Source organism: Xenopus laevis, chromosome 5L (assembly GCF_017654675.1).
Source record: "Xenopus laevis strain J_2021 chromosome 5L, Xenopus_laevis_v10.1, whole genome shotgun sequence".
NCBI lineage: Eukaryota > Metazoa > Chordata > Amphibia > Anura > Pipidae > Xenopus > Xenopus laevis.
The window spans coordinates 106810011-106915232 of record NC_054379.1 but is presented as its reverse complement, the minus strand read 5'-3'; the positions used below and the strand labels follow the sequence as shown (position 1 = coordinate 106915232).

The 105222-nt window shown below is 41.3% G+C and overlaps 2 protein-coding genes, 1 long non-coding RNA gene and 1 pseudogene across 11 annotated transcripts; 3 read left to right on the top strand and 1 right to left on the bottom strand.

Annotated features, from left to right (window-relative positions):
* The first annotated feature begins 11138 nt into the window (after positions 1-11138).
* On the top strand, positions 11139-39855 carry capn10.L. Of its 4 annotated transcripts, none has more exons than XR_005961346.1 (14): positions 11139-11281; positions 11386-11516; positions 11607-11738; positions 18621-18817; positions 20161-20351; positions 21268-21409; positions 21489-21655; positions 22243-22502; positions 22992-23194; positions 23750-23999; positions 24339-24526; positions 24658-24703; positions 37672-37791; positions 39727-39855. It is a non-coding gene; the product is annotated as a calpain 10 L homeolog (long non-coding RNA). The 4 variants fall into 4 exon arrangements; XR_005961344.1 differs by lacking the exons at positions 37672-37791; positions 39727-39855 and adding exons at positions 25424-25583; positions 26519-26825; XR_005961345.1 differs by lacking the exons at positions 37672-37791; positions 39727-39855 and adding an exon at positions 26519-26624.
* On the top strand, positions 39774-60552 carry LOC108705704 (UAP56-interacting factor-like). Of its 5 annotated transcripts, none has more exons than XM_041563231.1 (9): positions 39774-39855; positions 40573-40664; positions 43148-43247; positions 43748-43828; positions 45538-45586; positions 47200-47298; positions 47741-47850; positions 56135-56212; positions 59869-60552. In XM_041563231.1, the coding sequence occupies exons 1-9, from the start codon at positions 39793-39795 to the stop codon at positions 59986-59988; spliced, it is 792 nt and encodes a 263-aa protein (XP_041419165.1). In that variant the 5' UTR covers positions 39774-39792; the 3' UTR covers positions 59989-60552. The 5 variants fall into 5 exon arrangements, with proteins under 5 accessions (XP_041419165.1, XP_041419163.1, XP_041419164.1 ...); XM_041563229.1 differs by lacking the exon at positions 59869-60552 and adding an exon at positions 57063-57390; XM_041563230.1 differs by lacking the exons at positions 43748-43828; positions 59869-60552 and adding an exon at positions 57063-57390.
* Positions 60553-66565: 6013 nt separating this feature from the next.
* Positions 66566-90989, bottom strand: LOC121393782 (annotated as a pseudogene).
* Positions 90990-91309: 320 nt separating this feature from the next.
* LOC121393781 (60S ribosomal protein L35a-like) lies at positions 91310-98730 on the top strand. 2 transcript variants are annotated; one of them, XM_041563227.1, is made up of 5 exons: positions 91310-91447; positions 94274-94316; positions 95480-95632; positions 97835-97979; positions 98700-98730. In XM_041563227.1, the coding sequence occupies exons 2-5, from the start codon at positions 94306-94308 to the stop codon at positions 98721-98723; spliced, it is 333 nt and encodes a 110-aa protein (XP_041419161.1). In that variant the 5' UTR covers positions 91310-91447; positions 94274-94305; the 3' UTR covers positions 98724-98730. The 2 variants fall into 2 exon arrangements, with proteins under 2 accessions (XP_041419161.1, XP_041419162.1); XM_041563228.1 differs by lacking the exon at positions 91310-91447 and adding an exon at positions 91953-91993.
* Positions 98731-105222: the final 6492 nt, after the last annotated feature.

Here is a 105222-nt window from a genome sequence, read left to right as displayed (position 1 = left end):
TGCTGAGGATAGACCCTCTTCTTTGTATTACCATTTTCTTTTACCTTTTTGATCCCTCTCTAATTTCTTTATATTTTTAATTAGCATTTTGTTTGCACTCATTCTTGGAGGGCCTGGATTGCTCTCCCATAGTATCCCTGTGCCCTCTTATTTGCAAACCGCAAGCAATAACACTGGAGTTTGGCTTCTTGAATTGTTTACCCCAATATTTTGTGTGGAAGCCCAGGCTGGATATAGCCACTTCAGCTATTTTTCCTGTGGTGGTTATCCCTGTGACTGCTGATTGCTTTGCCAGTATCTGTATTGATAGTGTTTGCTGAGGAAATTCTATCTTTTGCATCTCAGAGCTGATTTGCACAGGCTGATTTGAGCCATGAACCCATCAGAGTGACAGCTCTGCGTACGTTTTGTATACTTTTTGAATATGATTATTTCCAATTCTATACCTAATACATTATGAAACCCCACCTACAAAGTTTTTTTTAATTTTTTTTTTTTGCTGTGGCTTAGAAGGGCTTTTTTAGCTGGAGGTGAAATAACCTATTTTGTAAACCAGAATTACACTGACTTTCATTTTTAAAGTAATTTTAAACTGAAAATGAATAAACAGTGCTGGACGTTACCTGATATTTTGCTGGCTGATCATTTAACAAGACATACCGTATTTTGTTTTGTAGGAATATAAAATATATGCTTCTAGTTAAGAATTAGTGTTGTAGAAAGTCAGCAGTTTGGAAAGGAAAACATAACTTAAGGAGATATAAACCTTATCTCCAACTCTATAATTTCCACCCCAAGCCATTGGGCTTTTCAGACTTTATTAGAGGCAAAAGGATTCTCTAGTGACAATCCTTCCTACCAGAGATATGTCCATTTTCTTGTTCTTATCAAGCACAGTTAGATTCCAATACAAATTTTGCTATCTTATATTACTGTGGAATCCCATATCGTGCTGCTTAGGTGCAAGAGGAAACTAAATGGCTACAGCCACCACTGCATGAACCAGAAACAGGTGACCGTGTTCACACACAGCATTGGATAATAACCACTGCCCCTGGAGAGCTGGGATAAATGCTTACGTCACTGTCAAATGATATGTTTTATCCGCCTGTCAGGTGCTCACGTGGAGCGGATTTTGGCCAGAAAGCGCTTACTGTGAACATTTTTGGAAGTCCTCAGAAAAATGTAATTTCATAAGTGCCACCTACCAAGAAATATAAAGGTCTTTACTAAAATGTATTCCTTGTTAAGAAAAAGCAAGACAATGAGGTCTTATTTCCATTCAAAGCATAAAAGAGGTGGCACTCCAGATAAAAGGAGAGGTGGTTTATTACAACAGTTTACAGACCAGTACCGACTGACGCGTTTCAGTAGCAACTCCCTTAATCATAGGCTTATTAACGTAAGGTCTTATTGCCTATACGAGAGTCTAAAGCCCCTCAATCCCTCACTTAGTTTGTATGGAAACCCTATATTCCATTTTCTCTGTCATCGTAGGGAGACACAGGAACGTTTTTCAAGTGTCCTGCCTCCTGGAGGGTGGAGCTTCCCAGCGTGCCCTGTGTCCCCCTTTCGACTGCAGAGAAACTGATTTAACAGTGAGTATCAAAAAATCCCATTTTCTCTGTCGTCTTAGGGGGACACAGGGAATTGCGGGGTTAAGCTTCACCCTCCAGGAGGCAGGACACATGAAAAACGTTCGCTGTGTCCCCCTTTCGACTACAGAGAAACGGATTTAACGGCGAGTATCAAAAAAACCTGTTATAATGGTGTGCATGACCTACCTATACATTCTTATCAGACAACATTTACAGAGATGCCAATGCTTCACCATTTAAGAGTAGAAAACAAAAATAATTGAGCTCAATTCAATGCTATTGAATTTAAGAGTAATATTACCAAAGCAGAGAACTACATTTTGCGCTGTGCATAGCTCTACTCGTATTCACAGAGGTACTCCGACCATGAGCAGCCCAGGCTAGGTGTAAGACTTACCCTGTAACTGAACTATTTTCTAATTCAGTGTCATATGATCATGCATGACTGAGTCAGGACATACATTTCTTAGACATGGTCTTCAACTAGAATGCAACTGGCATAACTACCACCAGCAAATATTAGGGATGAACCGAATCCACTATTTTGGATTCGCCCGAACCCTTTGCGAAAGATTCGGGTGAATACCGAACCAAATCCTAATTTGCATATGCAAATTAGGGGTGGGAAGGGGAAAACATTTTTTACTTCCTTGTTTTGTGACAAAAAGTCGAGATTTTTCTCCCCCCCCTTATTTGCATATGCAAATTAGGATTCAGATTCTGTTTGGCCGGGCAGAAGGATTCAGCCGAATCCGAATCCTGCTGAAAAAGGCCGAATCCCGAACCAAATTCTGGATTCTGTGCATCCCTAGAAAATATACAAAGTGTGCTATTAAAGGGGATCTGTCAAAAAAAATTATTCAGAATCCTATTTTATCACATTTAGTCAAGCAAAATTAACTTTAATTACACTATATAAACTATCTGAATCTTGTTTCCTTCTGTCTGGGAATTCATAATTATAACAAGCAGGCAGGAGCCATTTTGTGGACACTGTCATTAAGGCAAGCCTTGTATCATCTCAGAATCTTGTTTGTGCAGCAGAATGGGGGACCCCAATGTCCATTCCCATGTCCTGGCTACACAATTAAACGGTGAAAAGAACGTGTGAATGTGGGGTGAGCAGTGACTAGTAAATGCTGAATGGAAAGTGAAAGTAATTGTCTGCCCCACCTCTATGCCTAAATTTAATTTGAAAAATACTTTTATTATACAGATTTTTTTGTCTGGGTTACAGGTCCACTTACATAACAGGAATGCATTGGTACAAGGTAACTGTTAGAGGCCATTCCATTTGCATGATTCTAAATGGGAAAGTAACAGATATGGTATGATCCTGCAACAGCCAATCATTCACAGGGTATTCCATTTACCACCACAAGTATAGCACTCCACAGCCCTTAAAGAAGAAAAAAATGAATTTAAGTCCCAACTCACTACTTGAGGCCTTTCCTTTTTCTCAAGGAAAACAGAAAGTGAGTACACCGTAAGCCCACTAAACCATTTTGAATGAAAAGGCAACAAAAACACCGGTGTGTAACCATTCAAACCTGTTAATATCTACTGTGGTGTAAAGAAAAAATAAAACACAGAGATACCAATGTTACCATTCTTTTATATATTGCTACATCAGGTTCACTAATAACAATAACTAATAAATGTTGCTATTCACATATAAACAATACAAATGTTGCCAATCACATAACTATTAGTATTTAGTTAAAGGCTTACACAGTAAATATAAGAAATCAAACGTGCAGACGAGCTAATGATACTGATCACGTGTATAAAGGCGATCAAGCAAAGGGGTGGCCATGGGCTCAGTGTGTACAAGCACAGCATATAAACTGGAGCCATCATAAAGTATTTTAAATTCACATCTCCTGACACATAGGGTCAGTGTGGCCCCTGAATGTTCCTATTCTGCAGACAGGGGGGAAGTAATGATTATATAGAGCAGTGCTGTCCAACTGTTCTGTGGTACTGAGGGCCAGAATTATTCTGGCCTACGTGATGTAGGGCCAATAATGGAAGTCAATGTTGACCACTCCCCGTTTTAAACCACACCCACATAACCACAAGAACTTTTAAAGGAGAATTCAACCGTTAACTAAAAAAAACCCATACCCTATCAGGACCACTCTAAAATGAACAGCTCATACTGTGCTACATACAGTGACACAATGTTGGTGCCCCTCCAGCAGTTTGTATAAGGTGTTAACTGGTGAACAATGTGGGCAGTTTCAGTCTGGGTCTGAGGTGTGAACAGTACAGGGCTTTAGGTGTGTGAACAATAGAGGTGTTACAGGTGTGAACAATGCAGGGGGGATTAAATGTGTTAACAATGCGGGAGTTTATAGACTGAATTTGAGGTGTAAACAATGCAGGGGCCAGTTAATCTCTGTAGTTATACTTTTTAAATCTTGCACAAGGTAAGCAGTCACAACGGGTAGACTTTCATGTGGGGGCCACACAAGAGGGACAGCACTGATGTAGAGGATTATATGTGCCACTACAACCCTTACCATTTGCGTAACTAGTAGAATGAGGAGAGCAATCCAAGGCAGAATATCTGCAACAATGTAGTTTGTTAGCAGCTACAAAACACGACATGTTTCGGGCCTCAAACGCCCTTTATCAAGTGTGATTGATAAAGGGCGTTTGAGGCCCGAAACATGTCGTGTTTTGTAGCTGCTAATAAACTAAATTGTTGCAGATATTCTGCCTTAGATTGCTCTCCTCATTCTACTAGTTAAGTTTATACTGAAGACTTGCAGTGAAGTCTTAGAGGAAAGAAGCGCCATTGCACTTAAAAACTGGGCAGTGCGCTGAAGTAATCCAGTATAGTGATCAGCCTTACCATTTGCGATCTTTCACCATCTCCCAAAGACAACTTTCACAAGCATTTTTCTCAGGAGTGTCCAGCTTCCCTGTCTTAGCTGATACCACCCATACTATGCTCGTGTGTTGTAGTTCAGCAAGAATCTGTGTTTCTGGGACAAGTCTGCAGAGATGAGACCTATACTGGTGTATAAATCGTGTATCAGAGCAGGGTATTATAGCTGTACACAGATCCAATATCAGTGCTCTAATTTGGCAAATGGTAGACACACTGCTTGGTCTGTGTGATTTCGGGCCATGTGCAGGCTCCAAATAATCAGCCTGGCAATTTCTGTACAATGGCAATTGATAGTTTGGTCGATCAGACAGGTTGGAAAATTTGTTGGCTAACAGTAATATCTTTGTATGTATTGCCTATCTGACGATATCTATGGGTGACTGTCACTGCCATTTACGGAACATAACTTTTCTACAATTGCTGTCTGTCAATTAATGGGCAGAATTTATTATTCCTACTTAATCCTACAATATAAAGAAGACCTGTCACAGAAAATAAATATTTCAAACCCTATTTTATCAAGTTAGTCAAGTAAAATAAACTTTAATTACACTATATAAATTATTTGAATCTTGTTTCCTTAGGTCTAGGAATTCATAATTATAGCAAGCAGGCAGGAGGCATTTTGTGGACACTGTCATTAAGGCAAGCCTTGCATCATCTCAGAATCTTGTTTATGCACTAGAATGGGGGACCTGATGTCCATCCCCATGCACTGGTTACACAATTAAATGGTGAAGAGAGAGGGGGAATGTGGAGAGAGCAGGACATCTAGGAAGTGCTGAATGGAATGTGAAAGTTATTGCTTGCCCCGCCTCTATGCCTAAGGCATAGTATTTTTGATAATTTAGGCTAATGCCACACAGGGGCTGAAATCAGCCTGAATATGAAACATGAAGGGAGAAAATCAGCCTGTATGCCAGAATTCATTGCAAAACTAGGGGCCTAAAGCTGGCCATACATGTGGAGATCTGCTCGTTCAGTGTGGTCACCAAACAAGCACATCTTTCCCGATATGCCCACCATAAGGTGCGTGATATCAGGCTGATACGATCATGGGTCCTAGGGCCCAATGATCAGATCATAAGGAGAAGGAAATGGGCGGTTGGTTTGAGGACCACATCAACAAACCGATGCAGTCCTCAATCCAACAGGATTTTTAAGCCTGGCCGTTCGACATATGGACAACTTTCAGTCAGATATCGATCGGGGAAGCCTTTTGGAGGGCCCCATTCACTGAGCAATAAACTGCCGACTTAATCTGTCACAGCTTATGTCTGTCCATGTATGGGTCCCTAAGATGCTGCTGGGAGGGACTTGAAAGGGAACTGCTATAAAGCTTTTGTGGCAGGGAAGCATTTGTATGTGTCATATTTTTTTTGGGCCGACATTTGACCAAAGTTGGTTCAGAAATTGGAAGGAGAGCATGTAGAGAACTAAAATGAAGCTCTTATAATTTTCTCTGCTGGCTACAGAAAGTGTTAATTTAACTTTATTGTTCATAAAGTCACACCACAAACAAATTCTGTCCAGTTCCCCACAATCACACAATGCACAGGAAAGGAACCCAAAGGGTAACAGCCAAAACCTACAAAAATAACATATGTGGTCTGTCATGTGATCATCTGGACTTTAGGACACTAGGAACTATTGCATTTATATAACAGGCTAGATCCCTGGCTCTCCATGTTTCTTATGTATACATATAAATCAGGCCATTACATCACTAGGATCTAGGCTATTCATGCACAACATGCTAAATAACAGAAAGGCAGTTGCAGGTGAGATCAGGTAGCAGGCCTGAGTGGGTAAAAATGTGGTTTGCAGTTCCAAATATCAGAAATTGAACCTGTGCTGGACTCTAGCAGTAAAGATTACAATCTGAGTGCTCACTCGTTTTGGAAGGGCAGGCCTGGAAAACTACCTGCCTGGATTTCCTAATTAGGAATTTGGACTTTGGATTGTATTGTGCAGTGACCAGCCAATGTGTCCAAACTTGACATAACCCAAATTAAAGTGTATAAAATGGGCTTGACATATGGAGATGACCACAAAATGGGCATGGTTTAAAAATGTTTTTTTTTTAATTTTCAAATGTTGGGAGGTATGCGAATGCAGACAGGGCTAAAATATACAAACTTATGTAGACTTGGCCAGAAAATATACATGCTTAAAAAAGGAAACTACAGACAGTGACACAGCAATTGTACAATACTGGGAAGAGAATAGGGATACTGCCTCACCGGATATACTCTGGGATGCCTTTAAGGCTTTTATCAGGGGGAAAATGATGCAAAGCATAAAACAGTATAGGAGGTCTATTCAAGAGGAGGTGTCACATTTAGAACAGGTGTGTGCTAACGCGCAAAGAAGTCACGCAGCTAATCCAACCAACGACACATACCAGGCAATACAGCAGGCCCTCTCGCTAAAGCAAATAGAGCTTACCAAGAAAGAGCTTCTGTATACACAACAGAGAATTTTTGATCAGGGAGAGAAAAATAGTAAAGTACTGGCACGTCTTGCCAAATTCCCTGCTGAAACGGTCGCGGTACCAAGGCTATTAAGGCCAGATAATACTGAAGTTAATGACCCCTGGGGAATTGCACAGGAATTTGCTAATTACTATGCCACACTATATACAACAAGACTGATGGTCTCTAAGGACCAAATAAATGACTATCTAACAGGAATACCTCTGAATTCTCTAGACCCCCAACAGAGAGCTTATCTCGACTCCCCAATCTCTCACTATGACCTAGCACTGGCAATACATGACATGCCCCCAAATAAAACACCTGGCCCAGACGGGTTTCCGGCTGACTGGTACCTAGCAAAAGCCAAGACCCTAGTCCCACACTTACATGATACTCTAGCTGATGCCCAAACAAAAGGCCAACTCCCCCAAACTATGCAGGAAGCGGTTATAGTGGTTATACTAAAAGAGTCAGGGCACCCGGCCCAATGTGAAGCGTACAGGCCAATATCGTTGCTTAACGTAGACGCAAAAATTCTGGCAAAGGTTTTGGCCACCAGACTGACTAAGGTCATTACTACCCTTATAGAGCCGGACCAATCTGGGTTTATGCCACAAAAAGCCACGGATATAAATATCAGGAGACTATACGCCAATATACAGCTCCCACATATAAACAAGGGTAGTAGAGCTATCTTATCCATAGACTGGGCAAAGGCATTTGACTCAGTTGAGTGGCCTTATTTATGGGAGCTTTTGGCCAAGTATGGCATAGGGCCTAAATTCATCGCTTGGCTCAAGCTTCTATATCACAACCCAACAGCCAGAATCAGGGTGAATGGAGTCCTATCTCCGCCTATACAGCTACAGCGGGGTACAAGACAGGGGTGCCCCTTATCCCCTCTGCTTTTTGCGATGGCAATAGAGCCACTAGCCGCTAAAATTCGAGCTTCACAATTTTGCAAGGGATTAGAAATTGGGACTCTTGAGGAGAAAATCTCCCTATATGCGGACGATGTGCTTCTCTACCTCCAAGACACAGGGCCGTCATTGGCGGCAGCTATGGAAATCATACAGGAACATGGGACTCATTCTGGGCTACAAGTAAACTGGCAGAAATCTGTACTTTTTCCTTTAGACCTACCCCCTGCTCAAGACCTTTGAGTTGTGGATACATTCAAATATTTAGGCCTCAAAGTACAAAAAAATTTAGCTAATTTTAGTAAGTTAAACCTAGAGCCAGCAACCCAACACTTCACTAGAATGGTAGCGGCATGGCAGCACTTACCACTCACGCTATGGGGAAGAGTGGCCCTATTTAAGATGGTATTTCTTCCCAAATTTTTGTACCTGTTCCGAAATTCTCCAGTGCATATACCAAACAAATTCTTCCACAGCATTGAGAAGGTCACATTGACCTTTATATGGAACAATAAGGCCCCTAGAATAGCAAAAGAAACATTATATGCGCCACTGGATAGTGGGGGACTGGCGCTGCCCAATCTTAGGGCTTATTACCTGGCGGCGCAGGCAGCCTATGTTCACTGGTGGCTGGTGCCTAGTGCGGAAAACCCGAACATGCAACTACAGGCTTCATTTCTGGGTTCTTTGGAAGCCATGCAAAATGTCCCATATAGAGCACTAACGGACATTCCTAAAGATTTGGAGGTAATAACAACAACGCACAAGGCCTGGACGTCAGCATTACGTATAACGGGAGTAGATCCCCCACTGTTATCCCCAAACCTACCACTTTGGAGGAACTCTAATCTTATACACTTTGTGGACCTTCCCAATTTTCAAGAGTGGCCACTAGGGGGCATAAAAAAACTAAAGGATGTGCTGGTAGAGGACACGTTTATCCCATATGTGACCCTCAGGGATAATATGATACCGGGTAACCCTAGACTTCATTCCTATTTTCAACTCAGAGAAGCCTTTACAAGGCAATTCCGATCTCAGTCATTAGTATTTGAGGACTATCCACTGATGAGGCTTGTAAGCTCTGAGACGCCGGCAAAGCTCACATCTCAGATCTACGGGCTGCTAGTCCGAGCCCAAACAGCCCCATTTCACCGAACCTACCTTAAATGGCGAGATACACTAGGGGATTTGGGAGAAGACCAATGGGAGGAGGCAACTGAGAACTTATATCATTTTCTGGTGTCCTCCCGGGATAGACTAATACAGTACAAATGTTTACATCAGGTTTATCTGACACCCACCAAACTTCACAGATTTGGTAAAAGGGATAATAGCAACTGTCATAGATGTCAGACGGATCAGGCAGACTTCCTACACATGACTTGGCAATGTCCCCATATACAAAACTTTTGGAGAGCAGTCACAACCTACCTATCAGAGCAGCTGGCCTTTCCCCCATTGCTGTCTCCCCACTGTTGTTTGTTGGGGGTGTTGGAGGGAGTGGTTGTGGGCAAGTATATGACTCTTCTCATTAGAGGACTACTGTATTACGCAAAAAAGTGTATTATTATGAGATGGATGGGGCCTAGAGTACCCACGCTGGGAATGTGGAAATGTCAAGTTAATAATGTTTTACCTATGATTAAACTTACCTACCTGGCACGGGGCTGTCCGGAGAAATTTGGGAAAATTTGGCAGCCATGGACTGAGGCTGAAGGCCTTAACGAATTGGATGCTTGAGATTGAATTAAAATGCAAATACCTACCTGAGAATTGTATGCATATTCTGATAAATATGAGTGAACCCCAGGCGGAACTGTTCCCCCCCCCCCATCTTTCTCTCTGTGTTGTATTGTTAAAAGAAAATCAATAAAAAAAGTTTTGTTTTAAAAAAAAAAAAAAAGGAAACTACAGAATTGCAAGGCAGCAGTATTGGGTCACTGAGTGAATATGAGTTTATCTTTTCTAAATATAATATTTAGAATATATATATATATTTTTTTTAAATGACCTTCAGTTAAAGGAGAAGGAAAGACGCTCTTTACTTGGGGGTGCCAAAAGTTAGGCACCTCCAAGTGATCGCATTTATGTACCTGACACTTTGGGCCGGTGGTCCTATCAGCAGAAAACAGCACTGGCCTGGGATTCTTCCAGCACGCTTCTTCTTTCTTCACGCGGGTGCGCATGTGCAGTAGAGAGAAAAGATGAACTTTAACAAAGAAGTCAGCTATTTCCTTCTGCGCATGCGTCTGCCCTGGGAAATTAGAATAAAGAAGAAGAAGGAAGCGATCGCTAAGTGGTGCTCGCTGGAAGAATCCCCGGACCAGTGTAGTTTTCTTCTGATAGGAGCACCAGCCCGAGTTAAGTATATACTTATGATCATTTGAAGGTGCCTAACTTTTGCCCCCCCCCATTTAAATATGCCTTTCCTTCTCTTTTAACTGAGGAAACACGCACTCATACAGTGACCTTGCCAGACTAGCAGGTAGTGGATCTTCCCATGTATATCTAACTTTATTCCACTCCAGCAGGCAGACCACTCGCATCAGCACTGCTTTTAATCTTTATAAGACTGTAAGTAAAAGAGGTGGTTCAACTTTAAAGGAACAGTAACATTAATTTTTTCATTAAAAAAAATAAAAACTACACCCTCCAAATAATACCCATGTCCTTCTACATGTTACATTTTTACCCTTCGTTTAGCTAAAAAGTCCCCAGTAAAACTCCTCTCCGTGCTCTCCAATGTATTTTTTTAAAAAAAAAGGCTATACCTCTTATCTACATGCACGCCCCCGACATTAATCTTTATATTCAGACCCTCTCCTATTTATATTCCAGTCTCTTATTCAAATCACAGCATGGTTGCTAGGGTAATGGGTACCTTAGCAACCAGACTTGAAATAACAAACTGGAGAGCTGCTGAACAAAAAAACAATGTGGCTCAAAAACTACAAATAACAAAAAATGGAAACCAATTGCATCCTCTGTAGCTCCGCCCCTGCATTATCTGAACAATGGTGAGCTGTACCATTGTGTCACAAACGAGTATAAAAGCACCTTTTTTAAGCCATTCATGCCACAAACATATGGATCATGATGGAGTCTGTGCTGTTGTTATCAGCTAGTTATTACAAGCTACGAATCACGCTGTAAAAAATGAATAACGAGCACTACCGCAAATGCAGGTCTTGCATGAACAGGTACTTGCTGGACTATTCAGGCATGCGCAGAACAGACTTCTCGCTCTCACAGACAGCTGGTCCAGGCAGAGCCCAGTGAATAAGAAGGGGCGGGGCTACACGATAGAAGAGGAAGTGGTTGATCTGTGCTGCAGATTTGAGCTTTTGTGATGGAAGTCTAGTCGAGCTGAATGCCTGGTGTAAGGTATAAATGTTTTGGGGGATGTTTACAGCCATTTTAAAGCTTTTTTTCTGTATTGATGTGAGTCCTTCTATATAATATGGCTTGTTTTTCTTATCTCCCTGAAGGTGAGATGTCACCTCCCTTGTCTGGGCTGTTTGTTGATTCAGATTTTGCAGCTAAGGTTTCATCGTTGGTACATGGAGGGGACACACAACTGGCTTTGCTCAGTGATAATATTTCATGGCAGAGGCCTTTGGTAAGTTCATACAAGGAGTCAGTATTGCCACTAGCAATATTAGCAACTGTCTATACAAGCTACACTTATGGATTTTTCCCTTGATTTCAGGATATCTGTGCATCCCCAAGTTTATTCTCAGAAAAAAACCGTCTTAATTTGGGGAAGCAAGGAATTCTGGGAGACTGCTGGTTCATATGTGCTTGCACAGCACTGCAGAAATACGATCGACTTCTTGGTCAGGTAAGAACCCCTCCTTTTCCATCATTATGGCATGTTTAGGGGTAGATATTTTTCAATAAATGATTTAGCCATACATAATTACTGTATATAGTATATACTGGTCAGTTCTTTATACACTTGTGTTTATTTGAGTAATTCTTCTTTTAAGGGGTTGTTCACCTTTAAGTTAACTTTTAGTATGTTCTAGAATGGCTAATTCTGAGCAAATTTTCAATTGGTCTCCATGATTTCTTTTTTATAGTTTTATAACTATTTGCCTTCTTCTTCTGACTCTTTCCAGCTTTAAAATGGTCACCGACCACCATCTAAAAAAAAAAAAGTGCTGTAAGGCTATAAATGTATTGTTATCTTTCTATTACTCATCTTTCTATTCAGATCCTCCCCCAATTATATTCCAGTTTTTATTCATATTAAGCATGGTTGCTAGGGTCATTTGGACCCTAGCAACCGGAGTACTGAAATGGCAAACTGGAGAGCTGCTGAATAAAAAGCTAAATAACTCAGAAACTACTTATTATAAAAAATTAAAATCAATTGCAAATTGAGTCAGAATATCACTCTTTACATCATACTAAAAGTTAATTCAAAGGTGAACAACCCCTTTAAAATTGTGGCTATTGGTGATCAAATTTTTATGATCCAATAGAATCCAAGCTGAAGCATTTCCAGACATGGGAGTACATATGATTTTACTAAACAAATGTGTATTGCATTCTAAAATTATAATTTATCAGTATAATGTTTGCTGTCCAGAGTGGTTGTTGTGGTTCATTGGGGTTGCTGGTATTTTACTTAAATATCCCAGGCATCCCTAGCAAAGACACAGCACATGTGCACCAAAGAAAGATCTGAAAGATGTCTAATGCGCACGCACAAGTCTGAAGAGTAATAACTGGAAAGCAAGATAGTGGCATGAAGCTATACCCATTTTTTTCTCTGTGGCAGTGCATGGGTTCACCAGACCAGAAATAAAATTGCAGTTTGAATTACTGCAGGTTGTCATTTACATAGTAATAACAAGTAGTAGTTATGATCCACACATAATTAGGAATTATTATTATAGACCCCCCCCCATTGTTCTCTTATGCAGCCATGCAACCTTTAATATTCCAGCTGTGCATAACTACAAAATAAAGTGTTTATTCTGCAGCAGCTGATACACGCAAACTTTATCTATAGCTCATACACTTCTTTGGATTTCTTTTCACAACCCTGAACCTGGGCCAAAATAGTAAATAGTAGTAAATAACAGATTTTATTAATATACGCGTTGTCGGCATACCCGAGAAACAGGAGGGAGCCACTCCTGAACTGTACCTGGAAAACCTCCTCAGGGACCACCTGGGGGCTGCCCAATTATCTCAGATGTTCCTGGTTGAGCGGGCCCATAGTATTCCATCGCGGCAACCTCCCCCGGGGGCTCCCCCGCGCACCATGATTGCCAAGATCCTTAATTACAGGGATCGCGACGCCATCCTGAGGCTGATGCGCACTAAAGAAGACCTACACGTCGGAGATGCCAAGATTATGATCTATCCGGATTATACTATGGAAGTCCAGCGGCAAAGAGCCAAATATGCAGAGGTCCGGAAGAAGCTCAGGGATAAAGGCATTCTCTATTCTACAATTTTTCCAGCCAAGCTACGAGTGGTGGACGGCAACAACACCAGATTTTTTGTGACGCCACAGGAGGCCATGGACTGGCTGGAATGGCGATAAGGCCCTCCTGCATCCTGCTCACCCCTTGGGGTGTACCTACCCTTTGGGGTTTCTGTCCACTCTTCAGATGCGGACTTGTGGCCTTGGGTTCGTGAGTATATACCCTCCTTCCATGGGGTACCAAGCTGTGTTCCTATTTACTGACCACCACTCATGTCTTCAATGGATAGTCTCTCATTGTTACCAACTGTTTTTTCTGTGGGGACACTCACCAAAACCCGGAGGACTGGGGGCCTGTGCTTATGTTGAGTATTTTGTTTAACTACATAGTGTTTATGCTATAGTCGCCATGTCCCTGGCGATGGCTATTAAGGTTTTGTTAGGGGTCGAGGCCCACCCCAGTTTACAGGGTGGGCAGGGCGGGCTAGGGTGTTGTGGGACTTCCCCAGGTTTTTTCCCCTTTCGCCCCCACTCCCTTATTTACTCGTGCAGCAGCGAGGTTTTGACATACAGTAGCATTTTTCTATTTGATTATGGCTAAGGTTACTTTGGTTTCATGGAATATCAGAGGCCTTAGTGATAAAATTAAGAGGGCACTCCTATTCAATGCATTGAAACAATGGTCCCCGGCGATTGTATGCCTTCAGGAAACCCACTTAACAGGCCAAAAAGTCCTATCGCTGAAAAGGGCGTGGGTCGCTCAGGCGTACCACGCTACCTTTTCCACTCATGCAAGAGGGGTCTCCATTCTAGTCAGGAGGGGCCTTCATTTTTCGCTTCATCACATTCATGTGGACCACTATGGTAGATATCTTATCATGCACTGTACTATTTACTCCTTTGAATTTATATTGGTCAATCTGTATGTACCCCCTCCCTTCACAACGGACCTTCTGGATACGGTAATGCGGAAGGTGGCGGCTCTTCCATTGGTCCCTCAGTGCTGGGTGGGTGATTTCAATAGTGGCATGACCCCTGTGTTGGATAGGCTTAATTCGGCTGATACCAAACCAACTAAATTGAAGGCCTGGTCGGACTCAATGGGGCTTCAGGATGTCTGGAGGGCCAGACATCCTGGGACTAAAGTTTTTTCCTGTCATTCCGCCTCACACCAAACTCTTTCGAGAATAGATATGGCCCTGCTGTCCTCCGAGATGGCTAACAAAATTGGGCACATTCAGTATGGTGCCAGGTCCATTTCCGACCATTCTCCCTTAATTGTCACTATACAACCTTATGCAGGGTCCGGGGATAGAAGGTGGAGGCTCAGCCCCTTGTGGCTCACACAAAAAGAGGTGGCGGATAAAGTTTGCGAGACGGCAGAAACTTATTGGGATGAAAATCAGGGTTCAGCCTCCCCTTCTGTGCTATGGGATGCGTTTAAGGCGGTCTCGAGGGGTGCCCTGATTCAATCCATTAGTAGAGTGAGGACTGAGGCCAAACGGGAGGTTCAGCAGGCATCTTGGGAGTTGGAGGCGGCGGAATTGGCGTATGTTGAGGCCCCCTCCCCTGACTTACATAATGGCTTGATGCAGGCCCACACTAAACTGCAATGTAAAATGACAGCTGTTACCCAGAAAAAGCTACTATATGCTTCCCAGCGGGGGTTTGAGCAAGGTGACAAGTCGGGCAAACTGTTAGCCTATCTATCCAGAGTTACCAATCCGCAAACAATCATTCATAGGGTAATATCTGCTACCGGGCATCCGATTACGGATCCGCGTGAAGTAGCAGACGTATTTGTTGAGTACTTTACCAATCTGTATTGTTCCCAGGTGTCTTACACTGAGGCCCAGCTAACAGAATTTTTATTGGATATTCCCCTGCCTACTTTACACCCTTCACATGTAGCTTTACTTGACAGTCCCATTACACCAGGTGAAATCCGTGAAGCTATAGCCTCTATGACTCCAGCCAAGGCCCCGGGTCCAGATGGGCTACCCCTGGAGTGGTACCGTACCTTGGGGGAGAAAACACCGGCCACACTCTGTGAAATTTTGAATCAGGCCAACCAAGCCAGTAAACTCCCGCCCTCCTTTGCTAATGCGCTTATTGTTTTGATCCATAAGGAAGGGAAAGATCCAGAACAATGCGGTTCTTACCGTCCCATCTCCTTAATAAATGTAGATGCCAAAATCCTGGCAAAGGTGCTGGCGGTCAGATTGCAACAGGTTATTACTCAGTTAATTGAACCTTACCAGACCGGTTTTATGCCCAAGAGGTCCACAGATGTTAATTTAAGATGGCTTTATTATAATTTGCAGGTCCCTCATGACAACCTGGGATCCAGTGTGGTAGTTTCTTTAGACTCCGAAAAGGCGTTTGATTCTATTGAATGGCCATACTTGTGGGCAGTGTTGGAGTCCTTTTGGTTTTGGTAAACAATTTATTAAGTGGATCAAGTTGCTTTACAGTCATCCCACGGCTCAGGTCTTAGTGAATGGCTTTATCACTCCGTCCTTTCCACTGGGCAGGGGGACGCGACAGGGCTGCCCCCTGTCGCCCCTCCTATTTGCTTTGGCGATAGAGCCACTGGCCACTCAATTTCGTATTTCCACTAATCTCACTGGTCTTAAGTATGGCCGAATAGAGGAAAGGATCTCACTATATGCGGACGATGTATTAATTTATTTGGCGGACCCTGGTCCCTCTCTAACGGAAGTGTTAAGCATCTTTGCCCGATTTACCATCTATGCCGGCCTCCGTATTAATTGGACTAAGTCTGTGATCTTTCCACTGGACCCGGATTTAGACCCCCAGCTAGCGGCTGACTCCCGCCTTAAGTGGGTTGATTCTTTTAAATATTTGGGGATCACCATCCATTTGGATCCAAAACAATTTGTGCCCTTGAACATTTCTCCTATTAATCATCAACTGGCCACAGTATTACAGGCTTGGGGTAATCTCCCTTTAACACTCTGGGGCAGAATCAATATTGTGAAGATGGTCTATCTACCCAAGTACTTATATCTATTTCATAACTCCCCAACGGTTATACCCAAACAAACCTGTAAGGCCATACAGGCTCTGATTACCCCTTTTCTTTGGTGTAACAAAGCTCCTAGAATCTCGTCACTCAAGCTGATGGCCACGTCTATGAATGGAGGATTGAATCTCCCTAGTTTTCACGACTACTATATAGCTAGCCAACTTAGTTATATTAACTGGTGGTCAACGCAAGACTTGAGTAATCCTAATGTACCTCTACAAGCCCGTCTAGTGGGATCCCTAGAAGCCCTTCGTAATTGCATCCTCAGGAAGCCAAGGGACTCGCCTACACTGCCCCCTTGCATGGTAGCCCCCCGTGCGGCGTGGTTAGTTGCTCTGAGAACACTCAAAATGCCATCCCCTATCCTGTCCCCACGGCTGCCTCTCTGGAGGAATTCACACCTCCAGCACTTCCTTCCATCAGAGGCCATGTGGTTTTGGGCCCAGCATAATGTCAAATACCTGGGGGACATTGTGAGTGATGGGAGGTTCATGGATATGGTTCCGTTGAGGGATCAGATGGGCATTCCAGACCTTCCTATGTACCGTTATTTGCAGCTGAGGCATATGTTTAGGGCACAATTCGGGTCTGGGGAATTGGTATTGGGGGATCCTCCCCTTCTGGTCCAACTGAGGAAGGAGGACCCAGTTAAACTGGTTTCCAGGCTCTATGCCTGTCTGCAATCCTCCAAATCCCCCCCATTCCGCTCCCTTTTCAGTCAGTGGCAGACTGATATCCCCAGTTTGACTGAAGAGCACTGGGAGGAAGTAACGGATAGGCTTTACCAATTCCAAATAAGCACCAGGGACAGACTTATTCAGTACAAATTCTTAATGAGGATTTACTTGACCCCGAATAGACTTCATCGAATGGGGAAAATACCCCTTCCATTGTGTAAAAGGTGTGGAGATAATGATGGCTCTTTCTGGCATATGATCTGGACGTGCCCTATAATAGCTAGATACTGGGATAAGGTGGTAGGCTATATTGTTGATACGCTGCAGTTACCCCCTCTAAAGTCACCGGAAATTTGCCTCCTGGGTCTGTTAGATGATATGATACCAGCCAATAATACCAGGGTTCTGGTGAGGACATTGCTATTTTATGCTAAAAAGGTACTTGTACTGCATTGGATGGCCCCTGCTCCTCCCAAGAAAGCGATCTGGTTTTCTTATGTTAATAAGATGCTGCCTCTAATAAAGTTGACCTATGAGGCTAGAGGGCAACCCGACAAATTTGATAGGATATGGGGTGTCTGGATGGAGACACATATGTTAACTTTGCCGTAACTGTGTGGTACATATATTGCTGTGCTTTGACAGATTGTAAAGTTAAGACTGCTGCTGTATTATTATTTTATTTTCTTGCTTTCTTTTATCTGTTCCCCCTTCCCTTCCTCTGTATCCCCCCCCCTTTTTTTGAAAATTCAATAAAAAGAACACCTGTTAAAAAAAAAAAAAGGCTTTGACTCATGGCAGCCTGTTTTCTGCAGAATTTTTTTACATAATCCTGTAAATGGCAGTTAGGCTGCAGTGAAGGTTGAAAAGGGGATTACTGTTGGCAGTTGGCTGTTCTGCTGAAGAGAGGCTGCTAATAGTGAGAGATGCATTTTTGAACATATGGGTGTATCTGTTACACGTGTTGGTAATAAAAATTCATGAAATAAATAAACATATGCACAATTCAACACCTAAAAGAGACTGTAAGTATAGAATCTATGGTGCAGATTACTCGGAATTCTTTGTCAGCTCTGCAGAATTGATATAGTGGGCTTCTAAAAACACTTTTAATATAGTATAAACCTTGATATAGTAATTATTTACATAAAATCATTCTATAATAGATCCACTTTAATCAAATGACCATCTACAAATTTATATTAAAAGTGATAATTCTTCTTTGAATTACTGTGTTATCTCCATCTCAGTTCTTTCTTTTTCTACATTAGTAGCCTTAATCTTCCTCCCAGGCACGGACTAGGCTGCCAGAGTACCTGAGGATCTCCCAGTGGGCCCCAGTCTGGAAATATTTCCATTAGCTCATAAGTCTATATAATTGTATAACACTTGGCACTGTCTCCATCTGATATTTGTGAGAGTGGTCCTTGTATCTCCGGGTCTCTGGTAGGCCAGACTATCCTCTATCTTTGTAATCGTCTTTTTATCTGCAACAGTTCAGTGCTTTACTGCATTCACCATACTTTCACTACCCTGCACAAACTTTATCTGTTTCAGGTTTTCCCTGATGGTCAATGTACTTGGACTGATCCCAATTATTTGGGCCAATTCACATGCAGATTTTGGCGCTTTGGCCGCTGGGTTGAGGTGACCATTGATGACAATCTTCCATGCTTAGGAAACAAGCTCTGCTTTTCCCACTGCCAAGACCAAGGGGCATTTTGGCTGCCATTGCTGGAAAAAGCTTATGCGAAGTATGTTGTTTTCTTTTCATGATTCCTGCTATTTAATATATTGGACAGAGGCAGTGCTACTTATCTAACTGAAAGCTTTGCAAGCAGTATTTCAAATATATTATATACATTGGTGCATGGTGTGAGCCTCATTGCTTGTTTGGAAACACTTGCATTTTATATCACCTTTTCTTAACACTCACTAGTTAAGCACATTTTAATATTTCAAGTTTTGTAAATATTCATATATTACATAAAACACGGAAGCAACAAATAAAATAATCAGATGTTTTCAATCAGCAAATTGTTAAAAAACACCATCTAAATCATGGTAAGAATGGATTCCTGAGATAGAATTTGCCTTGCAAAAAGAGAATGGATTTATGTATATTTTAGATCACCTCTTTCTGCAGACAGATCTATGTGTTAAGGAGATGGGGCTTTATATTATGCATTGTTTCAAGTGCGCTCTGATCAATCAGTGCACAACCTGATATGCTGGTCATTATATGGGAGGCAGGCATTTCTTTTGCTATTGTCTGTAACTATATATTAGAGGGGAAAAATGGGGTTAGTTTTAAGATAGGAATCTACTGCTAAATCACTCCCCAATACTAGTTATGGTTTTTGTAACTTTTTTGTGTAGCTGATACAAGTTGCCCAACAGCATTTAATTGAAGCTAACATAAGTTTCTCTCGAAAAGTCCTAGAATTTGGGGAAACTGATATAAACGTTTTATAGTTTTTGAGCTGTGTAATGTTTTGCTTTAAAGGACATGCAAAACCTACATTTTCCTACCATGTTGACATCTGCAAACAGGACATGTATGCTGTAAAATTCATGCAATACAGAATACAGGTTTACACAGGCTCAACATACTGTACTTTGATAAAAAGTTCTGCTGGGGTTGAGCACTGTAATGGTTAAGCTGAGCTCAGGGGGAGGTGGTTAGGAGAACAAAATAGGATCAGACAGCTAGAGCAGAGTTCCTATGGGAATCAGCAATGCTGTCTTTTCATTGGCTGTTAGACTGGAGGGTTTAGTTATCTGAGCCAAGAAGAACTGAGCATGCTCATTAGCCAACAGCCAAAGTAAGTTCCTGAGGGAGGGGGCAGAGTGGGTTACAGGAGAAGAATTTCTAAGTTATTAAGAAATCCTTCTCCTCCTCCTCCTCTAAGCAGCCTTACTGTTAACCTTTAACAACCAAAGTGGCAGGTATCTAAAGATTTCAAAGATTTTTGTGGAGAGGGTTTACAGGTCCTTTAACAACTTGTACATTGCATGGCATTTTCCTGTGTTTAAGTAATATTTTATTGAATTGTAACCTAGTTTTCATTGTCTGTTTGTTTTGTCATCTGCACAGGCTACATGGCTGTTATGAAGCTTTATGGGCTGGACAGGTAGCTGATGCTCTGGTGGATCTCACAGGAGGTCTTGTGGAGAGATGGTTTCTGGGGTCTGAGGATGAAAGCGGCAGAGAAAAACTGTTCAGCAAATTAGTTTCATTAAAAGATAGATGTGCAATGTGTTGCTCGGTGCTTCATAACAGAGAACGTAAGTAACACATGTACTGTAATACATAGACATCCTTTAATTTAACTTAGATTTTAGGAGATGTGTGCACTTATGTTCCTTATACATCTTGACTGCCAAGCTGTGTATCACCAAAACCATTTGCAGTAATGCTGTGATTAGACAAATATGAAAATGGTCGCTTTTAATGGCAGAGGTCAAAGAATGAGGGAGCTGGATTATAGTTGTTGGTTGTGGTCATATTATAATAGGTATTCAAGGGATGAGTGCCCACTAAATGACCAAAGAAGATAGAAGAACAAAAAGACCGTAGTGTGTATGCAGTGTCATAAGTGGCAGTTCGGAAATCATTGAGGTCTAAAAGTGAGGCTTTCATTGCAGGATCTGTTGATTGTGAACAAAAAATCACTTGAGTGTTAAGGCAGAATAAACTTTACCAACGAGTCAGTTTCAGTAGAAATATGACCATATACGTCATTAAAAGTACTTTATATATATCTGGATTCTTTCAAAAGATAGGTGATGCGTGGATCCATGAAACAGGGAATCTGTTCAGTGCAGTTCAGTTGCTGTCGTAACTTTACCGCTTAAGAAATAACTGGGTCTCTTCATGAAGCAATCTACAGCAGGGGATGCTAAAATTACAGTATGATTTCCAAGCTACCAAAAGACATGAATCTGTCATTAGTACTTGCATTTGGTACTAGATGCAGAGCATGAATCCTAATTAAACAGACTTATCAAAACAGCTCTTTGCAAATAAATTCAGCTAATGTGGATTCATTTGAAATTAAAATTTTTATTGTGCAGAATAGGAGAAATTTAATCTGGTCAGATTATTTTATATGTTAAAAGAATAAAGTCATGAAATAAAAACGTATTCTAATAGGTTCCATGTAATCACCATCTAACCTCCTTTTTTTTTTTTTTCTACAAGGAGTGGTGGAGTTAGGAGAACCACATGCCTACACAATCACTGATATTCAACATGTAGTCACTAAGGGTTGCAAAGACTTGTTGCTGCTCCGCTTGCACAACCCCTGGGGAAGAAGCAGCTGGGCTGGCTCTTGGTGCAAAGGGTGAGTGGTTTTATAGCCAATAGAGAGTAGAGTAGTTCACATTAATGATTAACGACTTCTAATTTTTTCCTCTGTCCAGAGATGATGGTTGGAATGATCTGGACCCCAAAGACAGCACTCAGTTGCTTTCTGGAGTACAGGAAGGAGAATTCTGGGTAGAAAAGCAAGAATTTTTGCAAGAGTTTGATGAAGTCACAATAGCTTTTCCTTGCAGCCACGAAGGGCACTTACAAAGCATTTGGACAGGTTGGTACAAAACACAAGCTCTCTCAGTAAAGAGGTGTGTAACCCCAAAAATGTTACTTATTCATTTGTTATGTGATGCAGGGAAATACAGTATACTTGCCATAGAATGCCATACTGTTAGGCTAATGTAGATACACACCTGCTGAATATATCAGTAGCAAAACAAAGACTAATACAAATAACATACATAAAAAGAGAGTGATAGGCATATAAATTCTAGCCCAATGACAGTAAATTCTAAACATGTAACCTAAAAAAGGCCTATTAAATAATGATGATACATTAAAAATGATTTCTGTGACTGACTAGATAGCCAGGTACATACTCCTTTGTCTAATATCTGAAATAAAATGACTATAAATTATCAGAAGTGACCATGCTCTCCAGGCGAAATGTAATATTAAGGCATAGTATAAGAAATTAAATTGAATACAGCTATGATTACTTTTTTTAAGGGGGCAGGTACAGTATGTAGACCTTTTAAGAAGGACATCTTATCAGCAGTGGCTTTGTGTAGTGCATGCCAAGAACAAAAATTACTTGTTGTAAATGATGAAAAAGGATTAATGTACAGGTTTTATTACTAGATTCATTATTACTCTACAAGCAGCAGATATACGGATCCTGGGTTAAAGGTCATAGTGCTGGTGGATCTCGTAACAACATTACTTTTTCTGAAAATCCCAAATTCTGGTTGCGAGTGAAAGAACCAAGTGAAGTGTTTCTGTCACTGATGCAAATACCTCATGGTGGAGTCGAAATTCCAGAACCTGTGCATGGTGTATATCGGAGAAATTTGAGGCTAAACAGGACAGCCTTTAACGCTGTTGGATTTCATGTGTGGAAGGTAACGTCACTGCCAAGTACATTAGAGCAGGGACATTATCAGTTTTGTTAATTTGAATTTTCTCAACAATTCCATCATCCACTTATGCTAAGCCCAGTTTCTGTCATTCATTCAAGCAGCTGCTTACTCTAAATGATTTCAGTATCTACACTCATGTTAACTTGGATATTCCCAAGCATTCCAACATCTGCTAATCCAATTTTCATAATTTTTTTGCTCTTCTGAATGCAGTAACGTTATGTAGAATATGCCATCCAAATATTCTGCATCACAATAAATACAATCTAAATATTTTGTGCTTTAGCCACTTATACTTGGTGGAAGGGGCTTCAGAAGTCACAACAAAACCCAGGTCAGTATTTTGCATAAAATAGCCAGCATTGCTTTGTCTTTTCCTAAACATGTAGGCAGCATGTATGTGTCACACAAACATCTTTTTTTACAAACTCACTAGCTTAAAATGATGTGAGTTTATTTTTCCCCTGTCAGGTGGAGAAACGTCGATTTAAGCTACAAAAGACCCTTTCATCTCTGCCTTTGGCTGGTACTTCATCTCACTGCTATGATCGACAGCTGCATCTATGCTGCAACCTTTCCCCTGGGTATCACCTACTGATCCCCAGCATCTTCCTCAGGGAGGCAGAGGGGAACTTCTTGCTGCACATCCTTTCCACTGGCAACATCACACTGAGGTTATATCATGCATCACAAATCACAACATAACATCCCATCCTCCTTACAACAAAACACAGAGCTCTGTTCTGCATTACATATGCTCCCGTGCAGCTTTTATTTATGGAAAATAACAGACTGATGCTATAACTGTAAATAGGTAGATACCTGAGGTTGTGATGCAGGTAAAGGATCTTATATCTGTAACCCCCATTATTATGAATGCTTTCAAAACCAGTAATGCTATTCACCACAGTGCATGTTTTTAATAAAAACTTTATTCTGTCCTGTTCCTCTGTAATAATAAAAAAGTGCCTTGCTTTACTAGTGACCAAATAGGACTGATCTGTCTGTTTGTCCCCTGTGACAACTGAATCACTTTAGAACCCCAAGCACAAAACATTCTTAACAGATGCTATAACTATTACATAACAGGGCTTTCTTGACAGCTGCAGTTATGGGAAGCAGGCTGTTCTGCTTAATTGTTACTTATTGCCACAGAAATACCACATTAAGGGAGGATTGTAGGAAAGATAAAAGTGCTGTTCTCATACTGTTCTTTTTGTCTGACACAGTGAATGTGCACCATCTTGGGATATGTCATCTGCCAGTGCTGATTTGACATGTGGAATGTGGGAGACTCAAGAGCTACGTGGACAGTGGAAGAAGGGAAGCAATGCAGGAGGAAGTAGAAACTTTGATTCTTACACCATAAATCCCTGTTTTCCCTTTTCTGTGCCTGACGGTGCTCCTCAAATAAGGCTGACACTTCGGCAGCAGCACAGTGGGGAGAAATGTCATGCTATTGGGTTCCATGTATACTCCGTAAGTTTTGTTTTACAGTAGACAGTTTGTTCACTGAAAATAGAACATAGTGGTTTGAGCAATGTGATGCAGTAATATCTAAATACTTGTTCCAGAGTTGTCTTTAACACTGGAGAATATCTCTGGGGCCCATAGTCTTCTGCTGCCCCTGTACCCACTTAGAAGCTAGGAAAGCAACATTAGCCTTGTAAGAATGAGTCGGTTTTACATTGCGATAATACTGGCTTCTGTTTTTGATTGTTTTTTTGAAATAGGTAAATTGACTTACATGACAAAAGTATTACGATTACCAACTGCACTTTTTTCCTCTCAACATTTTTCACCCTTTTACCCCTTAAGGTAACTAGCAATGAAAGTGTTATTTCTAATTCATTGGAACCATGCGTTAAGTGCATTCCTCACAGCCACTGCCAAGAAGTGTCCAAACTTTGTGTTCTCCCACCTGGACAGTATACCCTTGTGCCTTCAACCTACCTACCTGACCAGGAGTCTAACTTTACTGTAACTATTGCCACAAAAATTGAGAGGTAAGTAGTTAATTTAGTCTTTTGCTGTGCCACCTTTTCTTGTTTCTTAATTCCTGTATGTGTGTTAGAGTTGTACCTTATTTACAAAGGCTTGCATGGTTTTTGACACAAGTATTCATTTACTTTGACAGAAAACCAATACAGAGTCTTGAAACACTTGGCAAGGTTCTGCAGGAGGTAAGAAGACATTAGAAGAACATTACAATTAAATATTCTCTAGACAAGTCAGTATTGGCTATATTTTGTCCTGACTTATCGAGTAACGATGACCTAATTTTATGTCTTATGCATACTACAGGCTTCAGGACAAATTTAGTTATCAATTTGATTGGTAAACAATGTTAGGTGCTGATGACTAGAAAGCACAGAGGTCATCCATTAAGCCTAGTGGGCAAGCTGTGATTTTAAGGATGAGGGCACACAGAGCGATTGCTCAGCTGCTCATAACTTGCGTTTTTTTTGCAGGCTGAGCGAAGCGGATCTGCTCACTTTAACACCTCAGTAAAACTGCACTGACAAGGAAAGCCTACATGAAGCTGAGCCAAGTGGGGATCCGCATGAAAATGAGAAGCAGGTATTTTCTGGCCAATTCCCACTCGGCTCTGCTTGTGTAGCCAAGTAAAGGCAGAAGCTATACTTGTCACCTGAGTTTTACTGAGATGAGCAAATGCAGTGGATCTGCTTCACTCAGCCTGCAAAAAAAAATGCAGACTAAGAGCAGCAATCTGCCTAAGAAATAAAGATTTGTCTAGCTGCCTTTTCTCTTTATTATGGCTACAGATAAAGTGTCAATCCATGACAACAAATAGAAATGGGGTAAGAAGCTTAATAGGAGACATAGCAACATGTTAGAGCATCGATAAAAAACAAAATATTTGGGTTATATGACATTTTCAGAATAATCTTTCAAGAACGTCAGTGTTCATCTGCTTGGTGAAGTTTGAGGGCACACTCAGAGGGTTCTCAAAAGAGTGGCTAAACTGTATACAGAGGGTTCTCATTCTACCATATTGCTTGTGGTTTCTGAAGATGGACAAAATACTTCTTTCTGCACCAGGTGATTTCAAATGATCTCAAATGAATTTGGTTAAGTTTGTCTGAGCATTTGCTACTCATATAAATTGCTTGCCCCATTTTTCACTTCACATGCCTTTGATATATTGCTCAGCTCACATTCTGAATGGGGCAGAACTTTATATTAAATATCTAGCCAAAAATAACACATAGTGGGAGAGTCACCATCAGTCGCTATCAATGCCAGGTTTTCTATATTGTATATGTTACTTTTGCTAATTAATCTTTTGACCTCCTAGTACTATTCTGCAATGGCAGGTAGGTTCTTCTAGGACAGGGTCCCCAACATTTTTTATCCTTGAGCCACATTCAGATGTAAAAGAAAAAAAAAAGCTGGAGCGCAACAAAATTATGCAAAAATTTCCTGGGGTGCAAACTATGGGCTGTGATCGGTAGCCCTTAGGTGTACTAGCAGCCTACAATAGGCTCTGTTTAGCAGTACACCTGGTTTTTATGTAACCACAACTTGCCCCCAAACCAGGAATTTAAAAATAAGCAACTGCTTTGAGGCCATTGGGAGCAACTGGTTGGGGAACACTGCCCTTGGACAACTGGTGCATTTCTTAGGCAGTAGTGCACTTTTCTGTGTTGTTTCTTCACACTTCCTTAGTTGGCAATATTGAGCCAGCATTGGTTGGTGACTCCTGCTTACAGAATGTAAAGTTTATTGGCCACGTCAGACCATAGAAGCAGTCCTGCAGACATATCTGTACTTGACCTTTGTGTCAGCAACCTCATTGTGGAAAAATGAGCTTACCAGTTATGGCTAGCTTTAGTCCTTGCTATACACAACTTATGTCTTTGAAAATAGAGATGTTCTTTATGTAGGGTGGGAGTAGCTTCATGTGCTTCAAAAATTGATTTTGAAAAATATTAAATGAACATTACACTCATGCATGCTATATTTTGTTGTTCTAGGTCTCTTTTGTATCTGTAATGAAGTAAAGTACACAATACATCAAGAAAATTCTCTTTGCTGGTGTATGGCTCAGAACGCCATTAAAAATTATTTATTTTTCTTAAATGCTTTGTGTGATTTCGTTTTTTTTTTAACAGCATGGTGACATTTCATACCACTTGGATCACATAGGTTAGATTAATTTTTTTTAAAGGTTTTTATTTTGCATTTTATAACAAAAGGACAACAAACAAACATAATAACATTCCGGGTTCCATCTTATCATGAGTATCACAGTACAGCATAATCACTCCGCATATTTAAAATCTGTATATTTGGGTATGCTTGGTTTCAATTTGGATGCTTTATCTGCTACACCTAGATCACTTGAGTAGATGTTATACATAGTTGCGTCACTGGTCACTTGACCTTTTTGACATTAAGGCTCCTCTGTAGCCTCCAACCAATCACGCCACACTAAGTCATACTTCTGAGGGCACCCTCTTGCAGTATAGGTGAGTTGTATTAAGGGGAGCATTGTTTTTATCAAGTTCAACCAGCCATTAAATGTGGGGGATTGGGGAGACATCCAATTCAGAAGGATAAATTTCCTGGTATAGTAGTGTGCGGAAGAGAATCCTCATGGCCGCTCTAGGGGTGACCTCCAGGCCTGGACTTGGAGTCAAAATAGGACCTGTCATTCCAAGTACACAGAGGCCCAAACAGCCTCCTACCAGCCCAACCAGCCCACAATGAAGTAGAAGACTTCATATGTTTTACATTACGCGGTAAAGCATGCTATAAATTGCCGTATGTTATGCACCGTTGGCTACAATAGCCACTGTTTTATGCTCTACGCTCCTCAAAGATACGTGGAGGAAATAAAAGTAGCAGTTATTACCATACATACACACACTATGACATTTTCTTTGCTATCATATATATCATCCAGGATTATGAGCGAAACGAGCAATGAAACACCCTCTTGCAGTATAGGTGAGTTGTATTAAGGGGAGCATTGTTTTTATCAAGTTCAACCAGCCATTAAATGTGGGGGGTTGGGGAGACATCCAATTCAGAAGGATAAATTTCCTGGCATAGTATAGTAGTGTGCGGAAGAGAATCCTCATGGCCGCTCTAGGGGTGACCTCCAGGCCTGGACTTGGAGTCAAAATAGGACCTGTCATTCCAAGTACACAGAGGCCCAAACAGCCTCCTACCAGCCCAATCAGCCCACAATATGGTAACTTTCTATGGAGCCGTACAGCAGCCCCTCTGGCATTTGCCAGAACCCACAGATTGCCAGTCCGGGCCTGGTGACCTCATCAATGCATACCTTAGAGGTGATGAGTTCAGGTAGTGCAGTTTTTTCCTGAATATAATTGAGAACCTGAGACCAGAAGGCTTGGATTCGGGGGCATGACCAGATAAGGTGTAGGTAAGATGCCTCTGAGGCAGTTTAGATTAATAATAGTAATATGTGCTGATTAATTTCTGCTACCATGGAAAGCGTTACTGTCTGTTTGAATTTTAAGATCATTTGCTATAATCCCTTTTCCATGTGTCTTTGGGGGTTATTATTGTTATTAAATTATTTAGATAATCATTAAGATAATACCTACTGCTCCCCCTGTGACCAATGTGGTGGCCAGCTCAGCATACTTTATGGCCCCTACTAATAAACAGAGTGTTCAAATTGTTCTTTTGAGCAGTATAAGCTCAGAGCAATGCAGCTGTAAAACTATTTATGGGTAATATATGTCAATGGACATGATTTCAAGCCCTATCTTTCTGCATGTATTTGACCTTATATTGTAAATAAGTAGAAGACTTCATATGTTTTACATTACGCGGTAAAGCATGCTATAAATTGCCGTGTACTGTATGTTATGCACCGTTGGCTACAATAGCCACTGTTTTATGCTCTACGCTCCTCGAAGATCCGTGGAGGAAATAAAAGTAGCAGTTATTACCATACACACACACACACTATGACATTTCTGCTCTTTGCTATCATATATATCATCGAGGATTATGAGCGAAACGAGCAATGAAACATAATTATGGCATTTACAGACACATAAAAAGTAAGATGTAATTGAACACAAAAAAAAATAGAAATTTTACTCTGTAATCATTTATTCAACAAGAAATTAACGGATATGCTGTGCAAAAAGTAAGTACCACCCTTGGCTCTAATACCTGGTGTTGACCACTTTGACAGAAGCAACCTCAAGCAGGCATTATTATAACGCTCTCTTTGACATCACTGCAGAGCAGGCCCATACCTCCCGACTATCCTGATTTTCATGGGACAGTCTGATAATTTGATTTGGACAGCTCAGCCTCAGGCTTCTTATTCAAATGTCCTGCATTTACAACAGAAAAGAGTAATTAGATCAGGAGGTTTTTGGCAAAGAACCTAGAATACTCAGACCCTGCACAATTGTAACTAATAAGATAAGCAGTTCTATTGAGACTTTAAGCTTAAAGGACAATTTCATGTTCTTTAGAAAAACTGTAATAACACATAAAACATGACCTTGCAATCCAGAGAAATGTGCCCAAGCTTTCCATAACCTGCCAAATTCTTCAAAAATGGGCATGGTATTTAGGGGTGTGACCATAAAATGGGTGTGGTCAAAAATAGGTTCCCGCTACACATCAGATATTTTTTTCCCCTCTTTACATTTTCCAAATGTTTGGAGGTATGGACCCTAGCATATTAATAAGCAATCTGAAGGGATGTATTTGTTTTTTATTAAATGATCATGGCATTGTGGGGACATGGTTACAAAGTTGGCATGGTAAATATTTCACCACCTCTATACTCAGAGAGGTTCCGGCCCGGACTGGCAATCTGTGGGTTTTTGCAAATGCCAGAGGGGCTGCTATAAGGTGCCATAGAAAGTTAGCGGGCTAATGGGGGCTGTTTGGGCCTCTCAGTACCTGAAATGCCAGGGCCTATTTTGACTCTCAGTCCAGACCTGGAGAGGTTCTTTGTTATGTCTAGGGTTGCCACCTTTTCTGGGAAAAAATACTGTCTTTCCTATATATTCATCTTTTTTTCCCTAATAATAACATTGGGATCAGCTATCATATTTACCGGCCAGACCGGTAAAATACTGGCCAGGTGGCAACTCTAGTTGTGTCCCTCTTTACGTTTTTCAAATGTTTGGAGGTATGCAATTTAGGTATACCATATCTAAATCAGGAAGCCAGTGATGGTTGTAGTTTAGCAAAAACTGGATGAATTTTATTGAGATTATGGGTTATTTTGGTTTTATAATTTGCCTGGTTTTGGGATTAAGGACGTGGTCTTAATTGCCCCAGATATTTCACTTTATATAGAGGTATGCAGCTCATCCAGACTGTGACCTGTCATATCAGGGAAATTGCAAATTGCATTGTAGCTGGATTCTGTAGAAGAAACGTCTAATTTTTACATGAAGTGAATAACTATGGAAATGTATGACGCATGTTTTCAAGGGGAGTAACAAATGTCTTACTGACACATATACCGTAGTTCCTGTTACAAAAGAAATGATCGTATAACGCATACAATTAGACGTAGTCTGTTTAGAGAAACCATTCCATATTACGTCATGTTGTATATATGTGCCTCCTCAAAGATGGCCGCTACGTCCTTCCACTGAGTGACGCGTGACGTTTTCTCATTTGGCTGAGGCAAAACGCAGTGGTTTGGCCTGTTCGCTGAATGCTCGTGAGATAAAGGAGAGTTTGGTACTAGAGCGACAGGGCTCTTCAATGAGCGTCACCAAATTCAAGACATATAATGGTTTTAGAAAGATGTTGAGATGGCGCCGTTGAAAACCAGCGTCCCTGATACCATGGATAAAGTAGACATGTCACTCGATGAGAGGAACTGGGGGGCTTTTGTTGAGCTGAACTGGGTAATGTAGCACCTGAGGGCTAGCGCTGTTCCAAGCTATAAAACTGTATGCTGGTTACCTTGTTGTGGATTGATATAAATGAACAAACATGTACATAATCGTGAGCTTGGGAATACTTGTGCATTTTATACCTGACAAACATGCAGCTTTGCACAATATTCCGTTAGCCCGCTTACATCTCTGTGTAACTGTTGATTTTGCCTAAATCCGTATACTGCTCTTTTTTTAATTCATATATTCCCTATCTGCATGCCATTTATTTAGTACTGGGAGCAAGTTTTCAGCACACTCTATATATACCTGACGTGTGTTTTGAAGCCGACGTATCACTTTCCGTGATTTTAGTGACGTTCACCTGCAGCAGTTTTTCCATGCTGAATGTATGCTAAATCGCCTCTGTTTGCTGTCACTTGGAATAGCCTGACTTGTGTCAGATTTTCGTGTGGTAACTGTAAATATGATGGCAGGGGATGTGGAGTATTCGCCCACCTTGCATTTTATGTGGGGGGAAATGCTCTTAACAAAAGGAGTTGTTTCTATATAGACTATGAGCACTTGACTCTTAAACTTCAAAGCTGAAGTAATCACACTCTGAAAAATGTCTTTACAATATATGACAGCAGTGACCCTTTAATAGAATCTATACAGGCTAGCCATCAGGTTACCCCACCCTACATGTCCTTTAAGGAGAACTAAACCCTAAAAATGAATGTGGCTAAAAATGACATATTTTATATACTGAACTTATTGCACCAGCCTTAAGATTCAGCATCTCAGTAGCAGCAATGATCCAGGACTTAAAACCTGTCACAGGGAGTCACCATCTTGGAAAGTGTCTGGGACACTCGCATGCTCAGTGGGCTCTGAGCAGCTGTTGAGAAGCTAAGCTTAGGGGTTGTCGCAAATTATCAAGAAAATTAGGTTTGTCTGTAATATAAGCTGATGCTACAGGAATGATTATTAAATTCTGATGCTAATTGCACTGGCTTCTGTGCTGCCATGTAGTAATTATCTGTATAAATCACCAATCGGCCTTATATTGTGACATTTCTATTCTATGTGTGCTGTATATTGTGAGTGGGTCCCTAAGCTCAGTAAGTGACAGCAGCATAGAGCATGTGCAGTGAATCAGCAGAAAAGAAGATGGGGAGCTACTGGGGCATTTCGAGACAGATCTAAAAGGTGGCCATAGACATAACAATTACGATCTTTCTTGGAAAAAATCTTTCCAAGAAAGATCGTTCATTTCAATACACACGTGTAGAGCTGAATTGTCCGATATACAGGTAGATATACAGGAAGAAACAATAGATTTCAACCTGTATCTGACGATTCAGCACTAACAGTGGGCGATGTCTGGGTGCCTACAAAGGCACCCGATAAAAATTTTCCGTCTAGCCCGATCGACGAGCTGATATTCAAGTCTTCAAGTCTTCTGCTGATATCAGTCGGCTCTTTTCCCACCATACACACACCGAATATCGTACGGAAATTTGTTTTGTACGATATTATCTGTGCATCTATGGCCACCTTTACTGCTAAAGGGATGGGGTTGCCTTGAGCTGTTACAGAAGCACAAAATATAATGTACAACATTTCTAGCCTAATTCTTTAGTTAGACTTTAGTTCTCCTTTAAACCCTTTACAAAACACTATAAGTAAGACGGTGGACAAGAGAACCTCAACATTTATCCCTACTAAATTCCTTTATGACTTGTTTAATACTATTAGGCCATGCCACCTTCCAGACTCTTGTAATTGTATATAACACAAGATTCTGGCTAGATAGTTTGCGAGAATATGGCATTTTAGCAAGGTTCAAAATGCAAGGTATAATGAAGACAGGCCGTTATCTATCTTGGTGCAGAGAGACCCTAGTGCTTGTGTTATTGAAAGCAGCTGCAAGCTTTGGACAACTCAATCAAATTATTGGACGTGGCACATTATCATTACACACACACACACACACACACACACACACACACACACACACACACACACACACACACACACACACACACACACACACACACACACACACACACACACACACACACACACACACACACACACACACACACACACACACACACACACACACACACACACACACACACACACACACACACACACACACACACACACACACACACACACACACACACACTGCCATCTTCCTCAAACCTTTAGATTAGGCTAATACACAACCAATCTGCAGCATTTACAAAGTAGGAAAAGGAAATAGGGAATAAGGCTTTATGGGGTAGTGATTTTTTCCATAGATTTACCTAAATAATCGTGTACATATTTTTTTTTTTTTTTACACTTGCCAAATACACTCCCTTGAAGAATTGAAAGAAATAAAGATGCAAAAAAAAAAGGTAAAACCCAAAAAGCACATTAACATGCATAATGTGAAAGTCTAAGAAGTACAAGTGTATATGATTTTTTTTTTTAAAGATTTTATTTATTAAGTTTTCAGGGGAGGGGTACAAAAGAAGAAGGGGGAAGACAAGAAAAAAGATAATACACAACTTACGGTTCAGTTCCAGGTTACATATTACTCAAGGTTTTAAACCCTGCACATTCACAAAAGCACAGTAGACACAGTGTATATGTAGTGATTTACTATGACATTGCCCCTGCAATGTAAGGAAAGAGGTCTCCTAACTAGCAACAGAGTTAGCAGGGCATATCTACTAGGTTGACATCAAGCCAGGGGTTCCAGACCCTTTCAAATTTTGACGGGCAGCCACGGGCTATGTATGTGAGCTTGAGAGATGGTAAATTTTTATTGATCAAATTGGTCCAGGCAGTAATAGTAGGGGTATTATTTCCCATCCAGCCCATCACCACCAACTTTTTAGCATAGTATAACAACGTTCTCATGAGTGTCCTTGACCTGTTTAATGGCAATAGTTCATCCACCAGACCTAATAGGCATACTTCTGGGGAGCATATACGTGGTAGTTCAAGATTCTCAGCTAAGTACTGAGTGACCCGCTTCCAGAATTTCTGTATGGGCGGGCATTGCCATGCAAGGTGTAAGAAGGACGCCATGGGTTCTTGACATCTAGGACAGAGGTTGTTCCCCTGTCTGCCCATCTTCATCATTCTGGCAGGTGTGATATATATTTGGTGGGTGAACTTGTATTGTATGAGTCTATCTCTAAGAGAGATCAACCCGTCATAAAGGGAGTCAGTGGCTTCATCCCATTGTTCATCACTAAGATTGGGAATGGATTGTTGCCAGCGACTTTTAGCTCTATCGAAAGGGGAGGGCATCTTATCCATCAATGCATGGTATAACCTTGAGGTTAATTTCTTACGTTCAGGGTTATGCAGGATCACCTCCACTGTGGGATTGGCATAGGTAATAGGTGAAGTGTTGAATTGTGCCCTAAAGGCATGCCTAAGTTGGAAATATCTGTATAATTGGAGGTGGGGGGCCTTCAACTTTTCTTTAAGTTGCTGAAAGGTAGGGAAAGTTTGGTCCACCAATACATCACCAAGGACTTTAAGGCCCAACATCGGCCAATAATGAAAATCTGGTATGCTTTGTAAATGGGGCAGGTTGGAGTTACGCCATAGAGGCAGGTATGGTGATATTAGTGGGGGTTTATGCCCTCCATTTGCACAGGCCATCCTCCAGGCCTTGAATGGGGTAGAGACAGTGGTTGGATAGTCCTCATAATCTGTCAGTTGTCTATATGGCAGGTGTTGAATGGCTTCCAGTGAACCAATTCTATTAGCAAGTAGGAGTAGAGCCCTATCTTCTACATCGCTATGTATCCAACAGTGGAGGTGGTGCATTTGGCTAGCCATATAGTAGTGGCGAAGATGCGGCAGACCCAGGCCACCCTTGATGACTGGGGCCGTGAGAGAGCGCCATGCAATGCGAGGAGACTTATTAGCCCATAGAAAGGATACCAGCAGTGAGTTTATTTTGCGAAAGGTATCCTCTGGAATCCACACTGGGGAATTGTGAAGTTTATATAGCATTTTAGGCAAGTATATCATTTTAAAAAGGTTTACTCTGCCCCAGAGAGTAATAGGCAGCCTGGACCAAACCAAGGATGCCTCTTTAAAGTGTTTGATAACAGGGTCAAGGTTGTTCTTGGAGTAGAGTGAGGTAACTGGGGAGATAGTTATGCCTAGGTATTTGAAGCTGGAGACCCACTGGAGGTCAAGGGTTGAGGGAGATGGAGCCAAAACCGGGTCTATTGGGAGTATGACTGACTTGGTTTTGTTTATTATCAAACCTGAGAAAGTCCCATATCTCTCAATATCTTGAAAGGCCGCCTGTAAAGCCCCATAGGGATTCTCTAGGAAGAGCAGCAGGTCATCTGCATATAGGGCCAGTTTGTCTTCCAGTTGGCCATATTTAAACAAGTGTATATGATTTAATACCCTTGCAGATAAATGGCAAATTTACTACAGGTGTGCCCTTTTGCCACAAGCATTATTTTATGATTCCATTATCTACCCAACACCATTTTCTTTCATATTTGTATATGAAATGGGTAGCAAACCAAAAGACAAATGTCTCCCTTGGGGGTGACAGGGGAAGCAGGATGGGTGAAACATGTAACTTCAAGACACGTCAAGTCCACATTCCCCCAGTAGAAATAATAAAGATTGGTACCAGTTACACAATTTCTTGCCTGCGCCACTGCTTCTGTCCCACTTAGAAGCTACTGCCAATGCAAATTCTGTAAGAGGTTGTGGACAAAACAGGCTCAAAACCGCAGATACTTTGCTGCAAGGTTTATTCAGCACAACATGTTTTGAGCATTGTGGCTCTTTATCAAGTGTTCAAAGGTGCACATCATACAGACAACTTAAAATACATTTGACTCCTCCCCTCCACCGTGATAGGAAGATAAGTTAATTAGAAACTTGGAGATCAGAGGTTACTGCAATGGGGATTTGTTCGCCTAACCTCCATTTTAATCCAATCATATATACGGTACATCAATCAGTACTACATACACTAGTATAAAGTGTCCCTTGTGGGTGATAAGTCCAAACAAAGTTTCCATGAAAATCCAATAGATACACTTAACCCCTTGTACTGCAACAAAAGCCTACAAGAAAGAGTCCAGATTGCTTCAAGTATTCACATTTCATGTAATCAATCTTTTGTGTACTGTTGATTAAGCACTAATTGCACGAATAAGTAATATTTGGATATTTACTTTACCTCCCTTTATAGCGATACTGCCCAGTTATTTAAAGTTGTCTGTATGATGTGCACTTTTGAACACTTGATAAAGAACCACAATGCTCAAAACATGTTGTGCTGAATAAACCTTGCAGCAAAGTATCTGCGGTTTTTGAGCCTATTTTGTCCACAACCTCTTACAGAATTCACATTCCCCCAGTACTTTTGGCAAATAAAATCTGTTTGTCCCAAGGCATCATGTTCTATTAATTCATTCTGCCGTCTCTGTGGGATTTGGTGGCTTCCCATGGACTTTATTATTGGTAAATATAATTAGACCTACTTTTCATTGGGCACACAAACATGAACACTTTGTTTCGATTATTTGCCAATTGCATGAACATTCAGTTGACCCATGATTTAGTCACCCAAAGATCACTATACCATATATACTCGTGTATAAGCCGACCCGAGTATAAGCCGAGGTACCTAATTTTACCTACAAAAACTGGGAAAACTTATTGACTCAAGTATAAGCCTAGGGTGAGAAATGCAGCAGCAACTGGTAAGTTTCCCAAAATTTCTCTAAATAACAGATAGCTAGAATCTCAGCTGCCATACAGCAGGACAGGACTGCTGCTTACAATGGGGATCAGATAGGACCTGTGCAGCTACTGGGACAGAATGCTCTGTTATAGAAATAGCTAGAATCTCAGCTGTACCCCACTCGAGTTTACATACTATTGTATTTACAATACATTGCCTTCCAATAGCAGACACCTGTTGCTTGTTGACAATGCACTTTCCCAGAAGCATGGATCACCATGCGGCTTCCATTGCCGCCTCCTACAGACACCTGCTTTGCCCTGTTGGGTTCACACAGCACTACCCCAGCAGCCCTGAACACATATTACCATTATTACAGTACTTATATGTAGCCCTACTCTCTGCTAGCAGCCCTATACATAGAGCTCACAGGCGGTCTACCCAAAGCACAATGCGTCATGTACAGTTGCAAGTGATGCACCACTTTCGTATATTAATCACCACAAACCTGCATTCAAATCACCCCTGCAACAGCAGATTTTCTGAGAGAGCCGTGGGCACTCTGCAAAGGTGTCGGAGCATCACTATCTCATCTAACAAGGGAAAGCAGCCGAAGACTTCGGCTTTTAATGGCGCAGAGGATGGGAAGTATCGAACACTTACGGCAATGGAAGAAATTGAATTGAAATAGTAGCAATGACTCACTTCACAAACTATTTCCTGAACGCGTGACTCATTTTCGCTTAGCGCTTCCGTCTTCACTGCCTGTTCGGCCGGGACACAGGCACTACTGGTAGCTCAGAATGGATGCCCTGGAATCGGAGAGCAGGCTCAGAGGTACAGGAGATCTCGTTTATGAGCGGGGGCGGCGTTGAACTGATTCCCGCTCCCGGCAACTTTATATATATACCACTGTAGTTTCAGCACTGAACAAGGACCCCCAATAGCAGCCCATTAGCGTGCCTGTCTGTCAGGATGAATAGGTTTAGGTGTCTGACCCGCGTATAAGCCGAGGTAGAGTTTTTCAGCACATTTTGGGTGCTGAAAAACTCGGCTTATACGTGAGTATATACGGTATATAACTGTTAAAGATCAAAGGATCAACAAAATATTTAAACGGTATCTGTGTGATGCCATGTACTCTCCAGGTGGAATTAGGGTGACAGGCAGAAAATTTTAGAAAAGATATGCCCCTCTGTGCCCAGCCTTTGATGTAACTGTGTTTTAGTTTTACTAAACCTATAAAACATGAACTTTAATAAGCTTTAATCAAACACCAGCTACATCTATTCATTTAAATTTCCTATCGTTTATGTTAGTGAATCTGGAAACTTTGCTAAATATTACTTCAGGAATTTGTCAGATTTCAAAGATGACAGAAAGTCTTAAATTTTACACCCCTTGATTTTTTTTTTTTTACGTTCTTTGCAATTATATCTCTTCCTACAGACAAACCTATTTTTATTTATTTATTTACTGTTTAGGTCACATTAGCACTAGGATTTATTAGAATGTTACGCTTTTGCTTACTCAGATTTTTGTTTTTCAGATGATATTATCAAATTGAACAAGCAAGAGCAGAACAGAAAGCAACTAAAAGGCAGATATAATGGCTCGTTCCGGCAGTTCAGGAACAGTTGGGGCAGATGGGGAGCCCAGCGAACTTCAGGTATTGTAGCTCTTAGCGTACTCCTTTGCAACACCTGTTCTTTGGTTGTGCACTTCTTATTCATGTAGGACTTGTCAAAACTTTCAGTGATGTACATTGGTTGTCTGGTGATTTTGGGGTAAAAATCAGTATACCATACATACTAAATCATTTTTGAGCAAATACAGTATCTGTTTCTAATGTTATTTGGTTAAATGCAAAACCTTCAAAAAGTGCTGGACTATAGACAGCACTTGGGTGCTTCCTTCACTGCTACCACTATTTCTCTGGTAAAACAGTTACTTCTGTCATCTATATATTGAGTTAGGATTATAAATAAGTGCACTTGTGTATAGTGCTCACCTTCACTGAATCCCAGAGTCAGTTTGGGATTTGTCCAAATCTGAGCCTTTTTTTAAGCATGATTCAAATTCGGGCGCATCTAAGAGCCTGGCTGAATCTGAACCCTTTATAAAGCAAAAAAGAATCTGCAGAGCGTGCTTTGGCTATTACCACCACTGCCATTTTTCCAAGGGTTAAGAATCGGTTTGGTATTTGCTGAAGTAGGAAATGGGGATTGGGCCAAAAACTGAGGGTTGGGTGCATCCCTATACAGTAAAATGCCCTATGCAATGATAAAACATTATGTTGCTGAAATTGAAAAAAGTTTTTAATTGCATTAAGCATATTGTGCCGTATCATCAGTACTGAAACCAGTAGTACGGCTAGAACTCATACATTTTTGTCAATCAATTCTTTGCTCTTTGGTAAGCATATACAGGTATGGGACCTGTTATCCAGAATGCTCAGGACCTGGGGTTTTCCGGATAACGGATCTTTCCGTAATTTGGGTCTTCATGCCTTAAGTCTACTAGAAATTAAACCCAATAGGCTGGTTTTGCTTCCAATAAGGATTAATTATATCTTAGTTGGGCTCAAGTACAAGCGACTGTTTTATTATTACAGAGAAAATGGAAATCATTTTTAAAAATTTGGATTATTTGGATAAAATTGAGTCTATGGGAGACAGCTATTCCGTAATTCGGAGCTTTCTGGATATTGGGTTTCCGGATAAGGGATCCTATACCTGTATGTATGTGTGTGTATATATATATATATATATATATATATATAAAGTTTCACATAGAGCCGCACACCAATTTCTTCATCATAAATCAAGTGATGTTTATTTGCATAGATTCGTTTTCCAACGTTTCGGCCCTCTTTAGGGCCTTTATCAAGGATAAAGGCCCTAAAGAGGGCCGAAACGTTGGAAAACGAATCTATGCAAATAAACATCACTTGATTTATGATGAAGAAATTGGTGTGCGGCTCTATGTGAAACTTTGTACATAATATTTGAACCAGCACCCACAATCACCAAATCCGGATCCGAGTGCGGCTGCCTGCAGACAAGTATATATATATATATATATATATATATATATATAGAACAGAGGGTGTGGAGTGCACAACCATAAGAAAAAACTGGATACCTGGGTGCTAGTCCATAACATATAGATCATACTGCAAATATTGACAGCACTCCAAGCAAGTTCACAAACAGTCGATATTGCTAAAGTGGAGGTTTTATTGAAGATCTTCAATAAAACCTCCACTTTAGCAATATCGACTCGTTGTGAACTTCCTTGGAGTGCTGTCAATATTTGCAGTATGGATCTATATATATATATATATATATATATATATATGTATGTATGTATATATATATATATATATATATATACATACATACATACCTTGAGAAACATCACGTCGGATACATGCAATAACACTTTTTTCAACTTTTTGCAAAACCCTGGTGTTGCTTCTCTCTCTCTCTCTCTCTAAAATTTGGAGTGCGGATCTCTGTCTCTCTTTCTCGCTCTCTCTCTAATATTTTGATTCGATCAAGTTTTTAATTGTGTCCTGACATATTTTTCGGTGTGTTTTAAGGTGCTGGAAGCAATTTAAGGTCACGGGTTAAAGAAATGTCCATATGGTGTAAAAACAGGCCTGGCTATGCGTAAAATGGCATCATGGAAAGGCATCGGCCCTCTCAACCGTCCACCTCTTAGCGTGCGGGTATGTCCGTTCTGTATAATTAGCTGCAAGGTTGTCTTATTTAACTGATGCTGGAAACGTAATATTCCTTCTTGAATTTGTCAAAAATTACATAACCATAAAGCTTTAATTTTACGTTTTTTTTATTTACATTCTCTATAATCAGTTTCTTTTTCCTGCACACAAAGCTATTTTTTTCTGGATTTTCCTTATTCATTAATCTGTTTTAAAGAAATTTTTTCTTTTTCTTAAATTAAGAGCAATGTTTTCTTTTTCTTAAATTAAGAGCAATGTTTTCTTTTTCTTATTTAAGAGCACTGTTTTCTTTACATTACCATGACCACGGGGTCTGCTTTCTCTATATTTACACTGACACTCCCTGAGCAATCAAGTAATCTTTAGAAATGTCCACCCTGTTCCTGCAAGCTTCTGCAAAAAGCAAAGCATGCCCTTTGATTTTGTAGTGAAAATAGTGACATGAGATCAAAGGTGATGTTTCCCTGGCAGCACCAAAGCTGTCAATATGTAGTACTTCCAAATTCATTGGAAGTGTAAAATAAGGGAATAGCCAGCATTGTCTGATCATGTATTGCAAATGTTTAAATTGATCACTAACTACTATAAGATGTCCCACACAGCTATTTTGTGATAGAGGAGTGTACCAGGGCTGCATGTATGTTTGTATTAAAGAGGGGTTAAATTGCAAATAAGCAGGAGCATTTGTTTTTTATTCCCCAGCTTGTGTCATTTAGGAAGAGAATAAATCCTCAAAGTTCTCCAGACTTAGGGGTTAAAACCTCATCTTCACTTCAAAGATGTTACTTGCGAAGGTAAGTTCCATAGCTTGTGATGCTGATTTGTGAAAAAAATAAAAACTATACCCACAAATGTAGGTCTCTCTAAAAATAAATTTCATAAAACAGCTCATATGTTAAACCCTGCTTCAGCCAAATCAACTATTTACATCATAATATACGTTTTTATTAGTATGTGCTATTGGGTAATCCTAAATAGAAAATTGCCATTTTAAGAACTAAGGGCTGCACCTGGGATCTTAAGAATAAACAAACCATACATGTTTAGGAGCCAAATAAAGGAACACATTTTTTTTGCTTCTGCACTCAAAAGTAGCAATAAAATAAATGTGTAGCCTTACAGAGCATTTGTTTTTTAAGAAAGGGTCAGTGACCCCCATTTGAAAGCTGGAAAAGGGCAGAAGAAGGCAAATGATTAAAACTATAAAAAATATAAATAAAGAAGACTAATTGAAAAGTTTCTGAAAATTAGCCATTCTATAACATACTTAAAGGGATACTGTCATGGGAAAAAAAAGATTTTTTAAAAATGAATCAGTTAATAGTGCTGCTCCAGCAGAATTCTGCACTGAAATTCATTTCTCAAAAGAGCAAACAGATTTTTTTATATTCATTTTTTTTTTATATTCAGTTTTGAAATCTGACATGGGGCTAGACATATTGTCAATTACCCAGCTGCCCCAAGTCATGTGACTTGTGCGCTGATAAACTTCAATCACTGCTGTACTGTAAGTTGGAGTGATATCACCCCCTCCCTTTTTCCCCCCAGCAGCCAAACAAAGAACAATGGAAAGGTAACCAGATAGCAGCTCCCTAACACAAGATAACAGCTCCCTGGTAGATCTAAGAACTACACTCAATAGTAAAAACCCATGTCCCACTGAGACACATTCAGTTACATTGAGAAGGAAAAACAGCAGCCTGCCAGAAAGCATTTCTCTCCTAAAGTGCAGGCACAAGTCATATGACCAGGGGCAGCTGGGAAATTGACAAAATGTCTAGCTCCATGTCAGATTTCAAAACTGAATATAAAAAAATCTGTTTGATCTTTTGAGAAATGGATTTCATTGCAGAATTCTGCTGGAGTAGCACTATTAACGGATGCGTTTTGAAAAAAACATGTTTTCCGATGACAGAATGAATCCCTTTAAGTATTCATTTTGGGAGTAACGTTTTCCTGTAATTGAAATTTTTAGGGCTTTAGCTGTATAGGCTCTGCTAATTGCACATCTTACAGTTATTTATTAATCCAGGTTCTGTACACAAGACTTGCACTTTGCTTTGTAATGTTCCAATTGTTCTTTAAAGGGATTTGTGTCATGATTTTATTGTGTTCTTAGTAGCAAAATGATAATTCTACTATTTAAAATTTTGTTAAGGGGAAAGAAGAGTGTCTGTGTGTTACATCTCATTGTATGTTGGTTACACTGCATTTGATATTATTAAAAGCCATGATTGTAAGACATGGCTGTTGTAACCAGAACAGGTTTCCCTGGTTGCAGCAGCAGTTAAATCCCACATTACCCCCATGTGCTGTAGCGCTTAGGGAAATGGTAGATTGAGTGTTTTTTTATCAATAGGAAATCGCATGCCAAAGGGCAACAGACTATAAAGATTACCTTTTAATTGCAGGTAAAACTGACTGCTTGCATAATTGCATGAATGCTTCCTTCCATATTTTGCATAAATATTTTTTTTTATCTGTAGCGCCTCACATAAAAGCAATATAAAGGTGTTCTCTTTTGCCTCAAGGGTTATGAAATGCCAATTCTGCCATTTCCCTTAAAATTGGAAGCAATATTGACACTTGAAAAATGAAGGTGGACATACATGGGTAGATTTTGTTGTGTTGACAATTCAATAAAATTGTCTGCATCGATACACTGATGGGGTTTCCAGTAATCATATTGTACAGACAAAATTGTCCCAACAATCAGACAGGTTTTAAAATTTTCATTGTGAAACCACGAAATAGGACACTTGAGTGGACGTTCAGATAAGCATTGTTAAACGATCGTTCATTGCCCATGCCTTTTGCAAAAGTAAACAAAGGGACAGACCGCCATCGGTAAATATCAAATTTTGTAGCCTACACAACAAAGCTACAACAAAAGTCTGGATGGTGAATTTTTCGTTCACATGATTGTTTAGCCTATAGGATTGTTCACAGAGCAACAAAATCCACCAGTGTATGGCCAGTTTTAGAAGCTAGAAATGGTTTGCCTCATGTCAAATTTGTATATTTTTTCATGACAGAATCCTTGTGATATTAAGTTTTTGATTATATTGTTGCTAGGGGAGGGCAGAATGACATCAGCTTCATTCATTTTAGCAAAATAATGTGGCAGCATCTGACTGGTGTTATTTAGTATTTAATCCGGCCCTGCAAGCAAAAAGAGTTAAAAAAGGGTAATCATTAATATTTGCTGGTGACTTTCAATTCTGGATTCTCACAGTGATGTTTTCTGATATTGTGTTTTTTTTATTCCTTATATTAGCAGTAGCTATGCACAAACAAATACATTTAGAAGCGGATTCAGAATGGACCAACAGAGAGAAGCCAGGCAGGCAATATTCCTCTCCAGACGAGGCTTAAAGGTAATGATAAAATATGATCCTGATATGAAATTAGCCCTTTTCTTCAACATGCATGTGTAGTCTCTAGTTAGAATTGACTTTACTCTTGCAGAAATAAAAATGACAAGCCTAAGCAGGATGATCTCCCTGTGTTCACAGCATGCCTTTTTAGTTCAGTAATTATGTTTAACTTACAAATAAAAAAATAAAGTAAGCTCTGTTCTACATTTTGGAATCCTTTGATCACAGCAAATGCAAGGGATGCAGAGTTTAATGCATGTTCCTGGCACCTTCTGCTCCTCATTCAGATGTCTTGTAGATCAATGTTTGCATGCTTTGTTGTGTCATGCATTCTGCTACTACTCCTGAACTCTTCTCAAATTCTGCCATTTGCCAGGCTTTGTTATTTAGCACACAGTTGTCAATCTATGTCTACTGTCCTTCTCTGGCTTAGGACTTTTTCTATTTCCTTTTTTCTTTTCTTTTTGACTTTATTGTGCTGCTGCTGATGATGTTGACAGAATGGGTTTGAGCCGCACTTGGTTTTTGAGGTTGACAGTAACACCAATACCATTAAAAGGAGATCAGGAAACCACATGCAGGTGAATAATGCATAATGACTCCTGTTGTTTTTTCTCCCCATATCCTGATTACCCTACTACAGCATCCTGGAAAGCTCCAGTCTTTGAATATAGTTTGCATATATGTTTTGCTGGTTTATACTTACATATTTATACAGTTAGCAGAGTAGAATAGGCAGCAGAACAGGCATACATAGTCTAGACTGGGTTTCATTGGGCAATCCCCTCACCCTCATATTCTGTTTTGTTGTTGGGAATATTTAGGAATAAAAACACAACAAACAAGTTTAGGAAAGTGTTATGCCCATTGTATTTCATATTAGCTGGTCTTGTTTTTCCATTCATTTTCTTTGTGTCCAGTGGCTGTTAAGGAAATATAATTTAATATTTGCATCTTTTTCCCCATGGGTGTGGAGCACTCACAAGGGAGTCAAAGAGTGTGCTGTTTTGGTTGATATTTCAGATCTGCAATTGTTATGTGTTTGCTCTGTAATAGGTTTGGGACTTTTTATCTGGAATTTTATCATTTAGCTGGATTTTTTCTGTAATTTTCCTAATAGAAAACATTTGGGGGCAGATTTACTATGGGTCGAATATCGAGGGTTAATTAACCCTCGATATTCGACTAGGAATTTAAATCCTTCGACTTCGAATATCGAAGTCGAAGGATTTAGCGCAGGAAATTCGATCGATCGATCGAAGGATTATTCATTCGATCGAACGATTAAATCCTTCGAATCGAACGAATGAATATCCTTCGATCAAAAAAACTTGGGCAAGCCTATGGGGACCATCCCCATAGGCTAACATTGTGTTCGGTAGCTTTTACCTGCCGAACTAGGGGGTCGAAGTTTTTTTTAAAGAGACAGTACTTCGCTTATCGAATGGTCGAATAGTCGAACGATTTTTAGTTCAAATCGTTCGATAGTCGTAGTCGAAGGTCGAAGTAGCCCATTCGATGGTCGAAGTAGCCCAAAAAACACTTCGAAATTCGAAGTTTTTTTAATTCGAACCCTTCACTCGAATTTAGTAAATCTGCCCCTTAAACTCATGACACACACACGTGTATTCTCCATTATTTTTTGCAGAAATTGTGGCAACCCTATAGCTGTGACATGCACAAAACCCTGCTGCTGACTTACAGTCCCTTGAGTGGGATATGTGCCATCATTGTTAGTGGAACCTTCTAACCCAAAGTCATTCATTAGTGCTATAATCAGGCTAAACCTTGCTTGTTGGAGTGCTGTTCTACATTTCCCATGCAAGTGAATATCACACAGCAGCAGTGGTTTAGGAGCTTCTCCGATTGGATGAAATATTTTAGCAAAGAATATGGGTAATGTGCCATGGGCCTGAGTGCACAGACCGGATGTAAACTCCTCATTTGGCATGCTTCTAACAAGCTGATACTGTGTCTGTCGATGCACAGTGATGTGGGAGGGAAAGAAAGCCGAGGTCTGTGTTTCTCCCGTGGCATAGATATCCCAGTGAGAAAGCCACCCCGTAAACATGAAATGATAGAAAAAAAAAACCTAATCAGTCAAAAATTAACTGTTTAATTAGGATTCTATTGTAAATGGCTTATTTTGTTTTGGCCATTTATCGATAACAGATTTCCAGATACATTTACGGATCCCATACCTATAATATAATGCCATTTGTTTGTACCTTAATCCTTAACATGTATTTGTATTTATGGTCCTAAGCTCATTCATATGTTTTACCTGCAGAGTGATGAGAGATTGTCTGTTTCATCTGTATCACCTGCTTCTCAAACAGGTGAGTTCTTGTTATTTAAATAGTTTTGCTGGAAAACCACCTATAGAAATGAGCATAGAGTTGAGCCCCAACGTTTAAATACACCTTTACTAACGATGTTCAAACTCTTTTTTTTTAATTTATTTATTTTTTTATATATAGAACTTCTCTCTTTTCATGTTAGTATACATTGCTTGTTTTATTTTTAATAGGGTATGTACTTTATTTCATGTGTCATGTGTCATGTGCTCATTATGCAGCCTCATTGACAGGCACAGTGTTGGCTTGTGTGTGAAAACACAAAAGTTTGCATTTCTTGTGCCGAAATACACCAGTTATGCCCCTGGCCCCATTAGACTTAACACGAGCTTTGTATGGTAGCATGACAAAGCAAAGCTGTAAGTTGCTTGAACATTATTGTACCTTGCATGTAAACTTTATTGTATATTTGACAACTATAGTATCATTTAAGGGCTTGGTGTCTCTTTAATAAACTGCTGAGACCCCTTTTCCCCCTCACACACTTTTTTTGTATTAATAAGGCAGATCTTAATAGTAATAGGCAAATAGTAGTTAGCATTTTTTTAATAATGCATTATTTTAAGTTAACGGTTTATTTGGCTTGTCATAAAGTGTACGAAACCTGTTATCCAGAATGCTTGAGACATGGTGTTTTCTGGATAAGGGGTCTTTCTCTACTTTGGCTCTCCATACCCTCAGTCTACTAAAAATAATTTAAACATTCATTATATCCCAATAATATTAATTTTAGTTGGGATTTTATTATTACAGCAAAGAAGAGGAAAGCATTTTAAATAATTTGAGTTAATTGATTAGAATGGAGCCTATGGGCCTTCCTGTAACTCTGACTTTTCTGGATATAGGGTTTCCACAGGCATAACTTAGATAACCAATTTTTCAGTAAGACCTTCAGTTTCATTAAAGAACAAGGAAAATTAAACTAAAGAAGTAGGCTAGAAATGTTGTACATTATGTTTTGGGTTTCTGTACCAGCCCAAGGCAACCAAAGCCCTTTAGCAGGGAAGATCTGTGTCTCCAAATATGCCCCAGTAGCTCCCATCTTCTTTTCTGCTGATTCACTGCACATGCTCTGTGCTGCTGTCACTTACTGAGCTTAGGGATCTACTCAAAATATACAGTACACATGGACTGTAAATGTCACAGTATAAGGCTGATTAGTAATTAATATGAATATTAATTACTCTTTTCTGCTTAATAATTTGCGACAACTCCCTAAGCTTAGCTTCTCAACAGCTGCTCAGAGCCCACTGAGTATGTGAGTGTCGCAGACACTTTCCAAGATGGTGATCCTCCTGTGATAAGTTTGAAGTCCTGGATCATTGCTGCTATTGAGAAGCTGAAAATTTAGGCTGGTGCAATAAGTTCAGAATAAAAAACATGCCATTTTTAGCCCTATTCATTTTAAGGGTTAAGTTTTCCTTTAAAATCACTTTTGATTTTTTTCAATATCAATTTGTTCTGTTGCTACTTTTTCAAATATTCAAATAAGCTTGATGTTTTACTGTATTGGAGTCAAGAAGAATAACCATACATACTTTCTTTATTCTTTTTGGTCATATGCTAACAAAATTTGCCTCACCCAATCTATCCAGTGCACCTATCCTCGCCAGCTTCTTCCAATTCTTGCCGATACCCCTCACGCCCTGAAAGCTTCTTATTCAGAGCTGCAATACGAGAAGATGTTAAGAGAGGTAAGTGGTATCTGGCCACACACACCCCCCCCAGTAACGTATGAACCAATACACTGTTGCTCTGTTTAAATGTTTAGAGGTTAAACACCACTTTTAATAAGCCTTATCATGAGTACATTATGCTGGAAAATGGGTGCAATTGGTTAAAACTGGAGCACATGGAATGCCAAAAGGTCTTGTTTTTTGTACTTACCAGCTTTTGTGGACATTTTGGTTAAGGGCATTCCGCTGTTTTGCCCTTGCCTTATGATTAATTTCCTGTTCGTGTTTTACTGCTTCCTGTCTAAGCTGAGAGCAAGTGTGGAGCAGGGCTGTGTTACCTACCATGTTCAATAAATCTATAAAGTCCCTGTGCTGGTCTGACTACTTCACCTGAACTAACACAGCAGTATCATTTAACCCACTGCTAACCAAGCAGTTTATCGCATTTTTTTATCTGCAGGTAGCACACCTCCTCCTGCCTTCTCTTCCAGTGAGTCTACAACTGTAAGAACTGAACAGAAGTCTAAAGTGAGACAAGAGGAGAGGGAAGGGACAGAACAGCTTAGAAAGGTTTGTATTTAGCTTCTAGGTGTTCGTAGAGATTTGAAGAAAAGAATCAAGTGTGTGTGCCATAAAGAGGAAATTCTCCTTAAAATGTATTTTGTTTATCGCTGGGGATATCCCTTTAAACTATCTTTTTCCTACCACAACCACCAGCATACAATCCTCAATTCACAAGAAGGGCTGGATTTATTGTCCCATCTCCGACTGAACAAAACACCACCTACTTCTCCAAAATCTCTATCCCCATCGAAAAGCAACGATGACCGTCCCATTTCTCCTTTGTGGCACAAAAGCCCCATACACACCGGCTGACGGCCTCTTCTCTCCCGGGTAACTAATACCACTGTTTATTCTGGGGATTATCCGGATGGAAATCCCCCCCCACTTGAAGGTCTTTACCGCCCTAGACGGTCGAATACAAGACCCTTCCCATGATTGATGATTCATCAATACTTTATTTCATGAAAGTTAAATTGCATATAGACTTTTGTTTTATGTTTATTGTTTACTGTTTTTTCAATGCCTTAAAAAACTGTCATGCATGTGTAGAGGTACTGAGATATACTATTCCTGGCTCACAGCCTATTAAAGGGTTCAGAAATATTAACAATAGCTCAATAACTAATATGAACAATGGAACTATTATGTGTTACCCATAACGTAAAGGGCCTAAATTCCCCTTCCAAAAGATCTATGGCCTTCAGACATTATAATCAGATAGGAGCTGACATAGTGTTTCTACAGGAGACTCACTTCTCTAGAACCTCCACTCCTAAATATTTCCATCATGCTTATCGTAATGTCTACCTAGCAACTTCTCATAAAAAACAAAAAGGGGTGGCCATATGTATCCATAAAAGGGTTAACTTTCTTCTCCAGGACACTAAAGCGGACCCCGAAGGGCGCTTCCTGATACTTAATGGTCTATTACAAGACACTCTTGTCACTTTGGCAGTAGTATATGGCCCGAACGACAATCAACCCTCCTTCTATAAAACCTTTTTTGCCACCCTTGAAGAACGCAGCAGAGGTCCCACCGTAATAGGAGGAGACTTTAACGAAGTGCTCAACCCCCACATAGATAGGCAAACTAACGCACCACGAGCCCAAAATAAAAGATCCCATGGCCCCCATTATTTTGCTAAATTATTGGAAAAATACGGATATATAGATAGCTGGAGAGAATGCAACCCTCAGCGTACAGATTTTTCTTTTTTCTCCCCTCCACATAATTCTTTTTCCAGAATAGATATGATTTTGATTCAACAACACTTAACCCCACTGATAATACATTCCCGAATTCGTTCTTGCTCTTGGTCTGACCACTCATTGGTACTGATGCACCTCTCCAACCTAATTAATAAGCCACATTCTTACAACTGGAGAATGGATGACAATATGCTCTCCGATCCCCAAATAACTAAGTCTGTGGAACTAGAACTAAAACAATATTTTGCAATCAATGACACCCCAGATGTTACCAGTCCCACCTTATGGTCAGCCCATAAAGCATATATCAGAGGCATCCTTATACAAACCAAAGCAAGATTAATGAAAGCAAAATCAGAAACCTTAAAAGGTCTCACCACACAACTACAGATTAAAGAAGATCAGCTCAAGCTACGCCCTAGGGACCTCCCACTTAGGAGACAAATAGAACAATTACGTACCCAAATCAACTTGATACTAACTGAAAGAGAGACTAAGAAAATGCAGTGGGTACAACAAAAATACTTTCAGAAAGCGAACAAGGCTGACACTATGCTAGCCCGTCGCCTCTCCAATAAATATCTACATTCCCCGTTCACCCAAATCAGGAACCAGAACGGACAACTCACAGCAAACCCCCTTAAGATAGTCCAAGAGTTTGCGTCCTACTACACATCCTTATATAACTCTCAAGGTACAATCGAAGAGAAAAAAATAGATGACTTTCTCGGGAGGCATAAAATACCGCACCTGACAGAACCACAAATTGAAAAACTGGCTGAACCCATAGACCTCTCCGAAATAAAGTTGGCTATCAAAAACATAAAAACCAAAAAAACTCCTGGCCCTGACGGTCTGTCTGGAAAGTACTACAAAGCCTACGCCTCTACTCTTATATCCTGGCTCCAAAAACTTTTTAATGATATACTCCAAGGCAAACATAAATTTCACCCAGAATCCCTCACCTCCCGTATAGCAGTAATACCCAAACCTGAAAAAGACCACACTAACTGTAAAAACTTTCGCCCGATCTCTATATTGAATCTAGATATAAAACTGCTAGCCAAGATTATGGCCTCCAGACTGAACCTCATGCTAGGCTCCCTGATACATAGAGATCAATCAGGTTTTATCCCGGGCCGGCAAGTCTCAGACAACATCCGCAGAATCATAAACCTCCTGCATCGAACGAAAACTAAAAATATCCCCTCAATGTTACTGTCACTTGACCTGGAAAAGGCTTTTGACACAGTATCCTGGACATACCTGCAAAAAACCCTGACAAGCTGCGGATTCCCACCCCTTTTCCTTAATGTGGTTAAAGCACTCTACACCTTCCCAACAGCATCTGTACACCATATGGGATTTAGCTCCACTAAATTCCCAATTGAACGAGGCACTCGTCAGGGGTGCCCTTTATCCCCTCTATTGTTTGCTCTGGCCATTGAGCCCCTCGCTATTGCAATCCGATCCCACCCCAAAATAACTGGCATCAGGGTGGGTAAGGTAGACTATAAGAGTGTATTATACGCAGACGATATTATGCTTACAATTTCGAACCCTATGTCATCCCTTCCATTTCTATACGATGAGCTCCATAATTTTGGTGTTATCTCAGGTCTAAAAATTAATGCAACAAAAACTGAAGCCCTCAATATCAACATCCCCCAACATATTACCAAGCTGCTGGAAATTAACTTTCACCTGCAATGGCGAGAGAACAACATCAAATATCTAGGGGTTAATATCCATCGGGACTACAAAGCTTTATCCCCAGCCAACTACAATAAAACGTCTCAGAAAATTTTAAAAATGATCAACTCCTGGAGCAACCTGAAATTATCCTGGCTCGGACGAATTTCGGCCGTCAAAATGTCTGCACTACCTCATCTGCTTTACCTCTTCCGAACACTCCCAATCTCCCCCCCTACAGGGATGCTAATTTCCCTTCAGAAAGCAATCAACAAATTTATCTGGGATCAGAAAAAACCCCGTATAAACTTTGTAACAGCAACCAGACACAGAAATAAAGGTGGCTTAGGGATTCCCAACCTAAAAAACTATTTTCTAGCAGCCCAACTAAGTCAACTGATTGAATGGCACCGCACAACGGATCCCCCACTGTGGGTCCAGATAGAGCACGACACACTTGAAGCCGGTTCAATCAACAACCTCTTATGGACCAAAGCACAACGTAAGAAAAACGGTGCCAATCCCATTATTTTGCATTCACTACAAACTTGGGGAAAAGGGATCTCAGCACACAGTCTCTGCTCCCCCCATAAACCAGTGGCAAAATTTGACTCAAATACTGACTTTCTTCCAGGTATGCAGAAGGGCACCTACCAATGGTGGTCTGACAACAACCTATTATCTATATACTCTTTGACCAAACTGGGAAAACTCAAAACATGGCAACAGCTGCAAGAAAAATATGATATCCCACAAAGAGAAATCCTGCATTATCATCAGATCAGGCACTACATTGGCAATCTCTGGAAAGAGGAAAAATTTCCAAACCCAACCATCTTCGAAAGAATGTGTCTACAAGATTATCCCCAAAAAAGGTCTATCTCAATCCTATACGACCAGTTGAATCATCCAACCCCACTGAAACAACTCAGATTTATAGCTACATGGGAAAGAGATCTCCGGATCTGCATGGAGGAAGACCAGTGGCTAGATATTATCAAAGCCACCACACATTGCTCCATCAACATAGCGATACAAGAAACCTCCCAAAAGATACTGCATCAGTGGTACCTAGTACCGGCCCGATTGGCAAAATGGTACCCGACCAGCTCCCCACTATGCTTTAGAAACTGCGGCCAACATGGCAGTTTTCTACATATATGGTGGGAATGCCCTAAAGCCATCAGATTCTGGATTCGCATCTACACCTTAATAACAAATGTTACAGGACTGTCCCTCAGGAAAAACCCGGCAGAAGCACTAATTCACAAGAGAGTCCCAGGAGGTAACAAACATTTAAGGAAGCTAATCACTCATATCTTCTCGGCCTCGAAGCAAGTCATAGCATCCTCTTGGAAATCCCCGAACCTGGACTTCCATATGGTCAAGACCAAAATAGATAACATGCTAGTCTTAGAAAGAATGACTAGTTCACGGACAGCAAAACAATCACACTTCCACAAAGTCTGGACACCATGGATGACTTATCGAAATATATTGCCCCACTAATAACACTCTTTTCCCAGGACAGAAGGGATGACGTGGTAGTAGTGGTAGTAGTAGACATACTAGCAAGTGATGATACCAAAACCAGCCTTATATCCTTGTTATGTTTACCCCATGCCCACTCTGATGCCAGATTTGTATGACCTCCCTACCCTTAGATTTGCGCTGCTCCCAAAATGACAGTACATGTAAAGGCTTTTCTTTATATTTTTTTATTGTTAATTGTTACATGGTTCAAAAATGTGAAAGTTCCAGAGATCATACACTTCTGCAAGCTGGAAATCGTCCAGTGGTTGCAGTCCTTGAACCGTGACTATGTATATTTTCTTTTGTCCTGATTTCCTTGTATTGTTTCTGCAAGTAAAAATAAAAATATATATACAAAAAAAATGTATTTTGTTTTCTGGCGGTTTTATGTAGCTCCCTATTTTGGCAGCTTTTTTATAGTCTGTCTCTGACTTAAAGAACTAGGATATAGGATTTTGTTTGTATGTTGTATAGAAGATAATTATCACAGGATGAGAATCAGCCTGTTTGGCATTAGCCTTATTTTTTTTTCCTGACTCTTTCCAGCTTTGAAATGGAGAATCCAACAGTCAAAACACGATTGCTCGGTGAAGCTACAATTTAAATGTTATTTGTTTTTTTTTTTTAATATATATCTAGTCAGGTCCCCTTCTATCCATCCCCCAAACTTTAATTCTAACCACTGCTTGCATGCTAAGGTAAATTTGACCCTAATAATTAGATAGCTGGCAAGTTCAAAACTGGAAAGCCACTGAAGGAAAAAGTTAAATAGTTAAAAAACTACAAAAATAAAATATGAACCTCCATTGAAGTCTACATCATACAGTTAATTTGAAGTTCTTCTACCACTTTAATCCTTCTGTAAGGTCCTCAGCATCAGTAAAAAAAAAAACAAAAAAAAAAACTTGTGTAACCCTCTGTAGTCGGTGCTCTCTCTTTTTAAGGGCAAGGATATAATGCTTTTGTTAGTGATTTTTTTGCTCCTTTACACTTTAATACAGGCACACAGGCAGGCTGCCTATTCGTTTCTGAAATTTGAAATGGTACTGCAGAGAATTCATCCATTGTTGCTAGAGACACAGTCCACTGATTTATTTAGAGCTTACTGGTTGCTTTAAATTCACGTTTGTTCTTGCGTTGGCGGCAGGTTGTTCTTGCTGCTTTTAACAGTTAGAAGCACAACTAATTCAAAATGTGCACACAAATGTCTGCTGCTCATGTCTATACATCAAGACGCTGATGCATGCAGTGATTGTGGGCTTTTTGTTATAAAAGACTTTAGTAATTTGACTGGTGGGCGTCCTATTGCCCTGAATTTCTTCCCAGTTGCTTCAAGGGCTGTCCCCGAGATATGGCACTCTTGGATCAGGAAATTATAGTTTTACAGTGGGTTTTCAAGCAGCAGGCACATTTTGCTGAGTGGACTGGGTTGTACCAGGTGATTGCTATTGAAGCAAATGGAAAGCAATTGTCTGGGAACAACATCCAGAATCACTGTTTTTGTCAATTTCCTTATACTGCAAAGGTGGAACACAAATAAAATATATGTTCACTGTGGGGATCTAAATCAAAACTCTGTATTAAATGTTATTGCTTCTTGTTTATCTGCCCTGCTGACAAGATGTATTTTATACTCTTAGAACATTGAGTCACGCTTAAAGCTGTCTTTGCCCCATGACCTTGGTGCGGCCCTGATGGATGGTGTGGTCCTGTGTCACTTAGCCAATCATGTTCGGCCTCGGTCAGCTCCGCACCAAATGCAAGTGCTGTTATCACGTTTTTAAAGGGGACCCGTCACCCAAAAAAAAATGATTTAAAATCCTATTTTATCACATTAGTCAAGCAAAATGAACTTACACTACATAAATTATTTGAATCTTGTTTCCTGCAGTCTGGGATCTCATAATTATAGAAAACAGGCAGGAGCCATTTTGATGACACTGTCATTTAGGCAAGCCTTGCATCATCTCAGAATCTTGTTTGTGCACCAGAATGGGTGACTCGATGTCCATTCCCATGCCCTGGAAACACAATTAAATGGTGAAGAGAACGGGGGAATGAGGAGAGCAGCAATTTCTAGGAAGTGCTGAATGGAAAGTGAAAGTAATTATCTTCCCTGCCGGAGAGGCAGACACTATTTGATTGACGCTGAAATTTTTAAATGAGCTTACAACAGCTATGAATGCTTTAATAAAAAAAAATTAACTCAATTTCATGTTTAATCTGAAAAGGACTTTTATTATACAGCCTTTTGTATCTGGGTGACAGGTCCACTTTAAAGTGAACCGGACATGCCTAAATTAGTTTAAAGATGTAACAGTGAGTGTTTCACAGTAATGTGATCTACAAAACGTTAATCACACTTATTCGCTCCCAGCTGCCCCATCCTCTTTGACTTAATAGTTGTAATGTTTTACCTTTACCCCATATGCATGCAAGCCATCTGGAGATTTTGTTCAGCTGCCGCTGAAAAACTACATATTTTAGAAAAGTGTACATAAGCTTGTCAAGAGTTCCTGCAATTTCGTTTGAAGTAGTGTCACAGTAGTAGATACAGCTTGGAAAACAAATCTGTGGGTTTAGTTTTTCCCTACAAAATCCAGGAGGTAAAAATACCCAAAAACTACTTAAAAAAGGGGACCTGTTAAGTGCTGCTAGTGTGGAAACATTTTTTACCACATCTATCTAATTATATGTATTTTAAGTATGTGTGTTTGTTATAAGCATGTACATTACATGTACAGTATGTGTGTCTTTATGACTTGTATTTTCTATATGGGCATTTTTTCTGCAGCTGAAAGCACAGCAACTGTGTAAGTGTGTGGCAGGCTGTATGATTTGACTCTGACTCACTGCAGCCTACCTTTAGCAAAACAACTGCTATCGAACCTATAGGGTAGATATTAATAATACTGATGTGGTAGAAACATCTTTAGATGTAATAGATGCTGTACTCCCCTTTAAGGGATTCTGTCACAGGAAAGCACCTGTTAAAGGGATACTGTCATGGGAAAAAAAAATTTCAAAATGAATCAGTTACATGACATGGGGCAGCTGGGAAATTGACAAAATGTCTAGCCCCATGTCAGATTTCAAAATTGAATATAAAAAAATCTGTTTGCTATTCTGCTGGAGTAGCACTATTAACTGATGCGTTTTGAAAAAAAACATGTTTTCTGATGATAGGATCCCTTTAAAGCATCAGTTAATAGTGCTGACCTGCTCCCTGACACAAGATAACTGCTCCCTGATAGTTATGAGAATAAGAGTAGTTAAAATCCAAGTCCTTCATTGAGTTGGGGAAACAATAGTACAGAATGCATGAGACCTGAGGCTTCCGGATAACGTATTTCTCCCTAATTTGGATCTTCCTACCTTAAGTCTACTAGAAAATCATGTAACATTAAATAAACCTAATAGACTGGTTTTGCTTTCAATAAGGATTAATTATATCTTTGTTGGGAAAAAGTACAAGTTACTGTTTTATTAGAGAGAAAAGGGAAATCATTTTAAAAAATTTGGGAGTCTATCGGAGATGGCCATTCCATAATTCGGATCTTTCTGGATAACGGATGCCATAACTGTACTGAGAAACAATAAGTTCTGGCTCTTTCGGAAAGCACAGGATCAGGGACAATAACCTGGAATCGCTGCCTACATACTAATATTACAACAAAAGCTACACTTGTCGATTTTTGCTTTGTCATTTAGCAATAAAAGCACCACCATAAATATGACAGAATCCCTTTAAAGCTTTTTGCACAGTAAAAATCAAATTATATTGTTTTAGCCAAATTTATGGTGAAGCGTAAGGTGCCCCCCCTCCTTGTAACATCATTACTGTTTCTTTTTATAGCCCAAGCTCTCCATGGCAAAATGCAGACGCAATGTGGAAAACTTCCTGGAAGCCTGTAGGAAAATTGGTGTTCCTCAAGTAAGGGTTTTGCTCTTTATTTGCAGCCAGCCTTTATTTAGTTTAAAGTGAGATTGTAAATAGTGTCATTCTACATATTCTACATTCTTGTTATGAGTTATAACAACTGTGGGAACATATAACATGAATCATATGATATCATAAAGGGTAGATCCCTTTTAGTTTTCCTCTATCCATTTCGATCTAAATGGAATTTGATTGGTAGCAATGATCTGTTTCCCAGGTTCCTTTGATTTCTTTACTCATCTAATAATGTTCTTTAATTGCTTATCTAACCCATGTCTCCTTACAGTCGTCCTATTTTATTTCTCCTTTCCTTCACAAATTCAGTGATAGATCATTTTATATAACTTGTGTTGTTTTTCTTAGTTCTTTGTATTAGGAAGTACAGAAAGGGGGAAGTTGTTCCAAATATTTCATGGAAGTATATTTACTCCATCTATATTCAAACTATGACAATTGTTGGAAAAATCCTAGAACAGCTAAATCCTGCAGGATTTGGTACATTCCTAAGCATAACTGGGGTGAGGTGAATTTGTGTCCTTTCATAAGATATGCAGGAAACACAAGTCAGTTTTGGTAGGATTATAGGGTAGTAACGTGTTAGCCTTATAAACATGAGGGTCACTATATGCCTTTTTACATCACATTTTCTGCATGAGCACAATGTATAGGAATTTGTTGAAATGTTTTCTAATGTTAAAAAAAAAATCAGATTGTCCTTGTTCTCCTTTAACCCTGCTTTTTTTGGTTCTGTTATGTGGACTAATGTGGCTCTAACTGCAGGTTCGTATTTGCATGACTGACTTTGCATTTCTGTTTTTGCCTTCGTGCTTGCACCACTGGACAGGACAAAGTTTGTCTTCCTTCTGATATTCTCCAGCTAAACCTCTGCAGCATTAAGGGAACTCTGGAATGTCTTCTCTCCTTTGGAGAATGCTCACAAACACCTGCTATTTCTCTTCATCTCCTGGGCTTTGTGGTGTTCTACTGCACCCTCATGCTTCTTCTCTTCCTGCTTTATCGCTGGGTTCTGAACTTTTGGACACAGGCATAAAAAGGCAGGGGTTACTTTTGAAGGGACAAGTGAACAGTTTGCGTTTCTCCTTAAAACTTTCGGTGATAAGCACATCAAGTGTTATACCTGTACTTTGCTACAGACTACAGTATCTCTGCATACAAGCATGTACATCACAACTATGCATGAGGGACAGAAAAGATCTTCTACTTAACACTTCCTGTTGACTTCTAAATGAAAGCTCTGGGTGCAACAGTCATCCCATACTTGCTTGGTATTTCTTTAATTTGAGGAGATCTGACACTCGTTATTTGTATTGCAAACAGCTCTTTATTTGTATTGAAAAGGAAACATTAGGTTAATGCTGCCTTGCACTTTCCTCATACCTTAATTCCACTTCTTTATCTCTGGGAAATGGGTAGAGGTGAACTGTGGTGGTGCATTCAAGGAAGCAACTCAAACAAAAGAAAGACAAAAGAAACATGATTTTTTTGGGGGGGTGGGGCCTATATTCAGGCAGCACAATATTCCAGTGTCGCAATAAAGAGGGAGTATAATTTTATTGCATACATTTAAAGACCAACAGTATATTTCTTCATTTCTCCTCAAAGTACTGTATTATTTGTGTACCTTTATCATTTACTGTATGTACACAGGTCACATCTTTATAACCTAGGAACTTAACTTGCTTAGGCTTCATTTGGTGCTGTTATAAAAGCCGTTATACCAAAGTTGATTTTCTTGTGGTGTACTTTTGACTCTCTAATGCTGCAAAGAAACCACAATACTTGGTGCTCACTCAGTCCTAGTAAATATGCACATGAACAAATGGAAAATCACTATGATATGCCTAAGAACAGGCCATAACAAGAAACTCTGTTGAGCCTACTTCAGAAATGGAGCGTCTCATTGCAGGTTTGCAAGTGTTATTTCTATGGCCTGCCCACTGACTGGATCCATAATAGCATTTCAGACTTATCCAGCTATCAAGGAACTTGTACGTAATGTAGAGATCTAAGGTTTGCATGTGGGTTTGGTGCCTTACACATTCTGACTGTTAACTTTTTACTCTGTCATAGAAATGAATACCAAATTAAAGGTGTGAGTGGTACATACAATTGCAGGCTGCTGGCAAGGTTAAAGGATAAGTGCAGAGCACTGATAAAGTAATTATGCTCGATCATCTCGATGCCAACTGCACTTTGTTTTTCTGCAAATTTTTTGTTAATAAATTTTGCTACAGACTTCATTGAAGCTCTCAGATTCTGTCTATTATTCTCTGCTACGTTCTCTTGTGATATTGCTGCTTTACACTCCAGACCCGAAGTATACAGTTAGGTCCATAAATCTTTGGACAGAGACAACTTTTTTTTCTAATCTTATTTACTTTCATGCAGTCTTCTCTTTATAGTAAACTTGGATATCGATACACCTACCTCCTAAATAGTGTTGTTCACTTGTTCTGCTGTTGTGAGGGGGTTTCTCTTTGCTATGGAAATGATTCTGCGATTATCCACCACTGTTGTATTCCGTGGACGTCCAGGTCTTTTTGTGTTGCTGAGTTCACCAGTGCTTTCTTTCTTTCTCAGGATGTACCAAACTGTAGATTTTGCCACTCCTAATATTGTAGCAATTTCTCGGATGAGTTTTTTTCTGTTTTTGCAGCTTAAAAGGGATAGTCATGGGAAAACATGTTTTTTTTTTCAAAACACATCAGTTAATATATAGTGCTGCTCCAGCAAAATTCTGCACTGAAATCCATTTTTCAAAAGAGTAAATAGATTTTTTTATAGTCAATTTTGAAATCTGACATGGGGCTAGATATTTTGTCAGTTTCCCAGCTGCCTCCAGTCATGTGACTTGTGCTCTGATAAACTTCAGTCACTCTTTACTTCCGTTACTGCAAGTTGGAGTGAAATCACCCCCTCCCTCCCCAGCAGCCTAACAACAGAACAATAGGAAGGTAACGAGGTAGCAGCTCCCTAATACAAGATAACAGCTCCCCGGTAGATCTAAAAACAACACTCAATAGTAAAAGCCAAGTCCCACGGAGACTGATTCATTTACATTAGGTAGGAGAAATTACAACCTGCCTGAAAGTAGTTCCATTCTAAAGTGCAGGTACAAGTCACACGACTGGGGCAGCTGGGACAATATGTCTAGCACTATGTCAGATTTCAAAATTGAATATAAAAAAAACTGTTTGCTATTTGAGAATTGGATTTCAGTGCAGAATTCTGCTGGAGTAGCACTATTAGAGCCCTTACACATGAGCGCTTTTACCTGCGCTCCCCTGCGTTCCGTTTTTCGGCGTTCAGCCACAGGGGAGCACAGGAATAGACGCATTTCATTATTTCAAATGGGGCTGTACTCACACAGGCGCGTGTAGGCGCCGAACGCAGGAAAAATGCAGCATCTGAGTTGTTTCATTTCATTGTTTAGAAAAAAAGTTTGTCTCTTTCCAAAGATTTATGGACCTAACTGTATGGTGGATAACCATGTCTTTTGTTCTTTTTGCCATTATTTTTTGTTAACATTTCTTTCATTTCTTGTCTTTATACATCAAATTTTTATATCATTTCACTTTTTGTTTTTCTTATGTTTTGTTTTTGTCACTTTTTTAATGGCATTCCTGTAGGGTCGACTGTGTATTCCTCCTCACATTCTTGAAGAATCTGGCTTGGAGGAAGTGGCAGGAACAGTACAGGCCCTGTTGGACCTAGCACCCCCGAAGCTCATGTCCCCTTCTACAGTGTGATGTCCTGATCTGGCCTAGGATCAAGACTTTCTGAGGATGGAGTAGTAGGGCATAAGCACATGGTTCAGTAAGCATGTAATTCCTTCCATGTTGGCGAATATTGAGAATGGAACTTTTTGGTGCCCTGCAACTTCCCTGATACCTCTTACCATCCTGAACACTTTTCATTTTAACATTAGGGTTCCCCAACAGACCATTCTTTCATGACTTACTTACTTCCACTTTCCATTTGAAAATACCTATATCCCAGGAAATAAGCCACATGTGTGAATAGCCTCTTTCTATATCATGCTCTGACTAAATGGATTGTCATGCACTGAGTGGATGTCTATATGGAACCGCATACTGGAGCTCTAAAAAAGGTATAGACAATACCTGCAACCTCCTGAATCTTGATGGGAATCACCTGAGCTAAGCAGAGGCATTGATTGTGCAGGTGTCGCTGTTTGCAAATTGTAAGACGTGGGCTCAGGTGCATTTATGCTACATATATGCATTATCCACAGCTGTAGCAGCTGCAAGCACCGCCGCATTCATAGACATGGCTCCTTCATCTTATTTGTCTTGTTGCTTCACAGTTTTTGGGTTATTTTATTTATTTTGTTCCTAAGTTTTAGTAAGTCTTGCCTTTGATACACACACTTGATATGATCAAGAACACTTAAGCTCTTAGCTCTATAATATACATAACCGTGTATTCAAGAGATTGGATATTGAATATTCTGCCTGTTTAGACTACAGCATTAAAGGATAAGTAAAGGTCTTTTAAACATTAGATTCGAATTAAAGACCACATGGAATGGATGGTATATTATTTGCTACTCAGTAGCCTCTTCTCTGAAAGCATGTGAACAACACGTATGCCTATGCTCCTTAGATTTACCTTCTAACCTACACTTCCCTGGAGACCAAGGGGTATATTTATTAAAAAGTTAAGTTGGAGATCACCACAGTCCACTAGAGTGGAATTATACAATTTCTATAGCATTTTCAAAGGCATATTTATCAGAGTGAACATTTTTTAACTCTATTAACCTGATCCAAAATAATAAGACAGAAGCACACAGTATGTTGCAATGTTTAAATACAGCACATATAGACCGATTTGTGTGTCTTAGGGACTTCTAAGAGGCACAGCACTAGGGAAAGGAACAAAGGTCCAGCTGAGAAAAAGATGGCAGTGATGTTGGTTGGAAGATTTAAAAAAAAAAAATCCTTTAATCCATTGTTTACATAGTACATTGGCTTTGTGCCTTTTGCATCTGAACCATTGCACAGTATGAATAAGACTAGCTTGGTCAGTTTAAAGCTAAAGTAGAAGAGTCTGTTAAAAAAAAAAAATGCTTATTTGCCCCTGTTCTTTTTTATAATTTAAAAATCACACTATCACACATTTTTTGTTTTCAGTACTGTATTGATTCATACACCTTTCCTGCCTATAATGTTTTTGTACATCACACGTAAGAACTTTGCCATTATTTGTCGTACGGTTACTTATTCTAATCAGCCTTTGATCATTTATTGTGGTTGTACAGGTAGCGAGAGAGAGAGAGAATTCTGAAATATACAGTGAAATGAAGGGTGGTCTGACTTGACTGCTCTTTCCTCATTAAACGGTTTACCATTACAGGCCAGTTTCATGGGACAGAATGCAAAACAGTGATTTTAATGCAAAAAAATAAAAAATTACACCATACTATTCATTATAGATCAGTCAGGTTGTTTCATGTGTTTATATATGGCTGCCCTCTCCTTCCTTATAGTACCCTGTGCCACTACTACAAAGGCCAGTCCTCTGGTCAATTCTGTTATGTAAAGATTGACTGGATGCTGGACCCTGTTACCTAGATATGTTTTTCAATTATCTTCTTGAACCCACCTAGGGAAAATAATCCACATTTTGTAACTACATTTGTTGCAGTGCCTGAGGAGGTAAATGTCAGCATACTGTATCTAACCCATCACAAGCATTCACAACTATGGGCAGCGACACACGCGGAGATTTGGGGAGATTAGTCGCCCATTGACAAAATGCCTCTTCTTTGGGTGACTAATCTCCCCGCAATGTCTTCCCGCCGGCTACAATCTAAGTCGCCGGCGCTATGATATCACTTAGTTTTCTGAAGTCGTCCAAAGTTTCCTCGTGAGACAACTTCGGACGTCTCCAGAAAACAAAGCGCTCTGAGTGCCATCGTGGCGGCGATTTCGATTCTAGCCGACGGGAAGGCAGTTCAGGGAAATTAGTCGCACGAAGAAGAGGCGATTTGTTGCTTGGTGACTAAATCTCCATGTGTGTGTCTCTGCCCTATAGCTGTTCTATACTAATGGGGATTTCTTGTAATCCTACCAAAGATAATAGATGTTATTCTCTTCAGACATGCATATACTCACAGGTAAAGGCATAGAGATAAAGGGATGCCAGTTAAAGGGATGCTGTTATCAGATAAGACGGATTACGTATGATTCAGCTTTTGGCATTTCCACGCTGAAATCTGTTCTGTATGGGCTGATCCCATGTCTATCAGTGCACACATACAGGGGAAGGAATGCAGTGGATTGGCATATTTGCACCACTGGAGAAAACATCCAGTGTGCCATTAGCTTTACTAGAACCTTACAAGAAGGGGCATGTTATGCTAGCATAAATACTGATCAAAATTCATACATTATCCCATTAAACTACACTAAACCTGCTCAAGGTAGGTATGTGTCTGATTTACTAAAAAGATGCATCCAGTACAATTTGCAGAAACCACTTTGCACTGTGCAGCAGAACTGCTAATTGAACGGTTTCAGATAATAAATCAATCACATTATACTGATTTGTGGCCCACAGTGTAACCATTTCCCACTGAAGTTAAAGGCTTCTTGGTGTGCATATGGGGGCCTAACTAACAGATCTGTGGCAAGGTGTTAAAAATATTCAGTCTTAATCAGCACTAAATTAGTTTTATTCTATCTAAAGAGGCAGTATACATCCTTGTTCAACAGTAGTTTCACAAACTGGACTTGCACTGAACATGCCTATTTATTTACAATTTAAAAAATGTGTGTTTTTTATTCCTTGAGTTAAACAAGGCAAGTAAAGATATTGCCATCTTCCTGGGGATGATCTTATGAACTTTATTTAAACTAACTGGGCTAATTACAGGCCATACATGTAACAATCATTCTGTTTGCTATGGTTATTTTATGTGTACTGTAGCCAGCTGACCTCCACCAATACCCCATGTTCTGTAGATACCAGTTTGTGGATGGGGCAGGTTTGAGAATTTCATCTGCTGATGCACCGCGTCGAGGAAGTAAATATTGTTAATGTTTTACAATAAAAAAATAATTTTTAAGAATTTATTTTGCTGTAAACAGGAGTAAACTGACCCTTTAAGAACCTTTTAATAATCTCTAAATAACATAGATAAATCTATGATTCGCTTTGGGAGCATTGCCATATGTTTTATTTGGAGAGTTTGGTATTTGCCAAAACCAAAAATTTTAAATTTGGTGAATCCCTAAAAATATTTAATATTTGTAAGGGTTTACATTTATTGATATACATAAATGTTCAGAAAAAAATATTGATGCATGATTTTTTTTAACACAGGGTGCTTTATTTATCTGTATATTTGTGTATAATCATGCAGGAGCTCGTACCGCTCCAATACAGGTATATAATCTGGTATCCGGAAACCCATTATCCAGAAAGCTCCAAATTATGGAAAGCCTGTCTCCCATAGACTTCATTTTTCCAATATTTTTAAAAATGATTTCCCTTTTCTCTATAATAATAAAACAATACCTTGTACTTGATCCCAGCTAAGATATAATTAATCCTCATTGGAGGCAAACCCTGCCTATAGGTTTTTTGAATGTTTACAGTGATTTTCTAGTAGGTTTTAAGGTATGAAGACCCAAATTATGGAAAGATCTGTTATACGGCAAACCACAGGTCCCGAGCATTCTGTATAACAGGACCCATACCTGTCGATCATGAAAACCATGGCTTCCATGCAGTGTGGTAGATTCCACCTTCACATTGTATTCAAGGGGGTGATCGTGAAATAATGTAAAATATTTGGCCAACCCATTTTTGAGTTGTGGCCCATAGGTCAATAACACCTGCTTTAGGAACTGAACTTTTTTTTATTGAAGCTTTTCTTCATTGGTTTTTACCGTTACACTCGGGAAGGGAGGGGCTTTGTGGACTGCAACAATGTGTTACAGCAATTTGTTTCATGCAAACACTCAATGGCTTTCCTCAATGTATAGATGCAAATATGGGATTATGGGAATGTAAAATAATAGAGTTTTCAACTAGATTTTACTGTATTGTTTCTTATTAGAAAAAAAAATGATGTAATATATTTTTTGTGATATTTTTAAAATGTTCTATTTGTAAATTTTCTAACATTGCTTGAGCTATCAATCCGGGACAGTGTAACAAATATTTGGAAAGCCTCGAGTTTTTTTTAGTTTTAATGCTTAAATTTATGGTCTGTCTCTTAAAAATGAAAAGAACCTACAAGGGGGGGGGGGGTTGGGGGAGACATTGTATTTGTAGGTTTATAGTAATGGCACAAGAGGGATACTGTGGGTTTGTTGCCATCGTGTGTATTTCATGTTGGCATTGAAGCACCCCCTCCCATGCATTTAGAAATCACCTGAACCACAGGCACATTATTCCCATAGGAATTAATGGGGGGGCAGTTATAAGTGTTAAGCTTCCCGCCAAACAAGAAAACACTCTGGAAGCTACTTGCATTATCACCTGTGTGCCATTAGCTTTACTTTTGTTTTGACTGTAAAATATTCTGACTCTCAGACTCCTGCAGTGCTTAATGCACAATCCTACCCACAATCCTACCCCGCTCCATGGTGCAGATCGAAGACAACACAGGAGACGGTATCTTTCAAATTTCTTGCAGCTTTTATTTGGCACATCTTAGTGAGTTTCTAGCAGTGGGTTGGTGTGAAAAACCAGATTTGGTGTCTAGACCTGTTCTTTATGTTTATCCTGCAGTGCTTAGCCTTGCCTTTACTTCTCTGCACATTATTAGAGCCTGCAGAAGGGGCAGTAATAGTTTCAGTAAGTATTGTAACACTGACAGTATATAATATATATGAAACATTTAAGGCTACAAATATCTTTTATGTATATATTTATAAAGAATTGCAAGCAGTTCACACACTAATATACAATCCTAGGGTGCCAGACAATGACTATGGGGCAGATTTACTTAGCTCGAGTGAAGGAATGGAATAAAAAATACTTCGAATTTCGAAGTATTTTTTTTGGCTACTTCGACCTTTGACTACGACTTCGAATCTAACGATTCGAACTAAAAAACGTTCGACTATTCGATAGTCGATGTACTGTCTCTTTAAAAAAAAAAGCTTCGACCCCCTACTTCGCCACCTAAGACTTACCGAGCATCAATGTTAGCCTATGGGGAAGGTCCCCATAGGCTTTCTAGGCAATTTCTGATTGAAGCAAAATCGTTCAATCGATGCATTAAAATCCTTCGAATCGCTCGATTCGATCGAATGAATATCGCTAAATACTTCGATATTCGAAGTTGAAGGATTTAACGTAGACGGTCTAATATCGAGGGTTAATTAACCCTCGATATTCGACCCTAATTAAATGTGCCCCCATAAATGAACTGGGTATCAGCAGTCCGCTAGTACGGTATTTGTGCTCTACATATGGTTATAAAAGCATTTTCTCCCCCTAACCTTTTTATTCTCTTTTTGACTAATCCAACGTGCAGTACATTTCTTGTCCTATAAATTTCAACATTTTAGGAGATAATGAAATCAAATTGTGTATTAAAGCGTTATTTTAAAGAGGCAACCGGGTAATAAAACAAGATTTAAAGGAGAAGGAAACCCTGTAGAAAAAACCTGCACCCCCCACCCCACATAGATACATTTTCTACAGGGTTTCCTTCTCCTTTAAGAAGAACCCCTCGTTTTCTCCAGTATTTGTAGATCATTTAGTGGTTTAGCTTTTGAGTATGATGCTACATTGATTCTATATCAGTGATGAAACATCTGTGCTACTTAAAGGAGAACTAAACCCTAAAAATGAATATGGCTAAACAGAGGGTAACCATCTTGGAAAGTGGCAAATAGGAGTTTATTTTGTATGTACTTTTGTGTTGTAGAACTGCTTGTATTTTCAATTGAAGATGCTCCAACAATACTATTTGCCCGCATTGTTTTTATGTTGACTAACGGAATAAAATGGAATATTGATAAGTGTACAGATGAGAAGTCTGCAGAGATGGATCTGAACCGCAATCTTGTAAATGTACAGCTTAAAGCCATTTATAAGGCACCCGCTACTTGTTTGTTACTGTAAATACATTCCGCATTTTAAGAATGTTAAAATATATATATAAATGTTACTATATGTAGTAGTTTCTATTCAAATTCCCCTATGTTCATGGACATGTTCTGCAATAACTGTGGTAATTTGAATTAAAAGCTGCAGTTTTAAACATGCTAAGTTGTCATTTTTGTGTGGTGTGTGTTAATGCTTCGTTATGAGGTTGTGTAACAAAATGACCCATGCATATTTTTGTTCATAGCACCTTTTATTCTATCAATATCATTTATTCTTCACTAGAACCTTGTGAACTGTACATTTGCTAATTATTGTATGCTTCTTGACAGATGGGAAGAAACAAGGAAGAGATCATTTCTTTTTGCCACCTTTTTTGGCTTTGCCTTTCTTGCCTTTTTCCTTGCCGATTTGCTTTTTGTTTTCTTGTAGCTTCCCAAACCTCTCCGCACCATCATACCTCTCCACCATGCCTGGAGCTAAACAGATACGGAAAAATGTTATGGTCTTTTTTTTTTACTAATGGAACTTCACAGCAGTAAAACTATATGTCTATATAAATCTCTCTATCATCTATCTATTTATATCTCTGTCTATTTATATCTATCTATACCACAGAATTTAATGCCGCATATCGTGATGCCATGCGTACTGTCCATATATATATAATATATGGTACCCTCAGGCACCTGCCACAGCCCAGCTTTATTTACATTTCATGACTATAATATAATATATCTGAGCTGCCTCTATATAACTATGAGAGTGGATTTCTCTATTGCATGAATAAAGAAAGAAAAACTTTGTGCATCTTCTTAGTGGCTTACTAGATGCAGGCACACTATGCTACTGATAATATATAAACCTGTGTTTTAATTGTCACTACTTTTATTATTCCCATGGCTAATAATTCGGGATATTGTTCATCAGCCTGTGTTTATTTGTTCATTGTCTCAAGTTGAGTTTTTTTTTGTACTGTGTTAGCCAATTAAAGCTATACTGTAAACTTTTTGTATAAACAGGAATTGTGTAAAGGTGTTCTCTCCATTGGCTAATGAAGATTGAACATTTTATAACATCCAGTTCCCTTTTTCAAAGCTGAATAAAGTGAGCTAATGGGCTGATTAAGTTGCTCTTCTTTTTTCTGAAGCCGCCCAATTGATCCTCACAAGGCAACTTTAAAAAAAAAAAGTGCCACCTATGTTTTCCCATTGGTGATTTGCTTTATTGCAAGTGGGAAAACATTTTGGGGAGATGTGTCATTAGGAAGGATCAGCCAGTGGCCACAAGGGGGGGGGTAATATCACTGAGCTCTTTTTTGCAAAGCGGGTAGTATTGACTAAGATGATCCATGTAATGGCTAAATTGGGCAGTTATCGTCACATTGTTATATTTTATTGCATTGCTGTATTGTGTACTTTTTTTCCCCCTCAGGCTGCACTCATATGGAAGACCTTTACAGTCTATTCCCAATTTTTCTTCCCCTGATTTTACGTTTTCCCGGATTTAGGTTTTTTTTTTTTTTTTTTTTTTCTCACAGTCCCTTCATGTTCTAATGCATTTCAAGGAGATTATTTCTGGGATTTTAAGATGATTTTTCTGCAGGTTTACTTATCCTTTAAGATTATAGTAACATATTAAAGGAGTTAACATTTAGTACATTGTAGAGAGTGATATTCTGAGACAATTTGCAGTTGCTTTTCATTTTTTATTAATGGTGGTTTTGTGTTATTTAGCTTTTTATTCAGCAGCTCTGCAAATTACTATTACAGCTATCTGGTTGATAAGGTCCAAATTACCCTAGCAACCATGCATGGATTTGAATAAAAGACTGGAATATGATTAGGAGAGGGCCTGAATAGAAAGATGAGTAATAACATTTAGCAATAACCAGACATTTGTAGCCTAAGGGTAGGGGCACACGGCGCGATTTCGCCGCGATTCTGCGCTGGGCGAGTTGTCGATGCGTTTTTTAAGCCGAAATAGCTTTGCTAACTTTGGCGCTGGCGTCAATGCAAATTGCAGCGAAATCGCTGCGCTAATTCACACGCGGCGATTCTTTTTCTACTGTCGCCCGGAAACGCCCAGCGAGGCAACTTCGGGCGACAATAGAAAACGAATCGCCGCGTGTGAATTAGCGCAGCGATTTCGCCGCGATTTGCATTGACGCCAGCGCCAAAGTTAACAAAGCTATTTCGGCTTAAAAAACGCAGCGACAACTCGCCCAGCGCAGAATCGCGGCGAAATCGCGCCGTGTGCCCCTACCCTAACAGAGCATTTGTTTTTAAATGGGGTTAGTGAAACCCATTTGAAAGCTAGGAGTCATAAGAAAAGGTAAAAGAAACTATAAAAAAATAATGAAGACCAGTTGAAAGGTTGCTTAGAACTACTGGCTATTCTATAACATACTAAATGTTAACTTAAAAAGTGAACCACCCCTTTAATAGAAAAGGTGAGTTTCTTACTTTGATGACGCTTGTTAATTCCTTCATTTCTCTGTTGTCTCAAGGGGGCAGGACACTTATTCAAATGAAAAAAGGGGGCGTGCCAGTACTGCGGCTTAACCCCAGGCTAGAGTCAATGTATTCAGTTTTTAAGTGTCCTGCTTACTAGGAGGATGGACATCCTGCAAGCTCCAAGCTTTCAAGCTTCAAGTAGACAGGGGTGCTACCACAATCAGGGATACCTGTTTCTGTTGCGTACACCCCCTCCGTGGGAGCCCCACTGGAGTCATTCCCTTGCCTCTAGGCTATACCAGACTCGGTTAGGCATACCTGCACTCCTTGAGGGAGAGCAGAGGGCCTTACAGTGCGGCTGCATGTGAGTACAAAGCATTACTTTCATCTCACCTTGGTTGCTCTCCCCCCTACCCTTCTAATCCTGCTCTGGCTGTTGTGCTGCGTAGGGTCCGTGCTGCCTTGTCTCCTAGGTCGACTGATGTGCCTCCCTCCCCCCCCCCTCTCTGGGGGACTTTCATCCTTCTAGGGTCGGTTTTTTTTTTTTTTTTTTCCCCCTTTACGCTGCTCAGGGGGTGTTTCTACTGGCTCCTCAATTCATTTGGGGCCATTGGCGCTTCGGCGCGCTTCCTCTGGAACGCATGGCAGGGAAAGGGGCGGAACCGCGTTCCAAGCCTCTCTTTCACGCCGCATATCGCGCCCTTTTGCTATGCGGCGGCCATTTTCTTGTGCTTCCATTCACCTGCGCACATTCCTCTTTTCTCTCCCTGTTTCTGCCTCAAAAGTGGCCGTTTTTGGAGCGCATCTCCTGGGCAGCGCTCTATAGTGATTGGGGAACAAGCTGCTTAACCCTTTGCAAGAATCATCACTCTTTAGTGCACACAGCCAGTGTTTTCAGCAGGTACCACAGGCACTGCTCATGGCAGAAGGTAAGTCTGGGGGACTATTCCCCAGGGCGGGGGGGGGCAGAGCACCAGCAACAGCAGGACAGATCACCTATTTTGCCTGCAAGAATTGCCAATCCAAAATACCAGGGGGGCAGGGGGATCCTCTCTGCAGATCTTGCTCCAAGGGTGCTGCTGTTGTACCTGTCTCAGGGGGCTCTAATTTTCCTCACACAGAACCGGGTCCCCCATCGGGAGATGACACTCCTCAAGACAGCGCAGCTGGGCCCTCTTCTGAACCCCCTGCTCCTCTGTGGGCTCTTCAACTCTCACAGTCTCTAGCCTCCCTTCAACATCTACCTGCCATTGCAGATAATTTGGGGAAAGCCTTATCCAGACTGGGCCACAGATCCAGCGCAAAACGCAAGAGACCAGAGCCTTCCAAAGCACACACTGGGACCCATACTCCCTCTGATGGTTCAACCGCAGGTGGGGATTCCTCTCATTCAGAGGGTGAACTCCTCCCCTCCGAACTGTCGTCGGAGGATGAAGAGGAACTTGAAGAGGAGGCTAAGGGCCATGAGGTTCAACACGATATTGAACATATCATCAAGGGTGTGTCTGATGTGTTGAAGGTTTCTCAGTCAAAGGAACAAGCTCAATCCTCCAGCTTGTTCAAAAGACAACACAAATCCTCCATCTGTTTTCCATCCCACGATCAGCTCCTAGCTATCATACAAGAAGAGTGGAATTATCCTGAACGAAAATTTCAAGCCACTCGCAAGTTCTCCAAATCCTACCCTTTTCCTAAGGAATTGGTTGACAAGTGGTCTATGCCTCCCACAGTTGATGCCCCTGTTTTTCGTTTGTCAAAATCAACTACACTTCCAGTCACAGACGCGGCGGCATTCAAAGACCCATCTGACCGACGTCTTGAAGGTTTTCTAAAAGCCGTTTACTCCTCGGCCGGTTCTACCCTTCGCCCAGTCCTGGCATCGGCCTGGGTAGCCAGAGCCATTCAAGCATGGGCCGACTCTCTCCTTACTGATATCCAGGAGGGTGTTCCCAGAGTGGACCTAGTCTCGTCTGTTCAATCTATCTCTGAGGCATCGGCCTATCTTTCCGAAACCACTCTAGACACCGCACAGATCACCGCACGGACTTCAGCTCTATCAGTAGCCGCTAGGCGAACTCTCTGGTTAAAAAATTGGTCTGCTGACCTCAGCTCTAAGAAGTCCCTAACTTCTATTCCCTTCAAGGGACAGAGACTTTTCTGTGAGGAACTCGAGAAAATTATTTCCCAAGCCACTGGGGGAAAGAGCACGTTCCTTCCACAAGCTAAGAATAGACCTACTCAGTCCTTTCGTCAAAGGAAATTTTTTCGTGGCCAATCTGGACGATCTTCAAGAAGATACAGTCCGCCTCGACGCTCCAACTTTCGCTCCAAACCTTCTGATAAGGGACGCCCAACTTGGAAAAATTCTAAATTCCAGAACAAGTCTTCCTCCGACAAGCCAGTTTCAGGCTGACGGGCCATCCCCTCCGGAACCGCAGCAGTCCTTGGGGGGAAGACTTCTGCAATTCCGGGAGGTGTGGAGTCGACACTCCTCAGACGCCTGGGTCAACGAGATCATCACAGAGGGTTATCATCTCGATTTTTCGTCCCTTCCCCCACGAAAATTCCTCATGTCCAGCATTCCAACCAGTCCCTCCAAGGGCCGGGCCTTCCTGGATTGCATCTCCAAGATGGAACAAAGTGGGGTCATTGTACCGGTGCCCCCGTCAGAGACTTTCTCCGGTTTCTACTCCAACCTCTTTCTAGTCCCCAAGAAAGACGGGTCCTTCCGGCCGGTACTAGACCTGAAGTTCCTCAACAAGTACATTCGCTCGGTTCATTTCAAAATGGAAACCCTGCGATCAGTCATTCGGGGCATGGAGTCGAAGGAATTTCTGATGTCCCTCGACATCAAGGATGCTTACCTTCACGTTCCTATTTGGCCTCCTCATCATCGGTTTCTGAGGTTCGCCTTCAAGAATCATCACTTCCAGTTTGTGGCGCTCCCCTTCGGTCTCACGTCAGCCCCCAGAGTGTTCACCAAACTCATGGCGGTGACGGCCGCAGCGTTGCGCCTTCAGGGGATCTCGGTGACCCCTTATCTGGACGACCTGCTCCTCAAGGCCAGCACAGCGGAGAGGAGCAAGGAGAATCTCCGACGAGCAATTGTCCTTCTACAGGAGTTTGGTTGGACCATCAACTGGAAGAAATCCAACCTCCTGCCCAGTCACCAGATGACCTTCCTGGGTCTCGAGTTCAATACTCTCACACAACGTGTCCTTCTCCCCCTCGAGAAACAGGAGAAACTACACTCTCTGACCAGACTCCTACTGCATTCTCAGTCCCCCTCTGTCCACCTGGCCATGAAAGTCCTGGGTTCGATGGTGTCCACCATAGAGGCGGTGCCCTTTGCTCAACTTCACCTACGCCCACTTCAAGCCAACATTCTCACTGCCTGGAAGGGGGGATCTCTCCTTCAGAAGATGACTCTCCTGCCATCCACCAGGCTATCTCTCCAGTGGTGGCTCAAGCCCAGCAATCTCGCCAGGGGTCAATCCTGGGCGACGCCGGATTGGACGATCCTCACGACCGACGCCAGTCTTCTAGGGTGGGGCGCCACATTCGACTCCCTATCCGCACAAGGTCTATGGTCTCCCGCGGAGTCCAAACTCTCCATAAACGTCCTGGAACTCCGCGCTGTAAAGTTGGCGCTCCGGCACTGGTCCCCTCTTCTTCGGGCCAAATCGATCAGAGTCCAAAGCGACAACTCCACCACAGTCGCCTACATCAACCGCCAAGGAGGAACCCGCAGCAGAGCAGCGTTGGCGGAGGTTCAACAGATTCTGGGTTGGGCAGAATCGAATGCGGCAAGACTCTCAGCCATTCACATCCCGGGAGTCGACAACACACGAGCCGATTTTCTCAGCCGCAATGGGAACTTCACCCGGAAGCCATTGCGGACCTCGTTCATCGTTGGGGGCGTCCTCAAATCGACCTCATGGCCTCCAGGACCAACCGCAAAGTGAACACCTTCTTCGCTCGCTCACGGGATCCTCTCGCTGCCGGGGTGGATGCCATGACTCAACGTTGGCTATTCGACCTGGCCTACGTCTTCCCACCTCTTCCCATGCTCCCACGAGTGCTAAAGAAGATCAAGCGGTCTCCGGCCACTGTCATGGTCATCGCTCCCTTCTGGCCCAGAAGAACCTGGTTCTCGGATCTCCGGGACATGTCCGTAGCTCCGCCAGTTCGCTTAGCCCTCAGGACCGACCTACTCCGCCAGGGCCCCATCTACCACCACAACCCGGGCCTCTTCGTTTTGACGGGATGGCTATTGAGGCGGCCATCTGGAAACGACAGGGAATAGCGGAGGATGTCATTGCTACTATGCTGCAATCACGCAAGCCTACGTCCTCTAAAGCTTATCACAGAGTTTGGCGCAACTATTGGAATTGGTGCAACGAGACCGCCATTCCCATCACCGGCCCTTTTTCCTTCACTGACTGTAACGTCCCTAGAGTACTGTCCTTTCTTCAACGGGGGCTGCAGTTGGGCCTGAAACTCAGTTCTTTAAAGGTTCAAGTCTCAGCTCTTTCCGTATTGTTTCAACACCGTTTGGCTCTGGATGACTCCGTCCGCACCTTTCTCCAAGGCGTAGCGCACATCAGTCCTCCCTTCCGTCCACCGGTTCCCGGCTGGGACCTGAATACTGTTTTGGACGCTCTGTTGGATCCCCCCTTCGAGCCTCTCGGGACTGTTCCTGAACAATGGCTTACCTGGAAAGTTGTCTTCCTTGTGGCAATCTCATCTACTCGGAGAGTCTCTGAGCTCAGCGCCTTATCTTGCGATCCTGCCTTCCTTGTTTTTCACAAAGACAAAGCGGTGCTTCGCACCTTACCGTCCTTTCTGCCTAAGGTGGTGTCGTCCTTTCACATTAATCAGGAGATTGTATTGTCTTCGCTCTGCCCTGATCCCAAGAACGACAAGGAGCGTAGACTTCATGGTCTGGACGTTGTTCGAGCGCTGCGCTGGTATATTCAACGATCCAAGGATTTTCGACTGTCTCAAAATCTGTTCGTCCTGCCTTCCGGAGCCCGCAAAGGTCTGGCTGCTTCCAAGACTTCCATTGCTCGATGGTTACGGGAGACCATTCGTCAGGCTTACCTAGCCAAAGGTAAATCTCCGCCTGAGGGCGTCCGAGCCCATTCCACGAGGTCGGTTGGAGCCTCCTGGGCTTGGCGCAACTTGGCTTCCTTGGACCAGATCTGCAGAGCTGCTACCTGGTCCTCCGTTCACACCTTCACAAAATTTTACAAAATTGACACGTTTTCCTCTGCGGAAGCCGCTTTTGGCCGCAAGGTGTTGCACTCAGTAGTGCAATAATGTGTCTCTTTTTATCTCGCTCCCACCCTGCTGTTCTGGGGCTGCTTTGTTAAGTCCCCATAGTCCCTGTGTCCCCCTTGAGACAACAGAGAAAACAGGATTTTTGATACTCACCGTTAAATCTGTTTCTCTGTGGTCGATAGGGGGACACAGGGCTTCCCGCCCTATGCGAGTTTTGACCAGTTTGGTTTGGGTGGATTTTCTTCCTGAGTTATCTGTTCTGCCGTTAATATTCCTATGAGCATTCCTTAGTTCTTTTTGGTTAGCAGGTCTTTGGTACCAACTGAATACATTGGCTCTAGCCTGGGGTTAAGCCGCAGTACTGGCACGCCCCCTTTTTTCATTTGAATAAGTGTCCTGCCTCCTGGAGGGTGGAGCTTAACCCCATTGTCCCTGTGTCCCCCTATCGACCACAGAGAAACAGATTTAACGGTGAGTATCAAAAATCCTGTTTTCCTGTATCTTCTGCCGCTGTGCTTTCTCCTTCTCCAATCGATCTTCAATTATCACCTTCTCAAAGTCTTTACACTGAAAGAGACTGGAAGCTTTAAAAATTCTACTAAGGGAAATGAGACTGAAAATAAACATGGATTTTGGTATGAATACATGCTGTCAACACTTCTCAGTCCAAATGATTACATGATTTCTAGAACCCAATCTAGTTTTGGATTGTGCCATGCTAGAGTGTACAAGGAACAATGATTTATGCATAGGGGAAAAAAAACGTTCGTACTAAGGACCAGCATTGTACTGCAAATTTTAGAAGAAGAGAGGTCCATCACCACATGGTTACAAGTTTTGCAGAGAGAAAATATAGCATGATAATTGGGCCAGCTTGGCCATCAACATCAGTGGGGAGTTGCGGGGTCTAGTGGAGCTTTTTGTGTCTAATGCAGGGACACCAGCATGGATATTGACACAGGCCAGACGGATAACCATACCTTCCCACAAAGAGATGAAGATATTGCTGCTGAAATGTTACATAATGCAGAATTTAATTCCTCCACTCTCTTACATACCTTTGTGGCCATCTCCTGCAGAAGGGCGAGGTCATGTGCTCTGGAGGCCTTTAGAGAATTTAGCTCAGCCTGTTTTTCTTCTGTGTCTTTATCATACTTTTCCATCCAGTATTCAAGCTTCTGCTCCAGTTCCTAGTAGTGGTGTACACCAGTTATTAATATTATATATAGTTGATGTAACGGTTTCCTATGCAAGTGCTGCATAATGCAGAAATGCAGTAACTAAAGGATGACCAGCTGTTCCTTCAAAACCCACAGGAAAAGATCAGAATATATACAGAAGCCCTCGATGCCACATTTTTTTTATTTGGCTGACATTCCCCATTAGTTTGTGCTTTGTCTTCTCTCATCAATAGATTTGTTATGGAAAAAGATGAAGATAAAGATGGGGGCCGTGGATCCCACCAGAGTATCAGACCTCATTATCATAATTGGCTTATAAGCCATTACCAAAAAGGTGGTGTATTCCACTATCACCAAGGGGCAGATTTATCAAGGGTCAAATTGAGAACCCGAAATTAGAATTTTCCAGGTTTTTTTTAAAAAAATGTAATTTGATTTTTAAGATTTATCATACTCTGGCCCTTTAAGAACTCAAATTCACCACCTAAAACCTGCCAAATTGCTGTTTAAGGAGTAGTAATTATCTGTATTAATGACTAATCAGCCTTATACTGTGACATTTATATTCTATGTGTACTGTATATTGTGAGTTGATCCCTAAACTCAGTAAGTGACAGCAACACAGAGCATTGCAGTGAATCAGCAGAAAAGAAGATGGGGAGCTACTGGGGCATCTTTGGAGACACATATCTCTACTGCTAAAGGGCTGTGGTTGCCTTGGGCTGGTACAGAAGCTCAAAACATAATGTACAACATTTTTTAGTTATGATTTAGTTATCCTTTAGGTAATAGTGAAATCCCAGTCAGGTCATCAAGAGATTTAATATTTTATATTATTTAAAATGATTCTGATCAGAGCTGGGGTTAGGGATTGAGGGCAGCCACTCCTCCTCTTTCTTCAAAGATTCTTTGATATGTCACTTATTAGGATATAAGTCATAGATGCAAACTCTGTGTGTACCTGGGCCAATGGAATGGGGCTGGGTGCAGGCAAGGAGGATCGCTGATGTGAGCATAGGGGTTTATAATTGGCCTGCATTTTTTAGCCATACATTACTAGAAAAAAAATCTGCAGGATTAATGGATGTGATACAGAGTATGAGAAAAAGCTGTGTGCTAGTTAAGCAATTTATTTGAAAGGGACCTTATTTTGTAATCTCCACTGGGACAGGGACTAATGTACATGATGTATCATTTTTAAAGGGCTGGAGAATATGTGTGCTTTATATGAATAATAAGGTTTCTAAAGATTAGTTTTTAGCAGTGGCTTGTTTATCAGCTGAATTAGAGATGTGTGGGTCCACAAAAATACGCCCTGCACCTGACCCTAACCCAATCCCTCCCAAACATGACCCGGTCCACAACTTATTCATGAGTCAGAAGCCCTTCTTTGTATGGCACTGTAACTTTAATACAATTTGGCCTGCCAACATTGAATAAAGTGTAATTGTCCCACTGATTTATATCAACAAGTGCATGTCACTCACCTGTTGATGTTGCCTGAGAAAATTCTCAATCTCTATGTGCACTCTTATCTCCTCATCCACTTTTTCCTTGACCCTCTGTAAAATAAATTAAGTTAGAGCAGGATAACAAAATAACTTGACTGTGCTGTCATGCCGTTGGTTATTCAATCTGTCTCTTTAGACAATATTATAAAGAATGTATAAACTAGGGGCAATGGGGGTGCAAATGCATTCAATTCCTGTCAACAAATCTGCCCACGCTGATTTGAGAAGCGAAAGTGAGTATCAGCTGTTGGCAATTGTTAGTCTTGGAAACAAGCAGGAATTGTATTATGTCAAGAACTATACTTTAGAAGAACAACAATATATAAACATTCATCACACCTAAAATTCACTTCTGCAACAATTATTTATTGAGCCATGCCCCTGTTCTCCACAAGAACCTGTGTGGTGCCAGCAAAAAAAAAAAAGCCTATTAATATCAGCAATTGTTTCCCACAAAGAATTTGTATTTACATTTTATGGTCTTTTTCTAACTCATTAGAAGGTAAATACCATAACAAGAATATTTGCAAAGTCAGCATTTAAGAAGAGGCCAATCATGTAGAGTGACCTTTAGGATCATAATGGATACAGAATTTTATCTTTCTGAAGTTTTGGGGAGACCTTTAATCTCAACTTGTACAATGATAAATGCCAATACGTATAATGTCTTTTAAAGTGCACACATTCATCACATGGTGAAATAATACTATCATACCAGTAGTGGAATGCTCCAAAATGACAAACGGATGTAAAATCACCATTTACCTGCACTTAACACTAAAATCCTACTTCTATCTGCTATGTTGCATTAGGTGCAAGGTACTTTGGACTCAACAACTGCCCTGCAAAGGTGTTCTAGCTAAAGGTAACCCCTTTTTGCTTTTCACCTACACAAGTATCTGACTTGGACTTAATGAAGTTTTGTTCCACTTCAGAACTGATGCAATGTACACCTCCATTTTTACAATTCAACCATGGCCACTACTTGTGTGCAATTTACCAAAGCTGATGCCAATTTACATATTGAGTGTGAATTTTGGACACTTGATTCTAAGTAAGCCATAGAGTTTGTATGCAGTGCTGTTTTGTGGTTTCTGGACTCTTGCTAACCTGAAGCTCAGTCTGAAGCTCTGCCTCTGCAATGCCGCACTTTCTTTGAGTCTGGGAGATCATCAGGTCTGTGTCTTTCTTGACATACTTGCCTTCTATGCTAGTTTTGGCTTTCATTTCTTGCACTTGATCCTTCAGGTGAGCAATAAGTTCACTGCGGCTCTAAGGAAAGAAGTTATTCTTATAATATAAAATCTTGGAAAAACGAGTTTCATATATAAAAAAATGCTATGAATTGTTCAGTGGGAAAAAAGGCAAGCAATTACTTCAGTTTCAGATGACACAAGAAAAGCAGACTATATTGGGCATTGGAAATTACAAAATATTAGAGGGCCATGAAACAACACCTACAGAACATGACACAAAACCTTAGTACTAGTACAATGAAATGTAGAACTTCTGATATTAGAATTTGTGCCCTTGGCATCATACCTGCATTTCCAGTTCTTTCTCCTGTTTGACTTCCTGTATTTGCTTCTGGAGTGATTTGATTTTCTTTCTCCCATTTTCTTCTCTGGAGAAAATGCAAACAGAGATAATTATAATGAGCATCAATACCCTAAAAAATCTTACAGTTTATGGTAGGGGCTGCTCGGTTAGAGGAGACTACCTTCACGCTTGCTGGCATTGCCCTATTGTTTCAGCCCTCTGGAATGAAGTTTATCAAATGGCCTCTTAGATTATTGGGGTAACCATTGAACCTACTATTTAATCATTCAAGACATTGCAAGGGCTGCACCCCTCCTCTAGAAAGCTCTCCCGAGGTCTGTCCGACTTTCTCTCAACCTTTCTGCTTTCAAAAGATCTCTTAAAACGCACTTATTTCGAGACGCCTACTCTCACTCTGCTTAACTACCAAATGCAATACCACATACAGTACTACATCTCTCACCCACTTAATTCTGATCTTGCCCACTCCCACACCTTCTGTCTTATTCCCTTCCCTTTAGATTGTAACAGGGGCTTCCTCACCTTTTGTACCAGTATTGGTTGTAATATATGTAACTCCATATGTTCTATGTATGTAATTCATGTGATTTAGTTGTATAAACACATTTACTTTACAGCGCTGCAAAATATGTTGACACTATATAAATAAATGATGCCTATGACTACGTATCGCTTAGATACGAAACGCGTCAGGATGCAATGGTTTTAATGTATTTTGAAATAAAGCAATAACTTTTACTCACTACAAGAGGTTTCCGGAGTGCTTGCTGACTTCTTCCTAAACTATATAAATAAATGTTAATAATAATAAAATCAGCTTTATTATCCTTACCCTATCCTAAACTTGCTTTACGGCCACGCAAACATGTTTCTCAAATCCTGGCAGTTTCCCGCTGGGTCATTGCTTTACATTATTATTATTATTATTATTATTAACATGTATTTATATAGCGCCAACATATTGCGTAGCACTGTAAAGTAAATGTGATTATACAACTACATCACACAAATTACATATATAGAATATATGGAGTAACAAACATCACAATCAATACAGGTACAAAAAGGTGAGGAAGGCACTATGCATAGGCATACAGTCTAAAGGGAAGGGAGTAATACACAAGGTGTGGGAGTGGGCAAGATCGAAGTAAGTGGGTGAGAAATGTGGTATTGTATGTGGTGTTGCGTTTGGTAGTTAAGCAGAGTGAGGGTAGGCTTCTCGAAAGAAGTGCGTTTTCAGAGATTTTTTGAAAGCAGAAAGGTTGGGAGAAAGTCGGACAGACCGTGGGAGAGCGTTCCAGAGGAGGGGTGCAGCCCTTGCAAAGTCTTGAATGCGAGCATGTGAGGAGGTAATGAGAGAAGAGTTGAGTAGCAGGTCAGTAGAGGAGCGTAGTAAGCGAGTGGGTGAGTATATAGAGATGAGTTCAGAGATGTAGGGTGTAGCAGAGTTGTGAAGTGCTTTGAAAGTCAGTGTCATTAATTTGAATTTGATTCTGAAAGGTAACGGAAGCCAGTGCAGGGATTAACAGAATGGCGAGGCAGAGGAGGAGCGGTGGCTGAGGTGTATGAGCCTCGGAGCAGTGTTCATTATGGACTGGAGAGGTGACAGTCTCTGGAGGGGGAGGCCAATTAAAAGAGAGTTACAGTAGTTTAGACGCGATATGATGAGAGAGTGAATAAGAATTTTGGCAGCGTCTTGGGTGATAAATGATCGTATTTTGGATATGTTCCTTAGGTGGAAGTGACATGATTTAATAAGTGACTTGATATGAGGAGTGAATGACAGGGCAGAATCTAGGATAACCCCAAGGCACCAGGCCTGGGGAGAGGGGGTGATAGTGGAATTGTTAACTATGATGGATACTTCGGGGATGCTACTGGTGTTAGTTGGAGGAAAGAACCATTTCAGTTGGCAAGCCCCCTTCTTTTCTGTCACATTGGTCATTGATAGGCTTAAATGTATTCAATCTATGCATTACCTTTCAGCCCTCCTAGATGATAAACTAGACCTCCATACTGGCATTTGGTCACCATGAGATCATGTTTCCTTGTCAATAAACTGTAGCAGCTGAAATGCCCATAATAAGATTGTGATCTAGATATGCCTTGCATTGTTACACTATTATGTCGTTTTTGTTCTCTTTTTCTTTGTTTTTTTTTTTAATTTGGTTTATTTTGTTTACCCATTGTATGATGTAACCAGTACTTTCTATACATGGAGCTTTTTTTTCTAATTTTCTTTATATACAACCTCTGGAACTCCCTACTCCACTATATGCTGTTTTCTTTTGTATGTAATAATAAATTGCTAGTTATAAAAAACTATTTTTTATGGTTAAAGCCATGCTTACACTTTGTACCCCTATGAATAATTTCATGGCAAATGTATCCAGCCCTTGGGAAAGGGAGATGTAGTTGTACTTTGGTGCCTGCAATTACTTATTTAAACAATACTTCTACCAACATCAAAATGCTTCATAGACTTTATTCCATTTTTTTTTTTTTTTGCAGCTGGTGAACTGGAATTTTCAAGCAATTGCCAGCTCACCAGGTTTGTTGTTGTCTCCTCAGTAATTCCATTATAAACAACTAAACTGGCACTACCCAATCGGCACCTGCTAAATACGAAATAGCTGACTTTGTTAGCGCTTTCTCTGCTCTTATTGAAGCCCCACAACATGTTCATGTTCCTATCAGTACTATGCTCTTCAATGCCAGGAGAAGTCAACTTTAAAAGGGACACAGAGTGCAGTTTTCAGCCGGCTGTTGAGTGCCCAGTAGTGTTGTGGTTTGCTCCTGCCAGCATTGTAGTGAATTTTATTCAAATGGAAAAACTGAAAGTACTTGAAAAGGAGGCACCTGGAGAAAGAGCAACAGGTACTAATGGCAGCAAGTGCAAGATTGGGGTTGTACTTAGGGACAGGGTTAATGGCTGCAATACAATAATGAATTAATTACAGGAGCACACATGCCCTCTGCATACCTATAAAAACTAACATAGATGGTAAGGAGTGTAAGTCATTGGGAAAGGCAGGGGGACTGGATGTCAGTCAAGAGAGGAGTGGAAAATAGGGAAAGGGCATAAGATAGAGAAGGGAAAATATCTAAACTATATAACTGTATATTTGGATCTGGAGGCAAGTAAGGTAATTGGGGTAATCCTGGGGCTACTGCCACCTGAGGCTTGAAGCAAGGTTCTCATCTTGCCTCATGGCAGGAGCAGCCCTGGAGGTAATTTGGAATAGGAGCTACATGGAAGAAAGGAATGCAGAATGGTACAATTTGGAAAGGGTAACCCAAAAAGACATAATGGTAAAAGAAGAAAAATACATTGGACAAGGAGAAGAAAAGGAGATTTTGTATACTCACCGTTAAATCTTTTTCTCTTTCGTCACTTGGGGGACACAGGGACAGTGGGGTATAGCTGGTACATCCAGGAGGGCAGGACACAACAGTAGGAAAAACTAGCCCCTCCTCTACTGGCTATACCCCCAGCAGGCGGAGCTTAGAACAGTTTGTTCAAAGTCAACAGGTAAAATTTTATAAACTGTAAAACAACTGTTAAAAAAAAGATTTTCTCTAAGTCATCTTGGGGGACACAGGGACAGTGGGGACATACCAAAGCTGTCCCCTAATTCCTCCGGGTGGGAGAGTGAGGCCTAGGTGGAAGTAACCACTGCGGCCTGAAGCACCTTTCTGCCAAAACGAGTGTCAGAAGCCGCAAAGGTATCAAAATGGTAGAATTTTGAAAAGGAGTGGACAGAGGTCCAAGTAGCTGCCTTGCACAGCTGTTCTGCTGATGCTTGGTTCCTGAACGCCCAGGACTTGCTCAATCCCCTAGTAGAGTGAGCTGTGATCCTGGCTGGTGGCGTTTTGCCACGTGCCACGTAGGCTCGTTGAATCACTTGTCTTATCCAGCGTGAGATGGACGATTTTGTGGCCGCCCCTCCTTGGTGGGGGCCTGAAGGGATGACAAGTAAAGAGTCCACCTTGCGAATGTCACGGACTCTGTGAAGGTAGAACTTTACGGCTCTAACAGGATCCAGGGTGTGTAATGCCTTCTCCTTAGGATTGGAAGGAGATGGGCAGAAGGTTGGTATTGTGATCTCCTGGTTCAGGTGAAATTCAGATACTACCTTAGGCAAAAATGATGGAATAGTGCGTAGGACCGCCCTATCATGGTGAAAAACGAGGAAGGGCGGTTTGCATGACAGTGCGCTGAGTTCTGAAACACGTCTTGCAGAGGCAATTGCCAGAAGAAAAACAGTTTTCCAGGTAAGCCAGAGAAGTGGTACAGATCCTAATGGTTCGAAAGGAGGGTCTTGAAGTGCTCGTAGGACTAGGGTGAGGTCCCATAAGGAAGGTGGTGAATGAACTGGAGGAGCCAGATGTGTTACTCCTTGCATGAAAGTCTTGACATCAGGCAACAGAGCAATTCGCTTCTGAAAAAGGACGGATAGAGCAGAGACTTGAGACTTAAGAGAGCCAAGGGATAGACCCATGGAAAGGCCCTCTTGCAGGAACTCCAGAATGTTAGGAATGGAGAATCGTTTGAACTGCGTCTTTTGACGAATGCACCACTGGTGGTAGGTGGCCCAAACTCTATAATAAGTCTTTGCCGATACCGGCTTTCTGGCTGCGCACATAGTACTAGCTACTGCCTTTGAAAACCCTTTTTCGGTTAGGATCATGGTTTCAAAAGCCACGCCGTCAAATTTAGAATTGCTGGGTTTGGGTGACGGATCGGTCCTTGAGTTAGAAGGTCCGGGTCTTGCGGCAGGGTCCAAGGTTCTGCTACAGACATGTTGAGAAGATCCGTGTACCAGGAACGCCGAGGCCATCTTGGTGCTATGAGGATGAGAGTGGTCTTCTCTTGCTGAAGTTTCCTGAGAGTCCTGGGTACGAGAGGCAGGGGTGGAAAGGCATAGGCCAGATGGAATTGCCACCTGGCTGTTAGAGCGTCGGCTGTTATGGCCAGTGGATCCCTGTATCGAGCTAGAAATGCTGGGACCTTTCGATTGTGCCTGGTCGCCATGAGATCCACCTCTGGAGTGCCCCACCTCTTTGTTATCTTGAGGAAGATTTCGTCCTTCAATGACCACTCTCCTGGGTCTAGGGATTGTCTGCTTAGATAGTCCGCTTCCCAGTTTAGCAGTCCTGGTATGTAAATGGCCGACAGATGCGCCTGGTGAGCCTCGGCCCACTTGAAAATGAGATTGACTTCGTCTAGTGCTCCTCTGCTTCTTGTGCCCCCCTGGTGGTTGATATAAGCCACCGCTGTGGCATTGTATCTTTACAGCCTGACCTTGTAGAATTTGCTGCCAATGGATCAGGGCTAGACGGATTGCACGAATCTCGAGTAGGTTGATCTGCAGTTTCACCTCCCGTGAGTTCCACTGACCTTGAGCAGAGTGGCCTTCGAAAACCGCTCCCCAGCCGAATAGACTCGCGTCTGTCGTGAGGATGCGCCAAACTGGTTCTCCCATGGGTTTTCCCAAGGACAGATGGGTGTTGTCCAACCACCAAAGGAGAGATGCTCTTGTTTTGCAGGAGAGTCGGATCTCCTGAATATTCCACACCCTCAGAATATTCCACTGGAGCTCCCGTAGATGAAATTGGGCGAAGGGTACAGCTTCTATAGTGGACACCATGACCCCTAACACCCTCATGCAGAACTTGACTGAGTGTTGAGGTCTCTGGAGAAGCGACCTTACCAAGGCTTGAAGATGACTGACCTTCTCCTGAGGGAGGTAAATCCTCTGTGTTTGCGTATTGAATTGCATGCCGAGGAAGATCATAGATTGACTGGGCGCTAGAGAAGATTTCTCTAGGTTTAGAACCCAGCCTAGTTGCTGGAGCTTGTCCATGGATATCTGGAGAGATCTCTGGGCTTCCAAAAAGGAGGATGCCTTGATTAGCAGGTCGTCCAGGTAGGGTGTGATGGAAACTCCGGCATTGCGAATCACTGCTGTTGCTGCCACCATGATTTTGGTAAAGACCCTTGGGGCAGACATTAGACCGAAGGGAAGGCTTGTGAACTGGTAGTGGCAGTTTTGGAACGCAAATCTCAAATATCTCTGATGCAGAGGGAAAATGGGAACATGAAGGTAGGCATCCTTTATGTCTAGAGAAATCAGAAATTGTCCCGGAGACATCGCCGCAATGACTGATTTGAGAGATTCCATCTTGAATCTTCGATGACGAAGAAATTTGTTTAGTTCCTTGAGATCTAAAATGGGCCTTACCGATCCATCTTTCTTGGGTACTACAAAAAGGTTTGAATAGTAGCCCTTGAAAAGGTCTGTGACCGGTACAGGAACGATCACCTGCGCTCTTAGAAGGCTTGAGATTGCTCCTAGGAAAGCTGTCTTTTTGTTTGGGTCCTGTGGCAGTCTGGACATAAAGAAATGATGAGGGGGAGTTGAGGAAAATTCCAGGTGGTAACCTCGGGTTACTACCTCGTGAATCCAAGAGTCTTGAATGAATGTGGTCCATACTTCGGCGAAACTGCCGAGCCTGCCCCCTATCGGTCCTGTGACTGCTGTAGTGCGGACGCAGTCATGCCGAGGCAGTTTTGTCTCCAGCCTTGGGAGTGTGCTTCTTGCTCTGCCAGGGAGGTCTCTGCTTACTAACATAACGTCCTCGGTTCGTAAAGGACTGTCGAGGTGGTGATGATCTCGTGTGCTTGGTTTGGGAGCCACGAAAAAATTTTCCTTTGCGGAATGAGGGACGAGCTTTAGGCTGAGGCAGAAGGGTACTCTTGCCCCCTGTCGCTTATCCAGGTCAGGTCCGAACAGAAGCTTGCCTTTAAAGGGAATGGAGGTTAAAGACTTCTTGGAGGAAACGTCTGCTGACCACAGTTTCATCCAAAGAGATCTGCGAGCTGCCACAGAAAGTGCCGATGATCTGCTGATGACCTGAAGAGCATCGAGTGAAGCCTCACACATGTAATTATTTGCTTCCTTGATCTGGGAAACACATTGAGAGAGTTCATGGCGGGGTGCCCCGGAATCAATAGCGGTGAGTAGGGCGTCTGACCAGGACTGGATCGCCCTGCTGACCCAAGCCATGGCCAGGACAGGTCGTAGAGAGGTGCCAGAGGCTGAGAACAAAGAGCGTAGAAGGCTCTCTAGCTTCTTATCCATAGAATCCCTGAAAGACGAGGCATCTGGGACGGGGAGAGCGGTATTCTTAGAGAGCCGGGAAACCGGCGGATCCACTGGAGGTGGCATAGACCACTTTTCTGTAAGCTCCTTAGGGAATGGATAGAGCTTCTGAAATTTTCTATTGTTTGAAAACGTCTCTCTGGAGTATCCCATTCCTGTTGTATGATCTGATCAAGTTGAGAATGAGACGGGAAAACAGGTGAAGTCTTACTATGACGTTTGAACAGGCTCTTAGCCGTGTCAGATGATGTCCCTGGGTCAAGTACCGATGTAATTAAGGCATACACCGACTCAGAAGAATGTTTGTGTGATTCGTCACCCTCCTTGTCTGAGTCAGATGAAAGCTCACCTTCAGAGCGATCAAAGTCGTCTCCGGAGTCCAGTAGGGATGGTGAAAAACATCTAGGAGGGGAGTCGCTCTCTTCCTCGAATGGAGAAGGAGCCCTGCGTTTAGAAACTCTCCCTTTAGGTTTGTCAAGATGAGAAAGTAGTTTGTCTAGTGACTGGGCTAGCTTTGGTATTCCAGAAGCTAATTGTGATGCCCACTCTGGAGTGGCAGGTTGCTTGGTCGGTGGAGAATCTCTGTGCAGAGAAGATGATTCCCCCTGGCATTCTTGTGCTTCCTGGGGAGGAGCAGGTTCAGGATCAGGCTCAGGTGGTTTGCACTTACTGCATAGGGGCTCTTTGTGCCCAGGGGGCAAACGTTTGCGGCACGTGGCACAAGCTAAATATCTAACTTGGGCAGCAGGTGCCCCCTTGGAAAAAAGCCTGTCAACAGATCCCTCAGACATGATATATAGTAATGCAGATCAGCATATATATATATATATATATAGACTATGTAATATATATTAATATATATATAATTGTCTTAGCTCGACTGTGCTGTGAGGGGCCAGCAGAGGAGGGTGTCCTTAGGAAAAAAACGCTGCTGCAACTTCTCCTAACACTTGGGGAGTCCCCTGTGAGTAGGTGCCCCCTGCAGAGAGCTCTCCCCTGAACGCAGGGAACCTAGCCCCGCAGTAACTCTAAATATCCTCCAGAACGGGAGCTAGTGTCTGCGTTACTGTGCGCAGTATGGCTCCGGTGTGGAAACCAAGATGGCGGCCGCGATTGAGGGAGCGCGCTACATCGCGCGAGAACTGGGGCGAAAAGGCGCCAAAGGCTGGCGCGGTCTAGTCTTAACAACAGCGCAGTTCGTTATAAGGGAATTCCCCCTGGGCCGCAGACAACCGCGTTATATGTCTCCTTCCCGTGCCCCCTACAACTGCTGCCAGGTATGAGCAGCACCTCCCCTCTGCACTCGAAACTGCTTTCCCTGTGGTAATACAGCAAGGGATTACCCCAATACTGTGAGAACACACTTGGAGGGGGAGGGAGAAAATGCAGGCAGTGTCACACACTCTGCTGCCTGGGGGCAGGGAATGGCCCCTTAGATACAGACCTCGCTCCTAAAAGGCAGGGAGAGGGGATATGAGAGGAGAGAAGGACAGCTCAATACTTACAGAGTCCTGTAACCTTCTCCTCTGTCCTCCGGCCAGTCAGTTTCCACCTAAGGGGGGAAACCAGCATTAGACTGGGTGGTCTTGAATGATTTAGGACCCCGGAGTCAGGTCCCACGTTGGGGAATGCCTATGTGTAACCTCTGCTCAGTGTAGAGGGTCTGGGCATTCCCTGGTGTCAAGCAACTGACAAAAATTAAAATAATAAAGAGAGTAAAAATTAAACGTCCTATCCTCCTGAGGACACAACAAAAACTGTTCTAAGCTCCGCCTGCTGGGGGTATAGCCAGTAGAGGAGGGGCTAGTTTTTCCTACTGTTGTGTCCCGCCCTCCTGGATGTACCAGCTATACCCCACTGTCCCTGTGTCCCCCAAGATGACTTAGAGAAAACTTATGTGAAAGAATGACAAAGTACATGTGGAAGATACAAAGTAGAAGGCAGAGTAGAGAATAGCATTAGAAGAGGAAAAAAAGCATAAGGAGGGGATGTGCAGAATACATGCAAGTATAAGGAAACTGTATATCATTCTTGACCCCCTTGAGTCCTCTTGGGTTCATGGATACTGAAGTCATATGATACTACTAGGAAGTATGAACGAAAATATAACTATAGCACATGCTAATTGCAAGATAGTCTAATAAAAAATACTAAATTAATAAACATCCCTGTGAGTTCAGACTTTGCATGCGTGAGATTGTCAGACAGTGGCGGGTATTGCATGTTACACTGTGGCACCTCCTGGTAAGTCTGGCTGGGTAGAATGATGAAAGAATATGTTTGATTTGTTACGGTTACTAAATTATGACCTTATTTTGTGCTTAATTTTTAAATATTTAGCATTTGTCATTATTCCTATATTCACTGTTAAGAAATTCCACATCTTGTCTGCCCAGGCCTATTCCTATCTCCAACAAAAAAAAAAAAAACACAATTCCACCTGCTTGCTGCTTCTGATGGAAGGCATGCCCATTTTAATGAAGTGAATGGTGGCCTTTCAATCAATCAAATGTTACAATTTCCACAGATTTACCTGGTTATGACATTATAAAAGTTAGCCTTTCTTTCCTTTTCATTGGCAACAGCTTGCTGGAGGCTGTGAAATGATCCTGATGATTCCAACTCAGTTAACATCTCTGCAATGACATCTGCTGCAAACTGCCTATTAGAACAAAGAAAAGAGAGAAGGCACAATATAATCTATTTGCAGTAATTCTAGGTACATTACTGACATCCCACTCCCAAAAAATGGTCATGCAATTAAACAAAATTACAGCCTAATTTTGCTAATTGATAACTCAGATTATCAATTTATCATCATTCTCCTCTAATACAATGTATGGCATTCTATGGGACTTCTACTGGAGAACAGGGAGAATATTATCCCCTATATGTCCAAGCAATCACTACAAATATTCCAATGTTTTTGCCAGATAAATGTTTTTCTTGCATCTGACATGGGTACATAAATTCATGCTGCATGGACTCTGTGTTTAGTTGTCTGTATATTGGCCTAGCCAAAGAAGTGCCTGAATACTGAGCAAGCAGCACATCATTATGTTAATAAAAGTGATTAGTCACTATTACAAGTATATACAAAGGGAAGCATCTACCTCACCTGTCAGCCTGGACCTTCTTCAGATTATCAGCAGTTAGAGGGCTCTGTCTCACTGCCCGAGTAAACTGCTCATTGCTTAGTTTTAGATTCATACTAGTTTCTTCCACCTGCTTTGTCAGATTCAACAATCTACTGGACAGGGGAGCAGAGGTTGATCGAACTTCTACTTGTTTTCCCATGAGGTCTTCAAATTGCCCTTCCAGTTGTCTTTGTGTTTTTAGAATCTTTCCAATTTCATTTCCAACTATCTAACATGAGATACAAGACATTATTACAGATAAACAGACTTATCTTAGAGAAAGGCAAAAATACCCAACCAACTATTTATGGTCACTAACATCACTGCGGCCATGGTAAGAGACAGGCATGATGTATCCAAGAACGGAGAGTTGATCTAGGCTGTCCTCCAGTACGGTGCACACCCGAAGCACATCCAGCATAGACAATGCCATCTTTTAAGGATTTTTCAGGACCTGCATGGTTTGGAGGTGTCAGAATTCAAAGCCTTTAGTTTGTAGCAACTACAAACAAACAATTGACAATGACTATGGGTTGCTGATTTTCATGTTCAGTTATTAATATGAAAAAAAAATTGTCTGCTTGAGGCCATGAAAAGGTCCCATGCAGGAGCCAAAACACTGGTGTAAGTTATGGAATAAAGCCGTTTGAGAAATATGGATATTTGGACCACCTTCATTCATTGTAAGTATAGTTTTTTTGGTTCTTGGCACCAGGCTTTAAAGGACCAGTAACATCAAATTTTTTTTTACAAAAATTCATTAGTAAACATCAAAAAATAAACACCAACACAAATTAAACTTTTAAATTGTAAAGCCTTTATTAAAAAATAACTTACTGAAACTCCACTTCCGTTCTTCTGGAGAAAAGGCGAAAGGGCGACCATCCGTTCTGCAGCAGTTGATTTCTCCTCCCTGGCTATCTCTCCCGGCCGCTCTGCTCTGCCGGCAAGATGGGGCAGCACTTCTAAGCGATACACATACATGTATCCTCCAGCCGACGTCGCCATTGCCTGCCAGTTGCTCCACACCACTTCACAGTATTGCTCCTCCGTCTCACGCTGACTTTTTTTTCCCCCGCACCTTGCAGCTTCTTGCCTTGCTTCTCAACAAGTTGTGCACACCCGTGTCAGTAGATGCTGTGCGCAGTGCTGTGTGCGATCGCACCATGACTAGTGCGTGTTGCAAGTTCCGACTCTTCAGAGGCAAATTCGCAGAAGGTACAGAGGTAGAAATGTCTTTGTACTGAAAGCGCAGTTCCCTCAGCACAACATAGCGCTCAATACAGTGCAGTTACACTAATGCGCTTTCATTTTCTTCCCGCACCCCCAGCCCCCGCACTGCGCTGCCCCCCTGGAGCAGTGTAGGCAGCGTGGGGAGAAGAAGGCAAAGTTGGCAATTAGCAACAAGGATTTTTCACTTCAGCGGGCAGACGAGCAAATGTCAGGGCGGCAGGTGCAGGGCATGACTGCAGCTCTTTCCTGGAGGCGGAGCCGGGCTGGTCGAGCGGCAAGGAAAGAAGCTGCAAGGTGCGGGGGAAAAAAAAGTCAGGGTGAGACGGAGGAGCAATACTGTGAAGTGGTGTGGAGCAACTGGCAGGCAATGGCGACGTCGGCTGGAGGATACATGTATGTGTATCGCTTAGAACTGCTGCCCCATCTTGCCGGCAGAGCAGAGCGGCCGGGAGAGATAGCCAGGGAGGAGAAATCAACTGCTGCAGAACGGATGGTCGCCCTTTCGCCTTTTCTCCAGAAGAACGGAAGTGGAGTTTCAGTAAGTTATTTTATAATAAAGGCTTTACAATTTAAAAGTTTAATTTGTGTTGGTGTTTATTTTTTGATGTTTACTAATGAATTTTTGTAAAAAAAAATTTGATGTTACTGGTCCTTTAAGGGAGTGCAGCTATATATTTGAAACTTGTATAATGTTAATTGGCTCAGCACCCACTGCAAGTTGCAACTGAAGATATATATATATATATATATATATATATATATATAAATAATTCTCTTTATCCTACTTGTATCCTCCATTTCTTGCCCTGGTTCCCGTAACAGTCCTGATATATATATATATATATATATATATATATATATATATATATATATATATATATATATATATATATATAGTGTTATAACCAATACAGTCAAGTAAATAAACATTTACTGTAGAACAAATATTATATAGCTGTATATTTACAGTCACGTACAATGTCATATATCAAACAGCTATATATAATGACAATACATATTTTCAGAACATTGATGTGCTAGTTACCTGACTTTCGGAACACCCAGTGTATACATACAGTTGCCATGAGGACCGTAGCCTGCTCGAGGGTCCTTGAATCCTATTCGTCTTCTTGCTGCCGGTTAAATATTTTTGGAATCGATATTTTAGTGTATTTCTCTCTCGGTTTTGGATTTAAAATTCATCCGCTTATTATTCACAGTTCATAGGCTTGAAATGTATTTGCATTGTATTGCTTTTTCCATACAGGCAGTAACATGGGCACAGGCCCGGACTGACAATCTGTTAATTCGGGCATTTGCCCAGACGGGCTGCTCTTTTCTTTTGTTTAACTGGGCCACTCTTGCACAGATCAGCTGTTTGTTTACCCATGCAGCCACCCCCCTCCCTCCTCTGTCTGGACTGAAGATAAGATAACGATCTGAAAAAAACCGGCACAAGAGTAGGCAGCCTGTGCCTGGGACTGTTGCACGGAGCTTGGGGGTGGAGTCCAAGAATTGAGCAGGAGCTTTCTAAAGAAATATTAGGGCATGATGTAGCTGGGCAGGCGGCAGGAGAGGCACAAAACATAGTAAGTCCACTCCCATATAACTTATTCTCCCCATATGTTGTCTCCCAGAGCATCTGGGGAGCCAGTGTGGAGAAATCTGTACAGAGCTGTGGGCAGGCTGCTTTGCGAGATGTCTGTGTGTTTGACTAGTGCTTCCCCAGACCCTTCCTTTATCAGCTTATCCCTTGCACAGATTTGCCAAGTAGTGTTTCTCCCAAACTGAATCCATTAACTCTTTCCTCTGAGTATCACTCATGTATTATAAGGGATAATGTACCCCCTACTGTAAATGATAAGGATATTAGAAGTCACTGAGGGGTTGTTCTGTGACCATTTAAAGGCACAAGGCTGCAGGCTGAGTTATACAGGGAACTCTGAGTATCACTCAAATGGATGAGTTCAAAATCATTGTGTGTTTACATGTGGGCTGCTTTGATTTTTTTTGCCCGGGCTGCTTTTTACTCCCAGTCCGGCCCTGCATGGGCATCTCAGGTATTCTACGCTCTTAACTACCCATCATGCAAAGCGTTCTCTCTTCCTTTTCCTCCATCTTGGATACCAGTGCGGGTGAGCTTAGCAAATAGTGAAAAATTAATGCTGAAAATCTACAGTTTCACGTGTCGTATGTGGCAAATACCGACATGAACGGAAAAGTCTACCTGAGGGCTATTTGCCGTGCGGATGGTTGTGATAACGAGAGGATTGTACTTCAGTAGGATTGGAATCTTGTCTCAGCGTATTTCCCGGCTTATTTTGTAGCTGTGCAAGTAGTGCAGATACTTTATATAATTGCTGCAATGAAAGTTGTGGCAAAGTTTCCCTGACTCTTGCTGGGACCGCTTATCTTGTTTACAAGTTAATTTGGCACCTAATAGCGAATAACTCTGTCTAAATGCTACCGACTAACGTGCTGGGAAAGCGACTTGTTGTGTGCAGCTTTTCTGCAGCCACTTATTCGTACAGTTCATTTAGAGAACGTCAGTCCCATTTGAAAGTCTGTTCAGGCCGCTAAGTGCTGGCGTGTGTGACTAATTCATGTTTTCCTGACTCGGGTAAATACAGGAGGCTGGTGATGTGAACCCAGAGCCTGTTTTTTGCTGACAATTCACATGTATATGGGGAGAATGTGGTGATCATATGTCCTATACGGAAAGGGGTTGCTTTTAGACTTCATTATAGAGACAAGTCACCTAACCCATGTCGTAAGTGTGATACTGATCTATTCCTGGATTTTATTCTTTAAACTCAAAGAACAAGCCTTATTCACTGGGCAGGCAGTGTGTTGGTGGTGTGGGGTTCAACCCCTGGGTCCATTTTATCTGTATTTCCCAGGATCCCTTGTACATGTTTAGTACAGGTCCATTTGCCTGTAGTGTGCACAGATAAGACTAACTACAAGGGGTACCTAAAAATTACAGGTAAGACTAACTACAAGGTGGCCCCTAGATTGAAATGAGTGGATCACGCTAGTGACAGGCTTAGATGAGATCAATGGTGATGTTTATGCTAAGATGCACTGTTTATGTCTAGTTTACAATATCACCAGATATAGATATACATTTTATATCCCTGAAAATACTGGCTGGTTACATTACAAATTGGTGCCTGCTAACCAGAAAACTGATTTTGGGGGGGGGGGGGGGTGTCTCTATCTTTCATTTAGTTCAGTCATATAGAAAACATCAGGTGTTGGGGTGAGTTGAACCTTATTAACTAATCCATGCAGATGTTCACGTTGTTATAAACACTCCTTTTAAGATGGAAGCAAGCTTAATTGTTTTTTTTTTCTTTTTTAATTTGTTCTTCACCAAATTACCTTCTAAGGGCAGAGACACACGTAGGAGGTTAGTCACCCGAAGAAAAGGCGACTAATCTCCGCAAATCTCCACGTGTGTCTCTGCCCTAAAGGTGAGTGGAGCTGATGGCATCCTCTTTTCTTCCATGCTATATTAAGTATTGAAGTTGGCATATCTTTATATTGGTGTTTGTTACTGGTTATAAATGTCAGGTATGTGTCTACAACCTTTTCCATTGGGCACAAACACCATGTGGTCTCATTGCAGGCTTTCCCAGCACAAGACTTATGACTTCATATTGACCATAGTAACAGCGTAAACATTAGCAAACTGAAGCATTATTAGGCACCAGTTGCAGCATTGTACTGTATTTGTGAGGTTTCATCTATATCTCTCTCCTGTGACATTTTTTAAGGACAGTCATTGAATCAAACTCTAAATGTGATTCAAAGGGGAAGGAAACCTAGTCGGCGCAAAAACCCTCCCCCCCCCGTGTGTTGCACACCCTCCCTCCTCCCCCCTGGCCTACCTGTCCCGCTGGGCAAATGCCCCTAACTTGTTACTTACCCTTCTGCGCAGGTCCAGTCCAGAGAGTTCAGATGCCATCTTCTTCCACTCGATCTTCTTCCTGCTTTGAACGGCGTTTTGGCACATGCGCAGTAGGAGCATTTCGCCGGTACGGATCTACTGCGCATGCGCCAAAAGTCACAAAGTTTTCCGATTTCACTTCGTGACTTTTGGCGCATGCGCAGTAGATCGTACCGGCGAAATGCTCCTACTGCGCATGCGCCGGTCAAAGCAGGAAGAAGATCGCGTGGAAGAAGATGTCGTCTGTGAACTCCCTGGACTGGACCTGCGCAGAAGGGTAAGTAACAAGTTAGGGGCATTTGCCCAGCGGGACGGGTAGGCCAGGGGGGAGGAGGGAGTGTGGGCAACACATGGGAGGGGGGGGGGAGGGTTTTTGCGCCAACTAGGTTTCCTTTCCCTTTAAGCACAAGAGCTGTGCAGTCTTACACTAGAATGTCAAAACCTCAATCCCTTTGTTTTACAGTCCTGCCTGCATCTGGACATTAGGAGAACAAAATGTCTGGAAGGTATGTATAAGAATGAATTCTTTTAACACTGAATGACAAAAAAGCAATTCTTTACTTGTCACTCAAGTCTGCAGTACTCCTGACATGGAGTTTTAGTTGTTGCTGTCATGAAGAATGCAGACACAAATCCTATACCTTTTTCTTTATATTTCTTCCAGTTTCTAAGACCAGGGTCGGACTGGACATGGGGGGGCCCACCGGGTAACTATACTCCGGGCCCCCCGTGCGCATGCGCGAATATCTCGGCGCATGAAAGCGCGCATGCGCGAACGGGTCGCCGCACGCCAGCGCGCATGCGCGCACGTCTCTGCGCACGCTGGTGTGTATGCAAACGCCGGTGCACATGCGCGAACACCAAAGCGCATGCGATACCGGCGCAACGATTAATTTTTATTTGGGTGCCAGAACATTGGGGGAGGGGGCTGGGCCGGCGGGGGCCCATGAAGGCCGGGGCCCACCGGGTATTTTCCCGGTTTCCCGCCGGCCCAGTCCGACGCTGTCTAAGACTTGCTTAGACATAAGGTTTATTAATGTTAACCTAAATTATTTAAATCTATATGTATATAGGTATGGGACCTGTTATACAGAATGCTCGGGACCCGGGGTTTTCCAGATAACCGATCTTTCTTTATTTTGGATCTTCGTACCTTAAATCTACTAGAAAATCATTTGATCATTAAATAAACCCAATAGGCTGGTTTTAATTCCAATATGAATTATTTATAGTTTAGTTTGGATCAAGTACAAGTATTAATATAGAGAAAAATAAAATCTAAAAAAAATTTAGATTTGGATAAAATGGAGTCTATGGGAGATGGCAATTCCAGAATTCAAAGCTTTCTGGATAATGGGGTTTCGAATAAGGATCCCATAACTGTATTTATTCTGTACTGTATTTGGAGATGTGTAAAAAAAAATATATCTATCTATCTATCTATATATATATATATATATATATATATATATATATATATATATCATGATGTCGGCTCTTTTGCATTCTTAGGGCATTTTGAAAATCTATGTATGCGTACATTTTATATCTGAAATGCAAAGTATCGTTTTATTGTGGAAAAAGATATTAAACTTAATTCTAAACTAAAGGTATTGGAGATTTGTGTTCCTTTGTGTTTAATAACATTTTGTAATTTTTTTTTTTTCAGATTGTGGTGCAAAGCCACTTTTGCTGGCTACAAGCGAGGCCTTCGTAACCAGAGGGAGCGCACAGCTCTTCTTAAAGTTGAAGGAGTCTATGCTCGAGATGAAACCGAATTCTATTTGGGAAAAAGATGTGCCTACGTGTACAAAGCAAAAAAGTAATTATCTTGTACTTTTGGGAGTCCATCACTTGAATTATTTGCTGTTCTTTTGTCGATGACTTGCACAGGGAATGACTGATCAGCCAATGCTTTATTTTGTTTTTATAAAAATGGAAGTATATGATCACTGATGTTTTAGCATCAGAGGCAGTTAGTGTAATGTAGATTGATTTTTTATGGTGAGCTGACTTCAGTCTGGAGAAGAATAGAAAATCTAAAATATGAGGCTTTTTTGTTAGTACAGGTATGGGACCCGTTCTGCTCGGGACCTGGGGTTTTCCGGATAACGGTTCTTTTCGTAATTTGGGTCTTCATGCCTTAAGTCTACTAGAAATTCATTTAATTATTAAATAAACCCAATAGGCTGGTTTTGCTTCCAATAATGATTAATTATATCTTAGTTGGGATCAAGTACAAGCTACTGTTTTATTACAGAGAAAAAGGAAATCATTTTTAAAAATTTGGATTATTTGGATAAAATGGAGTCTATGGGAGACATCCATTTTGTAATGGTTTCCGGATAAGGGGTCCTATACCTGTATTTAGTCTTTATATTCGGACCCTCATCACAAATAAATTCTTGGGTTAGGGATAGAAGTTCTTTGCTTGCTGAGTAAATAGGCCACCTTTCAAATGTGACTTTTAAAGCAACATTTGTATTTTATACAATATATTTTGACCTAAGATTTTACTTTTTTGGATGAGTTTGTTGCACAAGCAATGTATAAATTCCTCTCAGAATATTTATTGCTGATAGACATTTTGCAGGTTAACCTAAACTGATATTTTGACTGAGCATTTTTAGAAAGCATGTTCATTTTAAGATTTTTCACTATAAGAAAAATAGCACAGCCCACAAGATGATAGCAATTTAAAACAGCAGATAAAACATCCACTGTGCTAAACTGCAAACTTGGGTGGCTGTTACCAGCTTCTCCCCCTACTGCAAGGGTTTTTAGAAATACAATGGAAGAATGCTGCTGCACTTGTTGATACAAGCAAGTGACTAATTTATTGCCTTATGATATACACCAGGGCTGTCAAACTGGAGGCCCGCAGGCTATATCTGGCCCTCTAGAAGATTATTATGGCTCCCAGTCTGCTGAAAGACTCTATCTAGACTTCACTCTATGACACGGTTTTAATTTAATCAGGCCCATCAACATTTTTTATGAGAAAAAACTGGCGCACTACATGTAATAAGTTGGACATTATCTGTTATTTATGTAACCTGTTCAAACTCATCGGCTTTTAGGGCAGGGGCACATGCAAAGATTCACAGAGATTTCATTGCACGCCGACTAATTGTCTCTTATTCCTGAAAACCCTTCCCGTCGGCTAGAATAGTGAGGCAATTTTGGAAAATTTGCGATTTAGATTCTATCCGGTGGGAAGGCTTTTCAGGGAGATCAGGCGCCTGAATCTTCTCGTGTGCCCGTGCCCTTACCACTGCATGCTAACAGTATAGTGTATGTCAATTACTTTAAAACTTTTGTGTTCATAACATAATGTATTTTCCATGTTGATTGACAGGCGTTAAGTACACAACATACAAGGTATTCATCATTGCTATGGCTCAAAAATATAAACTGCATCCTTTGGTAAATCAAAGTTAAACTACATGTTGGAAAACCTAAAACAACTTGAACAACAACTTAAGTATTGAACTTGCATACAGCTGTACAATAGCTGCTAAATACAATCCAAAATTAACTAAAGTATTGTTCTTAGAAATGGATTTGCTTCTGCCATATTCTCCTTCAAAGAAGCTCCTAAATTGGATTTGATTATTTTCAGTGCTTGTATTTAGTCATTTAGAGTCTGTACATTTTTTAACTGTTTGCTGTCCTGCTAAGATGTTATACTGTTCAAAAGATTGTTACTGTTACCCGTAAGGCTTGAATATACTATGAGCAAATAAACCACTTTAGAGCTAGAGCCTGCATCAGCTGAGGTTCTGCACTATTCTTCATTGAATGTATGTAGGGTATGTGCAAAATCTGTATTTTAGTAATAAGGCGTATAAGCGGTCTGCTCACCTCCAAAGTAGCAGCAAAATATTTAAACTGGAAATGAGAAATGGTTTTCCTTTCAAAGATTACTTCTGCCTTGTTTCCTAAAATGAGACAAACGTGTGTGTCTAAATGTGCTCCTTGAGCTTTATGGTGTAATTAAACTTGTTTTTTATTTTCTTTTTAGTAACACAGTGACTCCTGGTGGAAAGCCCAACAGAACTCGTGTGATCTGGGGAAAGGTGACCAGAGCTCATGGAAACAGTGGAATGGTCCGTGCTAAGTTCCGCTCTAACCTCCCAGCTAAAGCCATTGGGCACAGAATCCGTGTGGTAAGCAATTGCTTTTATTGGTGAAAAGTGAAGGGAATAATTTTCTTAAACTCTGTATATGAATGTTTATGAATATGTTGCCCCTATAGTGAAAACAGTTTTTCAGTGTTTGTGGCTGCTTCCACTAAAATTATTGCCAGAGACTAACTTCCTGTTCAAAAAAAAAAAAATTATTTGCAAAATGTAAAGAGACGGTGCCAATGCGGCCATGGCCCATGGTGCAAACGTGACTCTTTCTGTTGGCCTTTTACTTCCAAACACCCATAAGCCAAGTTTTGAGTTCTGTCATAACACCACCACTTTACAATTGAGGATAACTTCCCCAACACCCCTCCAAGGCCGGTCCTTCAGGACTTTACTTTGGCCTGGGCACCTGAGAGCACTGTGTGCAAAAGAAAATATCTCTAATTGTATGCATGTTGAAGCTAGATGGCTTGTCATCTTACAAGCAAGGCTAGTTGTCTTAATAAGCAATTGTATAACTGCTGAATTTCTACTTTTACTATATGTCTGCTGCCTTTGCTTCGCTTTGCCACTTTAAGTTATTATTGAATGAAAACTAAGAAATGCATATTATCCAGTTAGGACGTCATGGCAGTTTTGTGCATGCACTGTAGATCTTTGCTGGCTTATAAAAGGTTAAATCATACTGAAAGTCTTGCGTTTTTTACCATGCATTTTTGATTAAAATTTCTGACCAGTCTATTTTTTTGTTTTCAGATGCTTTACCCATCAAGGATCTAAATGTTAAGAAAAAATAAAAAGAAACACTCTAGATCTTTTCTATTTTTTGTGTTGTTTTTGAGGCTTCTCTGTCACACATTTCTTAAGCACTAACATGCTGTACAATTAATGGGACTATACACCGAACATACAGATTTACATAAAAACATCAATCAAGGATACAAGCGTTAAATCATAAAGGAAATCTGCCAGGGCAAGCTTAAAGGATAAGTAAACCTTTAAAACAAGTGAATGTAAAACTGATGAGGGGGCTATTTTAAGCACTTTTATAATTTACATCCATTATTTATTTTGTTTATACCAAGATATTAAGGGATACATGTACTGTTAATATGAATGAATTTTGTTACAACAGCGCCACCTGCTGGTCAGTTTCCCACCAGTCTGACCACCAAGTAGTCAAGGAAGTTGTCGGGAGAAAGAAAGAGGCTGCTCTGATGTTCTTCTGCTTAGGAATAAAATTAGAAACCTTTCTCAGATCTTTCCTAAGCAGAAGAACATCAGCCTCTTTCTTTCTCCTGACAACTTCCTTGACTACTTGCTGGTCAGACTGGTGGGAAACTGACCAGCAGGTGGCGCTGTTGTAACAAAATTCATTCATATTAACAGTACATGTATCCCTTAATATCTTGGAATGTAAACAAAATAAATAATGAATTTAAATGACAAAAGTTCTTAGAATAGCCCCCTCATCAGTTTTACATTCACTTATTTTAAAGGTTTACTTATCCTTTAAGCATTCTGAAATAATTTGCTGACCAATCCATATTTACTATCTCGGTTATGTTATTTCTCAGGCATATGTGCAGTACTCATTTTGGGTTATTGTGGAATTCTTCCATTGTTATTGCTGGAAATACAAACTTTGACTTGGGTTTTTGGGGTTGTTCCACCTTTCCTTATTAGTAAAGATAGTATAAACAATTCCACAGAAGCGCTGCTTCAATTTTTTTTCTCCCTAAAAGGAGCCCAGTCAAGGAAAATTGCTGGGAAGGGCAAATACATTGGAAATCCATCCATGTAAATATCCTTGTCCTTTTAGCCTAGTAACCAAAGCTGATTTTATATGAATGGAAATGTAACCTTAAGCTGTTTTCAAACAACTATAAAATCAGGGAAATGCTACCATTGAAATGCATTATAAATTGATGGAACCACAAAAAAAATTGTAAAATGCGAGAACTTAAAATCAGGGTATTTAAAGCCGAGGTTTCACTGTATTGGAATTCTATTTTTGATTAGTGGAGTCCAAAATATAGCACTCAAAAACTGAAGGTATTGTCTAGACCTGAAAAGTTGAATTACATTAACTGATGTGTGCTACAGCATTTTTGGATTCTCTTATGGGTTTTTTTTGTGGACTATTTGCTGTTTTGCACTTGACACTGTACTGTAGCAACAGGTAGAGCACACAACATTGTATGGAAACGCCTGGATATCTGACATAGATGGGGAAAACTCAGGGAGTAATTACGACTGTAGAACTGCACCCCCCCCAAGGGTATAAGACCCCTAAAATATAACTTTAATAAGCCCCTCTAAAGTACTGAGAATTATATTGTATAGCGTATAATTTAGGACAAAAACCTAACACTTCGGGCAAGATATAAACAGACCAATTCAAGTGGGAAGACCCACTGAGCAAGGCCAATTTCCTTGACCATAGAATACACCTGTATACCACACTGTTACCTCAGAGTGCCTCAAATGAGGCTGTACATTACCACTATGAATTTTAAATTAAATGAAACAACTCAGAGCAGTGGAACTGCAGACTTTCAGCTTTTATTCAGTGGTTTGAACAAAAAGATTGCATAAAAATGTGAGGAAGTAAAGCCTTTTAACACAAGCAATTGTAATTGGACAAATGAAAAAAAACTGAAAAAAAAATGTTAATTTCTAATACTTGGTTGAAAACCCTTTGCTGGCAATGACAGCCTGAAGTCTCTAACTCATGGACATCACCAGATTCTGGGTTCCCTACTTTTTAATGCTCTGCAGTGGCGGAACTACCGGGGGAGCAGGGGGTGCGAGCGGGCCAGGGCCCGCACCCCCTCAGAGCCCCCCGGCAGTCCGCGAAGTCCGCGCACCGCTGTGCTGCGCATATTCCCGGACAGTTTCCGGGTGTACGGAGGGGGGCGGGGGCCCGGCTGCGCGTCCTGCGCCAGGGCCCGCCCCCCTCTAGTTACGTTTCTGATGCTCTGCCAGGCTTTTACAGCATTGGCTTTCAGTTGCTGTTTGGTTGTGGGCCTTTCTGTCCGAAGTTTATTTTTCAACAAGTGAAATACATGCTCAATTGGGTTTAGGTGACTGACTTGGTCATTCAAGAATATTCCACTTCTTTGCTTTAATAAACTCCTAGGTTGCTTTGGCTGTATGTTTCGGGTCATTATGAAACGCCTCCCAATCAATATGACTGCATTTAGCTGGATTTGAGCAGACTGTATGTCTCTGAACACCTCCATTCATTCGGCTGCTTCTGTCCTGTGTCACATCATGGATAAACACTAGTGTCCCAGTGCCACTGGCAGCCATGCATGCCCAAGCTATCACACTGCCTCCGCTGTTTTACAGATGATGTGGTATGCTTTGGATCAGGGGTGTCCAAACTACGGCCCGCGATCCATTTTAAATTGGCCCGCGTCAAATTCCCCCAACCTACTGCGGGAAGGCACTTTGTTCCCTCTGATTGCAGTGCAGCTCCCTGGAGAGGAGAGACTGCTGCTGCTGTGCCGGCACACCCCACCCCCGATTCGCTGGCTGGGCTGTGTGGAGACTGAGTAGGTGGGGAGACGTCACAAGAGCTGCGCTGTGCTGCCCCAACACGCCCCCCTCTACACGGCTTCCCTCTGGTTGGCTGGATTGGGACTGCGTGCCTGCCCTCTGTGGAGACTGGGTGGGGACTGGGAAGACCGAGTGTGGAAGTCTCGGGAGACTCAGAGAGACTGCGTACTGCAGTGTGCTGCCACCCACCACGGCTACAAGGTAAACCAGTCAGTCTGTGCAGGAAACTTCTCTTCTTCTGTGCTCACACAGCACACTCCTCCACAACTGTCTCTGGCTGTCAGAGTGAGCTACAGAGGGATGGAGGAAAGAGGCAGACACACACACCATGGAGCATTATGGTTAGGGCAGTGTTATGTAATTGTTCTGGTTAGAGAACACTGTGAGACATAAGCACTTGCAGTGTTTTACTGGTAAAGGGTTGACTCTTACAGAGAAAGAGATGGAGGAAGCTTGTCAGGGCTGATTAGTGTGGTAAAAAAATATTATTTATTAGCCCCCTCAAGTATAAGCTGAAACAAACTATTGTACGTTAAGAGTTGCCCTGTCCATTTTGGGGCCTCCCATTCTGTTGTGCCCCCAGATAATGGAACAATTAGCATGGTCGGCCCCCACACATTTTCACCTCACCAAATCTGGCCCTCGTTGTAAAAAGTTTGGACACCCCTGCTTTGGATCATGAGCTGTTTCACTCCTTCTCCATACTTTTTTTTTGCCATCATTCTAGTAGTGGTTGATCTTGGTTTCATTTGTCCAAAAAATGCTAAAAAAATAAAATCTAAAAAAGACAGCACAGTTCTGGAAAAACAAAGCCCAATCTAGCCTTTCTATTCTTGAGGCTTATGAGCTTGCTTACAAGCTTGCATGTTGCAGTGCACCCTCTGTATTTACTTTCATGCAGTCTTCTCTTTATGGTAGACTTGGATAGCGATACGCCTAACTCCTGGAGAGTGTTGTTCACTTGGCTGTTGTGAAGGGGTTTCTCTTAACTATGGAAATTATTCTGCGATCATCCACCGCTGTTGTCTTCCGTGGACATCCAGGTCTCTCTGTGTTGCTGAGTTCACCAGTGCTTTCTTTCTTAGGATGTACTAAACTGTAGATTGTGCCACTCCTAATATTGTAGCAATTTCTTGGATGTGTTTTTGCAGCTTAAGGATGGCTTGTTTCACCTGCATGGAGAGCTCCTTTGACCGCATGTCTGTTCACAGCAAAATCTTCCTCATACAAGCACAAATCAACTCCAGGGCTTTTATCTGCTTCATTCATAATGACATAACAAAGAAATTGCCCACACCTGCCCATGAAATGGCATTTGAGTCAATTGTCTAATTACTTTTGAGCCCCTGAAATGAAGTGATTGCGTTAAAAAAAAAAAAAGCTTTAGTTCCTCACATTTTTATGCAATCTTTTTGTTCAACCCACTAAATAAAAGCTGAAAGTCCAGTTCAACTGCATCTAAGTGGTTCATTAATTTGTTGTGGTAATGTACAGAACCAAAATTAGAATAAAGTTCTGTCCAAATATTATTTATGGACCTAACTCGAAGTGGTGCTATACAGTGTCTTCAGAAGTTGGTATGCTACCATTTCCTTGAGTTTAGGATTAAACTCATCTGCATCTAACTAGACAGAAAATAACTATTTTAGAATTTTTCCTAAAGAGAAGGCTGAATATTTGCTATCTTCACAATTCTATCTCAAAATCTAAGAGGACTGACAAAAAAAGAAAAAAAACAAAGCATATGTTGAATACAGAATTTGGTGGAGCTTTAGCAAAATGTCTACTTTTTGCAAAAATCAGATTTGGGTGTAATCCTTACTTTTAGGCAAATCTGAATATAAATTTAAGCCAGTCAGAGATGTAGGATCTACACAATTCACAATATTTTTGGGAGCCACTCGACCCCATGTTGAGCCACCATTACCAGGCCACATACAGAAATAGCCTAGGATGGTCTTTGCAAAATCAGGGCATTCTTTATAGATACGCACCCATGGCCCATGCCTAGGACAGCAGCTTTAGTGGGGTGGCCCTTGAGTGCATATATATTCAATAATTTTTTGTTATAGAAAAAAATAAAAAAAACTCACCAGCCACAAGAGTAGTTTTGATGATTGAGGTGGATGTAGCTTCATCTTATAAGTTTGCCAGGTCTAAGATGGCGAAGGAAACTGGCGAAAGAAAATTTGCACTTTATTTGCGAAGTAATAATCATTTGCCTGAGCGAAACTGCGCTAGCGGCAGTCTCTTTTTCTAGTGAATTCTAGTCCTCTACACCTGATAGAAAATTGCAGATGTCCCTGCGGGTTTCCACTTATTGGTTAGCAGGCAGTTTCCAATCAGTGACTTGAGGGAAAGGGCACTTGAGCTGCATGCTGAGAATCCATTGCAAACTCACCCAACAGTTATGTCCCATGTGGCCCCCCTTGAAAAGCAGGAAAGTCGTGTTCTGCTATTATGTTAGACATCCAATCACTCCAGCCTTTATAAATTACATTTTTGGGCTAACTATATTAGAAACATTAGAAACAGCCTTATCTATTTACCCAGTTTTTATATACAGTTATTTTTATACTGAACTGTTGCTTTAAAGGTTCTGTCCGTCAAAAAAAATTTTTCTCTAGGTCTGCTTGGGGGATACAGGGACAGTGGGGTATAGCTGGAACCACTAGGAGGCAGGACACAATAAAAAAAAATAGAAACTTGACCCCTCCTCCTCCTGCTATACCCCTATATTCGTTGTGTCCTCATGAGGTTAGGACCGTCTTCCTCGTGAGGCAACTTCGGGCGACTTCGGAAAACGAATCGCTGCGTGTGATTAGCGCAGGCGATTTTTCATTTTAGCCAGGCCCAGAGCGAGGGGAGGCATTCGGGGAGAAAAGTCGCTGCGATTAGTCGCCAGGCGACTAAATCTCCCCAAATCGCCCAGTGTGTCCCAGCCCTAAATCGCTTTCTCTTCAGTCGCTTGGGGGACACAGGGCTTCCCTCCCTGGATAGAGGCCTTCTCTTGGCTTCAGACTTGGTTGACTCGGTTTTTCTTGTAATTAGTTATCAGATTTTCTGTTGATTATTAATAACCTCCTGTTTCTCCTTTGGTACGAACTGAGTGTCTCTGCCTACAGAGGAGGGGTATAGCAGGAGGAGAAGGGGTCAAGTTTCTATTTTTTTTTATTGTGTCCTGCCTCCTAATGGTTCCAGCTATACCCCACTGTCCCTGTGTCCCCCAAGCGACTGAAGAGAAAATAGGATTTTTGATACTCACCGTTAAATCCTTTTCTCTGTAGTCGATAGGGGGACACAGGGAACAGCTGGGTTTAAGCTCCACCCTCCGGAGGCAGGACACTTGTATGAATAATCAAAAGGGGGCGTGACCTAGGGACTGGCTTAACCCGGATGCTACGCCAACCTATTCAGTTTGTACCAAAGAGACTGCTAAGCAATAGGAATAAAACTTCAACTAGCAGAACTGGTAACTCAGGGAGTATTCCCTCATGGACCAACGTGGTCAACATCTCGCCGCGGGGCGGGAAGCCCTGTGTCCCCCTATCGATTACAGAGAAAAGGATTTAACAGTGAGTATCAAAAATCCTATTTTCTCTGGCGTCTCAGGGGGACACAGGGAACAGCTGGGGACTTATCAAAGCAGCCCCAAGAACAGCAGGGTGGGAGCGAAGAGATTGTGGTACATTACTGTACCACTGAATGTAACACC

Coding starts and splice junctions, on each gene's coding strand:
- LOC108705704 (XM_041563229.1), top strand. CDS start 39,793: ATGCGTAAAATGGCATCATGGAAAGGCATCGGCCCTCTCAACCGTCCA. Junction 40,665..43,147: donor CAAAGATGTTACTTGCGAAG/GTAAGTTCCATA, acceptor TCCTTATATTAG/CAGTAGCTATGCACAAACAA. Junction 47,851..56,134: donor GGACAGAACAGCTTAGAAAG/GTTTGTATTTAG, acceptor TTCTTTTTATAG/CCCAAGCTCTCCATGGCAAA.
- LOC121393781 (XM_041563227.1), top strand. Junction 95,633..97,834: donor TACGTGTACAAAGCAAAAAA/GTAATTATCTTG, acceptor TTTTCTTTTTAG/TAACACAGTGACTCCTGGTG. Junction 97,980..98,699: donor TTGGGCACAGAATCCGTGTG/GTAAGCAATTGC, acceptor TTTTGTTTTCAG/ATGCTTTACCCATCAAGGAT.